Source organism: Lytechinus pictus, chromosome 18 (assembly GCF_037042905.1).
Source record: "Lytechinus pictus isolate F3 Inbred chromosome 18, Lp3.0, whole genome shotgun sequence".
NCBI lineage: Eukaryota > Metazoa > Echinodermata > Echinoidea > Temnopleuroida > Toxopneustidae > Lytechinus > Lytechinus pictus.
In genome coordinates, this window is record NC_087262.1 from 8,241,275 (window position 1) to 8,356,334 (window position 115,060).

The following is a 115,060-nucleotide window of genomic DNA, read 5'->3' on the forward strand; positions in this document are numbered from 1 at the left end:
CCTTGATTTAAGCTACGCCTACCATTGTTCTCTTCATCCATTTCTTTCACACAATATTTAAATAAAAGAGTTGCCAAAGCTGTTGTACATGTATAACTTCACACAAAATTATATATATACAGAGAGAGAGAGAGGGAGAGAGCAGAATCCCGCCACAAGACTTTGCTTCTAGGGTCTTATGCCTTCATCTATAAAGATATATCTTTATAACATACTGATTCGATATGAATTTATTTATACATAAATGAAGATTTTTTTTTTAAATGGAAGAAAATTAATGTTCACATTAATGAAATACAAAATAAAACATGATTAAATACAATGTGGTCTGTACAGCTTTCTACTGTAGATATGAACAGGGTAGCGTTATCTGAAAGCGTATTTTGAACGAGTTTTTATTGCCAAATCGCTCTCAGCCAATCATCTTCATGGGTTATCGCAGCTTATTTCAGTGTTTTTAGTGAATATTTGTGGTGAAGGGCTTGGTGAAACACTCAGCAGTGTGTTGGATTTCAGAAACTTTTTACCGTGAATGCCGTATAAGCTCGTAGTAAGTGAGGTACGGGATTCGCTTATGATTCTTCCCGTAATGATTTGAAAATTTTGTTTTGATCGTAATCGCAACTATAGTTGCATTAGATAAATCATGGAATATACCCATTAATATTCTTTTTGTATTTATGGAGTTTTGAAAAGAACTCTTCCGCCCAAATAATCTGTGGAATAATAACTTGTAAATATGTAGGAAAAATATGTTGGTTTGAATGATGACATCATGGTACAATGTATATCCACAGGGAGACATACCCACGTTATATACCCACATTATACCTACATACCCACATTTTACCCAGAAAAAGATTATCAACTGATCAACAGGGTAAAAACGAAGGAATATAACATTTCAATCACCGCGTAAATCTACACTCGATAGTAGACAGCAACTCTTTTTGCGCACTGTGTTAATGGCATGCTCTATACGGAGTTAAGTTTCCCGTTCCGTCGTGTATTTCAGTAACTGCCCGTGAATCATGCAAATGTTCGAACAATATATATACATATATATATATATATATATATATATATATATAAACACCCTCACACATATATACATATATATGAAATATATATTTATATGCATGTATGTGTCTGTATGTATGTATACAGTATATTATATAAATATCATAAAGGTTTAGCGATTATCTATATACGTTGATATGATTTCAAAGTCCCGAGGCCCTAAATGTGTGATAATATTTTGGTAACATTTCTATACGGTTGATATTTATAGCTTATGCATGCATATCTAAAGAGTGAAAAATGAACAAAAAACTATTTTGAACACGATCATTACTTGTATATAATTATAATTCATCGAAAGGAATTGTCTATTCGAACTTATTGCTGCTTCGTAAAACTGCTGTCAAACATGTAGCCATAATCAAATCAAACTTGTTGTCATCTCCACATGCAATTATTATACCAAGTATTTCTTCATCTATTGACGCAGTGGTATTTCAGTGTGCGTTCATGTAGGAAATGTTGGGTTTTGGCTGAAAGCTTATTCGGATCATGTTCCTCCATAATCGAATTTTCTCCGTGTGAATGGAAATGAGATGGGTTGCCACCTATGATAAGCGTCTCAATATGTATCCTAGATCAAAATAGGCATGAGCATTTCAGCGTGTCTGACGCGGTGTTATAGGGTGTAAATAGGGCGTTGAAAGGGTTTTAGACACGGGGAATGATGGAAGAGGGGAGGGGGACACTGTATGTGTGTGGGTGCCTGTGTGTGTGTTGGTTTGTGTCTCACATGTTCCGACCTACTTTTGGAATTGATGCCAATGAAAGAACACAAACGATTTACTGGAAGTATGGGACTGTCATTAGTCTACAGTCTGTCTCGGCGTCTTAATGTGTCGTAGCCGACATGGGAGACATGGTTTGAAAAACTATTTTTATAGCGAGTTTCGGGGGTAGATTCCTACCATGAATAGCTCCATGTTCTTAATATCTGCGATGTCTACCCTTGAGATAGATATGATCACATCTACAAAATCTCTTTTATCTAATATGGTGTGGGCGTATTTTGTCGTAACAGCCTAACCGGTCAGGGTTGTGTTTGAGAGGAGGAAGAAGAATAAGATAGACAAAACTAAGAAGAAGAGGTATTAGAAGAGAGAAAAAGAAGAAGGAAAAGAAGAAGAGGAGGAAGAAGAAGATGAAGAAGAAGGAGAAGAAGAAGAACAGAAAAGAGGAAGAAGAAGGAGGAGGAGAAGAAGAAAAAGTAGAAGAGAGAAGAAGAAGAAGGAGGAGGAGGAAGAATGTCAGGGTATTGGTATATGGCAGGTAGATTAAGGGAATCCTGTATGTATTTATTGCACTGGTGGTATAATTTTTTTAAGAAAACGAAGGAAGAGAACTGGATACAAATTGAAGGTGTCGGAGTGGTTGACTCATATCATCGTCACAAACTCACCTGAACCGTTCACACACCTACTTGGTCACGCCACTGGATATGCACATTTATTGAATTGCTTGCCCCCTGATAAAATGGGTAAATAGTAAGTCCTGGAAGTCAAAATAAAATCAAGTAACTTAACTCCATTTGTGAAAGACTGGAGAGTTGTTTTTATTGCGATTAGAGGACGGAATCAAAATTTCACGCTAAAATTTTGTAAAACCACCCCATGCATGCAAAGAAGAAATACCGAAAACTTTTCATGGATGAATTGGACAGCAACAGCTTTAACAAATGCAAATAAAGAATGATATTAATAATTGCTATTTTTTATATAGCGCTTTTCCCATAATGGCCCGAAGCGCTTTACAACATATTATTACCCCGGTCATCGGATCCTTGCATGCCAGCATACAATGTATACACCTTCTCCACTCCCTAGAGAGTATTCCAACAAGAGTTCCAAGACTCATTGCTAGGCATACTAAATAGGCTTTTGCACCCTACCGGGTACCCATTTAGCACCTAGGTCGAGAGTGGCAAAGTGTGGATTAACGCCTTGCCAAAGGACGCTAGACCTTCCAACAAGCCTTGGACAAATTTGTGTACTGAGCTTGTTCAAGAACTCCTTGCCTATCTGCACATTTATGGAGCGTTGTGGCCCAGTGGATTAGTCTTCTGACTTTAAAAGAGAGAGTCGTGGGTTCGAATCACAGCCATGTCGTAATTTCCTTCGGCAAGAAATTTACCCACATTGTGCTGCACTCAACCAAGGTGACGTAGATGGTTACCTGGCAGGAATATATTCCTTGAAATGCCACCGCGCTGTAAAAAGCTGCGGGGCTAAAGCCAGGGTAATAATATCCGATTGAACGTATGCGGACGCATTCGGAAGTGATGCGCTCTACAAGCATGTTGGCATTATTATTATCTTTTAAGGACGGTTTTGTACTTTTGCCCCTTGACAAAATGGCCAATGAAATGAAAAGTTCAAATGAGTCTGTGAACCTGAAGCAAGAGCATATAGGGTAGAGTGAAGCTTACTCTGCAGATATCACCACAGGATGGGATCATATATGACATTTCCAAGTATTGATTTTCGAATCTGATTTGCTGCGCATAATGCTGAAATTGAGCCAAAGGGAAAAAATAGCTTGCCGGCTTTGTGGGCAAACAATACTGAACATAGACCACAGCCAATAGATGGGCATGAGGGGGTACGATGGTTTTGCGGTCTCGAAAGCAACATGCTCACAAATGATGAATTCTATGAATTTCATTTCCCAAGACTGATGGGGAGACAGCTGTAAAAGAAAGGAGGAGTGGGGAGGAAGAGGGGAAGGGATAGATGCAGAGAGAAAAAGAGTTAGAAGAGAGGAATGAGAGCTTGAAGTAAAGAAAAATAAGAAAAATGCAGGACTGAAAATATTTAGAGTGAGGGAGGAGGGATGTAGAAATTCACAGACGACGTTGTGGAATGGGGGATTTTTTTTTTGTTAAGGTGAGGATGAAAGATGTACTGGGTATAAAGGAATTATTGAATCGAAAAGGGAAGTTGCAGGAATGCAAATTCAATGGAAGGATCTGTGCAAATGACGATTTTCGGCAAAGGGGGGCCTGTGACAGAATAAAATTGTTAAAGCAAAAATTGAGTAAATGGGATCTGTAATCCCTAATGTTTCTCACGTTTTCAACTATTTCTTTATATATTTCTAGCAGGCATTCAGAAGACAGTCATATACAATAATTATCCTAAAAGATTTTTTGCACCGCATCAAGCGACAATGAAGGCCCTCCTGATGTAAATCAGACCTCATATGGACTATACTAGCCTTTTTATATATATAAACAATACAATAGTTCTTGGATACTCAGTATGTGTCTTAATTGGTAAACAAATATGTAAAATAAATTAATAAAAAAAGCACATTGTATATCATGACTGACATGATAGGCCACTCTCTGCTCCTGTACAACGTTCTATTCCTACTACAACCTTCCGCAAGTTAAACAGTGTTTTTTTAGATTGCTTTTACGCACCCCTGACTGTTATTCAATATTGATCAAGAATAATGACCATCATAATATTTTTAACAAAACACACCGCATATTTATTATTCTTGTATGAAACGGTTTTTAGATCGAGAGCACCCAAATGCACATGGGGATACTTCAATAAATTCACCACGTGCTACAGCTCCATTGGGATTTATCCCCTTTAAGTAATTGAACCATTATGACGTCATCATATGCTATATCATTAATTTAACCCAAAAAAAATAGTAGCATTGCATCAGTGTGTAAGCATGTGACCTTTTCCTTGCCTGGGCCGTAGGTGTGTACATTGTATTATTAATCAAGTTAAAGGCATACTCAAGAAGTTGCAGTGCACAATAAAAAGGAGAGAAGGGTCTTCGCAATCAAGGTGAATTTCATTCCCATACCATCGTAGATCTATGTTGGTTTTAAAACTTGACCGACTAAGGAAGCTTACGCTGACTTGCGTATCGCATGTTTTGTTCTTCAGTCATATTTGTTAATATCAAACATTTATTTGTTTATAACTATATAAATTGGATTCGTCATCAATACTTTATTGACATAAAAAAATCCTTTTCTTTTTACTTCAAGATATAATTCCTTCACATCAAGACATAATTTTGTGTTGTTGGTAGTCCTTGATATAGAAAATTTATCATACGTAAATCGGTAGACTCTTGCTAAAACGTCCAGTTGTTGGTTGTTGTTGTTTTCTAGATTGTTCTTTGGGCCTGATGTTGCCATCATAAAATGATGAAAAATGGCCCTAAACAAAAAGGTTTGATATAAGCCTACATGCTGGCCAACATGATAGCATGTAATTCCATAATTTGCGCCGAAAAGTGAAACTGATTTAGAATTTCAATTTACTCCATCTTCTCTCCCTATTTTTGTATTTAATTTGTGATTTATTATGTACAAATCGTTTTTTTATACTTTTTACAGAAGTGGCACATATATTATGTTACATGTATATTATTTGGCGAATAAAGATGATATATATATATTATGATGGGACGTCTTCTTTGTTGTTGATGACGTTGTTTGCTCAGGGTCAGTGTCACAAAGTGTGTTCTGTGTTCACAGTGTGTTCACATACAGTAGTTGACTGTGTGAACAGGTAATTCACACTTTTAAAATGTGCAATTGTAACAAATTTAACAGTATGAAGATGATTTCACATTGTGTTCCACACTGTAAACACACTGTTCATACTTTGTGACTCACTGTGCAAGCACTGAATAAAAATATTGTTTTGATAGAGCTCCGGTGCATGAAGTGCGTTTCATAGTACTGAGCTACAAACAAATAAGGCTTTGCTGGTTGAGTGATTGAAGACCAACGTTGTTTTCAGTTCTCTTACGACCAATAATCCAATTAGTTAATTAGCTCCTAATGAAGATTGTATGATGATGACCACAGGGGTAGATATTGATTGCGTATCTCGTTATACGATGCATGAATGATAGCTGGCGCGGAAACAATAGATGTTATTGATTCGTTTGTCATGAAATGGTATATAGACGGACCTATTATTTTACAGCGCGTTGAGCATGCTAACTTTGAATGGATGAAATTGAGTAGTTGAATATTATACATGGAAAATGAACAAGGAACAGAAAATATAGCATGGCAATGGGGGTGCATTTTAAAAAGCTTTCCCAATTTTGATTTTAGTGGAAATTTTCCAACAAAACATTTATTTATCAATTGATATTATTGTTAGTGGAATCTAATGAAATAATATGCGTGAAACGGCAATGGCATAAGATTCCAAGAATGTGATAATTATGTTCCATATCGAGGCCATTGATTAGATTTCAGGGTGAAAATAATCAAGCTTTACAGCTGGTGAACCACTGGTATTGAAATGTCACGCCTGTAGCCCGACGCCACGGGCAAGACACCGGTCTGCAAACACCGTCCATCTCTTAAAAAAATGAAATGGATGTGTTTCTGTGCGGGCGTGTGGGGAGTTTGTGTGTGTGTGTGTGTATGTGTGCGTCTCTCTCTCTCTGTCTCTACGATGGGAAAAGGAAATTGGGCTATTAAGATACATCTGAAAAGGGGAATAAGAGAGCTTCCATATGGCATGTATGAGACAGCTTTAACATATTCGTAGAGAGGGATCAGTAATTCAAAACAAAATAGGACCATGCTACATGCTGGGGGTGCTGAAGCATCCCCAATATTTTCCTTGGGGGTGCTGCGTGTATTATTTTCTAGAGGCAGGACCCCCATGAATACTGGTATAGGAGTTAAAAATTACAAATATTTTGTAGTGAAACCTACAGAGGCAGGACCCCCATTAATGCTGATATAGGAGTTAAAAATGACAAATATTTTGTAGTGAAACCTTCTTCTTTTTGGGCTTTTCAAATTTCTCGGGACAGAAATAACCATCATTTCGTAGTGAAAACCCTTTTTTTGGCTTGTCAAATTTACATCAGCACCCCCAATTAAAAAAAATCGTTCCCCAAGGGCTCTGGGATTAACCTCCGGTGTAGAATTTGAATTCGTGATTGTAATTAGCGTTCGAGATTCTAATCATGTTCTAGTTTGGTTTCAGATGTGCTAAAATTCGTCATTAGCCTTATTTTTCACTGGAATCATCATGCAAATTACGATTTTTTTTTACCGTGTGAAAGGGCGGTTGGAAAGAGTGTGGACAATCATGACAATGGAAGAACAGTCCTATATTCTGTGCTCCTGTGATATTCTTCCAAATTTCCCAGGGCATAAAGCTCATCGTTACTATCTTTCACAACTGAAATTGCATGGAAAATGCAATATGCTAAATTTAACACGATCTAACTTGTTTCTTTGGACATGTCTAGAGAAAAGATCCGGCACGACTGATCAAGGTAATTGAGGGAAGAGCATACTTAGGGTGGGAGTCGAGAGCAATGGACTGAATATGACTAGGCAAGAAGAGGTACGGATGTCATGAGCAAAGCTTGCTAGCATATGAACACTGGAGCAAAATAATTGATTTGATATAGTGAAGTGGGTCCTTCTCAACTCGACATGCTTGAAGGTATAGTTAAAGAACTAAAGTTGGTAAGCAACATTTATTTGATCCTTCGCTAGGAAATATCATGAATATGGAAACTTACAAAGCTTTTTGTAGTGCAATGCAATATCATGCTCAAAAGCATGCTCCATGAGAATTCAATACACATTGATGATTACACATACATTAATATAAGGTTCTACAAATATAATTTCTACCATATCTACGATACATGTGAAGCTACGCACATCCAAAGCCTACCAATCCATCAATTTCGCTTTGGCATTGTCAGGCGCCTCGTCGTGTAAATATATAGAAAGGTGTAGCTCTGGTGGTCCGACACCACGACACTACAATTGAGACAGATCACCTTAAACACTGAAATACCAATTATACCACACATGCACTATTCCCTTTGCTATCTTAGGATGCATTCACACAATCGAAGCTATCTCTAGACCGACCACATATAATTCCAACCCTACTACGCTATACGTACGTCGGAATCCTATCAATCCATCAACCTTACATTAACATTGTCAGACACCTCGTCATGTAAATAAAATTGTGAAGCTCTGGGGGGGGGGGGGTGTTTCATAAAAGTTGTCAGCACTGACTAAATTGTTGGTGCTGACAATTTCAGTGAAATCCTTGGTTTTGATTGGCTATGGGGCACTTGCCTCTGACTGTTTCTATGGTAACTGTCGGAAAAAGCCAACTTGACAGTGCTGACAACTTCCATGAACCGCTCCCAAAGTGTTCCGGTACCTCGCCACCGCAATTGAGAAACACCCCCTTTTACCAGTTACATCCATGCTTTATCAATGAAATGCCAGTTATACAGCACAAGGGCTAGCATACCTCTAGAGGATCGAGAAGGGAGCAGAGGGGCAGATACCCCTTCTGAAAATAAAACACTGTTTTCTTTCATTTTACTTGTCTTAAATGTTCAAAACGGCTGCTTCGGGAATTGGCGGTGGCCTTTCACTCTCATTTGTAGTTGTCGAAAAATGTTTGCCCCTCCCTTGACAAGGTTTTCCAGGTACACCACTGTTAGCACATACTGACATTATTTTACCCCTTGTATCCTAAATGACAATTAATTATCACTTACTCTCTACATTGGGCCTACCTGGGTTAATAGTGACTACTAATAGTTAAGTACCTCAAGAAGCTCCAAAATGTATTATGTCGATATATGTATATATATATACACACACACACACACACACATATATATATATATGTATATATTATGAATAATTAAGAAACAAAAGAAATTTATCAGGTATAGATACATTACAAGTAGATTGTTAGAATGTATATATGCATATGTTATTCATTGTGTCATTTGCTTATGTTATGCTGAGAAAAAATGATTACACTTGTATATACTTTTGTTATTGGAATGTGGAAATAAATAAATAAATCAAATCAAGTTATGCAGTAGTGAAAAAAGTTGTAGATTTAACAAGAGCAGTCGTTTGCAAGTAATAATGGGCTTTTAAAATGATTTCTGTCACTCATCTCAATTTGTCGATTGATTTGATTGAATATTTCGTCCGACGTGCCTGACAAAGCTTGAAAAACCGATTGAAGCTATCGAGATCAACTCTGGCGTGTCAGAAACGCTTCAGAACGTCACATGGCATGAAGGAGAAAAAAAGAAATGCATTTCCTTCAATACGTTTTGGTGCTATCAGATTATTTGTCGATATGCTCTTCATATGGAAGAAGACGATTTCTGTGTCTCTCCATCTCTCTCTATCTCTCTCTCTCTCTCTCTGTAACATGAAATGCCATGTATACATGTAAAGCACATGCAGGTCCAATACCCAGAAAGAAGGGGCCAGGGTCCCGGAAAGGCTAGCGATTAATCGTAAGCTTCATTTTCACGATTAATTGTACATTGTAGTCAATGCAATCAATCTTTTTAAAAATGAACGATGATTGCTAAGTTTTGCGTTATGGACGCCACGATGCTGCAAGAACTACAGACACAAGACGATAAATAAGACCGGTGAGTTCGCCTGTTTCCTTTGGTATCTTACGACACAGTCACACCAACGAAACCGACTCCAGATCGATCAAAGCTATTACGTTATTCCGAATGGCATATCATCGGTCGGATTGGAGTGCGTTTCGTTGGTGTGACTGTTACGAGACACATGGAGTTGTAGACAATCCCAAATGTGATGTGTATGATCATACAGTTCATAGGCGTTCTCCGAACACACTCGCACTTCTCCTATTCATTGGTTTGACGCCTTTCCCGCCATAGAGCCGTCATTATGGCGAAATCATTATTGCTATAAATTGGATGGAATGTAAGAATAGCATTGTGGAAGCCATTCTCGATTATAATGACAATGCTAATTCATATACTGTCGAAATCGAAAGGCACAAACATTAGGTGGTAAAAGATTACATTTTATTCATATTTGGCTATTGGAGACTTGACATGATCCTTAACATAATGTTAAAGGAGAACTTCATCCTGACGGAAGGTTTATTGTAAAAGTAGCAGAAAAAATAGCAATAAAAAATATTGGTGAAGGCTTAAAGAAAATTCAGCAAATATTAAAAAAGTTATTGGTATTTATTATTTTTTAAATTTGTAATTCAATTCAATTTATTCAACCATAAAAAATATGTATATACAATTCATACAGTGTACATAATTATGCAATAAATAGTACAAAATATGGCTAGGACCATAAAAAAGCAAACTGCGTGTAGAGAATGGCCCCAAAACAATAGCATTGACAAAATTTACAATTAGAAACAGAAAACTAATAAAACACAAACAAACTATATCAGCAGATATAAATGCAAATACATAAACATACACACATACACACACACACACGCAAACCCTGGTAATTTCATAGAGTTTCCATTTAGTAGGCCCTACACATTTTTTTTAAACGGGATACAGTTGAGCAATCTTTTAGGGAAGTTGGGAGTTGATTCAATTTTTTTATACCGACTAACGTAACGTCATATGCAAGCAGCTTCCCGTGCATCGTGAATTAAATCATTAATGACATGTCATTTTCTATTTAAAAAAAAAGGATTTATTGTACCTTCGGTTTATCAATAGACAAATTTTTCCACACCCCGCTCCTAAAAAAAGATTTTTTTTTTTAGTCATCATGAGCCATTTAAGAATTAAAATTTATGCTTTTTATAAAGCAGCTGCTAGTATAAGATGTCACAAAGCAAAAAATATATAATACCGTCCTTAATCGTTAATGGATTTTCCTCAAACATGTCAAACCTTCACAAATATTTTTTCTTATTATTTGTTCTGGTATTTTTACAACAAACTTTTTTGTCAGGGTAAACTTCCCCTCTAAACTACAAAGGACCGTAACAATTTATATTTTCCCTCTCAAGCGAACTAGGGACATCATTATGTTTGTTACTTGCATGTTGTTTCATGGATATTGTTATAATATCTTGCGTGCCTATAGTATATATTTAGCTAATTTCCTGATGTCATTTATCATAAGTTGCTTTCTAATTGATAAAGATATTTCAGCATGTAAAGATATTTCAGCATGTTCAGAGACACCAGTATTGGTTGAAGATGGCCTTTTATTTAAGAGTTAAAATTTACTATATCAAGTTTACCAACGTTCAATACATGCATATAATATGTTTATATTGGCGCCGACAAATTATATTTTTCTTCTTTGACAGAATCAATGATATTCACTGGCAACATTAATTAGAATGTGAGTTCTTGATTAATTTTCAAACAAACCCTGGTACATTAACCAGTGACACGCAATGTAAAACAATGGACATTGTCTAATCAAATGCCTCAAGAGAATGAAAGGTAAACACAGCACTCACCAAGGGTGAAAGTCACTAATTGACTCGCGAAACTGATACAGAATTGATTGATTTAATTACTGTAAAATGACAGGAGTTGACACAACCGCAAGGTCCATGGCTCGACGATGGTTTAATTCCATTTCTGATGATCTGCGAGTGAGCAGAGTGAATGCGAAAAATTAATTTATATTTATTCTGATTGCCATAAGTTGAGAGTTAGGTCATAGCTTTGGTATGTAATGATTAAGAAATATTAAATTAATCATATCTTTAAAAACAAATTTGAATGCAGAAAAATACAAAACAAAGATGAATCAAAGTATAAAAAAATAGAATAAACAATTTTAGTGATTTGAGTTTTCCAAGGATGGAGTTCTAGCCCTCGCCACCTTTAATAGCACAGTTAGCAGCCAGACGCAATTGGCAACATCACCATTATCATAAAGACGAAATACACAGAATAATGAACCAGTGGTAAGACGGGGAGAGACAAGCATGTAAATTCGCATGCGATATTCGTATTTTATACAGAAAGAAAGATGACGTCACTGTCGTCAAGAGCAGGTGTATTTTGAGGGACTGAGATAATTTATTCCCAGACAAGGTTTTCGGGTAATTGAATGATCGGAGTTCTCCATTAGATCCATTATTGATCCATCGTCAAATTAGGTATATTTCTCGAATACCACGTGCCCTCATTATGCAGTTCTTCTTGTGAAGCATTCACGATGAAAATTTCCCAGTTACTCTTTTCAACAATAATTTCATGATGATGATGATGATGATGAAAGGTTGAATGTTTTATGCTGTGTTTGATGGAAAATTTGTTTTAATGAAATCATTTAAGGACTCTTTGATAACCTATGAATTGTCAGTTTTGCAGCGACATAGGACTGTACCTAAATGTCGATTCTTGAACTAAAACGTTAGAGGCATTTAACAAACATGAAGAAAGCCAAATTTTTAAAGTGTAGATTAACAAAAATCGTGTAGACGCATAACATAATATTCAAAAATTGAATAAAAAGATAGTTTTACTTCTTCAATATTTAATTTCCTGAAGAATATGAAAGCCTAATCAAACTTCTTCCCCTTTTTTGTTACAAAAGGTGCATGTTTTGATTTTTTCAGGTCTAATTTGCTATATAATGTTACTACTTCTAATAGTAGTAGTAGTAGTAGTAAAAGTAGTAGTAATACAATGATAATAATAGTGATAGTAGGTAAAAGAAGTAGTAGTAGTAGTAGTAGTAGAAGTAGTAGCAGCAGTAGTAGTATTAGTATTAGTAGTAGTAGTAGTGGATGGTAGTAATAATAACAATAGAAGTAGTAGTAGAACTAGTAATACTACTAGGAGTAGAAGAGGTGATAGCAGTAGTAGTAGTAGCAGCAGTAACAGTAATAGTAGTATTAAAAGTAGTAGTGGTAATAATAATAAGTAGTAGTGGTAGAAGTAGTAGTAGTAATATTATTTACATATATTAGCATTAGTGGAGTAGTGATAGCCTTGTGGCAGTGGCGTCATTATTTTGAAAGCTTTTCAACACCCGACTACACTGCAAAAACTCAGGTGTTGATTTAACACCAGCCCGGAATCTATATATGTCCACACCTTAGAAGTATTGAAACAACACCAGTTTGGAATCAAACCGATGCAGTTTTAATACTAATTGGTGTTGTATAAACACCTATCTGGTGTTAGACCAAAACGAATTTAGTGTTGTTTAACACTTCTCTGGTGTGGACATATATAGATTCCGGGCTGGTGTTAAATCGACACCATAATTTTTGCAGTGTACATAAATGTCCATCCCAAATAGAGTCTCGTGACAAACATTTTCAATTTGCTATTGGTTTGGGTTCGAATAGGCAGATTCATAATTTTTCCTCAATCTACGCGACCTAGTTCATATTATTATCATGCAACAGCTATTATTAGAGCGACGCTCTATCGGCATGTATTCTGAACGTTGCGATCAAATTGTCTACAATGTATATGTCACTAAAATTCAACGGCAACTTGTATCGAAGAGCATTATGTCCTCTCTGTTCTGCTTGAGTTTGTAGTATTGATAATGCTCAGCGTTCAATTATGTCGCCCGATTAAATCGTTTTCATCCTTGAAAAAAAAATTAAAGCCGTCCAGTGAGAAATAAAGGAGGTGTTATAATCAAACATAAATTCATCCACATTAAATGAAAATCTATCCTTACCTTGAGAACTCTGAAGGTTAGCTTAGGATGAAGAATATCATATTTGGTATTGCAGAGGCCCTAAAATACAGCTGAATTTCCTTCACGGGATACGATAAACATGCACGCACCCAACACCGATGCACACAACCCATACATGCAAAAGCCCGCGTAAATGAGAACCCTGCGCGCGATACCAGCACCAGCGAATGCACATTCCTCTTGCACACATCTACGGTAGAAGTATGGAAGAAGAGTGGTGTGTATACGAAATGCAAACAGGCGACATTATGTGCCCTGGTGAAAGATTAAAGCACTGCTCGCACACACAGAAGGGAGAACACCACTGAAATGGATGCAGACGAATTTTGAAGCGGGAAGATGGTACTATAGAAAATTTGAGCCGACGAAATCGACGTTGAGTTGACCCGAGGCTTGGCCACTCGAAATTCGTATTTGGTTACGGGTCCGAGTAAGATTTATTTTCTTTTTCTTTTTTCAACATCAGGGGGTGGGTTATTTATTCAGATATCCAGATTATCCAGATATCCATTATTGTCATTCTTTATAGTTATTAGAGCTTTCAACGAAACATGAATTAGATTTTTTTTTTATCTGAAACCAATCATACGTGTATACTATTCATTTTTTTTAGCAGATATTTTCTTAAATGACTTAGGTCAATCTATTTCCATACCCTTTTCGTGTGTTTCTACAGGAGCTTTAAAAATATCTTGGAATACCATGTTTATCGAAAGGATACTCTGCGGCAATGATCTTTAAAATCAATATGTAAAGAAATAATATTCGGTCAAATAAAACAAATATGTCAATGGTTTCATATCAAATTCATGAAAAACCTCTATTTCGTGTACCACTTCGTATTTCGTATAAAGGAATGTTACATTTTGTTTAGAAGTCTGACAAATCATATCTAAAAATATGATTTGTAATGCCAACAAATGGTATAAACTCCTTTTTTCTTCAGATGATGACACTAAAAAAAGGGTCATTCATTTATGCAAGAGCTGTCAGTTTTTTGTCAAGAGTTCCCCAAAAATCTTCTGTGCCAAAATGAAGGAAATTTGCACAAAAGTTGCAGCGATCGTAATGGAGAACTCAGTTGAATAATGATTGCTATTTGCATTCATTTATGTAAGCCATATTTAGTAATAATTTATTCAATTTTCCTTGGCTTATGAATATTGATATGTAATCACTATCCTCAATATATTTCTTGGCATGAATAGAAATTAAGTTTACTAAGTTACAAACACTTTTCATTCACTTCATGGGTACCAATTGAGTATAACCCTGAACAAAAAAGCAGAAAAGAATGATGGAATATTAGTTTTGCTAGAAGATGTTACCTATCGGATAGCAATTTATTAAAAATGAAATTAGATATTTTCTTTTCTTAGAATAACTGCCATGTTTATTTGATATGTCTTATTATTTCTTCAACTGCGTCCGAGTCGTATGTCTGGCCAAGTTGTCACTAAGAAAATGGAATTACACATCAACGAATGCCAATCAAATATAAAAAAACTACTCGAAATTGATGGACACATAAATCATACCAAATCACGTTTGTATCCACAGAGCAAATTAATATATTAAAAGTTCTCAATTCAGATTGTTGCATTCCTTTTTTCATTTTCTATATTTTGGTAAAGCCATTTCACCAAATTCAACAAAACATGTCGATATTTGCTCATGCATTAATAACACTTTCCTTTGGTGTCATCCGATAGAGCAGATATTCGAATTAGTGATAGGTCAATACGCCATCACGTGACCATAGATGCGAGTATCGCATTTGTTATATTCTATGCTTTGACGTCACCTCAGTGAATATAACTGCGTTGTATTATCAATAAATTGCGGCGTTATATTTTCTAAGGTGACGTCACTCGCTGCTTACAAGTTGCGTAATCAGGTAGTTTATTTGATGTGCGCGCTAGTGTTAATGCGTCGATTGCATGAAGAAGGCGTTTGAGGTATTTTCCAAAAAAATTGTATTATGACGTAGATTGATCAGAGCTGCAGCAAGAATTTTGGGTTAATCAGAGAGCGAGAATGATGATGAATGCAATCTCTGATGGCGAATCCACATAGACAAAAAAATATAACAGATATTGCCTGGTCTATCTTTTTAATAAATAACATTTCAACTCCCCTATATTTTTCCCTAGGGAGAATATTTTCCCTCAGCGCTGCGCGCTTCGGGCAAAATATAATCGCTTGGGAAAAATTTAACTTTGTCGGGGAGAGGAAATGTTAATAATAATAATAATAATTAACATTTATATAGCGCTTAATACAACAGTTTCTAAGCGCATTGGAAAGAGAAAAAGAAGTAGCAAAATACAGTGAAAGAGAACAGGATATGGAACTAAGAGGACTGCTTAATGAGGTAAGATTTGAAATGTTATATTCAACTCTAGGTAGGCAATATCTGTATAATATATCATAAGTAATATATAGGTCAACTGTTCATATATTGTTTCAAAGGGATCACAAATGAACACAATAATGAATAGAAAACTACCATAAAGATAGCGTTTTATTGGTTCCTTCATATATCAAATAAAAGTCACAATAAAAATGCCAAAGGCATATACATATATACAAAAATATGTGTACATTGTATGTGCTGTATCAAACAGAAAGTAAAACAATTCAAAATATATCTTTAGAGATTCTTCGCTTTTGCTTTTTCTAAGCGTTAATGATAAAGAAAATGGAATTTATATGTCTATATACTTCGCCACATATATACAATTATTGCTTTATCCATATTTGTATTACTATAAGAAAATGCACTTACTTAGTCCTAAAAGCACGTTTGGATCACAAAAAGTTTCATATGCATTGTTAATTCCATAAAAGTGGAGGAAAAAATAAGTAAAATAAACCTTTCAAACTTTTTTTTCCTTAAAGCACGTTTTGTTCACATAAGTTTCATACACATTATTAGTCAATTAAAGTGGAGAAAAAAAATAAGTAAAATAAACCGTTAAAACTTGTCAGATGTTAAGCGAATACGCAAGGATTTGACGTCTTCTAAAACTACGAGAAAAGACAGAAAAGGCATGTAGGAAGACGCCATTAAATCAAAATGAGCCTTAGTAGTGGGTACAGTCACACCCATTAAACCAATCGATGGGTGTGTCATTGGAAATAACATAATATATATTTGATCGGTCTCCAGGTTTCAACGGTATGACGGTGGCGAAGGGAGCATCCAGACAGTCCATTCCACAATTATAAAACAAAAATGGAAATCTGTGAGGAATCTTTTATCGGTTCTCCCAAAATGAGAGTCCTACAAAGCAAGACACGATTAACTGATAATTATAACATAACTCGACAGATCGTCATCCTTCTTTGAAGTCTAATTGTTTTCGCGATCAACGTCAAATAGTAACTGGCGATACCAAATATAGGTCTGCGTGGTCTCGGCAGTTTTCTTTTTGCCAAGGTCGGTGTGTTCTTCCGAAAAGAGTTGCAAAGTCTAATAAGAAAAAAAATACAACAGCTGTTTTGCAGCAGCAAGCGACAAAAATGACTCGGTAAAAATCACATTATGCAAGCATTTGACGCCCGGTTAAGTACACCTTCATTCTGAGTGTATCACAATATCAGTGGGAGCATAACTGTCAGTCATCGTGGTAATAATATCATAAATAAATTGCTCAGTCAAGGTGGTCTAGTATTGAATGTTTTATCTACATAGTAAAAACAGGGCTACGTACCCATCATGAAAACCAAAAAAGAACAATGAATGAACACAAATAATAATGATAACAATAATAGTTGGATTTATAAAGCGCTTTTTGCCAGAGGATACAAAGCGCTGCTATTATTACCCCGGCTTTAGCTCGAGCTACCATCACCGGCGCTCAGTGCATGCAAGGAATTACTCCTGCCGGGTACCCATTCACCTCACCTGGGTCAAGTGCAGCACAGTGTGGATAAATTTCTTGCTGAAGGAAAATACGCCATGGCTACGATTCGAACACACGACCCTCTGTTTCAAAGGCGAGAGTCAGAACCACTATACCACGACGCACCCACACGCAAATAACAAGACATATAAAGGAACATTTGCTTTTAACCGAGGAATAAATATAATTTATAGGCATTATAACGTTAATAAATGCCAAGTGAATGTACCCCGATGCTTCAATGTATTTTCTACATCTAGGTGAGATAATACTTTGGTAATATTAATAAACTCTCCCAAAACTTCATTAAGAAAGCTTACTTTAGAAGAGGAGGCGCCAGCATATTTCTGATATTAAGACGTATTTTTCTCATTCATTTAGAGGGGATTAATATATATAGTTAAAGACCGAGGCCTCCCGTTCTTATACTCTATACTTACACTTTCTTTCACTTTCTCAATGTTTTCCCCTTATGTATATTAATATTCTTTATGAAATATTGATTTTGTATGAATTTATGTTTACAAAAATGAAGAAATATTTTAAATGGAAGAAAATAATGTGTATATGAAAAATTAAATCAAATTAGATTACATCAATGTTGATGAGATGACAGTGGTAGAACAGCAATAACAAGAACAAGACAGGCATGCTGCGCATTCGCCAATGTTCATTCCATTCAACTTTGTTAAAAGACATAAATAATTTAAAGATATCATACTGGAATGGAAAGCACATTGACCATTGATTGATTACATTGTAAGGCACTTTAAAACATTAAGATACACGAATTAGTATAAATTATCTAATTTTGTACATCTGTGATTTACATTTATCACATGAATGACGAGGACACATTTTATCCAGATGTTGCGTGACATGTGTAAATATAACATACATGTTTTTTGATACATGTACACAACATTTTACCCAATACACTGTCACTGATTTATTGCTTAGGTTTGAATACTGTGAAAGTCTATTTATGGTGTATAGACACCAACACAATAGGATTTGGCGCCACTCTCTTGTATTGATCCCCTCACTCCCCCACCCAAGGCACACTTAGTATCCTCTTTCATCTAAGTCCTGTTCAGTCAGCATTGGAGCACGTTCTTCTGATTGGGGGCCGGTCCTCCAGTCGTATTGTTTTGAGTCTACTGTAGGGACACCAACAACCTGAGGGGAATACAAGAATGCAATTAAAAAAAAAACATTGAATAGGAACTGAATATAAATATGTGTAATAACAGTCAATATAGCAAGGTTATCATTTCGTGCTTATATCAGATATGACAAACCGTCCACTTCATATTTATCATGATTATCAGCTTCACTTATATATATACCAGGGTGTAGGCTGGTTTGAGCATGGGAGGTGCACACCCTGGGGAGGTGGAACTAAAGTGGTATGGGGGGTTGCACATTTTGGGGAGGTGGAACTAAAGTTTGGAAAATCGGCTGTTGAAAGCAGAAAAAGGGGTAAAAATTTCGTTTTGGTAGCAAGTGTCGGAACTCCTCTGCCTCAGCGGGAGTGTGCACGTGTACCCAGTACACCCCCCCCCCCCCGGCCTACGCCCGATATCAAGGCTTGTTTGCATTTCGGTAGGAACCGATCTACCCATTAACGTTACCAGGGTTCGGTGTTGCAACATATAGATCCAAGGCTTGCCAACGTACATTTTAGTTTGGTGATATACAATTTGAATCCCGGACCTTGTGATTTACATTACGGAGACTTGTCCAGCAGACTACGACACCTCGAGTCTACTATTTACCTACAGTCAATAGAACCTTACTTTCGTCTGAAGACTTCATACTTTTAGAATAATGTTAGATTAAAAGTTAGTATTAGCCATCCAAGGGGTGAAGCAGAGATGGATCAAAGAGTTGACGGGGGCCACTTTATCACAAATCTTTTGAATAGCCTAAATGTGAATATAACAATTCATCATGAAAATTTGGAGGGGTTGCACTTTTCTGTACAACATTTGATTCTTTTAAACCTAAATCCGCGTGCGGTATGAGATAATATGCAGTATAGAAGCGTGGAACCCTTTCAAACTAGTGGAAGTAATATCAACTCCCATATCTAATTATTGCAATAAAAGTTGGAAACTCTATGAGGGTCCGTGTAAACTCGGTCACACACACACCATCACACACACTCAAACACCATCCCACACACGCGCACATTTGTTTTAATTCTTACCCTTATCTTCCCTCGGTAATTCTTCCAGGCAAGAAGGATTAAAACACACAAGATGAGGGCTGGAATGCAGTATAGGATTAGCTTTGCTCCACCACTTCTGTATAGATCATCGTCGAATTCTTGAGGAACGGTGAATTGATCCCTGTCTTCCTGATCCTCATTTTTTTCTCCTGTTCGGTCCAATCCGAAGAAGTCTTCCTCCTCCTTTTCTTCACTCGAGTCGGACTCCTGGGGGGGGGGGGAGGAGAGGGAACCCATTATCGTCAAAGAATGACCCACAGAAAAAAAAAATATTTATTCATTTATCCACCTATGCCCTCACGTTAAGTCGTACAAATCCCGTCCGATAGACATTGGGTATTTAAGTATGAAGCAAGATAATTACATCCTCTTTCATACCCGCTTGGTACCCTGAAGAACATTCCCGGCCGACCCAATCAAACCAATTTTTGACCATATAAATATATCAAAAGCAATAGTCCACAAGTACATACATGTAACTAGCCCCCAAAATAACGCAATTTAAACTTTTTGGTACACAAAGGAATATTCAACTTTCAAATGTACATGTTCTGAATATCATAAAAAAGAAACAATGGAGAGTAGGACATACTCATGAATTTGAACATAAGTATTTTGTACGATGGCTTAGGACTTTGCACAGTAAGATTACCATGCCTAAATAGTCACATCAAATATTAAACGACGTTTATATATGGGTCGCAGCAGTCGTAGGGTATGGCCTTAATGCAAGTATACTTTAAATCACAGGTCTTTTAAACGACCCCCTTTTTCGTAATTCTCTTCAACTGTATTTTAACGTATCTCTGGCGTAACAACAGATTTTATTCACTTATGTGAATTCCAGTCTGACCTATCAGCATGAAATGATTTCAACGTTTGGTAGCTATTAAACGATGGAGAACATATTGCCAAGGTTCTACTAAAGGTAACCGCACACCTTACGACCGTCTGCAACCCGATTTCTTTAATAAAACGTCGGTTCATTTCATACGAATATGTAGACATGAAAATCATACAAAGCTCTAAGCCATCGTACAAATACTTTTGTTCAAATCCATATGCTTCCCTTCTTATTAGGATAATATAATTCAATATCTGATCGTAATGACATTATAGAGGTAAACTGCCGATTCGTCTATTGCCAACTCGTCCACTCATCACATGGTCTACCTTCATTTTGTCTAATGCCATTCCGTCCAACAACATTTCGTCTATCAGCCATTTAGTCCAATAACCATTTGGTCCAATCATCACTTCGTCTAATCACCAATTCGTCTATGACCATTTCGCCTTATAACCAGTTGGTCTAATATCCACTTTATTTTCATTCATTTCGCCCAATTAACACTTTTAGTCCAATTAGACCAGATGGTGTATGAACTAAATTGGCTATTGGACCAACTGGAAATCTGACGAATTGGCATTAGCCCGATCGGAAACATACCATTATAGCAATCATACGGTTGGCAATGATTTGAAACCAATTTGGCCTTTATTCCAAAATAAACGCTTGCAATCATTCAATGTCGAGAATAGTATTCTTACTTATTTTGATGCTGAAATAAAGAAATTCTATTCAATCATTTTTTCAGTAAACAGAATGCAATTTTTTCACACTCGGATCGTAGACCAGTCGCATGGTGTTCGGTAGCCTTCACACAGAGTGCAAGGTGAAAACCAGTGGCGTAACTACGGGGGGGGCATGGGGGCACGTGCCCCCCTCCCCCAATCGGCTGACCAAAAAAAAACGGGGGAAAGGAGAAAAAGAGGGAGAGGAAGAGAAACGTAGTGGAAAAGAAGAAATTATTGTTTATTATAATGTTATATTATATTATATTTATGTTGTTATATTACATGAAAACAATTTTTTTCGTAATTTTATGAAACATAATTTGCTCAGGGCCTATGTCTTCATTGTTCCTGGAGCTCGCATTGTCTGTTTCACGAGATATATAGTCCTGTTGTACTAAAACCTCCCGTTTTTTATTCAATATACACCAAATATATTTCCTCGCACTTCGAGTTATTATTGTTTTATGTACAATAGTCTGCTTCTTTTTCCTGACTACTTAAAGTGATTGCCCCATTTGAAGGTCTTAATATAAAACATTTCCTGTCCGTGCTTACGTTCGCATATTAGTGGATTGTTGAGATATGTCCCCTTTTATATCTGAATATCAAAACGCGTTTCGCGCTCGCATCATTTGGTTAGTGAAATACGTATATGGTCTAAGTGAATTCCTACAAACAAGCCTTAAAACGCCCCTCTTCAGGTCTGAATTTCCTAAATTTTCAGCTCGCGTTTCGCGCTCGCAATATCTAATTAGTGAGATGCGTATGTTAATAATCATGATTACAATGATTCAAGTGCTTCATGTGTTTAGATGTAATTCTAACAAAATCAGCAAGCGCTTGGCACTCGCATTAGATGACTATGGTGAGATATGTATACTCTTAATGGATTCCTGAACATAGTCCTTGAAAATCTGCGTTTTGGGTCAATATATACAAAAATTTCAGCTCGCGCTTCGCGCTCGCATTGTTTAGCGAGACCGGTACGTATCAAGATTACACAAATTTGATTATAATGTCCCTTTTTAGGTCTGAATATCAAATATTTTAAGCTCCCGCTTCGCAATCGCATTATTTGATCAGTGAGATACATATCCGTTTAATGGCACTGTCCTTAAAATGTCTTTATTAGGTCAGTATACCTGGCAACTGAGCGCGCGAAGCGCACTCATTAAGTGACTCAATTTTTTTGCTGATGCCCCCCCCCCCCCCCCATGCCGTGACCCACGGTACGCCACTGGTGAAAACGGAAGCGAACTGTATTCGGTACTTACCTGGTACGAACTAGCATCGTAGAGCCATTCTAGATTTGAGTTTTCCGAACTGTCTACTCCGTAACTGGTATCGGAAAACCCTGTTTGGATAAGGGGCAAAGAAAGAAGGGATTAACCATTCTGAAAAGTTTACAAGGTGTAACATTGTAAGAGAGAATAACCATGATAATGTTCCGAGGTTTTAAGTATAAAAAGGAACATTACAAAAATGTTACAAGGAGAATATTTCGATGTCCATTTACTTCTCGCTGTTATTTTGTAAAGTTCAGTAGATACATAAGTGAAGTAAATTATACCTAACACTTCAAAAGATAACGATAATCCTGGCGGGTGATAAGAATTGTAAAAATGAAAATCCATATTCTATTATTGGAAACGAAAATCAGAAATTGAAATCATCCGAAAAATTCATTTTGCCCAATTGATCGTGGGCCCGTCAGCCACTGAGCAGAGCCAGATCGACGTCGATCTATCCCCTAAATCGTTGAATACCAATATGGGTAGCAACAAAACTTCCATCTTTTAACATCATTTTGTCTGACGCGGCCGGGGATTCAACTCCTTGCCGGTTGTGGGACGGACGCCCTACCAACCGAGCCAACACACCGGTTAGTTATATCAGTGATCCAATCAAGTTATCCAATTCAGTGTACGACTAAAACGGACTCGTCATCAGACTGGAGGCTCAAAATCCCTTGATTTCAAGAGAGATTTTCGTAAAATGTATTACCTAAGTTTGTATCGTAAACAGACGAATGTTATCGATTACAGCTCTGTAAGTTTAACTTTTTGTTTGACAACCTGACAGGGACTGCTCCTTCATGGAACAGGAAGGCACCCCTTCTTTCTCTGATGTTTGAACTTGTGGAAAAATATGAGGAAATTAAAAGGTGGAGACATGAAAAGTTGGAGGTAAGGAAAGAAATGATTTTATCTTGTTATACCAAATTGTTAATTAGTAAAAAGAAAATTTTAGCCTTCCCCTGAACTACCCTGGTGCCACCCAAGCATCTGTGCCGCTGTAACGTTACCTTCTGAATCGGAATCCTGCCAGAAGCTATCAGGTGACCCGTCACCTCCTGCAAGGGAATCTGAAGACTCATAGTAACTTGATTCGAGGAAGTTCTTGACAGGGTCGAGCGAAGAAGACTCCCCCTGTGATTCACCAACTTGCTCTTCATTCTCGTACGGCGATTCATCAGATGGTTCGTAGGGAGACTCTGCAGATTCATTCTCATCAGTATCACTTTGGATTTTGTATGAATCAGGGCCAGTAGGAACGTTGTTCTCCGAATCAGGTTCTGCTGGTTGGTTAGGGTTAGCATCGGGGACAGTTTGATCATATGGAGCAACAATGTTTTGGGGTGCTTCAGGTTGATCTGGGTTATAAGGAACCTGTGCTTCGTTTTGATTTTGGGTGGACTCTACGGATCCTTCGTTTCCATTTTGGCTCGGAATATTGAAAGCATCGGGTTCATCTGGGTTATATGGGGCTGCCCCTTCACCATGGTTGTCCTGTGAATCAGGGTTAAATACTTGGGGATTACTGGGTGCCTGACTTTGGTCACTTGAAACAGGAGTATCGGGATTATATTGTTGAACATTGCTCTGGTCATTTCCAGTCGTTGAACCTTGCTGATTTGAAAGAATCGATGACGCTTGGATATTATTGGGATCAACATAACGGTTTGGATCGCTTGGGGGCAGGGCCGCTGTTTCTGGAACAGCCATTCCTTTGATATAAACAGGTTCGACAGCACTACCACTGGACGAGGCGACTGGACTGGCTTTCTTTTCGTTAATGGGATTTGGTGGAGGTTCGTTAAATGCACCTGGTGGGGGTGGAGGCATGTTTGGGGGGAACATCCCTTGGTATGGTGGTGAAGCGATACCCTTGTCAGATGGTGCATCAATATTGTTCTCTTGGGCGGGTACCTCTTCGTTCATTGCACCAGGAGGTGGTGGAGGCATGTTGTTGGGGAACATATCAGGTACTGTTTGTCCTTGGCCTGGTACCTCATCATTCATCGCACCAGGTGGTGGTGGAGGCATGTTAGCGGGGAACATACCACCATTATCTGCTGGTTCCATTTGTCCTTGAGCGGGTACCGCTCCGTTCGCTGCATCAGCGGGTGGCGGTGCCATGTTATTGAAAAACGCACCATTGCGAGTAGGTACCTCTTGTCCTTGAGCAGGTGCCTCAACGTTCACTTCACCAGCGGGTGGTGGTACATTATTTGGAGACAGCGCACCCGTGTTTCCTCCTGGAACCACAGGGCCAGCCATCATGGCTAATCCTGTGCCAGCAGCTGCCGCTGCTTCTTCTGGAGATTTCACATTCTGGACGGCGTTTAATGGAGCGCCTACATATTCTGGTGGAGTCTCTGGAAGATTGTTTGGTGGTAATATACGGGGTTCCGACCCAGGATCATTGAAGGCTCCCGGTGGTGGAGGTACATCGGCTGGAAACGTTTGCTGCCCATCAGGTTGTTCTATTTGTCCATCTGTATAATACACAAGACACAAAAAGAGACAATATAAACATTGCCAATGGTTAAAGTTACAGTTAACAATGAGCATTGTTGAACTCTTAGTGACAGGAGTTAAACAATGGGTATCTTATTCACTGATCACATTCACTGATTGTTATACTTATTTTGACTGATACTTTTAAAAATTTTACATGTTTTATATACATCTAGTCGGGTTGCTTCTACGCATTCAAATTTGTTACTCTACTGAAAGACAGATGACAATAGCTGGCCGTTTCTATATATACCTTCATTATTTTGCTAATTTTATTTGACATTGTACTTTGACATAGTTTGGTTATAAATAAATGTAGATTAAAATCAATTTGCACTAAAATATATCTGGAGAATACTGTAAGGAGCGTGCTGTCAATCATGAGTTATTGCACTTTTTTATATTACTGCTTATTAGCGCCATGGCTTTAAAAAGTTCCACGACCAAGAAAAAAAAAGAGAGGAAAGGAAAATAAGGAAAGGGAGTAAGGTGAAACATATAATTTTCCAAATATATTGAAAAAACTATCACAAAGTTAAGCATTCGTACTAAAAAATGTCACAAACTATTGCTCGCTCGTGATGTTGTATAAAGTTTGCCCCATACACCACGTTTGGCCCCTTAAAAATCCTTGGCTGATTGGCACCACTACTTAATTTTTTAAAAAAAGGTTAAGAAAATCGTGGCGAGCTAGGGCTTTGGCGATATAAATTTGTTGTGAACTTGTCTAGAGGGGGGTAATCAGCCGCTTACCCCCACCACCCCGGCCTTTAACCCGTTCCTCTTTTTTTTATATTGTTCTTTGGTCCTGATGTTGCTATCATAAAAATATGAAACGTGGCCCATAACCGTCACTAAGTAGGTTTAATACAAAGAGACCACAAATGGTTTTCGTTTATAGCTTCACTCACTGTTAAATTTAAAGGGGAATGAAACCTTTGGAATAATTAGGCTTGTGTCGAAACAGAAAAATCAAAGAATAAGAATAAAGAAAGACTGAGAAAAATCGGACAAATAATTAGAAAGTTATGAGCATTTGAATATTGCAATCACTAATGCTATGGGGATCCTCCCATTGGCAATGCGACAAGGATCTGTGATGTCACATTTTAACAACTTTCCCTTTGATGGACTATAAAATGCCCTCAAAATGTCTCTTTCTGCTTTTTCTTGTGGTGATACAAACTCTTTATCCATGATGTATTCTTTAAAAATCTGTATTACATGCCCTCCTATAGAAAAAACACATGATCTACTGATAGATGTGATAAAAGAGGCAATTAAAGTGAAATATATACTAAAGTAAAGGGGAGAGTTGTTCACAAGTGACATCACACACCTTTGTCTCATTGCCAATTTGAGGATCTCCATAGCATTAGCGATCGCAATATTCAAATGCTCATAACTTTCTCATTATTTGTCCGAGTTTTCTCAAACTTTCATTGATCTGTTTCTTTGATTTTTCTGTTTTCACACAAGTTATCTTGTTCCAAAGGTTTCATTCTCATTTAACTAACTAAGCGTGGCGATAAAGTAGAAACACAAATTCAAACGGGGGTTCTAACTCAAAAGCCATTCCAAATACCCCCCTTCAGTGAATTCAAGCATGTCATTTGTCATTCACCTCTGTCGCCACGATAAGCAAATAGCAGGGAAGAGCAAATACACGTTGGGTGTTTACCATTTACACAAGCTTTTTATTATATTCACATTAAATGTGATTTCGGGCTTGATTGTTCGTCTATGCGTTGTAATATACCTATATCAAAACAGAAATCATATTCCCATCAGTATGCTACGTAGGCTCTGATCATGATGATGGGAGGAAAATTCTTAACGATTTTCAATTACAGCTGTTGCGTGACCAAATGTAGTTTTATCGCATACTCGCAATGACGTAAAACCAATACAATCCTTTTAATTCTGAAATTAGATGGTTTAGAATTTAAGAAGCTGGCTAATTGTTAATAGCAGTTTGTGGTTCCCGAAATTGATTTACAACGTATTGGTATTAAAGCAATCAAAGACCCCCCCCCCCAAAAAAAAAAAAAAAAAATGGACAATACAATTTCGGAAAAAGGGTGGAATCAAAATTTTCCGGATAATTCAGTTTGAGAATGGGGGGGGGGGGGGGCTGGGCTATAAATTACAAAGACTTTATGAATCAGCAATAGATGTATCAGAGTATCGAAGCTTTAGAATTTACTGGATATATCACCAGGGGTATATTTTTTGTAAATTAATGCAAGAATTAATGTCCATGTACATATGCATTGTGTATAGCCAATTTTGATATTACATGGCTTACAATTGAAAGGAAACCAAAACCAAAGAAGAGAAGCAATCCTTTTCGAAAAAAAGTAAAATGAGAAAGACAATTCAAAACAAGTTTCATCAAAATCGTTTATGACATAGGCAAGTTATGAACGTTTCTAGACATCAAGAACTTAATTCTTAATATCAAGATATAAAATTAAATGATAGCACGGATTACCATTATGTATTTCAAAATATGCTAGTTAAAACTTCCAATTGAGACAGTTCATAAAGGAATTTCAAGATTTTGTATATTTTAGTGCTTGTAAAACATCAAGCGTAAAAATCTGAAGTCGTGATCAGATTACATCTGTAATATATCCCCATTATGGGCCAATTGTACCGTTTGAACTCTTTGAATGGCATTTGATTGGAATTTTATTGAGTACACTTGGTCAGTGATTCCACTTGACCTTTGTCCAAGTAATCACTTAGGAGTATTACATCACAATTCCGGTAAAACACTGTCTGTGTCAAGTCTGCCTCATACAAGCGGCTAAAGTACTGACAAGGTTTTGTTGTTTCTCATATGTAGGTACAGACCACAGTTTTCCACGATAATAATAACTGAAGAATTTCAAGGAAATAAAGGGGTACTCCAGGCTGAAAATATAGACTGAACAAATAAAGAAAAATCAGACAAACAAAACACAATTTTTTTTTTCAAAATCGGACAAGGAATAACAAAGTTATGACATTTTAAAGATTTGCTTTATTCCGGTGAATCAGTTCTTTGCATGTCTTCATGAATATTCAATGAGCACAATGATGAACTAATATCCCCTCTTGTTCTTTTGTATTATTATTTAATGTTTATTATAATTTTGTCCTCCAACAATTAAAAATATTGGATTGACAACTGGATTAATGCATTAGATATTCATTGCTGCAAAATGCTCTATTAGAGAAGAGAAAAATCATACACACATGTATGAAAATACATGTATGCAATGATTATGATTTCATGTAAAAACATAAGAAAAATTAAAGTGGGGGACATGACACCGTGAGGCCATCAGATGAATTTCCATGACGAAATTCGTAGAACTGCTTTCACAAAATATTGCTTGAATTCTAAAAGTGAATAACTTCGTTACTAGTTATCAGATTTTGATGAATTTTACTTTATTTATTTAGATTATTTTATTATTATTTATTTATTAATTATTTTCAACCTGGAGTATCCCTTTAAGGAAGAATACAGAATTCACGGAACTCAACGGAAAACGCTAATTTTCTGTCCAAAATATTTGAATGACGAAAAATACCATGAAAACGTGAAATTCAAGGCATTTTTTAAACCGAGCATAAGTACACGTCTGTCAATCAAACGTGTTCGCAGTGTTAAAGGACAAGTCCACCCCAACAAAAATTATTTGAATAAAAAGAGAAAATGCAACAAGCATAACACTGAAAACTTCATCAAAGTCGGATGAAAATTAAGAAAGTTATGACATTTTAAAATGTTGCTTGATTTCGCAAAACAGTTATATGCACATCCAAGTCAGTTTGCAAATGAGGAGACTGATGATGTCATCAACAATTTATTTTGTATTTTATTATACAAAATATGAAATATTCAATTTTTCTGATTCCTCCCTGAACATGTGGAATTAGCATTGGTTAATACTACATGTATATGGTTCAGTCAAGTTGCTCCCTATTGTCAAATCTGTAAAATATGAAATATTGTATATAATTCACAATAAAAAACCAAAAGAAATAGTAAGGACATCGACTGTCTCATTTGCATGTCACTGAGTTGAGCATATCACTGTTTTGTGAAAAATAAGCAAAACTTTAAAATGTCATAACTTTCTTATTTTACTTCCGATTTTGAATTTTCAGCTTTATGCTAGTATGATTTTTCTCTATTTATTCAAATCAACACTTTTCTTGGGTGGACTTGACCTTTATGCGTTTTCTAAGCTATATCTGCATAAAAAAATACGTCTTCTAAGATTTTCTCTATTTATAATTGCTTATGGCCTATCGTATTATGTTTTGTACATGCAGTCATCTGGAGCACGGGATGTACTGTAGAACTCCGAATAACATGGAATTTGAATTTTAGAAAACGGAAAAAATGAGGTCTGGGAATCAGAAAATTTTTGACTCATGTGAGGTAAAATCTAATCGCTAGAAATAGAATATTGACAGAATGCAGAATAATGGGACAGAAGGATGAAAAAGGAGATGGGGGGCAGGAGGGGTATACCTTACGAAACGTGAGGAATGGAAGGAGAGGACCCTTTCTGTATTTTAAGGGCCCGGGGTTACTCGTTGCATTAGGGTTTTATTTTTTTTACTTCCTGTATACCTACTTGTAATTTTATTTTCATAAATCAAATAAATTGATTTTATCCGTTTATCTACCTAGGTAGGAATTAAATGTGCTGATTTACTACGAATGCATATAAAATGTAAATAATAATTTAGTCTCGTGTCCATTTGCCACAATTAATCGAGGTTATTAAATGAATTCGGTCATTCTTTGCTTAATAAAATAAGACTTTGGTTTCTCATTTTGGCATTCCATATTGAAGCTGATAATAGCCTTATTACATTAACCTGGAGTATAACATGTAATGTTAACTTTTATGGGGGTAGCAATTACATACTTGCATGTATGTCCACATAGCCTTCATGTATTATATAGCCATGTTTGTGGTTTACAAAATACCATGCAATTAACTCGATATGAAGTGCAAAAAATATGCAGGTACATGTAATGTAATAAAAGATGAAACATTATAAAACAAAATAAATTGCATATTTTTGGGACGAGCACTTCATCCTATATGTATTTTTGGCTTGAAAAGCAATTTAATATTGACGTTCTTAAGATTCTGTTATCTAAACTTTATATAATATATTTAAAAAATTGATATCTAGAGAACTGATTAAATATTGCACGAAATGTTCAAGACACAGTAGACCACAGGCCCAAACATTGGTTTTGATGCTGTACAATTTTCGTAAAACATACCCGCAAATATTCATGATATCAATCTGTGGATTGCTTAATGATATGAGGATCACGAAATGAAAATAATTTGGAAGTTGTGCGCCTTTGAATGCTTCCAAATGTATACACACCTTTATTTGGCGCCTTAAGAATGCACTAATGAACTGTACAAACAACCAGCAATTGTATTAATGTATGACCTGTTACTTTCTCTGTTAATAGTGCATGTACACATGTATATAATTTCGTATACCTGCTGGTATGTGTCAGTATTATGCTTCCCATATATTTTTGTAGGTCATGAAACAATAAATTCAACAGAAAATATAGAACGGTATGCTGGTACATGTATGTAATCACATTATTTTCTCAGTATCCCCCCCCCCCTCCTCTCTCTCTCATATATATATATATATATATATATATATATATATATATATATATATCGCTTTGGAGGAATATCAAAAGAATATGTAAATTTCTAGGGAAACAAATTACATGTATGTAATCATTCATACCGTTTAAAAGTGTCAATGCGTTCAAAATGGCAAAATAAAAATAAGGGATAAAGTTTCAGACCAAATTCTGCCTATAGGTTTCAATTGGAGGGGGTCTCTGTGAGCTACACGTATATGCCTTTGAAATCGCGATATAATAATTTCCTAAAATAATATATATGTAAATTACAAATTAAATTAATAGATATCACACTGCGCAGTTAAGATGATACCATTAAAAAAATAGTGAGAATGAGATAATATTTGTTTTCTACCAAGCCACATTTGTCCTTATTCGTAAAGAAACTGTATACTTGTAGAACTGTTTTATCCCACTAGTGATTGAAAGAATCTTTTGTGCGCTTTTTTTCGAAATATCAGTAAACAACGTCTTAAAAGAGGTCAGTCATGATTTAAAGTTATGTAAAGTTGTTTGTATTTAAACAACGCATATCTGTTCATATTGGTTCCATTTTCAACTCTATTTCTGAAAATTAGCTTTTTGTAGTACACTGACACAAAACGAATTATGAAACAATCATTATCAATGTATTTCATATTTCATAACAGATCAGTATTTTATTCAAGCAGCCGCCCAACGCAAAAATATGCATGTGTGTACTCTTTCAGGAGAAATTCCGTTATTGATTTTTAAGATTTTAATTAGCGCTCAAAGCTGCAGCAGACGCATCAGGAAATTATAATAAAATATATATATATGTATTAGAAATCAATACGGTTTCTATGATTTTGTTAAATTGTCTGAAACACTTTCTAAATAGTGCTAATCACGCACCCATGTCATGCTCGGACACGCATGCATGGAATATTCAGGGACACTACAGGGGCCGGGTAAAGGTTTTGAAATGGGGGGGGGGGCTGACCATGCAAAAAATCATAATCAGGTGGTAATTTAATTTTTACGTTTTTGTACACGGTTTTGGAAAAGAAATGGGGGACTGAAGCCCACGTAGCCCCCTTTCCCTCCCCTTCTGTGGCCACTGCCATAGACCTATTTCCGATAGTTCTCATTTATTGTAGATTTTGTTTACTAATTCCATCAGTATTTGGTACTCTCCCCGCTTACCCCTCCCCCCCCCTTCCACCAAACCCTTCGTAATCGGTCTCTAGTACGTTTTGGTCATACATGTAAAAATATTATATGAAATAATTTCGTTAAATACAAAATCAATAAAACATCTATTTATCTGGGTCGGACATCCCGTGTTCATTTAGGAAGTCTTATCACACTTTTTGAGATTTTACTGTGCCTGGGAATAATATACTGTCCCCCGAATGTCCCCAAACCTTGATCAGAAGACATGATCGATTGGTGAATATTGTGTTTGTCCGACCGATAAAAATTATAAATATCATCCAAATTCTTGTAGATTCTAACCATATAATTGGTTTATTTTGACTATTTTTGTCGGCCGGTAACATATTCACAATCACATCATCACATCATCTATTTCTCACCTAGATCCTTTTAAGAATGTGCAGGTGCATCTCGTTTAGCAGAATGACCTAAAACTACGACTAAGTAAAAAGATATGAATACGGTAAGGAAAATAATGTAGAAACGCTAAGCTGGTCCATAACTGATCTGGACATAAACCAAATCATCATGGTTTTCATTGTTACGAAATATGAAAATTTTTATTTTTGTCACAGGTATATTCCGATCAACTATAAAGAAAAAAAATACATTTACACATCACAAGGGGTTCCTAATCACTTTTCAGTAGACTGGAAAATACGGGTGTATCGGTTCTTCATATGCCAATTACAAAAATCGTAACCTGTTTAATAATCAATCGTCCACATAGCTTGCGCAATGTATAACCTATATTTATCTAAATTTGTAACTGTACATCACTCAAAGTACCAATGTTCATTCAGTTGACTGAACTAATATATAATAAATTCCTTAAAACATGAATGTACACGAAATGAAATATCTTTCAAAACCCAAAAGCGACATTCACTCTCAGACATGTTTAAACTAACCGGTTAATAAAAGAAATCTCTATTCGTTTGAAGGTTAAGTTTTAAGTTTAAATTAATTCCTAACAACAAAAATACAAACTAAATATTCATACAAATAAATGAGAGTTTCGTTTGACAATTTTCCTTTTACCAACAATCATTGGTAGGTTCATAATTAATGTTAGCCAACCTTATATTTGCCTGACACTGTTTTCATGTACGCTTTGCATTTTACCACGAATGGGTGAGAGTAATGGGTGAGAATAATAATAATATGAACATGATCAGTGTATATATTCAGCGAGTTCTCTAGTAATGATAATAATATTGACTTAAATCATGTGTGAAAACGTTTGACAGACGTACCTGTGTTCCCAACATCAACGTCTCCAACTGGTAATCCAGAAATCGTCACGATTATTGACAAGACGAAGATGAAAATGAAAGAAATATCTCGAGCCGCTGCAACTGACGCCATGATTTCGAGAAGTAATTCCCGTGCTTTCTAAAGCTATATGTGCGCTAATATAAAATGAATACGAATGCACGTACACGTCACCGCGAAGTGTTGCGGGCATGACCCGTTCAGAGATCGGTGAGGTGTGCGCCCGAAATACACTCACGGCGCACAGCAAACACAATTGAAAAGAAAGTCGCATAACACTGACGCATTTGTTACGGTTTATTGTATAACTGTGGGGATGTTTGGTTCCTTTTGTGGTAAACGAATAGGGGAGCCTATTGTAATGCAAATGTGACCAGGGTTTTAGTATTGAATACTCGCCGGAGGGCGCTTGGTAAACCCCGTAAACCTTTTATAAACCTTCTTGCCAGCTACTCACTTTATCCATTTATCAGAAAGACTTTTTTGATATTTATCCTTTAGGTTCTTGAAAAAATAGCTAAGAATCCTGTGGTGGCTCCAATTACTGCTCTAAAATATATCATGGAAAACGTGGGGCGTGGGTTTTCTTCCGTCGAGTGAGAGAATGATCAGCTTCCACCTCAAAACCAATCTTAAGTGGCCAGACAAAGTTTTTCATGATAATCCAACTTAGTAATTTGGTATCCAGAATAAATTTTGGGAAATCAGCCTACCTGGAAGACTAACGCTCTTTCTCCTTTCAGAGAAAATGTGAAGGTGTTCAGATGAGCTAAAAGGGAAATCCTAGCGTTTCCATGACACTTTTTTTTTCCATGTTGCTTGACGGCTTACCCATCTTGCATATATACTTAACGCGTGCCATGCTTGAGTAAACCCAAAACTCGTTTCCTCCATATCTGGGGGGGGGGGGGGGCTCAGATTCCCTCTTACGATCGCCGCTCATATACATATATGAATATTTATCCACGACTTGACCACACCTCATTAGTTTTCATACAGCTGTTTTCCCATCATATTTTGTCATTATTTTGTACCGATTATTATTGTTTTACCAAGTTCTAGCTTGCATAGACGTTTATGTTTCGGTGTGGTGATATTCAAACAGTCCCCTGTTCTAAAAGTTTATGCAATCGGAAAAGCAGTTTTATACATGTATATGTCAAACAGTCAAACCTTTGTACCGTATTATTTTTGGTTAAACTTAGCACCCAATACATACTCTTGCTATGTTGCGCAGCTTTCCATGACCAAGACATGGCACTCGTCTGTTTGTTTGTTTTCGTGGACCCTCATCAATTATAAATTATTGCTTATTTATTTATCCATTTATTTATTTGAACAATCTTTTGAAAGGGCGCCCTTTTTTTTAAAGGGCGCCCTTTCAGCAGAACTGGTGTCAAAGGCGCCCTTACAGCATAAAAACATAACAACTATATGAAGAGCTCGATTGCAAAAGGGGTTAGATCCATTTTTCATCAAATTTGATATTTTTTGTCTTAATGTATAAACCTTTGGTAGCTCAATAAGATGATACCAAAGAAAATTTGAATTTCCCATTAAAAAGTGAAATAAATGACAATTTTTTTTCAAAAGGGGATAGATCCATTTCAGTTTATTTGCAAAAGGGGTTAGACCCAAAAAGGAAATTTTTAGAAAAGAATATTTCTAAAAAAATATGAAGACAGGTAGATTTCTGTTATACCAAATTTTATGTTCACGCGGTAGGTTATCATAAAAATGATGGAAAAATGATTTTCTTGGAGTGGATCTTGCAAACAAACTCTTCTGACATGTCTAAAGAGCTCATTTGTCAAAAGGGGTTAGATCCATTTTTCATAAAATGTTATGTTTTTGTCTCAAAACATATAAACTTTTAGTCGCTCTGATGATACCAAAGAAATTTAGAAATTCTCATTAAAACGTTACTAAAGGCGGCAAAGAAAAATATATTACAGTTTGCTTGCAAAAGGGATTAGATCCACAATGTCTTTTTTTTACATTTAAAATACATTATACAAATTTGGAATACAAAAAACATACGAAGTCGGAATCATTAAAGTAGCTGAAACACTAGAACCACTGACAGTTTAGCATTTGTTGGACATAATAGGTTGGTGTTGGAGTTAAGTTGGCGCTCTTCAATCTAGTAGATTATCTGCGCCATTATAGGATGGTAATATCGGGGTTAAACAGTGAAATTAAGGAGATAATGAATGAGTATTTATAATTATAGTAATCGGTATTGCATTTTGGGACATCGAGTTGTTGGTTGGGGCATTTTGTTTATGTTATGTTTTTTTCGGATACGAATTTAAAGTTATCATCATAAATAGGAAAATAAAGAGGAAAAATGATTTGAACTCATAAATAACTTCTGAAATACATTGCTCTTTGGGGATATGAGAACCATTCTACCGAGTGAGTAAAAATTGACACCTCACTAATTCCCATTTTAAGGAAATATATTTTATAATTGCATAATCATTATATATGTCTGAAAAGAGTATCTTCTCCCGAATAATTTGACACCATATTTATGTTCTAAGTCTTCACGCTTGGATAATCAGGAGGTATTTATTGCAGTGATGTAGATTTGGACTTGCGCTAAAGTAAGCCGATACTGCGGTGAATGAATCCAGATGCCAATAATGGTTTTTTTTAAAACCTTACATGAGTTGCAAACAATATTTGCTAATCCATTTTCAATGAAATCAACTTGAGAATCGATACTAAAATGTATTCATTCAACAATTATAAAGTAAATAACTGAGAAGATGTGTTGAACAGGATTTTATTGCAACCCTTGTAGGATTATGACATCATTGACATCTGGATTTATTCATTGCAGTCATGCCGTAATTTGGCGCAAATCAAAAGTTGCATCACTGCAAAGAATACCTCCTGGTCATCCACATAAATATGGTATCAAATTATTTGGGAGAACATACTCTTTCAGGCCATATATAATATTGTGCTTTCATGGAATATTTTTTCCTTAAATAAGGGATTTGTGAGATGTTATTTTTTTTACTCACACGGTAGATCATTGAATAATTGTTCAAACGGGGTAAGGACGTTAGTTTTAAGTATTATTCTAGCAGCACGTTTCTGGAGTTTTATTATTTGATTCGTTTGGATTATAATTCGTAGACCCCATACTTCACAGCTATAGTCAATTCGGCTTTGGATTATACAAGTATAAATCAATTTCGCCGTGGTAATGTCAGTAAATGGTTTAGCTCTTTTCAGTATGGCGAGAGCAGCACATACCTTTTACAAACATATTCAGCATGGTCATGCCAAAGAAGTTTATCCTCTTATTACAACACCTAAACACTAAGTAGAGTGAAACTTGTTTAATTTCTTTATCATCAAACTTTAATATAAATATTTAATCAGAATGATCAAATTTGTTCAATCTTTGCCTTGAACGCAGTATTATCATTTTGTTCTTTAAACATTGACTATTACTTGGTTTACAGCATTCACATCTTCTTATTAAGCATATTTTATACTATCTTTATCGGACCCTGATAAAATAATGTCTTGTCGTCGGCATACATTGTGCCTTAACCGTTCTTAGTTACATGAGACAGGTCTTTAACTTCAGGGCCAGAAATAGTAGCGGACCTAAGATGGATCATTGTGGTACTCCGATACACACACTCTTTCCCAGAAATATTGGACACATTGCGACCTCATATTCAGATACGAATAAATCCATCTCAGTAGAGATAGACTGGAGCTTATCAATGGCGCAGTCACATTTCCCCCTACGGCGGCCGTATGGCGAGTCGAAAATAGCCGTTTTAGCATTTGTACCAGCTACACAATTGGTTTGAATAAATATTAATAAAACGGCTGTTTTCGACTCGCCGTACGGCTGTCGTAGGGGAAACGAAACTCAGCTTTACTGAAGATTTACTTTTTTTGTGAGATAACCGTAGATTTTGGCATATCTGTCAATTATTATGCTTATCGTGGGGAGAATTGAGATGTGTTTTGAATTTGGTCATTGCATTGTATATCGTTTAGGGCTGTATTTATATTGATAAAATAACAAGCAATTTTCAGTTTATTTTTAACTATCTCGCCTTCTATATTAATTCGTTTTGGTAATTTCTGTTGACATTTTTGGAATAGGATATCAAAGACATTTCCACATATATTTTGGAGAAGTATAAAGAAAATTATGAACAATTATTGTTTACAACACAACTGTCTATGGTTATTTTAACACTAGACGTTAAGTAGTTCTAACTCTATTCATGATGCTACTTTGAAAGTACAATTGTTTCCTGTTGCACCTTTTTCTGTTTTTTTTATCGGCCTGAAATGAGAAAGTAGAAGTTATCACGAAGGATGTACCGGGTTCTTATCTGAATCATAAGACTTCTTTATTGAGCATACAAGATAATATCTTATCGGACCCTGATAAAATAATGTCTTGTCGTCGGCATACATTGTGCCTTAACCGTTCTTAGTTACATGAGACAGGTCTTTAACTTCAGGGCCAGAAATAGTAGCGGACCTAAGATGGATCATTGTGGTACTCCGATACACACACTCTTTCCCAGAAATATTGGACACATTGCGACCTCATATTCAGATACGAATAAATCCATCTCAGTAGAGATAGACTGGAGCTTATCAATGGCGCAGTCACATTTCCCCCTACGGCGGCCGTATGGCGAGTCGAAAATAGCCGTTTTAGCATTTGTACCAGCTACACAATTGGTTTGAATAAATATTAATAAAACGGCTGTTTTCGACTCGCCGTACGGCTGTCGTAGGGGAAACGAAACTCAGCTTTACTGAAGATTTACTTTTTTTGTGAGATAACCGTAGATTTTGGCATATCTGTCAATTATTATGCTTATCGTGGGGAGAATTGAGATGTGTTTTGAATTTGGTCATTGCATTGTATATCGTTTAGGGCTGTATTTATATTGATAAAATAACAAGCAATTTTCAGTTTATTTTTAACTATCTCGCCTTCTATATTAATTTGTTTTGGTAATTTCTGTTGACATTTTTGGAATAGGATATCAAAGACATTTCCACATATATTTTGGAGAAGTATAAAGAAAATTATGAACAATTATTGTTTACAACACAACTGTCTATGGTTATTTTAACACTAGACGTTAAGTAGTTCTAACTCTATTCATGATGCTACTTTGAAAGTACAATTGTTTCCTGTTGCACCTTTTTCTGTTTTTTTTATCGGCCTGAAATGAGAAAGTAGAAGTTATCACGAAGGATGTACCGGGTTCTTATCTGAATCATAAGACTTCTTTATTGAGCATACAAGATAATATCTTATAAAGTTAAAGAATACAAAAAGACGTTTTTGTATCGCCTGCATAGCAGAGCGAGAAAATAGTCGCCGCTTTTCCGACGACGGCGGCGTCGTAATATTAAAATCTTAACCATGGTTAAGTTCTTGAAATGTCATAACTTAAAAAGTATATGGGCCAATTTCAAACTTGGGCATGGTAACCAAGTATCACTAAACATCTTGTTTGAGTTTCAGCTCACATGACCAAGGTCAAATGTCATTTAGGGTCAATGAACTTAAATCATGTTTTGGGAAATCAATGTCGAAATCTTTGCCAAGGTAAAGTTTTTGAAATGTCGCAATAACTTTTAAAATTCACGGATCAAGTTCATGCAAATTGGACATTCAAGAACAGTCAAGTATAGATGAACAGCCTCTAAATGTAAGTGGCTGCACAAGTTTCATATTTTGAATTGTAAATCTGATAAAAGGCAATAAAAGGCAAACATGGTTATTTCCCATACTGGATTCAATGAATTCATGCATGGGAAGGACAGGGGTGAGGACTAAGAAGAGAAACGTTACAGTAGGCTTCACAATTCACTGCATAGCTCTCAACAGTTTGTTACTTTATAGGGAGTTTTCACAAGCACTACGCATGCGCCTTCTGGAATGCAGATAATCTATTGTCAAAAGCCCTTCATAATAATGTAGTCTTTGTCGAAATCGGTGAATCAAAACAGCAGTGTCATCCTGGACTCAGAAAAACTGATACATTTTTCCATTTTTCATTCGGCCCGAATCTTAGGACGACCGGCTGTCCCGGTCCACCAACTGTCGGCAAAAATCTCTCAGCAGCTGTCCGTTGTGATTTGACAAACATTTTCAATATATTTACATCGTTGCAGAATCCGTCCCGTTGCCATCGCGAAAACTCTTCTATTTACTCTGAGATCATCAAAACGATTAGGTGAAGTCTTTTTGGGGGGTTGCGTACTGAATAATTACAAATATTCAATTTATAAGTCCATAAAAAATTTATTTTGCATATGTTGGACGGATGTAGACATAACAATTCAATGATAGATTTGATCTTCGTGTGCTACTTGGGTACTGTCCTGTGACGTGCGTGGGTAGGGACTGTCTACGGTGTTGAAACCTGTACTCTCCAACAGCGAATCGATGGCTACCCCGTTTCAGTCCTGCAAAAGAGAAAAAACATATAACTAAAGAGAGTTAGGGGGACGGACAATGGGTGGGGGAAGGAGGCAAGTTGGAGGAAATGTTGAACAAAAATAATAAAAATTTGAAAAATCATAATAAATTGATAAATAAATCGATTAATGAATAAACAAATAAAAGTAAATGAATGAATAGGAGATTAAAGGGAATAATTTTACAGAGATATATTACCCAAAGTCAAATCACTAACGCTGAGTACAAGGGGAGGCGCAGGGGGGGCAGTCCTATAAATTTTCAAGCGATCACAAATAGAAAAAAAAAGAAAGGGTAGACAATAGTACTGGAAAGAGTCGCTGCAAAACGATGACGGAGATCAACCCAACTGTTTTTGTGTGAATTTGAAAAATGTACTTACCTTTAGGTACTTTTACCCCTCTGAAAAAAAACCCGGCGCCGACTAGATGCTATCTTTATACCTCATCAAACTTTAAATAGCTTCAAATTATATATATTGCCTCAGAGATTTACCTATGCTATGAGTGAAGCCCACGGAAATAAAATGCATTATAAAATCGAGCGTATATCTTACCATTATTGTCATGATTCGTTATTTTAACAAGTGGAACGCCTCTGGCAGTCTCGCCTGCATTACGCAATTTAATATAGCAGCAGTGCTAACTTTGAAAACTACTATAAAATAATCATTAACAAAAACATCATTCATATAATGACATAATACCACGTTCATTGACCATAAATGACATTTGAACAGAGACTTAAGACTGTCAACTACACCCATGTCCACATTTTATTCACTCTATCCATAAACTTTCAAAGTTATGATGGCACTTCAACAATTACCCCAACATGGCCTAAGTTTATTGAACTTAACTGACCTTTGACTTAGTTTTGTGACCTGAAACTCAAAGGGGATGTTCAGTGATGCTTGATTACTCTTATGTCCAAGTTTTATGAACTAGATCCATAAACTTTCAGAGTTAGGATGGTAATTTAACATATACCCCAACACGGCCAAAGTTCATTGACCTTAAATGACCATTGACCATGGTCATCAGGTCATGTGACCTGAAACTCGCACAGGATATTCAGTGGTACTTGATTAACCTAATGTCTAAGTTTCATGAACTAAATCCATAAATTTTCAAAGTTATGATGGTAATTCAACAAATACCCCCAACTTGGCCAAAGTTCATTGACCCTAAATGACCTTTGACCTTGGTCATGTGGCCTGAAACTCAGGCAGGATGTTCACTAATACTTGATTAACCTTATGTCCAAGTTTCATGGACTAGATCCAAAAATTTTCAAAGTTATGATAGTAATTCAACAAATACCCCCAACTTGACCAAAGTTCATTGACCCTAAATGACCTTTGACCTTGGTCACGTGACCTGAAACTCGAGCAGGATGTTCACTAATACTTGATTAACCTTATGCCCAAGTTTCATGAACTAGGTCCATATACTTTCTAAGTTATGATGTCATTTCAAAAACTTAACCTTCGGTTAAGATTTTGAAAATAATTTTCCCAACATGGTCTAAGTTCATTGACCCTAAATGACCTTTGACCTTGGTCATGTGACCTGAAACTAAGGCAGGATGTTTAGTAATACTTGATTAACCTTATGTCCAAGTTTCATGAACTAGGTCCATATACTTTCTAAGTTATGATGTCATTTCAAAAACTTAACCTTAGGTTAAGATTTGATGTTGACGCCGCCGCCGCCGCCGCCGCCGCCGCCGCCGTCGGAAAAGCGGCGCCTATAGTCTCGCTCTGCTATGCAGGCGAGACAAAAACCTTAGTTTATCCAACAAATTTTAGCACTAATTTTGGTAGATTTCCTTTTGTGTTCTTTATTCGAATGTTAAATCGCCTTGATTGCGATAGTCACACCAACGGCATCGACTTCAAACCGACAGAAAGCATTTCATTCATAATAACTAGTCCGTGTAACTAGTTTCAAGTTTCAAGTTTTTATTTTCCATTTCCATTATCAATATTATAAGCAAATACAAATCAAACATACATTATAAATATAAACAAATACAAATGAAATATGATAACAATGATTATAAATCAATAACAAGTTCCAAAACATTTGTAAAATAGTTTTAACAGAATCTGATATGGAAATGACGGGATCCACTAAAAAGCATTGCTTGTAGAAATTAAGCTTGGATCCCCTAAGATAGTACATTAAACATTTGAAAAATGGGACTCATTCGCAAGTGTAAATACAATAAGTTAAAATAGAATATTGGAAATAATAATAAGATGGTGAGTAATAGCGAGAAATTATAAAAAGATGACAGAGATACGGGACGATACTAAAAACTAAAAAGAAAACAAAGACATGACGAAGAATAGAGGGGAGAGAGAAGGAATAAAGTACTGAAAGGGGAGCGAGAGAGGGAGAGGGCAAAGATAAGTGGGGAGAGAGAGACACAGAGAGAGGGAGGCACACACACACGCAGATTCTGTGGAGAAAAAGGGTCAGAAAGAGGGGGAGAGAGGGGGGGGGGCAAGAACGAGAGTGCAAACGTAGATCCAAGAGAGTGTGACTTAATAGCGTGCTTAGACAATACTAAAAATATACAAACTAAATAATTACTTTGGTAAGACAGTAACATAAATATCTTTAGTTTTTTCTTAAAGGAGTGGATAGATGGGGCCTGTTGAACATCTTTATGGAGTGAATTCCAAAATTTGGGGGCGGTGAAAATAAAAGTATTTTGCGCAAAACGAGTTCTTAAGATAGGTAGATGAAAGTTAATCGGCTTGTCTGGTAGGATACCTATGAAAATTGTTATTTTGATAAAACAAATCATGAAATGCAAAAGGAACCATATTGTTTTTATACATGTACATAAACTGTCCAAGCTGAAATTGGTATAAGTCTTGAATCTTTTACATTTTATAATCAAGGAAAAGCGGATCAGTGTGAGAAGGGGGTGTGAGAATGAAATAATACGAAGGGCTTTTTTTTGTAACAATAATATTTTGTTAAGTAAACTTTGGTGGGTATTGCCCCAAACAAGGATCCCATAGTTGATATATGGTAATATAAGAGAAGAATATAATGTAAGTACAGAAGTAACAGGAATAAAATTGAAATAATAGTAATGGAATTGGTTTTACCAGGCGTGTAAATGGAGCGTAAAAATTTATAACGACTTACTTTACGAATGTAGGATTTGGGTGAGCGAATTCCTGGCTATTATTAGGTGTCACACTGTCGAACAAAAGACAGATAATGAAAGAAACACGATTTCTTTGATTAGAATTAATTAAAAACAAATGCCCTCAACAGGATCATCAGAATGTGAATGAAGTCTACATATATACACATATAATATCATATTGAAATAATCTCCACTTTCCACGCAAATCCAAAAGTAACATTGTAAAAATAAAATTATTTTCTCTCCCTCTTTCCCTATCAAAGTAGTTTGAATAGTTTTTGTGTATGTGTTGAAAAATTAATACGATTTCATCAGCACAATGAAACTCTTTAGCTGATAATTTCAAAACCCGAAAATGGCAACCGAGTTGAATGAAAATAAGTGTTATCAGTTAATGATGATGATGAAATCATTATTAACATTAGTAAATTTTCTTTAATTATAAAAATTAGAAAACAACTGGCAACGGTGATAATGATAATGGAAATAATGACGGTGATGGTGACGGAATGACTTTTTTTCATTTTCAGTCCAGATTTTCGTTGTTTCCAATTTTGTATCCCTCATTTTTGTCGTATGGACAAAAATGTCTTTAAAACTAGGAGACATTAAAATGCACTGGAGTAGAGCCTTATTTCAATAGATTTAATAAGCGACTATTTTCTTTTTAAATATGTTGATTAAAAGGGATTTCATACCTTTTCTTGTGACACATGGTGCCGATAATAATCCCGATAACAGCGACAACAAGAACGGACCCGAGCGAAATCACTACGATCGACCAAGTGGGAAGAGCTGTAGTAAAGGTCAGAAAAGCACATATTATAATCAAAAGGGCATACATTTCAATATGTAAGATAACTAATACGATCCTAAAATGCAACCTCCAAGTAAGAATCGTGTCATTACTTTACAGTGGACAATGTCAGTTTGGAAGTCATTGCTTCTGAAGTTCATTGTCACTTTGATGTTGTACCTAAATAGATTCACCTCTTTTAAAGAAAGGACAGAAATAAGAGCACACACAGCCTAACACACCCACTCACACACACACACCCACGCGCGCGCACGCACACACACTCACCCCATCGCGAACGCACCCTCGCTCACACAATCGGACATGTCTCGATGAAACCTACCATCGTCGACCTTCTTCAGTATCGTGGTCAACTGCGGGGATGTCGTAGTGTCCTCTGTTACATACTGTTCTGTAGATCTGGTCTCTCCTTGAGGTGGAGAAGTCCCTCGAACGGTAGCAGTAGATGTTGTGTCTTGGGAAGTCTTTGTTTCAGTTGGACCCAAGGATGATAGCAGTGTTGTTCTGGCAGCTTGAGAGGTCATTCCAGACGTCGGCATAGAGATCGCAATGGTCGTCGGCACGAAAACCTCGATACACGTCGGAGTATCACCAGCAGTCCACGTTCCATTTGATTGGCAGGTCAGGTTGGTCATGTGACTCGGTTCGAACCCACTATCGCACACGAATCTGGCGACACCTCCTGCTACGTAGGTCGTTACGATGGCACTCCCATTTGCAGGGGCGGAAAGGGTTGGGCAGCTCACTGAACATAAAACGAGAACGTCGTATTAGCTTCTCAATTGTTTAGATTGCAAAGCAGGGTCATGATTCGATTTTCGTAATCGCAATTTATACTTTTATCTTTGGATTTCTTATATCAATGTCGTTTTACTGAAAAACGTCACCAAGCCATGCAGGTTACTTGCGCAGAAGATGCGATCTGTCTTAACACGCAAGTGACATGAACTTACTTACCGAATGACTCCCGATTGTCGACGGCATCTTCATACTGGTCGAATTCCTCGATGGAATTTTCGGCAAAAGACTGCGAACCCGTTGTCTGGTAGTCGAAGATACAGAACTGATTCGTACCGCAGACTTCCTCCACCTGGGCTGGATTTAGTAAAGGGTTTGTGACTGGCTCAAAAATGGGACGGTAGTTACGATCCGTGACGGATTCGTGGTCGGTGCCTGTTTCGTAGAAGAACAACGATTCTTGTGCATCGATCTCCCCTGTGCCATAGAAAATAGAGTACCATTCTTGTATTAAATTTTATAGCGTATGTCAAGCAGTTCCTGTCTTCATATCTGATAGGCAGACTTTTTACAAATCCCGAACAAGTCAAAGTCTGAACTTAACGCTACCCTCAACGTCTACGCTTCGTTTATACAATTATACTTGCCATAAAAAGAACAAGATAGTGTGTACAGTATAACCAATTATATGTAGGTCTAATGATAAATCATAGTCATGAAGAACATATTCTTTTTAAGAAAAAACGAAGTTTAATGATTTTATCTTGAATAATACTTACGAAAATAGAATGTCAATAGTAATGAGAACTTTCACTACTTAACAAATAGTTCAAATCGGATGTCTATTATTTTATTACTGCCTCCGAGTTTTGGGAAAGTAGTGCTTTATTATATACCTTAAAAAAGTGAAACTAAGATTATGATAGGTGACATCGTCTAGCAACCTTACACTGTAGCCCGAATTGGTCGTGTAGCTGCTCAGTAGTCAGATCAGGTGACAACAGATTTCCCTGAGGGGTCAGAAAATCATCACTGGAAACACCATTCCACGTTCCCATCAGACCTTGCGTTTGATTCCGGAAGGAGTCCGGAGCGACAAGGAAAATACTCATAGCCCCTTCTGATTCCTTCAAGGTCAGTCCTACCCCACCGTCGAAAGCAATTATGATTCCATCTGAGGTAATGTTGCGACCCGTCACCGAAACACCTGGTAGGGAACGGACAATCATCGGAAAGCAATTGCAACTACATTCGACATCGAACACATTCAAGATGGTGTTCTTCACTTTGTTGATCTCACAATTTCACAATGCTGATCTGAGAGTCACTACGAACCCTATCAGTCTGATTTTTATATAGGCCTATATTTAAAAAAAAAATTATGCTAGTTTTTTTTCAGGGGAAGGGATTGACTTGGCGTTTAAATGTTTTGATCGGAATATTATCATATATCTATTATTATTTTTCATCTATTTAGCTCAGTGAATATGAGTTCCTTTATGGGGTTCCATTGGATTGTCATTAATGGAAAAAGCATGATCCTAGCCAATCAAATTGGAATACTTTGTTACCTTGAAATGCCCATCGAGGAGCTTGCGTGAAGTCAATCCTCGTGAAATTCTGTTCATCTCCGACTTGTTGGACGTACGCATCAAGAACCCTGCGTTCATTTGTTTGAACATGGATGATGTCACTATCACCGTACCTAACAGCGACAGCTATGAACACGGTGGCCAAAGGGATTCCTATAGGGAGAAGATATAATAGAAAGAAAAATTATATGATCCCATTTTCGTCTCTCTAAACTATTTCCGCTGATATTCAATATATTTTAAAAGGGGTTTATGTGAATATATCATGTTTCCATTTTATTTCAGCTGCTGAGATGAATCGGAAGCTAAAATGTTCTTACTAATGATTTATATAGACTAGTTAGTTTCCATTGGGTTATTGTGACAAAACCATCTGACGTCTAGTTTCATGAATCTAGATGCAAGAAGTCCGTAGACATTTGACATAACTGAACTATAATGATGCGGAATACATGACATGACTGATTGGTTTTTATACCACACAGTTCATAGTTGTCATTTTGACTATCGACAAACTCACAACCTTCTATGACTATAGATTATAAGACTGAAGCTGCAATTCATGAAGGAATGGAGAAAAAACGATGATATGTTTAAGGGGAGTGGTCAAAGACAACTAAATATCAGATAATTACCTAGAGGGCATGAAATGTGACACAAGATAGATATTAACCAAGCTTACCCGAGAGTGGTGCGGTTCTTGCTTGTAAGATGAAAGTCCCGTTTATTGCGTTCATCATGGTGTATTCACCGTGCCCGTTGAATGTGTACATGGTCGAGTCGAGAGTTGCAATATGGGGGTCGCCATTTCCCAGCGCTGTTTAGCATTAGAAGACATGAAAAAAAATATGGTTGACAAAGAGAATGAAGACTTAAGCGTATTGGAAAACGGCATAATTACATTCACACCAGCGGAACAGACTCCGAGATCCTGTCACACAAATGCGATTAGTCGTACTCTAGATTTTTACATGTAGTCAATGCAATCGATCGTCAAAAACATTATACGATGATCGCTAAGCTTTATGTTACGGGACCCAGATCGACCAGATCTATGACCTCATCGGTAGTTTGAAATGGTTTTGATGGTGTGTGACTTCAACATCAAGGTACCCAAAAAAGTAAGCCACATTAGTGTCGGCAATTATGTAGAGGAATTCCGTTCAGCTTCTTTTCAAGTCCCAATATAATTATAATAGAAAATTCAACACGTTGAAAACTCGACACTTTTCAACGCACCACTGGTACGTACATGCATGTTAGACCTACTCTTATTAAGCATACTAACAACAACGAGAACCAAAAATAACGTTTTTTCCTTCAGTTCTTAATTTTGTTTCATAGACGCCACAAAACGGGAACAGGAAAACCGGCATGATATTCGACCATGCCACTGTGCACGTCTTTTGGGAACAGGGGAAGTTGCATATATCTGTATATGTTAACATATTATAATCAACATGTCCTCTACCATGACCTTTGTTAAACGCGACACCCGGGAACCACTGAAGGAAAGAGTGGAGATGTGGAGGAAAGATTATCAGTCACCAGGCAGGTGCATACAGCCTCGCTTGCTTTTGACCTTGTGGCGCCTGTTAGTTCTGGATCAAAACCAATTATGGCTTACCCTAACTTTTAGCTGACCAGAATGTACCTGCGCCTCATGGACTTTGCTGTTGTTCTGGAAATCGTGCACGAGGGGTTTTTCCATGCAGTGGTAATGTATCAGCTAGCTATCTGGTGGAGTACGAATGATACATCACCATTGGCTGTCGCATCAACAATGTAGGTCTGAATAAAAGATGGGCTGCGCCTCAATCCTGATGTTGAGTGCCACGACAACATTGGAAATGCAAAAGCACTTTCGTACGACTATAGATTTCTATGAAATAGACAATTCATTGTGAAGTGTTTTAGTATATTTTACGAGGTATAATAAGACAGATTGTACATATAGTTTTATCATTTTCCTAATGGAACAGTAGCATCGGCGAAACGAACTCCAAACTGATCATGTCATTAGAAATAACGTATTTGCTTTGGTCGATCTGGGGTCTATTTTGTTGGTGTGACCGAATCATAAACTAGAGAAATACCTGGTGGTGGTGGCCTGTAGTTGTCGCACATTTGAGATGGTCGTTCTCTTGCAAAGTTTTTGCACTCGGAATCATCGTGCTCACCAAAGCGACAGCAGTAGGTCCACGGTAACCAGTCGGTAACGTAGTGAGACATATATGGTACCTGCATGGGATTAACGAGAATGCAATAATACTTGTAAATCGTCATCTTCCAGTCTGTGTGTGTTCTGCTTCAGTATGGGTGGTAAAGATAAACACACTGGTGGTATATGCAAATGTGGGGACTTTACATAATTGTGTTACTCTATATTCCAACTTTTTTCCAGTGCAGTTGTAAGTACAGCCATTCTTGGCCTTGTTAGCATTAGAACTGCGCCCACTTTAAGACATTTGAGGTTTCAAGTCAGGCTTAATTAGCCGAACCCTTTTGGAGACTGTTCCAGCCTCGTCAGGCTCTCGGAAAGAAGGAAGCTTTGTCCTGACTGATGCAGTTGAATATCATGAGAACAGGATCCATGTCCCTTTACCATTGTTGACCATGCCTTCTAGTGAGGAAGGACTACCAGAGTACTAGAAAACGTCAGCAAGGTTACGAATGGTTGCGGTACAGAATTGAAAGGCGTCGAACTGGTGTCAATCATATTTAAACAAGAGAGTCTGGTACCAGGGGAAAAAACAAACGATGAAAGAAGCAAGTGTATTTCATAAAATTGGAATCTTACTGATATTGCGATTGTTATGTCCAGCAAATCGTTCATGGTCATGTCATAACTATATGGAAATAATTATCATGATTATGTTGCTACTACTCTGTTGCAATGTTATAGTGTTTAGGATTTGACAATTTTCCCTCTGCCCCTACCCCCCCCCCCCCCCCCCTTCATGTGCATCAGCTTTTCTTTCTGATTTATCGTTTCGTGTTATATTTTCCAATGAAAACAGGGATGGATTGAGATGGAATTCCTCAACTCGCCCTTCTCAGGAACAATGTCATATAAAACCTTTCCAATCTGGTCTGGGGCAGACAAGGAATTTTCAAACTTGCCCTTCGCATTTTATCTTTCGTGGCCGATCTTAACCAAAACATACCTTTCCAATCTTCTCGTAAGGATAGACACCTCCGTGATGGTAGCGATTGCTGTAGCCTCCTCCTGGGAAGTCAAAGACGTTGATGATCACTCCCTTGCAATCATAGCAGCACGCCTGTCCACCACCTTTTAAGCTACAATCAAACAAAACATTCACAATTGGCGGAATAAACAAAGTAATTTCCGTTTGTAGTATTTGTAATCACAATTAACTTGTGAAAAGGAAATATAATTCGTATGGTTATGTTGAATAAAAAATAACATAGTGCACTTGCTAAAATTAGATTAGCTAATTTTACAAAACTACCAATAGAAGATGTTGATTTATGTTTATATATATTCAAGGAACGGAATATTTCTGACAGTGTTTTTCTATATTTTCGAATTTTAGATATTTTTCGTTTATGTATGATTATTTTGTATGAAGCGTTGTCTGATTTGAGATGTATATTATTTTAAGCTTATGATATGTTAAACTTCGCCTTTCTGAAAGGCAGTGTATTCAGAGAAATAATGAAGTAAACCTTTATCGAATGTCTTCATTTAAAATGAAATCATTAAAAGGTATGAAAGCAAAAAAAAATAACAAATGAAAAAAATAAATAAACAAATACCTTGGCAGGTTGGCTCGGACACAATGCATTGCTTGAGGTTTGTGAATGCAGTTGTTGGGTTCTGTGGAATCAACGTCACACTCCGGATGGGGGCTGAACCTGCCTATGTCCAACTGAGCTTGGTCAAATGTACAAGGGCACGGTGGCGTGGCATTCAGAAAGGTATCATCATTTTCAACCTCAATGTCAAGCCAATTGCGACACCACTTCTTTGTATCAAAGCCATTCATCCACTGAAGAACATGTACCTTGCTCCAGAGTATAGCGCGGCTGTAACTGAAAGGGGGAAGTCAGAAGAGAACGATCTAACAATAAGAATGAAGAGTGCACTTTACATGTCATCATTTCAATCGTATCTCTCACTTCCTCTTGATCCGACCAACATTCTATTTTGTAAATTATTACGTGTTAGACATGCTAGAACTACGGATCATACTAGAACCCGTGAGAGTAAGACTTTCGGCAGTCACCACACGCCACAGTTACATACCTGTCTCCATGCATTTCAGAAATGTCCACAGTTGGGATGCCAATCTCCCTGAAATTGTAATTTCCGTTTTTATATGTTAATCTATTTTCTTAAACCGTGTTAAGCACGAGATTATTACACAATCAAGTGTACCAGCCTCATGATATTGCCTCGCTCTACTGATGATGACTATTGGTAATTAGCAATATTTCCCCTTGCCACAGGCTTTCCTTTTAAAAAGTGGCTTATTTACCATGCATCCATATTAAATAATGTTACAGATTGATGAAAGGCGTATAGCGTTTAATTGTAAATTGTATTGCTGCGTATTTCACTCATTGGAAAAATATGTATTATTGGCATAACTTCTTTCAGCCTGAATTATGCCTATGTCATAACTTCTATTTTAGGCTTAGGAGCATTTAAAGAGAAATTCCAGTATTTGCAGTAAACACTGATTTCATGAGAAAGTCTGTAAAACAAGGCTTAATTGTCAGTATATCATCGAGGATCTAGATCTGGTACAGTTACATAAACTGAACTTTGTGAAATCTTGAAATCTACGCTGAAAAATGTCCACACTGAAGATCACCAACACAGATAGGCACACGTGGGACAGTGTATTATTATTGCTAAGATAAAGACCCGACGGAAGTGACCGAATCCGCGCTTATTTTGCTTATTTCTCAGCGATCACACAATTTCTTCCAGAATCCTTTGGCACATATTTTTTATTCATACAAACAGACACTTAGGTGGTCATTATATTAGATTCTGTAAAAAGTCATTTTTAGATCGTTACCAAAACTGGAATTTATCTTTAAGTCCCCCATCGGACACCTCAACTGATCCTCATTCATGTATTATTTTTTTACTCTATTTATTTGTTAAACATTTCATTTTTTACTGTCCTTGAATGATATAAAGTTGAATTAAAGCGAATTGTTTAAAGGCTAACTTAGTCGCAGAATCGATGATCCCGATGACTCCGACCTCATAACCAATCTCGCTGTAGGGTAACCCTACAACTCTGTGAGTCCCGAGGCTGTAGTCAACTCCTTGGGCCAGTGTGATCAAAGGTCCATTAAAATCGATTCCCCTCTCCTCTTGGTACCCATAGACTACGATGTCGACTGTATTTACACGCTGCATGGCTCCGACGCCCCAAGTGATCACGAAGTCGGATTCTCTTTGGTCGCTTTCCGTTACCGAGGAAAATACATTATCAGGGACGTCCTCAACGCTACCTAATAGAGAAGAATAGATTCGTAATTTTGTTCTGGGAATCGATCAAGCAGCAATAAGTTATTTAATTGGTATGTTAATTTTACACAAGTTATAAGTAAAGTTATAAGGTATGCCATTGAACATATTATTTTTCTTATGTACAATGAGTTAGCTGATGTTGATGATACCATGACGCTACTTTAACTTGAGCGCCTGACTGGACATTTGAAACTCTTGAGTTTGATCCCCAGCCACGGCACTTACTGTGAGAAAGGTAATTTAATCGACAGTGCTCTTTTATCCTGCATGCATTCAAATAAATTGAATCCTATACGGAACACCTTTTTTTTCATTTTATAATGACTAGATAGTCTAATTAACATGTGGTTCCATAAAAATTGCAGCTCTAGTTCTACACTTTACAAACATCCTAAATACTTACTAAGTGTATAAGTTCCTTTGAAAAGATAATTGTTTCCATCGTCTAAAGACACTAGAAGCGGAATTCTTCCGACTTTGTAAAAGGTTGGCGATATGCAAATCGCGGTCTTGTCTGACAGAAGCCTTCCATTCGTTTTGATTCCGTCAAAATCACAAACGATTTGGCTCGTTGAGTTGAAGCACGGTCCGTTAATGAACACCTGAGTCCCGCCAAACATGGAACCGACCAAAGGAAATAAACTAATCTTCCCTGTAATATGAATAAAAAAAGATAATAGCTATATATTTTCATTCTGAAGGAGGATGATCTAAAACAACAGCAACATGACTTCGTGTACCTAATCTAAGTCAATATGTTAACTATTTCTTTGCACAATTCTAGCACTGGGGCTCTGATTTACGATCCCCAAATAGTAAGATTCTACCTGATATTGATCATATCATCCAGGATTTGGAGAACTGTTTTTTTTTTTAGCTTACTCTAAAGATTTAGTAAATCCCCTCTATCGAAAAAGATAAATTAACAGATTTAAAAATAAAGAAAATGATAATAGATTGATAAATAATGAATGAATAAATAAATATTAAATACATTTATTAATACAAATAAAAACAAATCAATAATGTCACCTCTTGAATTGACTAACAGATGCCGTGGATTGTATAATTGTGTAGGTCCTAAAGCAGTTATGAGGCGAATAACTTAGGATAAAACTGTGTTTTCTGGAATACCTCTTGCAATTTAATTTTCAAAAAGTATTGGGTACCTTTTCAAAATAAGACATCGGTGGAATTGGATAAAACATTCCAAAGTAGAATATACAAGTTTTCATTTTCTGTCCCGGGCCCTTCGGAGAAAGCTTTACAACAAGTGTTCCAATTCCCCATAACACAAAGATTAGAGATTAATCGCTAAATGAAATGGCCTATCAAAATCAACGTACCATTCGCATTTTGTTCAGAAGACTAAAAATCGATCTGAATTGTTCTTTGAAATAAGCAATTAATTGCTAACCTTTGTGTTACGGAGCCCTGATTAGGGTTCCGTCTATCCGCTTGTTACATAACAAAAATAAACGATAACTGTTAAAAGCTATAGAAATTGTGTTGCTTTTGACTGGCTGATTTAAAATTCATCATTAGAATCTGTATTTTGTTATAGCAAAAGACCCGGATGTTCCTCCACCCTGGTAATATTATCAATATACATATATATAGGCTATATCAATGGTTAGAACATGTTGCATGCAGTACATGGGGCCATACCAAAACGTATAAAATAACACGCACAAGCAAGAAAAAAAGTGTGGAACTTTATGCGCGCTTGACCGTTTTGAATACTTATGTGTCTTACCGGTAGCCTCAAACTAGCGCGTTGTCGCTCTATTCATTTTTATTAATGTATATCGATTGGTATTATCTTATCGGGTTTCAAGTAAGTCTTTACGACCAATAAAAGTACACAGAAAACTGAAATGAAAAATTACATAATATATCCTCATATATGTATTCGGTAAGGCAAAAAATGCTAAATGCAAACGGCGAAATCATACGTGTACACACCAAACGTTACGCATTCTAATCCTTCGATGTTGGCATTGTCCGTTCTGAAAACCCATCTTCCCGGAACGCCTATGTTCGAGGTCGTTTCGATGTCGACGACAGCGGGTGTCTGAGATCCAGGGACGCTGTAGTAAGTCACTCCGTCACCAGCGTTGAATCCAACCTGAGAAATAGAGAATTTCAGTTTTCGAATATCTTAAGAGTACACCCTTAAAAAAACTTTTTTTTAAGTTTGATTCGTAAGTCATAGCCGCTTTATTCGTCAGCTTCATCAGCAGCATCATCCTGTTGAAGAGGGCCACAAACTCATCGGTCGTCTAGTTTCTTACTAACAATTGAATTATTCATATTTTCTTAGCAGTTTGGTTTAAAGCCATCATCGCCACCGTCATCATCATCATTACGATTGTCTTCATAATAATTTTTCCTTCGTTCATACCTGAAGAACGTGAAGGACCAAACAATAGCTAATAATAAAGGAAGCTTTGAAGATCAAGTTGATTTTATTCTACGTCCCGGAAGTCAATCCCTATTTACGTACCTCACCTATAAACGAAGTAGTTGTGAATGGTAAAACACAACATAAATTATTCTCACCGAATGCAACCTACCATGCCTACAGGCCTTCAAATATTTCATCGAGTATTGGCAGAAAATAAAAATGATTGTTAATGATATAGATATCGGTAATTCTATACATTAAGCAAGTTGAACTTTTTGTTATTAAATGGAAAGTGATAATTTAAAGCTTGTTTGTAGGGTAATTCTACGAGCAGCTTTGTAAAAGGTCTCACGGTAATAAGCCCTAAACCGAAGTGAGGGTTCATGGAGTTATTTAGTGTACAAATGATGCACAGCTGTGAGTGCATCGGTATTGTTTAGGGTTCGATCTATCTCATTTGGTGTCTTTTTAGTTACATGCATGTCGTTACACATGCGAAAACAAAATAGTAGTAATATGAAATGTGACTTCTCATTCCCTAGTACAATTACTTTTTAATTATAACCCAATTTAAAACCCGCTCATTATTACCATTTACCTGTGGCGGCACCAGGATTTTGTTACAGTTGGGCGAGACAATTTTTTTTCAATAAATTTTGAAGAGTGTAACTGACTTGAATATGATGTGTGTAACAGCATAAACCTATTATTTAGAATTCCCCCCAATTTTTTTTTATTTCTCAAAAATTTTCCGGGAGTCCTGTCTTGGTGAAGCCGTTACTAATTACATACCTGGGCAGGCGTCCCACCAAGACCTGTCGATGGGTCACCACCGCTGGCCTCCCCAGTGGTCCAGTTGATATCACCGTAGTTAAAGATGGCGAAGGAATAGCGGCCATCGGTTACAAGCACGGCCTGGAAGGAATTCCTCTGTACAGGATATCAGAATTGAGATTTTTTTAATACAAAATTCAACTTATTTTTTTTAAGCAAAGCAAACTCTAATGAATGGTGAACCAATTAACAATTAGCTTTACACAGTTTCAAATTATTGTCAAGAGTTAGTGTTAATTGATTCAGTGAAATTTGCATCTGGTTTACAAAAGAAATGCCTTTATCATGAAAGAGATCTGTACGAGGACAGACACTTTTAAAGGTAGAACTGCTAAAATAGTACGGGGGAGCGTTTCATCAACATTTTGGTCTGACAAGTTGTCAGACCTGACTACTTTTCCTTCATTTTGATTGGCTGAGAGCCACCGTTCCTATGGTAACTGTCGGATCAACCATCTGACAGGTCCTTCATGAAACGCTCCCCTGAAGTCCTCTTTAGAGTTAGGTCACCTCTTGGTCAAAGGAAGGTGGGAGTCACTTTGTCCAGACGGGCACTTCTCCGACCTTTTTCCCCGACTGGGCTTCCTCCGATACCCTTCCTTCAACCAAAAACAGCACACGTCTGCGTCGTGTTAAGATAAATATCTTTGGGATTTTTAATCCATGCATAATATAATTTTACGTCTGAACAAGGCAATTGTCGTTTGGGGCACCACTGAAGCTGTAGCCACCACTTTTCTCCATCCATTTCCGTCCTCCACTTCTTTCTGTGATTTTAACAAACCTAATTCCTATCCACTCGTGCATGTTATCTTCCCATCTCTTGTGCTGTCCTATCCTAGGGACCTATTACCTGTATTTTACCCGGATTTCTTCAGGAGTCACACAGTTTGGGTAGTGTATATTGAACATTTTTCTGAAGTATGTCATATCGGTAGCAAGGATCATTATCTGTAGTTCTGCTGAGATTTTCCACGTTTCACAGCCATACAGCAAATCAAGTTGATCTTGGAGCGCAAAGATATTTCTATGTTTCCAGGTGTTTTTCAATTCTGCCTATGCAGCTGCTGTCTTAGCCATTCCTGTTAATATCTCAGACTTTAAACCTTCGTCTGAATTAATGGATCCTAGTTATTTGAAGGACTTTACTGCCTCTATGGTTGTCCCATTGACTGTTATGCGTCTTGTAAACCCCTTGGCATGCTGGGTGCTATTTGTCATAATTTTGGACTTTTCTGAGATTACTTCCATCCCATATCCTGTAGCTGCTTTATTCAGTTTGTGTTTCTAAGATGACCAGTTCACCTTCTTTTCCCACTAAATCCATCAATGTGACTGGTAACTGTTCCTCCAGTGGATGTACCTTCATGATCTCCAAGCGCATCTTCCATTATTCTCATGTTGACAAGTGTGGGTGAGAGGAGGTATCCCTGGTGCACACCAACTGTTGTGGGGACCAATAATCTTTATTTATATTTAAGAGTACAACCATTGTAACCCGATCATACATCTGTTTCATTATTTGGATAATATTGTTTGTACTTTCCCATGGTTGAAAACAGCGCTGCATGCCAAACTTAATTGAAGGCTTTGTTGAAATCCACAAAGACGTGATAGAGTTTCTACTGATGCTGTATGTACTTCTCGCAGATTACTCTCAAATTAAAGGAGAATGAAACCCTTGAAACCAGCTCAATCCATATCAAAGAGAAAAATCAAAGAAACATATTGTTGAAAGTTTGAGGAGGATTGAATGAATAATAAGAAAGTTATGAGCATTTCAATATTGAGATCACTAATGCCATGTAGATCCTCCCATTGGCAATGCGACCAAGATCTGTGATGTCACACACGTACAACTCCCTCATTGCTTTAGTACTTATTTCACTTATATTCTCACTTTTATAGAATCTATCACAAGGTGAGGTGTTCTCTTTATGAGAGGACAAGTACAGAGGTTTCACAACATTATATCATTGATGAATCGTTTGTCATATGATTAGAATGAGCAAAAAGAGATGTTTTGGGGTATATTTTCACTGTCCAAAAGGGGAGAGTTGTTCATCTGTGATATCATAGATCTTGGTTGCGTTGCCAATGGGAGGATCTCCATAGCATTAGTGATCTCGGCATTCAAATGCTCATAACTATTCTATTGCTAGTCCTATTTTACTCAAACTTTTGTTGATCTTATTCTTTGATTTTTCTGCTTTGACAAAGGCTAACTTGCTCCAAGAGTTTCATTCTCCTTTAAAGGTCTGTTCAGCGGGCTCCGTCCTACTTGAACTCCTGCCTGTTCTGCAGCAATGGTGTATTCTGACCACTGTTCAAGTCTATTCAAAATGACTTTTAGCATGACTTTATTTGGATGATCATAGCGCAGTAGTTTTCACAGTCCTGCAAATTTCCTTTTCTGGCAGAGTAAGGATCGATGATTGTATCAACGGTGTTGGCCAGATTCCAGTTTCTCAAATCCTCTATTGAGGATCGTAATCATACTCTGTCCTCCAATTTTGATAATTTTAGCTGTAATATTGTCTATCCCTGCTGACGTTCCTACTTTCAGAGCCTTATCTGCTTTTTCCTCTGCCATACATTCCCCAGATCTTCTCTGAATCATTGGTCTCCCAATAATACCAAGAGAATGGAAAAGAAAATTGGTGACGGAAAGAAACTGGAACAAATTGGGGGGAACTGGATACCATGGGGCGAAAGCCTGACACCAGTTCCGGGGGTCACTCTGACCCCTACCCTCCTTCTTTTGTCACACAGCTCTAAAGTCTTGGGTGTTAATGTTTTCCTAAAATATGGTTCGCTGTATCTAAAACTGTCAGCCCTTCCAGGTAAGCTTGTTCAGCTTGCAATCCACTTACCCGTTAAAGGACAAGTCCATCCCAACAAAAAGCTGCTTTGAATAGAAAGAGAAAAATCAGACAACCATAACGCTGAAAATTTCATCAAAATCCGATCTAAAATAAGAAATGACATTTTAAAGTTTTGCTTAATTTCACAAAAAAGTTATATGCACATCCTGGTCGGTATGCAAATGAGGGGACCGATGAAATCACTCACTCACTATCAGTCAGACCGCAGGTCCCTATGCTAATGAGCAAAAAGGCCAGATTCATCCAAATCATCTCGTGGCTGAATCCTCCTCATTGCAAAATCTCGTGATTCGTGAGATTTTCTTTCTCTAAGAATTTACCTGTTTTAATCTAAAGTTAGATGAAATGTTATTGCACCATCAGATAGGGTAAATGTTACTCTTTCATATTGGTCATTTATTTTGTATACAATATTTTGTTAAATAAGTAAATTTCTGGCCTGAAAATGTGCCTCAAAATTGAATTTTCTTCCTCTGTTTTCTTTTGCAAATTGTGCAAAACTTTTTATTTTGAGCCTCAATGATACCTATATCACCATAAAGCTGAACTTCTGTACTTTCTCACAATGCCACTCTTGATATGCGGCACCTTTTAATCGGGTCAAGATCACACTTTTCCCACCAAGGTACAAGACGAGATTTCTGAAATTTTGTACTTGCATGAAATTCAGAGTTCTGATTGGCTGGATAAGGTTCACAGAACAACAGGAGCGGGGTATTTGAGGAGATTACCACATGGGAAGTGTGACCTTCCCATGAACCCAGGCACTGGAACCGTTGGAATTTGCCAATGTGTGGTACTTTGACCAATCAGATTGCAGTATTCTTGTTTTCAAGCTGCTGTATTTACTTGGCAAATGAAAAGTGTGTTCTTGACCCGATTAAACAAATTCTTATTTTGAAACCTAAATCATTAATAAAGCATACATATTCAGCTTCATCATGATTTAAAAATCATTTGGGCTCAAACAAAAATAAAGTGCGAAAATATCAGCTTTTGTCAGGTGAAAATAATTATTTTTTTAGCATATTTTAGATCAACATTTTAACCTTTATTACAAAATTTTTGAATAAATTCAAACACATGACCTGAAAGGATAATTCTTCTTTACAATGATACCAAATTCATGAAATTCGATGCACAATTAGAGCAGCAATGACCGAAGGAAAAGAGGTGTTTTGGTCCGCACCAAGCTCATTAAATATGCAAAACATCTCAAGTCATGAATATCACTTGGATGAAAGAAGCCACTTTCTGGGGACCTGCCGACTGACTGCTACTTCTTGTATTTTATATGTGAAATATTAAATATTTTAATTTTCTCCTGATTTCCATGAGAAAAAAAATAATTCCTCCCTGAACATGTGGGATTCCATTGTTTTAACATTCTGTGGTTCAAACAAGAGGCTCCTACTTGCCAAATTCGCAAGAATTTAAATATTGTATAATTCAAACAATAAAAAAACAAAAGAAATAGTGAGTGAGTGACATCATCGACTCTCTCAATTGCATATCACCAGCGGCGTAACAGGGGGGCAAGAGCCAAACATTTCCCGGTCATGTCATGGAACAGGCAATGGCGTCATAAGGCAAAAATTTTGAGGGGGCGATATGGCGTATCGGGCAAATACATATATATAAATGCGAGCGAGCAAAGCGAGCGAGCAAAATTTTTTGACATTTTTATTGCAAAAATCCAATTTTGTGATAGATTTCGACATAATGTTAAAAAGATGATATCATATTTTACCCTCCTCTCTTTCCTTTTTTCTCTCTTTTTTGTACGCCACGGTGAACAGGATTTTTGTTATGATTGTGAACATCAGGGCGAAGCTCTATATGCTCGAGTGGGCCGAGTATGGCGCTTGTGGCAAGAAGTAGCTTAATATAGGTCCCGAGCGAGCGAAGCGAGCGAGATAAAAAAACCCACCTTTTCATGAGAATCTAAGATAGATTTTAACGTGATATTCAGAAAAATATAATACACTTTCCTTTCTTTCCTCAATTTTTTTTGTTTGGTTGTAGAACTTTTGGGGGTCATGGTCCAGACTCATTCATATAACAGTGCTTTATGGGTGGGGTCCAGGGCAGAGCCCCGAAACCTCTTGATATCAAAGTCATTTTAAACCTTACAGATGGCCACTTATTTTAATCAAATTGCGTGTATATTTATATAGCTTTCACACAACACATAAATTCAATGCAGTTGTGTATCGTAATCATCCAAATAGTGTGAGGGGCACACCATAGCAAATGTGGGAGAATTTGTAAAAAGTCGCCAGCGAGCGAAGCGAGCCAGAAAAAAAATGGCCTGTTAAAATGAAATTCTAATTATGTGATAGATTTTTACATCATTATAGCAAATTTCATGTCATATATTTTTTTTCATTCATCTCATTTCGCTGCCTCCTTTATTTTCTTTTATTTCCCCTTGGCTGTGGAACCACCCCCGGTACGCCAGTGCTTCAACGTAAAGCTTAATGCAGGAAGGGTCCATATAAGGGCCCGTTATAGAACCCACTAAAGGTTACAGATGAAGAGCCCCCACTGCACGGGGTTTTGACTCTTGGACAGAGCCTTTGGAGATATAATGATAGACTTTCATACGACATTATGCTATATACCATCCATTTTTCTTCCCGCTCGTTATCTCAATCCTCGGCAGCCCGGTAGTGTACGTTATCTTGTACCTATTCTTTATTTTCCAATTTAGATTTTGGCTAATTCCATTCTGTCTTTATTTCCCGCTTTTGTTTGGCTTTTTGTCATCTTTAATTTATTTCCCTGTCTTACTAATCATGCTAATGTATTTGTATATCGGGGAGAATTGTTCTTTCGTACTTGTTCTTCTTTCCTTCCTTTTCCCGTTATCTTTCCGTTTTCCCTTTTTTTTCTTAGTTTTCTTTTCCCTTTTCCTTTCCCTTTCCCCTTCCCCTTTCCCCTTTTTTCTTTCCTTTCCCTTTCCCTTTCTTCCCCCCTTTTTTTCTTTTTCCCGTTTTTTTCATTTTCCCGGTGAGTTCCGCCAGGGGGGGCAGCTTGCCCCCCTGCCCCCCCCCCCCCGCCTGTTACGCCACTGCATATCACTGAATTGTGCACATAACTGTTTTGTGAAAAATAAGCGAAACTTTAAAATGTCATAACTTCCTTATTTACATCCGATTTTGATGAAGTTTTCAGGGTTATTCTTGTTTGATTTTTCTCTGTTGATTCAAATAAACTGTTTTTCTGGGGTGGACTTGACATTTAAGGCATGATTCTTCAGATAGGTGTTTTTTGCTTTCACGATGCACAGCGGATTCAAGATTATAGAAATCAAATGCCCTTCACGACAATGTGCAGCCATGAATGTCGAATATTGTTGAATCAAAACAGGAGTTTCTTCCTACTTTTCAGAGCTGACGAAAAATTGCAAATACGTCGTTTTCCAGAATCCAGGACGAAACTGCTTTTTTGATTCACCAATATTCGACAAAGACTCCATGTCAGAAGGGAATTTGATTTCGATACATTTTCTGTGTTCTTGAATCCGCCGTTGTTGGAGTTGTAGAAGCGGACACTCCGTATAGTAGGTGACATGAAATGGCCCCACAAATACAATATACAGAATAACGACCCAATATGCTGTATACATGTACTTACGATACTATCATCCCGACTGCCGTAGAAAGCCACCTGGTCCCAAGTTGTGATGTACAGCCACGATGACACAAAGTCTCTCATTTCAACGAACGATGATCTTATGATGGCATCGGCCTCGACGAACAGCTCGTCGTCTTGTCCGAATCGGAGAACCTCTCGATAGGAAATAGCGCCGCCATTTCTCGTGTCGACATCGGCCCAGAAGGGTGTCAGCAGACGGCGGTTGTCATCGAGTGGAAATCGGTCAGGTGTGTAAGTTGTCACTTGCTCCAAGAACGAAATGACACCGTTAGTGTTTACCTAGACGATTGAAAAAAGACAGTACCATTCACTTACGGAGTCGATAGATGAGTGAGGAGGGAGGTGCTTGTCACATTTATGGGGGGAGCATTACTACGAAGAATAACGATGACCTTTGAGTATTTTTTTATGAGTCAGATAATTTCTTACAAGAAAAGGTGGGGACCTTACTTTTTTTTTCTTTTAGAAAATGTTAGAATGTTCGCCTCTCCTGACCGTGGAAGTCATTTTAGGGGGGGGTTAACCTGTCAGATTTTATTTCACATTTGATACGAGAAATAAAGATGACCTTTGACTTATTTTTATTAGTCGTCAAAAAAAAACTTACCACGAAAATGCTTCCAGAAATGATGATGACCTCACATTATTTTCTTTAAAAAAATATTAAGTGGTTTGGCTTTCCTGATTGGGTAATATTATTATTATTTGGGGGTCCAAGTCGCTTGTTTTTTGTTTTTTTTTTATTTGGTTTGTTTGCTGCGTGACATGACAATAACCTTTGACTTGTTTTTTCTGCTCCCGCAAATGGTAGTAAACTTAATTTTTTTTTTCTTTTAGAAAATGTTTGCCTCTCCTGACTGATTATTAGCATTAGCATCATCATCATTATTATATTCATCAATTCCATGTTCAACTTACAAATAGACTATAATGGTTATTATCGAAGAAGGGGAAAACCACGGAGATGAGTTGTCGGAATGTCGACCCGTCATCAATTATGTTCATGAATCTGTCGCCTTCCGTCAATCCAAACGGGAAGAAAAGATCTGCAAAATAGTAGAAACAAGATTTATTAAAAATAATAGTATTGTTTGTTTGTCTTTATCACTACGTTCAGAATAATACAATACATTTATAATGTAATTTGATATAATGTATTTCAGTTATATAGCGTTTCAATAAGAAACAAAGCTAATTAAAGCAATACAGAACGCAATGGCTTGATTTAAAGTGGTACAGTAATTAACTTTGGCATGAACCCCAAATGCATTATTACTATTCAAATTCAATACAGAATAATATAAATGCATATGTCATAAAAAGGTTAATATGCGAAGGTAGTAATATTAAGATATCTTTTAGTTTTTTCTTCTTTTTCTTTTAAATATAAACCTATTTTATTGCATAGCATGAGCTACCAGTTCCATGATATCTTTGTCTTCATATCTGTGATATCCAAAATTGAATTTTAGAGAAAATAAAACATTGCCGATTTTAATTTTAATTAAAAAACAACATTCGACGGCTACTACATCTCTATAAAATTATCATGTTAACAATTGGTTTTGTTGTTCTTTACCAAAGAATTAACCGGGCTTTAAATGTGGAATATTTTTTAATTGCTGAAAATGCTTATAGTATATTCCCTACAACGGAACTTAGACCGTGAAAATGTTTGGTAGAGTTTTGCTGTTCGTTTTGTTTTTGCAATCCGGACCGCTCCATATAAATGTCCATTGTTATATGAAATAAAAGCGGCGAATAAACGAACAAATAAAAACAAATATTGACAATTTTATGTATTGAAAAAAAAATGGTTGTAATGTATATCTTTCACATTTCCATGACAGAACATTGGTAATTTCGATGTCAACCCTTTTCTATATACTCGAATAACGTTAAAGGAAAAAATATTGAAAGATTCAATTTTGTTTTGTAACTCTGCATGCACTGTGCCTCGAAAGAAATTGGTAAAATGAGAAAGGAATATGAAGAATAAAGTACCTCTGAATGAGGAGAAGAAAACAAAATAAATTCATATTTTCGTTTCTACATGTATAACTATTCAAAACAGATCTTCATATCCGATTGAACATGATTATGTACTACGACATTACGATGGACAAGTACTACATTATTAATGAAACGAAATTATTTAATATTATGTATAAATTAATCGAGTATTTAAACTTTATATTTTGTGTTATTTACGTGACAAAGTTGCCTTGTTCTTTATCTTCTTGACAACATAAAATGACGAGGTCGAAAGGGTAATCGCGTTTACACAAGAGATTAGAGAAACGTATACAGTGAATTAGGGATGCGTTGTCATGGTAATGTGATGTTTGTTTCAATATGATATTTTGTTTTTGCCTTGTGTAACTTTGAATTTGTAGGAAACAGATGTTGAACTATAAGATATAGCGTATATATATATATAGATGGAAAAAAATCAAGAGAAGAAAACCCAATCTCTTCAAATGTCAAAAACAGTTGTATACATGCTGTCATAAATTTTAAAAATGACTGAGCTGATGACATCGTCTCCTTAATTTTTTTTTATCAAACGACACTACATATTATTTTCTTCGGAAATATACGATGGTACTGAATATTCTTTCATGAAAGAGAATAGAACGTAATAATGGCGCTAACTCATTCAAACTAAACATGTTTTCTCAGTTTGATAGATCAAGCTATTTTTCATTAAAACAATATTTTGATTGGGAGCCAAATAAAAAAATAATATCATGCACATTCTCGTCTTATTAAAACAAATTGATGAGTTAAAAAATCATTAAATACATAAATATATATAAATGACCAAATAAATAATTAAATAACAATGTATGCTGTATTGATTTTTACAGGCAATCTATTGCTTGAGTTCTCTATATAGTTAAGAAAGAAAGTACTTCAATAGAATTCATTATAACATGATTACTTTCGCACAATATTTGCACTTTTGCACAATATAAAACACATTCATGACAGATGTGCACTTTCATTTCATTTCATTAGAAAAGTTTCTATGAGGTTAAAACGGGGTTGAAAAAAGATACAGAAGTATAAACCTACCATCGTTTCCTATTGATGGCTGGAGGAGATTAAGGATTATAGCCGCGAAGAAGAGTAATCCAGATCTCATTTTGGTCTTCATCTTCACACCGTTACACACGCGGTACTTTCCGTGATGTACACAATGTGAAAATATCCCGACAATTTTGCTTTTACACAACCATATTTCTACTTCTCCCGCGTTAACAGTGCGCTTCTCTCGCTCTTCTGTGCTTTTATTATTAAGTTGATCACATTGTGTGGTGCCTTTATCTTTAATTATCTTGTCTAATTATATTGCTGGTCTGCATACACTGCGTATGGGTTAAATTGTTTGGCGAAACCATAATTAAGCTGTGGACTGATTTGCCATCATAAGCAGACTGCTCGAAAATATGACGACCCCAGATTCACTCTCAGTAATTTTGAATTTTCAGGTCAATTAATGCTATAATCCTACCCCATACTCCTCGGACGAGATTTACGCCAGTGGCCCGTTGTAATAATTTCCAACACCTTCATCTTCACCATCATCCTCATTCTTATGATATCAATCTATCAACTGTTTTTCATTTGAAAATATACGGTATGGTGATGTTTTTCATTGGAAAAATACATACCCAATCTGTTCTTGTACATGTTTTGATTCGTTTACTGAGTTTGAATCTTGGGTTGTCTTTTTTTTTCAAGCAATCTGCTTATGATCACAAATGAGTCCACGGCTTATTTCGGGTTTTCTCAAACAAATAATCCCAGACGCAGTGCATGGAGACCAGGGAGATAAAAAGACAAGATGATTACAGATAACGGTACCTCAAAATGTGACTAACTCAATAATGAGAGCACATTTAAGTGCAGAAGCGAGAGAATCACGCAAACGTGGTATAACTATACGGAGAAAATATGGTTGTGTAAAAACATTTTTTTTCGGGCTATGTTTAAAGTGTATTCAAGACAATAATACATTGTGGATACTTTTAGTGACCGATTCGTTGAAAGTGGAAAGATGAAGACTAAAAGAAGATCTGGATTACTCTTCTTTGTCGCTATCATCCTTAATCTTCTCCATCCATCGACAGGAAATAATGGTAGGTTAACTTTTATTTCAACCCTATTTAAACCTCATATCAACTTTCCCCGAGAAAATGAAATTGTGCATTATTTATGTCATGTTTATGTTTCATATTATTTAAAATAAAACGAGTTTTACAGTCATGATAAAAACAAAACAATGTTGATGCAAACGAAAGCTATTATGCTATAATGAATTGGTTTGAAGTACTTTCATACTTTATATCTCAATTCATGTTGTTTGAATATTATCAATTTCCAAAAATATCACTTAACTATAAGAGCAATAAGATGTCTGGGATAATCAGTTCAGCATACAGTGTGAAATAACGGATTGGTTAAAACCTTTTGAGGCATTTTAGTCCGCCATCAGTCTGTTATAAGAGGGCAATACATTCCGAGTTAATTTTCGTATTCAAGCATTTTAATCTGAGAGCTGCTCATGTTGTCGTTTTTTTGTTCCTACAACTGTACAAGTGACAAGTGAATGCGTTATCTTCACTTTTTTAGAATAAAAAAAAAGATAATGATTGATAATCAAAATCATCCATAATTCACAATGGCGTGGAAAACATGTGATACCAACAGTATATCTCTGAAGTCATGTCGATTGCGTAATAGAAGTACAAATGAGGTTAAGACCTTATGCACATAAAACTAGTCGTAAGCATGTCAATTAGCCTTGCTCAAAGATCACAGAGATTAGTTAGTAAAAGAATAGTATAAAATATATACAGTTTGCAATATTTAATTACAATTTTGGTAATCCCATGCTTAATAGCAAACAGCATTTCTTGAAAGATAAAGAACATGCTTCACCTCAGTCACTTTGATGATATTGATTGCAATTTCATCCATTATTTGAATCCATAACTACAACTTATTACTATTACATCTTTTAGCCGTCAATGTTGTCTGTGCACTACAAAAGGTACACCCGTTATTGGGGAGAGGCATGGACCTACTAGGTCCATGGGAGAAGGGAACATGCAAGTTTGTGCGGCAACATAACGCCTAATGTGTAAAATTTGCGTTAAAAAGTTGTGTTGAAAAATCACACATGAATCATGCTTGTCACCCAACAAGCATATTCCCTGTATTTTCTTATTTGTTTATGTATTCATTTATAGGTGTGTATGTGTGTATACACACACACACACACACACACATATATATATATATATATATATATGTGTGTGTGTGTGTGTGAAGAGTAGAGTAGAATCAAGGATGAAGCAAAGTATACACTATGTTGTAAAGCTTTCGGCCCTGGCCTTCTTCAGTTTTTATTTGCTAAACAAAACAAATAAAGCAAATCATAGAATAAGCAACAGAACAAACAAATATATATATATATATATATATATAATATTTGTCACCCAATCAAAATATTTTTTGGGTAAAAATAGCTTAAATTATCCAAGAAAGTTTGAATTAGTTTGTGTCTATGTCATTAATTTGTCTTTTCTTTTTTGAAAAAGTATTCAATCCCATCATATATTTCTTGAGCCGTATGTGTCGTATGATGTGTCAGTCATGTGGCATATTATTTATGACGGCATGTAAACAACTGCATCGCCACTCTTCATCGGAATTTGATGAGTTTGGGGTTTTCGAAAATTCTACTCTTTTCTCAGTTGAAATTCAGATTGTTTGTATATAATTTTATATACGTTATTTGCTAAGTATACTGGATAGTTATAAACCCATTTCCTACAAATTCTAAGTTCCACAAGGCAAAGATAAAATGTCATATTGAAATAAACATCACATTACCATGACAACGCACCCCTCGTTCTCTGTATACGTTTCTCTACAATCTCTTGTGTAAACGCGATTAGCCCTCCAATCTCGTCATGTTATGTTCTCAAAAAGATAAAGAACAAGACGACTTTGACACGACAAATACAGACAAATATTCTATCATGGGATTTCCATCCTATTTTATTCAATGTGATAGGTTTCCTATTTAAAAGAAAAAGAAGAAAAAACCATAAAGATTTCTTAATTCCATTATTTTCATGAAAGCGAGTTTTAGATTTAACATCCTTCGCATATTATGGCATATGCATTTATACAATATTGTAATGAATAAGAATAGCAATGAATACATTTGGCTTATGCCAAAGAGAGTTTCGTATCTATTCAAAAGCGCTTAGTGTATAAAATCGGTTATAATAATAATAATATTAGCTGGTTTTATAAAGCGCTTTTTGCCTGAGGATACAAAGCGCGGCTGTTATTACCCCGGCTTTAGCTCGAGCTACCATCTCCGGCGCTCAGTGTATGCAAGGAATTACTCCTGCCGGGTACCCATTCATATCCCCTGGGTCGAGTGCAGCACAGTGTGGATAAATTTCTTGCTGAAGGAAAACACGCCATGGCTGGGATTCGAACCCACGACCCTCTGTTTCAAAGGCGAGAGTCAGAACCACTAGACCACGACGCGCCCACATATAAATGAAATTTATAATATCATTGTTATTAGAAAATCTCGTTTCCTCCATTCTGCAGATCTTTTCTTCTCGTTTGGAATAACGGAAGGCGACAGAGTCATGAGAGTAGTTGATGACGGGTCCACAGTGCGACAATTTATCTCCGTGGTTTTCCCCTTCTTCGATAATAACCAATATAGTCTATTCGTAAGTTCAAAGTGGAATCGATTGCGATAATGATGATGATGATGATCATGATGATGGTATGATTGATAAACAGACCTTGCATAGCACATATTTCCTACCATTGTTATTTTGATATTTTTAGCATGCTTAAGATGATTTAATTCATTTTCCATTCACAAAATGCATCAAAATTCAATTAAAGTTACAAAACATATTCAAATGTCACAAGGTTCACTGTCCAGTGTGAAAATACATTAAACTAGAAGACAATGAAGAACAGGAACTGCGGTAAACTAAATTGACTTTGGTTAAAACAAAATCATAGAACGAATTTTAGAAATTGAACTTATGCCCTTCCAAAGGGATTTGAATATTGGCTTTAAGCCCGGCAACTCTTATTTCTTCAGCGCAAAGCCATTTCAAAGAATAAATTCGTGCTGGGTACCCACTTACCGAACCTTGGTTGAATGCAATAGGGTGTGGATCAATTTCTTGCTGAGGCATATTATGCCGTGGCTGCGATTCGAACCCAAGACCCTCTTCTGCGCTTTATTATTAGTTGGTCACGTTTTGTGGTGCTTTAAAATCTTTAATTATCTTGTCTAGTTATCTTAGTGGTCTCCATACACTACGTATGGTTTAAAACCCTAATTATCATTGTGACGATAATTATTCTAACATGACTAACGGTATTGGCAATAATCAAAGTGACAATGACAAATTATTCAATCAGATTTAATATAATCCATGGTGCCGTTACTTTCATAAGTGTTTCTTATATTTCATTTATTGTCATTATATTGTTATCACTTACACTGTTGTTGCTGGAGTTCGATTATGATTGCTACATTAAAATTATTATCGTAATTCTGTAAACCAATTACCTACTGGAACTAGACATCCCTACACAAAACCAGTTTTCTCATCCGTTCAATTAAAGATTTGAAAGCAGTGGGCCCGACATGGAGCCTAAATCATACGTAATCGATGCCATAATAATAATAATAATAATGTATGCAATTTGTTAGGCGCCATATCCATCTCGTAAGAGATGCTCAAGGCGCACAAGTGAAAAATTACAAGTTACAGAAAAATCATTGATAAAATGAGATAAAGAGGTAAAGATGCCTTATAAAGTCTCCCTATAAATATTGCCAAGCCCCAACCAGAACTAATTTCCTGTCAGAACTTTCTGTCGACTTATAAAAAAGTAGTCAAACGTCATAGCTATTGTTGATATTTTCTAAAGAGCAACCGCAACAAAAAATAAAACACTCTTACCACGGTCAGGAGAGGCAAATTTTCTTAAAAAGATGAAATAAAGGGTCTGTGTTTATAACGAATAATAAAAAAAGTGAAAGGCCGCCGTCATTTCTCATAGAAAATGTCCACCCCCCCCCCAAAAAAAAAAAAAGTAAAGCAGCCCCCCCTCCTCCCTCCATCTCACTCGGTTCCGCTAGTGAATGTTACTGTTTTATTTCAATCGCCTAGGTCAACACTAACGGTGTCATCTCGTTCTTGGACCCACTGGTAACTTACACACCTCAAGGATTTCCGCTTGGCGACGGCCGGCGTCTGCTGACACCCTTCTGGGCCGATGTCGACACGAGGAATGGCGGCGATATTTTCTATCGAGAGGTTCTTCGATTCGGACAAGACGACGAGCTGTTCGTCGAGGCCGATGCCATCATAAGATCATCCTTCGTTGAAATGAGAGACTTTGTGTCGTCGTGGATGTACATTGTCACGTGGGACCAGGTGGCTTTCTATGAAAGTCAGGATGAAAGTATCGTAAGTACATGGATACAGTATACCTGTCGTTTGAGCATCCTGTGTGTTGTATTCGTCTGTTCGTTGGGCAGTTTCATGTCAAATACTAGGAAGTTCCACAACGAACGACAGACTCGAAAACATAGAAAATGTATTGTCAAATGTTCTTCATGGCAAAGCACAGCCAAAAAGACTTTGTGTCGAATAGGTGAATTCGTCCTGGACTCTGGACAAACGACACATTTGAAAATTTTCGTCAGTTCCGAATTGTAGGACGAAACTCCTGTTTTGATTCGACAATATTCGACAAAGACTTCATGGCTGAAGGGAATTCGATTTCTATGTTCTTGAATCCGATGTGCATCGTGGAAGTGAAGATTGCCTTCTGACTGAAGCAGGCTGAACAAGTGTATCTACTAGAAGTGCTAGGGTGCACCCCCGACAGAAAATCAATCTTAAAAAATAATACACCATTTTAAGGCCGTTTTCATACTGAAGGCGAAGTAGAGTTACTCGGGAGTCCAGAAGGAGTTACTCCTCTTTGGAGGGCAGTATGAAAATTCTAGGATTGTTTTATCCGGATTCTAAGCGGAGTACTCGACCCACTTCGAGAAGAGGGATACAAACGGAGTTAGTCTGCACCGGAAGTGCAGTATCGCCTATTTCGGGCGTAACTTCATTCATTTCCGCATGGGGGCGATTCTCGCTTGGAAACCACGGAAACGACTGCGGATACATTGCTGCGGAGCTTGCCAATTTGAAAAGGGGTGTAATGTCGGTCTGCAGTACAAGCGTATCAACTCAATCTGGAGTTACTCCGGAGTAACTCCACTTCGACTTCAGTATGAAAACAGTATAAAGACGCCATGGGTAGCAACCAAACTTTTAGAGCCATGTGACAAATGAAGGAGAGCTAAAAGGGAGAAAACAGTGATCCAGAGGGAAATAAAGACAGAGAGTACAGCCAAACTGACAACCGAGTTAGGAAAAAAAGTTTACAAGAAAGACCAGCGTGCAGATAGTAGCCTCGTTCAGACGTACTCTGTTTTGGTTGGAGGATGCCTAGTTGGAGTAAGGTCGGAGGAATGGTCGGGGTAGTGCCCGTCTGAAAAGGTCCTTCCAGTCCTCGTCCAGATAAAGCCATTTTGGGTAAACAAGGTGCAAACCTCACTGAAACAATTTTACATTAACTCTTGGCGATATTACACTCAAAGCTACATTAAGCTAATTGTTCATAAATCATTAGTGTGCTTTGCTTTCAAGTTAAAAAAAATAAACTTAATTTTGTGAAAATCTCAATTCTGATATTTTGTACAGAGGAATTCTTTCCAGGCCGTGCTTGTAACCGATGGCCGCTATTCCTTCGCCATCTTTAACTACGGTGATATCAACTGGACCACTGGGGGCGACAGCGGTGGTGATCCATCAACAGGTCTTGGTGGAACGCCTGCTCAGGTACGTGATTAGTAATGGCTTCACCAAGACAGGAATCCCCCCCCCCCCTTCGAAAAAATTGGGAAATGAAAAAAGTACATCTGTAAACAGTAGGTTTATGCTGTCACAAGCATCATATCCAAGTCAATTTTCACTCTTCAAAATTTTTTGAAAAATTCCCCCCCCCCCCTTAAAAAAAAACCCTGGTACCTCCATTGATAATAAGCGCATAATGAGCGGATTGAAATTGGACTATAATTAAAAAGTAATTGCACTAGCGATTAACAAGTCACATTTCATATTTCGGCCATTATGTTTACAAAGTAAAAGTAACCCAAATCAAATGTATCTTCCCAAAAGGTTAATACGACCACATTCTACTTGTTCTAATGTTACTAAGGAACTCCCAGAACCCCTGTGGTCATGGTGATAAACCCATTTTGTTTGTAACCGTGAGACTTTTATAAAGCTGTTCGTAGAATTACGTAAAAGATGATAGATCTAACGAATATCGTAAATGGATGAGATTCGAATTATCACTTTACATTTTATCTGATAAAGTTCATATGCTATATAGATAGAATTATCCTCTTCTGTATCATTAACAATCATTTTTAATGCTTGCTAATGTTACTCATGAAATAATTTGTAGGCCTGCATATTTTGGTTAACACAACAAGAGAAGCATATCTGCTGCATTTCAGCACTCACAACTACTTCATTGTTAGTTGAGGGGATTGACTTCCGGGCATATAAGATTATAATAAAGTTTACTTCATCTTCAAAACTTCCCTTATACATTATTCTTTTGTCCTTCACATTTTCAATTATGAACAAAACAAAAAATAAACATGAACGCAATAGTGATAATGATGATGATGACGGTGGTTATAATGACTTAAAAAAAAACTTATAAAATGATAGTGACAAGTAAATCGCCTAACATTGCTTTACAAATAAAACTTTTCTTTTAAACAGTTTTGTTTCTGAGAGGGTGGACCATTTTCAGATATTTCAAAACTAAAATTATCTATTTCTCAGGTTGGATTCAACGCTGGTGACGGAGTGACTTACTACAGCGTCCCTGGATCTCAGACACCCGCCGTCGTCGACATCGAAACGACCTCGAACATAGGCGTTCCGGGAAGATGGGTTTTCAGAACGGACAATGCCAATATCGAAGGATTAGAATGCGTAACGTTTGGTGCGTACACAAATGATTCTGCCGTTTGGATTTTGCTTTTTTTTTGGGGGGGGGGGCTTATCTACATACATGCATCGGGATATATAACTTTTCATTTCAGTTTTCTGTGTATCTGTATTGTTCGTAATGATTTAGGTCAAACCTGATAAGATCTTACCCATCGATATAAAAAAAAATATGGATAGAGCAACAACGGGCTCATTTGAGGCAACCGGAAACACTTAATAGTACTCCGAAAGGGTCAAGCGCGCACACAGTTCCACACTTTCTTCTCTTGCGTGTGTGTGTGTGGGTGTGCGTGTTGTTTGTTCCGTTTTGGTATGGTCCCATATACTGTTACTTGTGTCATGGAGTACTTTTCATGTAGCTTCAAGGTCGTGACTGTGCGGCAGCCGGCGTACAACAAGCGCTATCAAATTCTTTTTTTTTTTTTTATGATATTACCACGGTAGATGAACATCCGGGTCTTTTGCTATAACAAAATACAGAAAATCAATAATGAATTTTACATCAGTCCTCCAGATGCAACACGGTTTCTGTAGCTTTTAACAGTAATCGTAATGTTGGGACCCTAATCAGGGCCCCCGCCGTGGCACAAAAGTTTAATCGCTTATTACAAAGAACAATTCAGCTTGGTTCATAGTTAGTCTACTGAGCAAAATGCGCATGTTACGATGACTTTGATAGGCCATTTCATTTAGCGATTAATCGCTAATATTTGTGTTATGGGGAATTGAAACACTTGTTGTAAAGCTTTCTCCAATGGGTCCGGGACAGAAAATATAAACTTGTATATTCTACTTTGCAATATTTTATCAAATTTCATGCTTGAAAGAGGAATTTTATTCTTTAAAATTAGAAGAAAAAAAGTCGATGTCTTATTTTGAAAAGGTACCCGATAAAATAATTTTCATATTTACATTGCAAAATGTAATCCAGAAAAAAAAAACAGTTTTATCCTAAGTTATTCGCGACATAATTGTTTTAGGCTCAACACATTCATACAATCCACGGCATCTGTTAGTGAATCCGAGAGGTGAAATGCACATACATTATTAATTTTGTTTATCTATTTATTTGTATTTATTAATCTATTCATTTATGTATCAATTAATTTATCATTTTTATTTATTATTTTAATTTGTTAAAATTGAAAAATCACCCCTTCAAACGCATATTTTTTTGGTCATGTGTACAGCAATATTTTTGACTACCCCCCCCCCCCCCCGTGTTCTAGATCATCTTTCAGAATGACACATTGTTATTATCTGTTTTTGCTTGACATTACAGGTAAGATTAATTTATTTCCTTTGGTCGGTTCCATGCTTGGCGGGACTCAGGTGTTCATTAACGGACCGTGCTTCAACTCAACGAGCCAAATCGTTTGTGATTTTGACGGAATCAAAACGAATGGAAGGCTTCTGTCAGACAACACCGCGATCTGCATATCGCCAACCTTTTACAAAGTCGGAAGAATTCCTCTTCTAGTGTCTTTAGACGATGGAAACAATTATCTGTTCAAAGGCACTTATACAATTAGTAAGTATATATTATGTTTGTCTCGTGTGATGACCTAGAGCTGCTATTTTTTATGGAACCACATCTTAATTGTACTATCTAGTCGTTATGAAATTTAAAAAAAGTGTTCCACACAGTATATCCATTTATTTTAATACAAGCCAAAGAGCACTGTCGATTAAATTGCCTTTCTCACGGGCATTAAGTGCCATGGCTGGGGATCGAACTCATGACTTTGAAATGTTTCATAGTCAGGCGCATTAGACAACTCGGCCACGGCACCTCCACATGATACGACCTTTATTAAGATAAAGGGCAGAACACTAAATAAAAAACTGACTTCAATGTAACGAATATATTGATATTTGTTGTTAGTTTGTTTGACACTGTCTCCGTTTAAGCGGTTCTATTCATTCTACTATGAGTCTACAATGAACGAACTCACGGACGCTGTCCTGTAGCTATTATAACACAAGGCTTAATGTGTAAGACCATTATTGGCGTAACATTTTTAGTTACAAGGGAAATAACTTGACTCATAATGTGATAGAATAAATATTAAGCTTTCAGATAATTAAAAATATCGGCCCGCATTCACAAAGAGGTTTCAATTGTACCATGGTACGAAACCTTGGACTATCCAGATTTGTGTACACATGAATTACGCTCATTTCATCACGTACATTGAGAACACTGACAAAAGTCCACTTATAAACAGCTAGGATGACCAGACGTCGGGGATTTCATTAGACTGTCCCGTATTTGAGCATTTTGTCCCGTGTCCCGTACGATTGCATTTTTTCGCACATGCATAACAATAAAAAAAGGAAAAGGGAAGAAATATGATATGATTGTCTAAATAGTATGTCTGAATATTTTACCAAGTTTGATTGTTGTATCTAAAAGGCCAACAATTTTGTTCGTTCGCAGCTTTTTAGATTAATTTTGCTCTCTGAAAATGTTGGCCCATTACGCCACTGATCTGACTTTTTTTAATATACAGGAATTGTGCAAAATGTCCTTTGTAAACAAAGGAGAACACACCAAATTGTCAGGAAATCAATGAATTTATGGATATACATTCATATATAGATTTTTTTTTGAACAAACATGCATTTTATATGTTGACTTTGCTGGCTTTCCATACTTGCGATTGATTGGATCAATCGTAACTCTTGTAAGACGGGGCCAGGGCCTGGTCACCCTGCGATTTTGACAAAAGGCACCTAATTGAAGCGCTATAATACGAGAATTCTGGATAGTCCATGCTGCTATTCCATGAAACAAGTGAAACTTTTTTGGAGAATGCGGGCCACAAAGCTAAAGTAGTGTCATGGCATCATCAGCTCACTCATTGAACTTAAGAAAGATAATCTGTTGGCATACCTTAGAACACCACTTATAACTTGTGTTATACTCCCGGATCCTGATTATATCCGATTCCTTTGATTATAACTTTGATAGTGAAATGCCACTTGTCATACCATGGACCTGATTGTGTTAAAACAATCGAAGACAATCATTTTTTCTTTAACCCAACGAATTCCCGCCCATCATGATAGACAAGCCATGCCGGCGCGTATCCTGATATTTTAGTTTCTTATAAACTCTGATCGAGGTATTTATTAACAACGATTCTGATATTGAAAAAAAACATTAGGTTTACATATTTGCCAGCAACTATGAATGAACAAGGGCATGCAGAAACAAAAACGCACAATACTATAATAGATGCAATAACATTAACCAATTCACAAACTTGTTGCTGCTTGATCGAATCTATTCTTCTCTTTTAGGTAGCGTGGAGGACGTCCCTGACAATGTATTTTCCTCGGTAACGGAAAGCGACCAAAGAGAATCCGACTTCGTGATCACATGGGACACCGAAGCTTTGCAAAGTGTAAATAAGGTCGACATCGTGGTCTATGGGTACCAAGAGGAGTGGGGAATCGATTTTAATGGACCTTTGATCACACTGGCGCAAGGAGTTGACTACAGTCTCGGGAATCACACAGTTGTAGGATTACCCTACAGCGAGACTGTTTATGAGGTCGGAGTCATCGGAGTCATCGATTCTGCAACTAAGTTAGCTTCTAAACAATTCATTTCAATTCAGTTTCATTCATATTTTAAATCTATTCAAGAGCAGTAAAAATAATCTAATAAATTGATACATAAATTAGGATCAGCAGAGATGTGCAATAGCATGTCAATGAACATTTATTTACAATAAGTAAAATACGCACCAGTACAATGTACAATCAATCATCAATCTGTAGAATTATTTTGCATAATATGGATTCATGGTAAGTAAGCTTTTTTTTGGGTAAAGCAAAGCTTTTGGCGACGGGATGGTAAACTGCAATTCGCAGTACAGCGAGGTAATATCATGATTTTGGTAGACACTTGATTGTGTAATAGTTTCATGTTTCACACGGTTTTAAGATATTGTTATACTTAATCAGAAATCATTTGCCATTTTACGTATTTAGTGGGAGTGACATCGAAAATTTAGTAATGCCCCAAATGCATGGAGAGAGATATGTGACAGGATCCCAGTAGGATCCGTGGTTCTAACACATAATTTACAAAACGGAAGTTGGTCGGATCTAGAGGCATTGAGAGAAACGATTGAAATGACGACATGTATATTGCACTCTTCTTGCTGATTATTAGTTCGTTCTATTCTGACTTTCCCCCTTCCAGTGATAGCCGCGCTATACTCTGGAGCAAGGTCCATGTTCTTCAGTGGATGAATGGCTTTGATACAAAGAAGTGGTGTCGCAATTGGCTTGACATTGAGGTTGAAAATGATGATACCTTTCTGAATGCCACGCCACCGTGCCCTTGTACCTTTGACCAAGCTCAGTTGGACATAGGCAGGTTCAGCCCCCATCCGGAGTGTGACGTTGATTCCACAGAACCCAACAACTGCATTCACAAACCTCAAGCAATGCATTGTATCCGAGCCAACATCCCAAGGTTTATGTTTATTTATTTTTCATTTACTCTTTGGTTTATTTAGTTCATCAATACACTGTTTTTCAGGAAGGCATTGCTTAAAAAATCATACAAGTTGAAATAAAAAAGACATTTCAAACGAAACAACGGTTCATAAGAAAGAAACAAAAATTAACTAAGAATATCTAAAATACTAAATATAGTTCAACACTATAAAAAAATTAGTCAGTTAGTGATACTAGTACAATAATTCCAAACTGAATTCGTTGTCTTATAACTCAAATCGACAACGTCAATCCCGTTCCATCATTCTATTGGTAGTTCCGAAAACCTTAGCTAATCGAATTTAGCTTGCGCACTATTTTTTTTCTTTTAAAATAATCAGAATAAATTTTCAATCACAAGTTAAATGTGAATACAAAATACTATAAACGGCAAGAAATACCCCTAACTAGGACATATAATTGTCATTATCTTTTTTTATTTAAATCCCAGCTTAAAAGGAGGAGGACAGGCGTGCTGCTATGATTTCGAGGGAGTGATCATCAACGTCTTTGACTATCCAGGAGGGGGTTACAGCCATCGCTACCATCACGGAGGTGTATACCCTTACGAGAAGACTGGAAAGGTATTTTCACATTCGGTCATGGCCGATATAGATATTCGAAGAACAAGTTAAGGAATTACTTGTCTGCCCTGGAGCAGATTGGGAAGTTGTCATATTTAACTGTTCCTGAGGAGAGCATGTTGAGGAATTTCACCTCAATCCATCCCTGTTCTCATTTGAAAAGTAATAGCACGAAACAGTGGAACAGAAAGAACCACTGTCACACATGTGGGAACAGAAACAAGTGCAGTTTGTCAAACCCTAAACACTATCATATTGCTGCAGAGTAGTAGGAACATACTCATGTCCTTATAGTTATACCATGAACTAACGATTGCTGAACAGGACAATTGCCACTGTCAGTGAGAGTCCAATTCTCTGAAAGAGATTTGCTTCGATCAGCCATTGTCTGTCTTTCGCCCCTTAGCTGGTACCAGACTCTTATCTAATTTGTCACCAGATGCATTTCAATTATGTACTACATCCACTCGTAACCCTTTTCGCGTTTTCTTGAATCCTGGTAGTCCTTCCTCAGTGAATAGTCAACAATAAGAGAGGGTCATGGATCCTGTTATAGGATATTAAACTGCATCAGCCATGACAGGGGTCCCTTCTTTCCAAGAAACAGCCAATGCTGGAACAAACTCCAACATGGTTCGGCTAGTTAAGCCTGACTTGACACCTCCAAATTCTGAAGTTGGCTGCAGTCGTACTGTGAGCAAGGCCAATAATTGCTGTACTTACACCTGCACTTCAAAAACAAAATTTCAAGTATGGAGTAACATTATTATTATGTAAAGTCTCCACATATGCACAAATAACCAGTGCGTTTATCTTCACCATCCTAGCTGAAGCAGAACTCACACAGACTTGAAGAAGAAGATTTACAAGCATATCTCTCTCGTTAATCCATGCAGGTACCATATATGTCTCACTACGTTACCGACTTGTTACCGTGGACTTACTGCTGTCGTTTCGGTGAGCACGATGATTCCGAGTGCAAAAACTTTGCAAGAGAACGACCATCTCAAATGTGCGACAACTACAGGCCACCACCACCAGGTATTTCTCTAGTTTATACTACAGTCACACCAACAAAACGGACCCCAGACCGACCAAAGCAAATACGTTATTTCCAATGGCATGATCGGTTTGGAGTTCGTTTCGTCGGTGTGGCTGTTCCATTAGGAAAATGATAGATCTGTAAATACAATCTATGTAATTGATTTGGATCCATTATGCCTCGTGAAACAAGTACTAATACATTTCATTCAATGCCAGGATTGAGAGAGCATCCCATCTGTCATTCAGGCCTGCAATGGTGATACATCACTCCTACTCTCCCGGATGGCCAACTGACACATAGCCACTGCAAAGTCCATGAAGTCAGCCCTGGTGGCACCATGTGGCGCATGGCCGGTGCAGGTACATTCTTGTCAGATAAAAGTTGGGCTAAGCCATAATTGGTTCGCCTCTCTGATCCTTTGTCTGATCAAGAACGTACAGGCGCCACAGGGTTGTACCGTATTATGTAGGGTTTCTCAAGCAAGGGGAGCTGGATTTTACCGCCATGCCTAAAGTGAAACTTGCCTGGTTGATGTTCTGCATCTTGCAAAAAAAATACAACCCTCCACACTTTTCTTCATTGCTTCCCATGCGCGGCGTAATACTAACAAGACTAAGGAAGATCTGTAATCTACCTGAGTTTTCCGGAGACTGTGGAGTAGCTCCCTACTTCAACATGTTCAATAGGCACCTTCACAAACATCTCCCCCAACGGCTTCGTCACCTGTAGGATATCCCAGTGGCATCCCCGATCCCATTATGCTGTCTACAGAACAATATATAAGCAGTGTAGAAGGGGAGATTGTTCTTGTTTTCAATCCGAAAGTTTTGATGTACGATTCCTGTGTTCTATGTTGACGTTATCTATGGATCTTGAGAGCATTTCACGGAGGGACTTGTTCGATGTTATAGGGTGCGTTTATGCGCTACATTTTCACCCTAGAATCATGATTTGAAACACGTTTAGAAAGACGTTTCTGCAGAACAACCGACTAAGTGTGTGTCATCCGACACTCAGCATAGGAACTGTGCTTCTCAGCCAATCGAAATGAGGGAAAGATGTCCGAATTGAAAACTGGCGGAACTAAAATGTTGATGAAACACTTTTCTGGTATTTGTATTGTAATTTGGGGTGGCTAAAAAGATTGAAAAAGATTTTTATTTATTTTTTAAGAAAAAAGGGCGAGACGTAACGTGGCGTGGCTCATCGTGTGCATCAACAGGCTTAAGGTGTTATTAATTTCCTGTAATGCTTGATTCATTTACTCCACTCGCTTTAATGTTCTTTTTATATCATTCGATTCTAAACAGCGATGGGAAATGGCGACCCGCATATTGCAACTCTCGACTCGACCATGTACACCTTCAACGGGCACGGTGAATACACCATGATGAACGCACGAAACGGGACATTCATCTTGCAAGCAAGAACCGCACCACTCTCGGGTAAGCTTGATCCGTCCTGTATATCACCCTTCATGCCCTCTAGATACTTGATATTCAGTTGTCTTTAAACACTCCCCTTAAACATATAGTTATCTATTCATTAGCACCTCTTGCATCTATTCATCAAACTAGACGTCAAGCGGTCCTGTCTACAATTGCCTGGGGAAAACTAATAGTCTATATAAATAATATAGCTTCTGGTTTACCTCAGCAGCTACAAATGAAATGGAAACATAATATATTCAAAGAAACTACAGAAAATATGCGCGGAAATAGGTTAGAGAAACAAAAATGGGATCATATAATTTTCTTCCTAGTACATGTTTTCCTTATAGGAATCCCTTTGGCCACCGTGTTCATAGCTGTCGCTGCTAGGTATGGTGATGGTGACATTATCCATGTTCAAACAAATGAACGCAGGGTTCTTGATGCGTACGTCCAACAAGTCGGAGATGAACAGAATTTCACGAGGATTGACTTCACGCAAGCTCCTCGATGGGCATTCCAAGGTAACACAGTGTTCCCATTTGATTGACTAGGATCATGCTTTGTCCATAAAAACATAATCATTATTACAATAAAATGGATCCCCATGAGAGAACTAATTCTCAATGAGCCAAATGTCTGAAAAATTGTAATAAGTAGAAAGATATTAATGATAAAAGTAAACTTTAAAGGCCACCAAAAATTGTTTATTGGGTTTCCTTACTCGAAAACAAAAATATTTGAAGGCTAAGTCACACCCCCCCTTCCCTCAACGAAAAGTTGCATATAATAATAAAGCAAAATATCAAACTAGCACGACTCTGTGTATTATATATATACCTATATATGTGTGTATTCTTTAGATAGTCCACGTGTTGGATCAATAATTATTATAAGGATAAGGTTGACACGTTCAGAATTTATTCCAACATATCCTAGTTTATTTGATCCACAAATTTCCGACGATGTTCTATCTTCTAAAGTCACTTGAGAATACGAAAGGACATCGTCGAAAATTTGTGCATCAAATAAACTAGGAAGTTAGAATAAAGCATGAACGTAGCAACCTTGTTTTTATTACATATATACATGTACATACATATATGTGAGAATTTATAAATTTATAACAGTTTTTGGCAACTTTTGTATTAAAATATGTTGTGAAAGAAATTTATGAGGAGAACACTAGTAGACCTAGCTTAAATTAATGTTCCCCAGAGCTATCTGGGTAGATAGCTCTGGGGAACCTTGATTTAAGCTACGCCTACCATTGTTCTGTCTCTCTATGTATATATTGATATATATAAGTCGGAGAGTGATACGGTTCATAGTGAATCCAAGATCAGAGTTGTTATACTGAGAGATCATGTGCTATGTGGAATTTAATTTCAAATGTGATTCCGATGATTATCTCTTTTTGGTCTTTCCTTTACAGGCGTTTCGGTAACGGGTCGCAACATTACCTCAGATGGAATCCTAATTGCTTTCGACGGCGGGGTAGGACTGACCTTGAAGGAATCAGAAGGGGCTATGAGTATCTTCCTTGTCGCTCCGGACTCCTTCCGGAATCAAACGCAAGGTCTGATGGGAACGTGGAATGGTGATTCCAGTGACGATTTTCTGACCCCTCAGGGAAATCTGTTGTCACCTGATTTGACTACTGAACAGCTACACGACCTATTCGGACTACAGTGTAAGTTGGTCTAGACGATTTCACCTTCTATCAAAGTCTGAATTTCACCTATTGTTTATAAAAGCATTACTTTCCCGAAACTTTGAGACCGTCATAAAAGAGGAGCGATCCCAATTGAACTATTTTGATGTGGTGATTGTGCTCATTTATTGCTCTATATTTGTTATTTTATTTTATTCCAGATAAATTTATTCAACTTTGTGATTATCAAAATGAGTATGCTCTTCACAAGAATGATTCGTAATAGCTTTCATCTAATTTGAATTATACACTCTTGTTCTTTTTATACCTAGTTGTAAGCATAATTGTAGAAGTTGAGGGTAGCGTTAAGTTTTAGTTTAGACTTAGTCTTCATCGGGATTAATAAACGGTATGTCTATCAGATATGAAGTCAGGAACTGTCTGTCATATGCTATACAATCGAATCAGCACATGATTGGTATTGTAATTTTTATGGCACAGGGGAGATCGACGCATCAGAATCGTTGTTCTACTATGATTTTGGCACCGACCACGAATCCGTCACGGATCGCACGTACCGTCCCATCTTTGAGCCAATCACAAACCCTTTACTAAACCCAGCCCAGGTGGAGGAAGTCTGTGGTACGAATCGGTTCTGTATCTTCGACTACCAGACAACGGGTTCGCAGTCTTTTGCCGAGAATTCCATCGAGGAATTCGACCAGTATGAAGAGGCTGTCGACAATCGGGAGTCATTCGGTAAGTTAGTTCATGTCACTTGCGTATTAAGACAGAATTCATCACACGATCACATCTTCTTCGCAGAAAAATCTACATTGCTTGGTGACGTTTTCCAGTAAGACGACATAAAAAATAAGACATATTGGCAAATAAGAAAACCAATAACAAAGTTGTGATTCCGGAAACCGAGTAGGCCTATTGACTCTGCTTCCCATATAACTTTGACGACGATCTCGTTTCATTTTCAGTGAGCTGCCCAACTCTTTCCGCCCCTGCTAATGGAAGTGCCATCGTGACGACCTACGTAGCAGGGGGTGTCGCCAGATTCGTATGTGATAGTGGGTTTGAACCTAGTCGCGTGACCAACCTAACCTGCCAATCAAATGGAACATGGACTGCTGGTGACACTCCGACGTGTATTGAGGTTTTCGTGCCGACGACCACTGTGATTTCCATGCTTACCTCTAGAATGACCTCTCGTGCTGCCAGAACAACACTGCTATCATCCTCAGGTCCAACTGAAACAAAGACTTCCCAAGACACAACAGCTCCAGCAGCATCTACTTTTACCGCCGGTCGAGGGACTTTTCAACCTGTTACTGATATATCTACGACCAAACCACAAAGACCGACCAGATCAACGGAACAGTACGTAACAGAGGACGCCAGGACATCCCCACAGTTGACCACATTACTGAAGAAGGTTGACGATGGTAAGTTTGATCGAGTCATATGTCCGTTTGTATAAGAGTGAGTGGGGGAGGGTAAGCGAGATTTTGTGTGCGGGCGTGTGTGTGTGAGGGTGGGTGTGTGAGATGCAAATCCCACCATGGTCTAGCGTCCTTATTGGCAAGGCGTCAATTCACACTTTGTCACTCTCACCCATATGCTAATTGGGTACCGGTAGGAAACAACCGTCTATGAATGTGGTTGGTTTTTCAAGTGTGCGCCCAACAGGCTGCAAAAAAGCTATGAATCCAGTGACCGGGTAAGAATAATTATGAAGCGCTTCGAGCAGTCGTACATTGATAGAGCGCTGTATAAAAGCCAATTATTATTACTATTGTTATTATCATTATTGTTATTATTATTAAATAGTTATGATAGTGAGACTGGAGTTGAGAAGCAATGACTACCAACTTTTATAATTCTGCAGGCACAGACCCTGATTGAAAGTTTGATCAACAATTGGGTCTCTACGTAAAGACTAGCATATATAAATCTTGCTGTTTCAATTTAGAGGGCCTTCAGTACACAAGTCATTATATGCTGCACTTTCAGACCCTAACTCAGTGAGGGCTTATATAGCAAAATAACCAACATCGTCCAGTGTAATCCATTGACTCTTCTACAAAGGTTAGATTTAACGTCAAATGAATGCCAAATCCTGCTCGGATCTCAGGAGCCTGGGTCGCAGTTGTTATGAAGGATTGCTTAATTATAGTGTAACTTTCATCATTTCAACTTATTCCTTTTACTGCAGCTCTTCCCGCATGGTCGATCGTTTTGATATCACTTGGGTCGGTTCTCTTCGTCGCTATTATCGGGCTTATTATCGGCAAAATGTGTCACAAGAAAAGGTATATTTTTCCTCAATCGTAAATAGAGAACTTGATATTTTTTTCGTGAGAAATAAAAATATCAAGATATTTCATATGAAAAAAAATCAATATTTATTTTTATCAAACCCATTGAAATAACGCTGTACTCCAATGTTTTTTTATCATCTTCTAATTTTGAGGATATTTGCTCAATACCATCTCTCTCTTCCAAACATCATCTCATAAAATGCAGGGGGATGTGAACGAAAATCTGGATTGGAGAACTCAAAAAATGAGTCATGGTTTTCATCTGTCATGACTAACCGATTGTCATTACATATTCATTGTCATCAATAGTATCATTACTATTAGTATTATTATAAATATATATTGATTTAATGATGACTGTAATACTTTTTAGGGATTTAAGATTATTAGCCATGCAGTTTTAGAGGACTGAAGAAAATTTGTTGGTCATCAAAGAAAACATTTTATATTTACTTTAATATATACAGAGAGTGTCATTTTAGAATATATTATGAGTGAATTGTAAATTTGAGATTTTGTGACTTACGTATTGTATTATAATCCACTGAGCAAATATTTTACATCAAATTCCTATTGAGTTGGAATATCATGTTTAATACACTAGGCGTTTTTTCACAAGCAATTTTGTCTTTCTTTTATTATATTTGCAAAAGTGATGTCTCCCTCTTACCTTTCATTACCTTGTATCTTTTGATCGACAGTGTGACACCTAATAATAGCCAAGAATTTGCCCACCCGAATCCCACGTTTGAAATGTAAGTCGTTTACCAGTCTTTAAAGTTCACAATTCCACATGGAAATAAAGATCACATCATGTCTTAGTGTGTAGCAAACATATTTACCTAAATTAATTACATACACCCTGGGGAGCGTTTCGCAAACATTTATTGTCTGATAAGTTGTCAGATCTGACAACTTTCCTTAAATTTGACTGGCTGAGAAGCACTGTTGCTATTGGAACTGTTGGATAAATCATCTGGCCAGTCCTTCCATGAAACACTCCTCTGGTCCCGTATAATAATAAGGTTCAAGTCATACTCCAGGGGCCCGTTTCATAAAGAGTTGCAACTGTTGTAAATTTGCCATTATGACAACTACCATGGCAACAGGGCTCAGCAGCCAATCAAAATCAAGGTTACCATGGTAGTTGTCATAATGGCAAAGTTACAACAGTTGCAACTCTTTATGAAATGGGCCCCAGGGCCCCGTTGCGTAAAAGTTACTATTATGGTAACTTCATCGAAATCCTTGATTCTGATTGGCTGTTGATCAGCTGGGAGTTACAATTGGATTGCACGTTTACCAAAGCAGTAACTTTTATGCAACGGCACCCGGGCGTCATTTTCCTCCTGCAAGAAATTTGGCCTTATATGTGTCCTGCGCACCCAACCATGGTGAGGTTAACGGGTACCTGGCTGGCACGAGTTTTTTTCTTGAAATTTTGAAAAGTTATAATTGTAAAAGCTGGGCGTGTTGTGGTATCTTAAGAGTGACCGAGAGTACCTAATAGCAGCTTCATTCATTCATTTCTTTCCCTTCGTTTTATTCTACTTGATTTCACATTTCGTACTATTTTATTGTATTCTATTTTCTTTCATCTCTTTTTTTTTTGTTTAATCTATTCTATTTTATTTCAATTTAATTGTTTTATTATTATTAGTAGTAGTAGTATTATCATTGTTATTACTATTATTATTATTATCATTATTATTATTATTATTATTATTATTATTTCTTATTTATTTCTATGTTTCCCTCCCTCCATTTCCCCTAACTCTTATTTGTTTTATAAATGTTTCTTTTATTACAGGATTGAGACGGGGTAACCATCAATTCGCTGTTGGAGTTTCCTGCTTTGAAGACAGCAGACGACTCACACCCACGCATTCACAGGGCCACACCTATATAGCACACACAAAGATCAAATCTATTTTATATCGTCCTATCATAAGATATATGACTCTATCCATCCCTTATCCTTGAAGAAAGACTAAAAAATTATTTTTTTATTATTATTTAGTACAGAACGAAACGAACTGACTCCACTCAATCGTGGTAATGAACTCAGTAAAAAAAAAGTTAAGTAACAAGTGATGAGAGCTATGCAGTGAGTTGTATACCCTACGGTAACCTATCTCTTCATTTTCCATAGCCCCCCCCCCCCCTCGCCGGCCGGCCGTCCTTCCCATTTGTGAATTCATTGAATACATTAATGGTAATAACTTTGTTTGCCTTGTATCACTTTAACAGCTCAATAAAGGTGAAACGTGAACAGTCACCTTGATTTATAGGCGTATATAAAAATTAAGTCATGAATTAAATCCTGTTTGTTAGTTCAGTCCAAATGGAAATCAATAAAGACCATCAGAAGAGGATGAAAGTGAAAAGAAAAAAAATCATTTTTGTATTCCTTCATGAGTAGGCCTATCAAATAGTATCTTACTTTACTGCATGCTGGAAAGTAAGTATTAGATGATTAAGATGAGAAAAAGTTAAATGCTTTGTTAGTAACTATACTTTTTCATTTCAGGCCAATCAACATGATCAAACAGTGTAATATTAGGAAACAAAATAATGTACTTTCATGCTAAATGATTGTTGAATGGCGATAAAACTGTTTAATGTCTCGCGTTAAAACAAGCATTAATAGTTACGTTGTAGACAATGACATTTCATCATTCTCTTTATGATCGTTTTTTTACACCTCGTTCAAACTGTCGTGCAGTCTTTACTAAAGCCAGGATTGGCCTTTCGTAACTGGTCACGAAAATTTTTCAACCATTCAAAAAAATGTATACGATCAATACGATTACCACGACTGATCTGATACGATGTGATAAGATCACTACGATTCAGTTTCAGTACGCAGTTTGAATCGTGGCGCAAATTGTTACAGTGGCAACGAGGATAACGAATGCACCATCAGGGCACGATGAAATTACTATGACCCGCGCCATGTTATACGCACTTGCGACTCGTGCAGCCAGCCCAATCAGCAAGAACACCCGGACAAGAACTGTACAGCGTGGACATGCAGCGAAGGGATTGAGCGTTGCTGTTCGGTGATTTGGGGTGTCACGCGCGTAAAACATTCCCCATAGACTTGTGTGTTAAAATGGAACTTTTAAAAAAATCATAAAAGTTAATTGTGAAATTAGAGATTCGAATGTTTACTACCATTGGATAAGATATATATCTGACATTCCATATCTGACCAGAATAGGGTATCGTAGCCAGCTCATTTTAAAAAGAAATCGCCATTAATGAAGATAACTATGATAGGATCAAATTTATCAACTGAAACAGTAAAATAGGCCAAATTCTTCCGCCAGTCAAAAATAGTTCCAAAATCACTGACACATCTTCCCAATTTTGGCCATGGAAATTCAGTAGTTACCTTTTCTACAATCAGTGTTAGATTTTCAATCATAATCATACATTTTTGTCAATCAGCAATGTCAAATTGAAAAAAAAGAATGGGTAGGGTCGAACGAATATATTTAGCCTTCCTTGTTGTAATTAGGCTCATGGAACCTTAGGGACATGCATCACGAAGGGGAGGGGCTATTCGCTGGGCCGGTGATTTCAGCAGTAACACCGCCTCCATGATTAACGGACACTATCTCTTAGTCCAGAAAGAAACATATTTCGACCGATCGATTTATTTTTTTGTTTTTTACTGGTAAGATTAGCAACATTCTGCTATAGAAAATATCATAATCTACTAATGATCAATATTGAACCACCTCAATGACTGATTCGTGGGTATGCATTATGACACTTTGTTTGCCAATTTCGAAACTTTGTATGAATTTGAGCCATAAAATTAACCAAAAGTAGTGCTTTTCTCATTAAAGACCATTTCAATATCAGATGAGGTAATACGTAACTCGACTTATTTATGAACTTGGTTTTAGTAATTAGTACGACTTTAGTTTAAAACATGATGGTAATGAAATACAAATACAAGCATCAATCAAATTTATGCATTTTATGCCTAATAAAAAGATTTTTTTTGGAAAAAAAAAAGATAGGCATGTGGTTTATTACCCGTATGAGACATACGCATGTCTATTAAACTCTACTCACAGACCATGATTTAAGATCTTTGCTCGTATTAATTTCATCCTGAAATTGTATTTGCATTGTTTGATGTATGCCTACACGGATTTCGTTATCACTTTTATCATATTATGATACACATCTCGGTTTTATTTGTTTAAAGAATGGTAAAAGTACATCAATAAAAGTTGGGACACCTTCAACGTCACTTGTTAGTATTTCTGGTTTCCATAGTAAACAGCATTCATACCAACAAACGTATACTTATACACAAGGAAAAATACAAGCATCAATCAAATTTATGCATTTTATGCCTAATAAAAAGATTTTTTTTGAAAAAAAAAGATAGACATGTGGTTTATTACCCGTATGAGACATAAGCATGTCTATTAAACTCTACTCACAGACCATGATTTAAGATCTTTGCTCGTATTAATTTCATCCTGAAATTGTATTTGCATTGTTTGATGTATGCCTACAGGGATTTCGTTATCACTTTTATCATATTATGATACACATCTCGGTTTTATTTGTTTAAAGAATGGTAAAAGTACATCAATAAAAGTTGGGACACCTTCAACGTCACTTGTTAGTATTTCTGGTTTCCATAGTAAACAGCATTCATACCAACAAACGTATACTTATACACAAGTAAAAATTCATACTTTCTTACCTGAGGAAAATAAATGACCATAATCTCGGTTTAAGGAAATTGTGTGATATATAGTCATAAGTGAGGATCAAATATATATCGCGACGCGTAACAAGGCAGGGAGATACCCGGTTAAGCAAACCGACAAGGAATACATTACGGAATCTGAAGTGACTTATAAATACGTATGTGAACAACATTGCGATCGAGTTTTCGGGAAACGTTATTGGGGAACCATGAATCGGAATAAGCTCGCTACTTTCTTCTTTCTAGCAATTATCTCTGCCGTCGCTAAGCAATCAGGTAAGATACAGTTACATAATTTCAATTAGCCCCGTTGTTAATTTAACAAGAACAGCCAGTTACACTGTTAGAAAAATAGAAGATTTAAAAGAAGAAAAATTAGAATACAGATTTTACAGAAAGAAGTGACCAAATCATTCTGTAAATGGTTAAAACAGGATAGATTTTATACAATTCTTATAAAATTTTACAGAACAGGTCTCTTTTTAAAAGGGGGAAAACAGTTTTATTACAATAACTTTGTAAGGTTACATACACCAAATATCTATTTTATGTTATTTTACACAAATGCATGTGATATTACACAGTGCAGTAAGATTACAAGTGTTCTCGAGACTCTGCTGCAGGAATTTTTGTTTTTTTAAGTAGAAATTTTCTAACAGTGTATCTATATCGGGAAAAACTACCAATTTTAAACAATAACAGTTTAGAAACATGCCGATGTTTAGCTGAAGCTAAATGGACCTGTTTAGTAGTAGTAGTAGTAGTAGAAGTAGTAGTAGAAGTAGTAGTAGTAGTAGTAGTATTATAGTAGAAGTGGTAGTAGAAGAAGTAGTATGGAAATTAGTTTTATCATCATTTATATTATTTCGTTATTGATATTTATTGTTATTATCATTATAATTAGTTTTATCATAAGTATTAAGTTATAATCAAATCATTACTAATTGTATAAATTCTATTATCAGTAGTACTAGAAGAAAAAGTAGTAGTAGTATTAATAGAAGAAGTAATAGTAGTAGTAGTAGTTGCATTGGTAGAAGTGGTAGTATTTGTTGAAGTAGAAGTAGTGGTGGTAGTAGTAGTAGAAGTAGTAGTAGTAGTAGTATTTATATTAGTTTTATCATTACCTTTTCAATTATTTTCATTATTGATATTTGTTTGTATTATTATTACTATAAGTTTTTTGTAAGTAGTACTAGAAGAAGTAGAATTGGTAGTAGTCAACAATAATAGTAGTAAGCATTGTAGTATTGGAAATAGTTTTATCAGTTTCATTTATATTCTAAGCATTATTGATATTTTTTTTTATTATTATTAACATTAGTTTTTTTTGTAAGTAGTACTAGAAGTAGTAGTAGTCGTAGTAGTATTATTATTATTAGTAGTAGTAGTAGTGGTAATAGTAGTAGTAGTAGTAGTAGTAGTAGTAGTAGTGGTGGTGGTGGTAATAGTAGTAGTAGTAGTAGAAGTAGTAGTAGTAGTAGTTGCATTAGTAGTAGCAGTTCTTGTTGTAGTTAGTAGTAGTAGTAGTAGAAGTAGTAGTAGCAGTAATAGTAGTAGTAGTAGTAGTAGAAGTAGAAGTAGTACATGGTAGTAGTAGTAGTAGTAGAAGTAGTAGTAGTAGTAGTAGTAGTAGTAATATTGAAATTAGTTTTATCATTATTATTTAAATTACTTTCATTATTGATTCTATTTTTATCATCATTACTATTAGTTTTTTGTAAGTATTACTAGAAGAAGAAGTAGTAGTAGTAGTAGTAGTAGTAGTAATCGCCCAAAATATTAGTAGTAGGAGTTGTAGTAGTATTGGAAATAACTTCCTCATTATTATTTATATCATTTTCATAATTAATATGTATTTTCATTTTCACTATATCAGTACACCATGTCTTTATTAAAGATAAAAAATAACAAGAACCAGGCCCGGCAACCTATTAGGTTGGCCGGCAGGTTAAATTTACATTATTACATGATACATAAATCAGAGTACATTATACATTATAATCATACTACATTATTATATTACTGTTCGATAGTAATATAACGATTATAACATTAAATATTTGAAATACATTACAAATAAATTCAAACAACGATGGATGCATTCACATGGTACACAGTAAGATAGAGAGAGATAGTGCGAAATAGAGGGAAAGAAGAAGTGGGAGAGGGGAAGAGTGAAAGAAACGAAAAAGCATTAGATATGTAGGATCGAGGAAGAGAGATTGGAATAATACATTATGATACAGTTGAATACAATAATATACAATGCTATGGAATAGTCAAAACGAGCAATATCGAGCAGTAGGGTAAAAAGAGAGATAGAAAATAATAAAGGGAGAGGGAGGGTGAGAAATAGAGGAAAAAGCGGTAAAGGTAAAGAGAAGAGAGATCGGAATAACATATCATTTACTGATCAATACAATATACACACATAAAACTACGCACGCCCACACACCACTCACACACACTCTCTTAATATGTTTTGTTTTCTCTCAATTTTCTTTGCTGCAGATGGAAACACATGCGCCACTGACACGACTCCACCGGTTGTGACATGTCAGAGTGTCAACACCCATCCGCATTTCGTAAATAGTTTCTTTGGTCTGTCGCCGGGGTCTACCTACACCTACACAGATTCAAATTTTGACCCGAGTGGGGTTTCGTATGATGTCCAGATTGGTGCTGGTGGACATATATATCCTCCAGGAGACACGGCTGTGACGTTGATAGCTAGTGATTTATGTAACAACGTGGAAACCTGTGTGTTCTACGTCACAAACCCACGTGATTAAAATTACTTTACTTTATTTCATCATTACTCATATGTACAATCATGTAACTTCTAAAGGTTTCCATGGCGAAGAAGAATAGTGTAGTAGGTTTCACGGTACACCATGTATCTTTCTTGGGCAAGTGTTGGTCCTGAAAAGGACACCCTGGTAAGGAAATAATAGTTCTTTGATTTTATTCCAAAGTTTTCATTTTGAAACCTTCCAGTTTCATATTTATGTTTGAATTACTTGTTTCCTTCCTTCCTTTGTACCAAATATATTCATGAATACTGACAATGATTCCTATATGCAAAAGATTGGGTGGTCCGTTTCAGGACCAACACTTGCCCGATAAAGATACATGGTGTACCGTGAAACCTACTACACTATGTACAATCATGTAATCATGTCATGAATGCGATGTACGGAAGTAGGCCACCACAAAGGGTTAAGGTCAAACAAGCCATTTGCGTTACTATACTTAATAGGCAAACCCCCAAAAGAGCAGGCGCACTCGATATGGGAACAGACATCTCGCGGGGGCTCAACTTCAGGGGTGCCATGGCCCTGGGAAGCGGGGGTGTTGGGGGTTCGCAACTTCGCAGCACCCCCTGGAAATCCTTTTTGTGCTTGTCAATTATTTCTTGACTAAAATACATGCACTTCATTTTGATTAAATTTCTTTTTTATTTTTTGCGCGCGTCATTATTTAAAATGAAAATCGCCTTCACATTTTTTTTGTGAGGGGGCGGGGGGCTTTTCAAATATTAAAAGATATTAGCACCACTTCTTAGAAAATCGTTTTCAGACCTCTGGGGGAAGGAAACTCGTGCCACAAATTTTTGCCATCAAAATTTCCCCGGGGTTGTGGGAGAGTGTGTTACTTTAAGAACTTAAAAAGGATGGCCCGGGGTGATGCGATCGAGTCGAAGTGGGTAATTTCAACCTTGAAAATACTTTCTGGTAAAAATTTTGAAACCTTCTACTCCTACTACAAATGATATCAAGTATTCTTTTTTTTTTCATTTCCTGCTTATATATTTCAGCTTATTGTCCTTGTATCTGCATTCAATTTATATGCAGTCCCGTTTACTTGACATAGTTACGCTCGGTCAAATTTGAGTTTAAAACAGAAATGAAATCACAAGAATGGGCCTATACATCTACATCTAGTTAAAAAACTGTGGGGTTTCCTTACCATTTAATCATTAAAAGTTATTATTTTTTCTAAGCGACTTAGATTCTAAAATTTGAATTAGTAATTTTAGGAGAAATAAATCAAAGAATTGTATTTTAATATAAACAACCGCATGTATTCACAACTCCATTCACATAAAATAACGTCGTATAGATTCTTGGTCGTTTTGTATATTGCAATTACGTCCATGCATTTTCGAGGAATTCGAGTTCGAATGCATCTGAAACGAAATACTCAGCGGATAAAATTAAAAAAAGTGCATATGTTATTTTTCCACTATTAAAGTATGACTTATCAATGTCATTACTTGGTCCGATCAATTCTGCAAGTAATACTGTGATATCGACATTGTCTTTTGATTTCCAGTAACCGAGCTACCAGTGAACTGCCCAGACCTAGACAGTGATGTCCTGGTAGGCCCTGGACAACAGTCGTACACTTTCACCCAGTATATCTTGCCTGGTGACATCACGAAGATATTGACAGGTTATCGGTACGATGGAGGGGGGATCCAGGTACACCTAACAGCTGGAGGCATCGAAGCTGGAGGCACACTTTCTTTAGGGACCCATGATGTGGTGGCAGTCATCAGTGACGACGTCTTAAACAAGACGTGTACAGGAGTCTTGAGCATTCGAGGTACGGTTACAGTCACACCAACGGAACCGATTCCAGGACGATCAAAAATGTTTCATCTTTTTCAGTAATACACCATTGGTCGGATTTGGTTTCGTTGGTGTAACTGTGGCATAAGTCTTTGCTGTAGTCCACGGTTTTAATAGCCATGAGGTTATCTATATATCTACGAAAATTAATGATGCCCCAAGACAAATATCACTTTGTTTACCAATAATAAAAGTATCTCGGAGCAACACTCAATACAAAGGTGGGTTTATGTCAGCCAATTTGTGGAAGGAGTGTCAGGTGCAAAGTTTAGCTATAATATTTTAAAAAATGTTGATGAAAAGAAGTCAACATAAGGAATTGCTGTTCGACCAGTGACAGTTTTAATCTTTGATAAGGCTGTTATTCCCCAGTTTATAGATGTCAAAGGCTTAATGATCTAATGGGAGTTGCGCTTGAGAAAAGAGAACTGTAAGTACATGAACTCGTTTGCGGAATCATTCCTTCAGATTTGTCTGTATTTGCAAAATGTAAAATTGCCCTTTTTATGGCTGTGCGTTTTTATTGCTTCATGGGAATATATGCATACAGAATTACAACAAAGCAAGCAAAAGAACAACAGCCAAGCCCAAATAAATTTGAGCGACGAATCATTTACGTTAATGGCTGGTTACTCATTTGGTCGGGTAGGCCTAATAAACAGGATAAATGGGCCAATCTACACTCTACATACCAAGAAAAAAATAGTTAAAATGGCTAGATTGGTAGTGAGCTATAAATGTCTAGTCATATTTCTTACTATATTCTTTTACTAAATAATTGTTTTCTAGTAAAATGTGTCGAGAAATTAGTCAAATATGACTAGAATACAAAAAACATAACTGACCTTTACATATAGTCATTGTCACTATTTGGGTTTGGTAGCGTAATGCCATCCATTCCTTCTTTGAATAGGTCTTTTCTTCCCGTTCGGATCGGACGAAGGGGACGATTTCCTACCCGCAAACGATGACCGTTTCACAGACGAGCTACCAATCGCAGTGGTGTTCCCATTCTTTGATCATGACCATACCAGCCTCTTTGTAAGTTCCTCCTATCTAGGGGTGCGTCATGGTCTAGTGGTTCTGACTCTCGCCTTTGAATCAGAGAGTCGTGGGTTCGAATCCCAGCCATGGCATATTTTCCTTCAGCAAGAAATTTATCCACACTGTGCTGCACTCTACCCAGGTGAGGTGAATGGGTACCCGGCAGGAGTAATTCATTGCATGCACTGAGCGCCGGTGATGGTAGCTCGAGCTAAAGCCGGGGTAATAATAGCAGCGCTTTGTATCCATGAAGTATCCAAGCTTATTCATTCCTGTGGGCTTCATTAAGCCATGTGATTAGTTACATATTTTGTCAGTGACCAGTGCATCATATCTTGAGATCAGGTCAAACATGTCAAATGGACAAAAAGCTCGTTCCCTCCTTCGATCAGTAGCGGTAGTTGCTCCATATTAAGCCTTGCCATCAAATTTCTACATTTGTCAGATACGTGAAGAATTTGACATATCTTACCACAAAGTGAGTATTCCTAATTTCAATCGTTGTTTTGATCCACATCGCACTGTTCTATTGGCGCCTGTTGTTTTCAATATCTGGTAAATTTCTTTTTAGTACATTTTTAGCCAATTCTCCCAAAATCTTAATGGCGTGTTTAGTATTAGTTGTCTGATCTTGCTCTTTTTTAAACCCTGATTAACGAATTTATCTATCATATCACAATATTTTCCATCATCACGAACCAAACTACCGATCTCTTTTAAACAATCGATGCAGGTTAACAACAATGGCGTAATCTCCTTCTTGATTAGTGTTTCTCAGTTCACACCCGACCCATTTCCTCTCGCCGATGGGCGACGGCTATTGACACCATTCTGGGGAGATGTGGACACCACGAATGGCGGAACTCTGTCCTATCGAGAAGTCTTAAGATTTGCCCAGGACGACGGTATATTCATCGAAGCTGATGACATCATCAGATCATCCTTCGTCGAAATGAGAGACTTTGTGTCATCGTGGATGTACATTGCAACTTGGGACAGAGTGGCCTTCTTCGGTGCATCTGATACCTCAATTGTAATTACCTCTATAGACCTGAATTGTATAATAAGATTTAAAACACTGAAAAGATTGAACAATTGGATGTCTTTTTCAAAAGGTACAGCAACATAATTACTTGAATTTGTTTTAATGATATAAAAATATCAAGCCTTGATATCAATATTTTTCAGAAAGGCCACTTTTAAGGGGCACATTTCATTGTTACTGACTAAATGGGGAAACGTAAAATGGTACAAGAATTGTCCAAGGTTAGTGAAAAGGGGTATTGTGACCAATAAAAAGAGAGGCCATGACCTTGGATGGCGTTAGTTCAGGTCGTGAAATATCCACGTGACCAAACTCTTAAGAACAGTTCCATTGCATTTTACATGTTTTACTTTTGGACATTCAGTTCTGCCCTAGTCCATATTTCGTTCACGATAAAGACATTTTATAAAGTCAGATGCAAACTTCCGGGAATCAATATTTTGATGCATTAACACTCGAATATAATATGTTAAAACCATATAAAGCTGTTTAAGTATTGTTAGAGTTTATCGTGCTGGAAAAAATTGAATGTTGTAAACATGTGAATTCTGATATTTTGTACAGAGGAATTCTTTCCAGGCTGTGCTTGTAACCGATGGCCGCTATTCCTTCGCCATCTTTAACTACGGCGATATCAACTGGACCACTGGAACTGCCAGCTCTGGTGATCCATCGACAGGTCTTGGTGGCATACCAGCTCAGGTAAGTCGGAATCGCCTTTCTTAATTCGATGCCCTCATTTTGTTATCCCCCCCCCCCCTTTGGGCAAAAAATATAGGCTACGACAAAGCCTGAATACATGGACGAATAACATACACAAATCGCCCAATTCACAAAAAATTCAACATAATTTTCCTAATCATCAACTGCATAACAGGTTGGATTTAACGCTGGTGATGGGGTAACCTTCTACAGCGTCCCTGCATCTCGAACCGCGGACGTCGTTGACATCGAAACGACATCGAACATCGGTGTTCCAGGAAGATGGGTTTTCAGGACTGATAACTCCAACATCCAGGGACAAGAATGTACAACCTCAGGTAAATGTTATCCTTTTTTTTCATAGCCACATTAGTGGAACATCATCAATATTCTTTTCTACCAAAAGCAACGGGCCTCGATTTTACTTGTGAAACGACACCTTGAATCCTCCAAAACTAAATAACAACATTGCACTCTCATTTTGCCGAAATGATGTCCCTTTTTTCATCCTCGTAGGCGACATTTCCCTGTTCCCTCTCGTCGGCTCCATGCTCGGGGGAACCCAGGTGCTCATCAGTGGACCCTGCTTCAACTCGACCGTTGTATGTGATTTTGACGGAATCGTGACTTCCGGAAGACTTTTGACAGAGAAGATTGCCCTCTGCGTGTCGCCGACGTTCTACAAAGTCGGACGAATTCCGTTGCGTGTATCTCTCAACGACGGAGACAGTTTCGATTTCTCCGGCATTTTTACAATAAGTAAGTAAATGTACAAAGAGTGGGAATGAATCTTCTTCCCTTGTTGTATCTGTCTTTCGAAGAGGGAGGGATATCCCAAAACGGCCAATCCTACGAGATATGAGCCAGTCGATGGTATGTCTTCCTAGTACGTATTATGAAGCAATATTCGAAGGAAGAAAATAAATAGTGCGACGAAAATTTTAAAGGGGATCACTTTGTCCCCTTTTCCAAAATTGTATCTCCTAAAATAAACAATGATGGTATTTCAACTTAATTCACCTAAACCATTAATTAGCTTTAGCTGATCACTAAGATGTATGCAGAAGTAATTAAAGATAAATATATAGAGATAATTTTAGTGGGGTTTATACCAAGAGGGTTATATCAAAACTGGCATTATTTTATTAATGATGTGACTAGAATGTCCTACATTTGACCAGAGCGTGTTCCACAAAGATTTCAGTACGACTTAGACATGTTAGAGTCGCAGTTAAATGCCTAGTTTTGTGCCGTATAAACTGCATGTTCGCATTGGTCAGATTATGCCAAGATCGACGCGCACTACTTCGTATTGATCAATAAGATATTGCGTTGCATATCATGTACGCGTCGGCATTTAAGTTCGACTCTAAAGGCGACTGCACACCTTACGACTGGTCTGCGACTCGATTTCAGAATAAAATGTAGTAGAATTTTATGCTAATATTGAGACTTTGAATATATTACTGTGTAATGTTCTAAATCATCGTACGAATACCTATGAACAAATTTGTGACTATGCTATCATCCTTCTTAGAATAAAAGCGAATTTAATATCTAGTCGTAATGACGTCATAGCAGTCGTACGATTGGCTACGATTTGAAACTAAGTTGGTCTTTACTTCAAAATAAGGGCTTGCAATCTTTAAAAATGGTTATAATATTATTACAAGTAATTTTAACCTCAAATAAAATGATATGTTCCATTCACATCTTTAGAAAATGAGCAAAATGCGATTTGTTCCAAAATCGGGTCGCAGACCAGTCGTAAGGTGTGCGGTCGCCTTAAGTCATATTCAAATCTTGTGAAACACCCCCCCCCCCCCCCGTATGATATTACATTATGTACGAGGATTCATCTAAGAGTTTGTGAATAAAAGTGGACAAAATCATTTCGACGATTCGACCTTGACGTCATACATATCATAGCCCTCAGAATTGTCAAAAATACGCCAGTTGCACATCACCGTCCTGTCGAACGCATGCAAGGCAGTGGCTTCATCCTCTCAGATGGCGGCGCCCTGACGTCAATACATTAGGTCTGTGACCGCTTGTTTCCATTTCAGTCAGCGTCGAGGACGTCCCTGATAACGTGTACTCCTCCGTAACGGAAAGCAACCAACGGGAATCCGATTTCGAGGTCAGATGGAACACAGGCGTCTTCGAAAGCGTGGATGAAGTCGATATCGTTGTATATGGCTACAGAGAGGACAACGGCGGTGTCCAATTTGCTGGATCGCTGGTAACCCTGGCACAGGGGGTCGACTACCACTTGGGTTACCACAGCGTATCGGTGTTACCGGACTCTGAGATCGAATTCGACGTCGGTGTTATTGGCGTCATTGAATCCGAAGGGCACAATGGAAAGTAAGATAATCGTACTTAAATTATCATAACACAGATAGACTTTGCCCAAGTAGAATTTTCAGGTTTATTGGGACCTCAGAGATCTGTTCGACCTAGAAGAAATTCGACTTAATAGGGGTATATAACATTTAGGCTAATATTCGACCTATGGATGGTCGACAAGTAACAATAGTGATGATAATAACATGATAATAATGATAACTAATGATAACTAGAATGCTGATGAAAATTATTATGATCTAGTGTCAGAAACTATCATCCCCCCCCTCCAACTTTACTAAAATTGTTAATTCATGACAAAAGACGGTCAATCACGGCGTAGTTTATTGATAAACTGTAAAAATGTATCATTTCTAATGTCCATACCACCCCCCCCCCCCACACAAAATACAATAAAATTATACGAACAGTATGCCCGGTTCTAATCCGTTAGTTTAACAATCTGTGCTTGCTATCTTCTATATTATTTCGGTGTCAATTTTCCATCATCTTCAAGTTCAATAAATGACCGTGCTGCCATCTGGAGCGAGGTCCATGTTCTCTGGTGGCTGAATGGTGACGAACTGTTCTCCTGCCTGCGGTGGACTGCGGCAGAAGTTCTGGCTGGTCTTTTCTTTCAGTCCGTAACTCCTTCTTGTCCCTGTACTCTTGACCAAGCCCGGGTCGACGTTGGAAGGTTTAGTCCGGATCCGCTGTGCGATATAAGTGTTTGGTCACCAAGCAACTGCATCAGTAAACCGGGTGCTATTCATTGCGTTCGAGCGGACATGCCAAGGTAATGATGTGCAGTCACACTGCCGAAACCAGACCCAGACCGATTAAACGTATTACGCCAGTACCAATCCAATCGACATGCCGTCGGTCGGTTAGAGTCAATTTCGTTGGTGTGACTGTAGTTTAAACTGTCATAGAGAACAGGGGCCCGTTGCAGAAAGAGTTGCAATCAATCGCAACTCTAAAAATCATGCGCAACTTGATTTTCAACCAATCAACAGCGCGCATTTTGGACTTGCGATTGATATTTTGACTTACGTTTAAACACAACTCTCTCTGCAACGGACCCCAGTTCTTATTTCGTCAATGTTCGTGATACGACTGAATCTATCAGACAATGATAAAAGGTACACAGTTCAAGCAGAGAGATTGCAGGTTTCACTGGAAACAATCTCTGGAGAAGGTTCATACATTTAATGCCGTATGCGGACAGCGAAATTAATTTCCGCAGCAAAATATATTGCTTAACGAAACGATTGTCTTTAAAAAGAAAAAAAAAACTAACGTGTGTAACAAATAAAAAAAAATCACCTTTACATCATTCTGCATGCAGTACTGAAACACTTAAACATGGTAGATTAGCTAAATCCATTGCAGTTAACAAAGACTAGTTTATAGAGACATAATTCATCATGTGAATAACATGACGTATAGCGTCCAAGATCTATAATTTCAGTATGCATCTGAATTACGTATTGGCGTCTATTTTTTTCCAGTGCTATGGGAGGTGGACAGGAGTGCTGCTATGATAATAGTGGCATGATCATTAACGTCTTCAATAGTCTTGGAGGAGGCTACAGTCACCGTTACCATCACGGGGGCGTCGCCCCATATGAAGAACCTGGGAAGGTATGTTTCATAAATAATGACGACGGCGACCGCAAGGATTGAAAGACAATACACTACACACGTGAAACCCATAGACCGTGCGGGCAAAACAATCTCGCGAACTGCAACTTTCTTCTTTAGGTGACGTCAGTGGTCACGTGCTTCTCCGAATGCCGTTCTGAGATTTTTTTGGTGGGCGGGGCATATTGGTTAAAAAATAGCCAAGATATGACCTTAAATTTGGCTCTGAAATTAAAATGTGATATTTTTAAGGCGAATAGTTGATGGTTTTGTGCTTAAAAACCTCTTCCCGAACGAATAACAGTAAATCATTGAGGCTTTTCATGGAACCTTTAATTATCAATTGAGTGAAAACAGAAGCACATACGATGCGCACCCAAAATGGGCCTCACGCACCCACATTGCGGTGCATCCAAGCGCTCTCCCTACCAACTCCATAGGGAAACTACTCAACTATGAAATATGTTGGTGAAACTATGTACGTTCGAAAAAAAAAGAATGAAAGTTGGGAATAAAAAGTAGACCTGACCTTACACAATCATTGGGATGAGTGGCCAAGGGATAATCTTCAAAGATTCTACCACCGTCTAATCCAAGCTCTGTATTACCATGGTTACAAGATAGTTTACCCTATCCGAGATCTTTCAAATTTCATTGGTACGCATGTACATAATGATCTATATATTATAGAAAAACAGGTAATTCTCTAGATTTTGTCGCATTTTTGTCACTATCGTATATAGCAGGCTTACACCTTCTTGGTTTAAGTAATGGTTTTAAAATTTAGTTCTGAAATATTGAATGTTAATTAAAAATTCGAAACTTCTTACCGACATCGACGCAGCGATGATATTCTCTGTGTTATAATTTTGTCATTCTTTGAAGTAATGTTTGTAGCCTATAAAACGAACATACTTAAAGCTTTACGAAATGCACTCAACAGAGAAAAACCGCATGAATGAAAAGAACGCTATCTACGAAACCATATAATAAAACCGAAAGAGACAACGGGTGCTAAACGACGAACTGTGATTGGCAGTCGAGGTGATCAAAATAGGCTTAGTAACAGCCGTTAATTGAAGAAAAGCAACTAAAATAACGCACGAGTTCTTTCAAACTTTTTCTGGCGGCACGAAATGGGGTCTGTAAGCTGAATATGCTGCCTCGAGCATGCGCAGGTGAGTGAAACTAGGTCAATGCTTAAACCAGGATGAACAGTATTGTTCCACGCATGCGATTTTACTCTGATAAGTACATGCTGAAAAGCTTCAGTATGTCCGTTTTAAGGCTATTTTACGTCTTTGAAGTCAGTAAAACATGTTCTCTTAAATCACGACCATCGACATCCAGGTCCCTTACCTGTCGCACTACCTCGCCGACATCTTACCGTGGAGATACTGTTGTGCTTCAGGTGTTCTGCAGGATCCTGCATGTTTCCTTTATGGATTGCTGAGACGGTCCCAAACTTGTAACGGATATCAACCTCCTCCTCCAGGTAATTGGTCCATTCTACATAGTGGGTATATCGACGATGAGAAAAAAAAAAAAAAAAATGAAAATGACAGTATTGCCGAAAGTCACAAAGATCATGAATATGTCAACCACTTTTCCAACGCAATTGGCCTAAATTGTATATAGTGGAGAATGATACTTAGGCGGAAACCAAAGAAAGAAAATGGCCAGATTTCGTAAAAGTCAGAAAGATCATGAAAATTATGAAAAGGCATCAACCACCTCCCCCGGTAATTGGCTCCCATTCTACATAGTGGAGACCCTTAAGAGACAACTCAAAATATAAGAATTGCAGGATTTCTTAAAAGTGACAAAGATATAAACCACATTCCCCAGGTAATTGTCTTAAATTCTATATAATGGAGATCCCTTAAGAAACAACTCATACAATGAAAATTGCCGCATTTCTTAAAAGTCATTAATATATCAACCTCCTTCCCCTGTTAGTTTGCTTCCATCCTAAAAAGTTCAGACCCTAAAAACTCAAACAATAAAAATGACTGGATTTCTTAAATCTAAATCAATCATCTCCTGTGAATTTCCCTCCCGTACATTGTAAAAACTGTGGTGTTAAAACTGACACCAGTTGGTGTTAATAGAGGACCACACCCTGAGGTGTTAAAATTACACCCTCGAGATTTACCATAACACCAAATAGTGTAAATGTAACAAACAATGGTGTTCCATAACACCTATATGTGTTAAAATAACACTGTCAAATTAACACCGGTGTAAAATAACTGGTGTGGTCCTCTATGTACACCGGTTAACACCACAGTTTTTGCTGTATAGAGATCCTTAAGAGAGAACCCAAAGAACTCTTTAACAGTCACCAAGATATTAACAATCTATCCAACATGTCCTAGGTAGTTGGTCTCCATTCAACATTGTGGGGATTCCTAAGAAATAACGAAAACTATGGTAGGATCTCTCAATAGTCTTCAAGATCAGAAAAAATAGTGTCTCTGTTATTGTCTTTGGAAATGGCTCTGAATAAAAAAGATTATAGAAAACCAACAAAACATTTATAAAATTACAGTGTTCTCTTAATTTCCATTGATATCCTCCCAAGAGAGAACTATGAAATAAAATACTGGCGTTCTCTTTTTTTCTGAAAAGACTATCGTTTTGTAATTCCATCTCCATCCCTTTCTATCTCTATCTCTTCCTCATCTTACTATTATACAGCATTGGGTAATGGAGATCCGCATATTTCAACCACTGACTCGACTACGTACACTTTCAACGGTTACGGCGAATTTACTATGATGACGGCTTTGAATGGCACCTTCGTATTACAAGCAAGAACGGCTCCACTCGAAGGTTCGAAAGTTATAAGATATCTTATCAGTTCAAGTTTATGTTTCCACTAACATTAGCATACTGTAGGCCTATATTCATAAAATCAGTTGCATTTCAGAAAAAAAGGTAAAATGTATTGGTCGAAATGATCACGTGATACCCCGATAATGATCTGAATATACACATTACCACACTACACTCACTTCATGCTACTAATATCGTACCCGAGGGGTACAATTTTGATGATTTTTGTAAGTTGTCAGGGGTTTTTCTTTGATGGTGGTGACCTTTGACCTCTTTTTTATATTTTTAAGTTGTCCGAAAAAGGTTGCTCCTGACGAGGTCTTCAAGGTACGCCACTGTTACTTTCCCGTTCACCTTTTCAGGGGCCGCGGAACCGGGGGGGCTGGGGGGGGCTTCAGCCCTCCCACTTTTTTAAAAAACCGTGTACAAAAACGTAAAAATGACCATATGATTGTGATTTTTAGCATGGTCAGCCCCCCCCCCCCCACACACACTTTTGGCTCAGCCCCCCCACTTTGAAAACCGTTCCGCGGCCCCTGCTTTTAAGTCCACACTAACTCTCTGTAAAAAGATTAGTGACCTAACAACTTGCTTTCTTACTGTACCTTTTTTATCGTAGGAGTGTCTGGTGCAACAGTGTTTGTTGCCATGGCAGCACGCTTCGGCGATAGTGATATTATCCATGTTCAGACCAATGAGCGAAGGGTTCTTGACGCGTATGTGCGAGTGGCTGAAGGTGGTCAAAACTTCACGAGAATCGATTTTGATCAAGCTTCTCGATGGTCATTTTCAGGTAGATATCATCATGCATAATTTATTTGATACTGTGCTACCATTGTTCTCGAATATTTGAGAGGCCGATATTCTTTCTTACCATATTCAAGTCATGCGATTCAGATAGAAATACTGTTAATGTAAGTGCGGATAAATATTAAGTTCATGATCAGGATTTTGCAGTTGCGTAATGAGCCAAACCTATTTTAGGGGGCTAGATATGGCGTTTTGGCCTAAATTCTTAAAAAGCTGCGAGCGAGCAAAAATTTCTACATTTTATTGCATTCCAATTTTGTGATAGATCTTGACATAATATTCTGAAAAAAAATCACATTTCTCCTTCTCTCTTTCCTTTTTTTTTTTTGTCTTGGTCCTGATGTTTGAAACAAGAACCATGGGTAGTGAATAAAGAGGCTTTAATAGGAGGAAATTATACTTTGCAAACAAATTTTCGGCATTACTCCTATGTGTTTAAGATCGCATGCTCGATCTGTAATGAAAATCATAAGTCAGAAAAAATTGGAAACAGTGGGATTCGAACCTGCCATCTACTGCTTTCCGACCCTGAGTGGATCGTCATTTTTTTCCGATTGATCAATAACTTTGTATAACAGGCCCTTGATGAACCCTTTTAATCTTATTGGAATCGGAGGACATAGTCAGCCTGAGGGTTTACTTCAAAAGTCTTTAGACTTTACATTTGAGCTCTTATTATAGGGCAGATCTTTGTTTTCCATGTCATAAATTTTGAATTTCATCCGTTTCATCTGTGCCTTTCTAGGTGTCTCGGTAACCGGTCGCAACATCACATCAGATGGAATTGTTGTAACTTTTGACCAAGGGGTAGGACTGACTATGAAAGCCTCGGAAGGGGCCATGAGCATTCTTCTTGTAGCCCCGGAATCCTTCCTGGGTCAGACGCAAGGATTGATGGGTACTTGGAATGGCAATTCCAGCGATGATTTTCTAACTCCTAATGGAACTTTACTGTCACCCAACTCGACAACGGAAGAGTTGCACTACCAGTTTGGAATGCTGTGTAAGGATCACTCACTGAATCTATCATTAAATTTCAGTAATTTTAATTGCAAACACGAAATAGCGTTTTCCAACCTAAAAGCGTTTTTATAGTAAAAACTATACCCTACTAATGTTTATCCTAATGTGTTGTCCGCAATTTTTACTATTTGATCAAGGAATTCTAGATTTCTAGAAAATCCAGACAGATGTTTAGAAAAGCATATCCGAAAGGAAATTTGGTGAATTTGAAAATATACCCTGTTTCCCCGGGCTGTTTCCTCACTTTTTGGATATCCAACTCCAAAGAGTTACCCTTATCACATTTGTAGAACGCTATACACCTGCATATATCGATGTGAAGGTGTAAAGCAATAATTCATCCTCCGATTAAGATCATAGATTTACAAACTCTTATTTTAAGATCGATTGTCTAGATCACTTTTTTTATTGTTAAATCTGATAACCATAACAGGGGAAATCGACTCGGCAGAATCTTTGTTCTATTACGAACCGGGCAAGGACCACGAATCTCACACCGACCGAGATTACATTCCTGTCTTCGAGTATGTCCTCAACCCTTCGGTCAACCAAAGTCTTGTGGAAGAGGTCTGCGGTACGAACGAGATTTGTATCTTCGATTTTCAGACGACAGGGTCGCAGAGCTTCGCTCAGAATTCGGTGGCGTCACTTTCGCAGTATGAGCAAGCAGTCCATAACAGAGCAGTATTCGGTATGTATTATATATATATATATATATATATATATATATATATATTTCATAATGTCACGCTGCACCTTGTGTCAATTCACTGCAACAATACCATTGGCGGGGATGGACTTCTAAAATGCACAGGTTAACGAAAAGACTAGCTCATGTCTTCTTTGCTTCTACGTTGATTGGTTTTATGTATGTATTGAGCAAGTTTGGTTGCTCTTTCTTAATACATTTTTCGTAAGGTGGCCTTATTGGTCAACGTCACTACCTTCTCCAAATCCCCAAAGAAGAAACGCTAGACACACAGCGTACTATTTTTGATAAAAGTGTGTTTTTATTGTGTATTATTAGGCTGAAAATGCATTCCGCGTACTATCGTTATTGTGTAGCACAGTCTTGAAAAGAAGAAGTCGTTGTCATTTTAAAACTTCATACACCATGATTTTTTTGTCAGTGAATTCATCATGCATTTGTGTCTTAATTAGTATTTATTAGTTTCTTACTGGGATGTACGAGAAATAAAAAATACCATCACTTCCACCGGGTTCCTCAGCTTTCCAAAACGAAGATGGGGAGATTGTATATTATCCAGATTACCTTTGAAATTCCAGCTCGCCCTATTACCTTATAATTATTAGCTTATATCGTATTGGTCTGGTTTTATCGAATCCCTTGTCTCGGGAGCTACACTGCAAAAAACTCTGGTGTTGATTTAACACCAGCCCGGAATCTATATATGTCCACACCAGAGAAGTGTTAAACAACACCAGTATCCTTTTGGTCTAACACCAGCTAGGTGTTTATACAACACCAATTAGAATTAAAACAGCATCGGTTTGATTCCAAACTGGTGTTCTTTCAATACTTCTCTGGTGTGGACATATATAGATTCCGGGCTGGTGTTAAATCAACACCGGAGTTTTTGCAGTATATATATTTTCTTCTTATCTTTAGTGGGTTGCCCATCTCTTCCCGACCCTCTGAATGGGAGTGCTATCGTTACTGTCTACGTCCCTGGAGGTGTGGCCAGATTCGTGTGCAATGAGGGTTTCGAATTGAGTCACGAGGTCAACTTAACCTGCTTATCAAATGGTTCGTGGAGTGATGGCGAAATCCCAACATGCGATGAATTGGCATCCACGCAGACAACAGCGGGTATGACCACTGACGTAACAAAGGAGGGTGTCACAGGAACCTTCCATTCCTCCCCGAAGCTGACTGTGACTGCTGACGTCACATTGGAGATGACGACAAACGAAAACAGCCCCACCGAAGGAGCGCCAATCGGACTTGGTGAGTAGGACCTCGGCCAGAGTCTATTCATATCTTAAACATAGGCCTACCCCCGGGGGGGGGGGGGCACTCAGTATATAATGCATAGTGGGTATGTGCCGCGGAGGGGACCCCCATTTTTACACTCAAATTTCCGTTCCGAGGCATAGCATTTTTGTCTTATTGAGAAAAAGAACAAAGAAAGCCGCTCCAGAGCATAGCATTTTCTTCTTCTCGAGAAAAAAGAAGAAAAAAATCCGCTCCAGGGCTTCGCATATTTTCCGTTACGCCGTTCCGGTCGCAATTTTGGTGAAAAGCGGCCGCAGCTCGCTGTCCGACCATCGCCTCTGCGCTAGCGCGCCCGTCAGTCGTGCCGCCGGGCTAGCTGCAAGTACGTTCCATAGGGATGCATACGCACTCGCACGCAGGCGACCCGTTCCAAGGACCCCCGTTTTCACAAACATTTGTAGTTCCGAAGCCCATTCCGAGGACCCTCCTTTTTACAATGAGCCCGCTCCAAGGCCCCCGTTTTTTGTCTCGCCCGCGGCACACCCCTACCACTTTATTGGTCGAGTGCCCCCCCCCCCGGGGGCCTACCATGCCTACCCTTAACTCTTTTTAAAGTTAACTAATGACGATAATGTTTTTGACAATAATAATGATGATGATGGTACAGCAGTCTTACATACCTGCGAAATGTTCCCAACCAGTTCCACTGGTAAAAAAATAAAATTAATACACCATTCTCATCAAGGAGTACACGGATACATTTTCTTAAATAACTAATGTATTTAGGTTTTCATCACTAAGGACAGGTTTCAAGAAGTTTTTGTTATCATCATCCGTGGTTGGATACCAGAGAAAAGGGTGGTTATTCTCTTATAGCTACGGCTATAGTTTATTTCCTTCCAATTTCGGACACCAAATCTTTAACATAGCTAAGTGTTATCAGCCCAGAAGCATGATTTTGTTTACAGACACATTTCCCTGAATGATCAAGCACCACATCAAAGTAGCCATGGTATGTTCCCGAGAGAACTAGAACGAAAATTATTGGACCGAGGACTGCATGAGCCTTGCGTGACGCCATATAGTTCAGAAAAGCCTCCATCGCCACGTTCACAGAATGTTTTAAAATGGAAATAAGTTCTACCATCATGATTACATCATTTTTTTTCTCAATTCAATCAAAGTAATATGCCGGTTACTAATGATCATCTTTGGAGAAGAGTTAGTCCATGATATTGAGCCATCTCCTTATTCAACAAATATACCAACAACATTTGGGTTGTCGTAAGCTCTTCAAACCCTCTAAAAAATTGTTAGCTTTTTTTAATGGATGATATTTCGTTATCAGAAACATTTACAGAATGTTCAAAATATTCAAATACGTTACCTGAAGATCAACATTCATAATCATGGTAACGACATTTGAATGTCTAATTTCTAGTCAAAGTGTTTCATTTCAGATGGGCCAGTCATTCTGCTTGATTAGTAAGTGGTGGATTTTATCTTTTGTGCAGGTCTTTCGAGGTTCGCCATCATCGGGATCGGTGTAGGGTCAGTAGTCCTGATCGTTGTTCTGGTGGTCACCGTTAGTCTTATCTGCAAGCCAAAGAGGCCAACAAGTAGGTGCGTTACCTTGTACAGTGGGTATGGTTGGTAGAGTCATGGACCTACCCACTGGCGGATCCAGAGGGGGGGGGGCACAGCCGGCCCGTGCCCCCCCCCCCCTTCTGGACCTACCACGTCTAGGTGGCTACGCAACATTGTGGTCTTCTTGTATTTGGGGAAATGTTCATGCTTGCGAGGGAGCCGAGCCACCAAGGTTGGCTTGATGAAGTTTTTCTTTTACTTTTAAAGCTGACATTTTTTTTAAAATAAAATCTTAGATTTACAATTGTTTTCAAATGTAGTGTTGATGTTTCAGGGGCGCCAACCTCCCCAAGCATGCCAAGTGCCACAAGATGTATGCACTACTAGAAATGACGCAAAAATACTTTTCTAAGATTTTGACGAACGTCACCTAATCTATTTCATTTTTTGCATTAACAAGGCTATTTTTTCTTCTTATGTATTTGTTTTCCCTTTCTCTTCTTAAGCCCCTTTTCGTGTATGTGCATTATTTCTCATGTTTCGTTCTTTTCTGTGTATTTTTATTAGGAAGGTGAACCATGTGCCACGGTCCATGCAGGCAGAAGTCCACAGGAATCCGGTCTTTATTCAGTAAGAGTTCTTAAACACTATGTTGAAAGTGTTTAATGGAGTTATAAAGCATCCTTGTAATTTGGAAGAGACTTGGTTTGATGATAATTATGACGAAGCAGTATTCCAGATGATTCAAGTCCAACAATATCACAAAAAAGCATAGCAATTCACGAATTATTATTGAACCCCAAATTACCAGATTCAAAAACCCGAAATAATGTCATTGTTTTGTATCACCCCTATTGATGACTAATAAAATGTTAAATCGTGTTTTTTAGTTGCTCCAAAGGAAAATTACCTAAGAAATTTATAAGATTTACTGAAAGAGTACATGCTCGCTCAATAAGACAGCGCAGGCACAAATGGAATTTTATCAGCATTCCTATCCTCTCCGTAGACGAGTTAGTAGAAATTCTAATGCCACTGAAGTTCAGGGCAGTGGCGTGCAGATAGGGGGGCGCTTGCCCTCACAAACTTTTCACGACGAACAAAAAAGACAAAAAAGGAAAGAAAATAAAAGAGAGAAGAGTAAAATATGATATAATTTTCAGAATATTATGTCAAAATCTATCAAAAAACTGAATTTTTATAAAATGTAGAAATTTTCCCCACTCTTCGCTCGCTCGCAACTTTTGATAAATTACGCCATATCTGGCCCCTTTAATATGTTTGGCTCATTACGCCACTGGTTCAGGGCTACTGTTTTATTTATTTATTTATTTTTGAAAACTGCGAGCAGGCTAAAATCGTTTTAATAAATATTTTCATTCTAAAAAAAGTGTGGAAGAAAACTGTTTTTTTTTTCACAGAATTAATACAGGCGGAAAGAAAAACGAAATGTCTTAATCATTTCAAGATATTCATGGCAATTCGAGAAAAAAATCTGTGTCTCATTATGCTACCCATAATTGTTGAGTATTGGGGTGGGGTGTCCATACCATCTTTAAAAAATACACTTTATAGGCCTATTTATCATTTGATTATTGTTATACGAATATGTTTGAATCATGATTAAAAAAAAAAAGTTTAATGCGAACCAACCGGCAAATATATTCTCATGCCCGTTTCTCTACCCCCTTCTATCCCCCCCCCCCCCCTCATTCTCTCTCTCTCTCTCTCTTAGCTCTGAGCAATGGAAATAAACCCGCTGATTGAGGAACAGGACTAAAGCAATAACGACGCATCTAGTGACCATCCTGTGGTCTCCATTGATGCATGTTACGACAATCATGATCATGTTTAAGACTTCGTTTTGGGGCACTTTTCTTTTAGGCTCTTTTCTTTTAATTGCGATTCGTTGTTTGGCACAGGCCTCTTGATTCAAATAATATATCAAATGTTCGAAAGCATTTAAAATCAATATTTTCAACAAGAAAAAAAAAGATTTATTGGGGCAATCAAAATTCATATAGAAGGAGAGTAATATGACAGCATGAATAGGTTTATATTTATTTAGTGCATGCGAATTTCTGTACAATCAAATACGCACTCCCTCTCCGGCTGTTTTGTTTTGAAAACAGATTAATGTTGGAGGCCGGAGGGAATGTTATATTCAAGGCACCACATAAATGACCATAATTTATATAGTTAACACAGAACTACAAATGAGTTAGGGTTTTGAAGAGAATAGCAAAATTCGCTATTCTCTTCAAAACCCTAACTCATTTGTAACTATATAAATTATGGTCATTTATGTGGTGCCTTGAATATAACATTCCCACGAGTTACCGTATCTCCTTAACTGATATGATTGTATACTATACTTGTTTAAAGATATAAAAGTAACAAATGTGAATTGGATCAAATGAAAAGAAGTAGTATTGTATGTTGGTGGTGGGTCATAATTCGAATTATTTGTATTAATCAAGAGGAATTAACTTCTCTTCAGAAGAAATCACTGATCCAGTTATTCTGTTTCAGTTTCCATAACAGCGCCACCTTATTACTAAGTTTCTCCATTGCATTTATTTTCAATCATCCTTTTAAAAACTGCTTGGTTTGGTTTGGTTTGGTTTTATTTACCGTATAAAAATCACAATAAAATACATTTCACAAGATATTAGATTAAATATAAATATATAAACATGCACATAAAAATATACGGATGGATCACTCTATTCAGAGCCATTGATATAATGGCTCTGTTCTTCCTAGAGGTCCAGCTTGACATAGAATATTCGCGGCCAGTCGGCTACTTTGCAGATACTTGTACAGGACATACTTTAAAAATAATGTATATTCAGAAAGTACATCAATGGAATTTCACATCCAAATACCAACGGCGATGCAATTCCACATTCAATCGTGTTTGCCTATGAATAGAATATAACGATTTCAAACAAAAAGGACCTATTTCGAGAGATGAAATATAAAATTAGAAATTTGCAAATGAAAGAAGAAAAAAGAGACGGGTTGAAAGAGAGCGAGCGCGCGAGAAGGGAAAGAGAAGGAAAGTAAAGAGGGATCGGAGCCATAGACGAGTCGCATTATATATATATATATATATATATATATATATCAGGGGCCGCGGAACCGGGGGGGGGCTCCAGCCCCCCCCCCCCCACTTTTTTCCAAAACCGTGTACAAAAACGTAAAAATGACCATATGATTGTGATTTTTAGCATGATCAGCCCCCCCCCCCCACTTTTGGCTCAGCCCCCCTACTTTGAAAACCGTTCCGCGGCCACTGGATATTGCGACTCGTCTATCTCTAAGCCCCATCTCTCTGTTCTATCAATGGGCCTACCGATAATTTTCATTGAATATAATTGGTACGTCGTTCGTTTTTTACAAAATGTATTTAACCCGACGAGGGGATGTTAGACAAGTCTGGCCTATTAATAGTTCCTCTTTTCATATGCTTTCCTTAAGATGTGAACAAGTTACTTGTTCACATATAATTTCATAAATAAATCATAACGCATTAGCAGTTAATATTGTGTTTTTATTTTTTGATGAAGTTATATATTATGTTTGCTTGTACAATTTTTTATATATTTTCTTGAGTAAAAACTTATAAATCTAAATCTGAAAACTAATTGCGAGAGTCCAATGCACGTGCACGAATACCATAAGAAAAAAAATCCATATTTTACGATTAGAAATAGTGTATCCTTTTCTCAACTATTATTTCATTGAAGAAAAAAAAGATGTATAAAAGTAGCCTTGAAAATTGTTTTATCGAGAACGTTCTACATATAATTTTATCTTCGTTGTATATATCGTTATTGATTAATATGATGATCACACTGTTAAGTGTTTTAGGAGTGCATGTTTACCATAACACTTATTTCTCTTTTTATTGCTTACAATTTATATTCATTTGTATTGATCATTTTGTATGAGTGTAATCATTTCCTGTGCTGTATAATTGAGTTGAGAAATGAAATAAACCAAACTTGAAACTTTAATCCAGATCGACATTGCTCTAGGCCTTAATTGTATCGTTGAACGTCAAACAGTGTAGCAGCAACTCCTATCGAGCTTTTGGTCTGACGCGGCCGGGACTAGAACTCCCGACCTCCCTGTAGTGAGACGGACGCTCCCGGGGGGGGCACTCGACCAAAAAAGTGGTAGGGGTGTGCCGCGGGCGAGGCAAAAAACGGGGGCCTTGGAGCGGGCTTATTGTAAAAAGGAGGGTCCTCGGAACGGGCTTCGGAACTACAAATGTTTGTGAAAACGGGGGTCCTCGGAACGGATCTCCGTATCTCTGTGAGTGCGTATGCATGGCTATGGAACGGGCAATCGTGCATGACGCAGCTAGCGCGGCCTCCGCCGGGTGCGCTCGCGCTTAGGCGATGGTCGAAAAGCGCTCTACGGCCGCTTTTCACCAAAATTGCAGCTCCTTGTAGCAGATCAATGCGACCGGAACGGCGTAACGAAAAATATGCGAAGCTTTGGAACGGATTTCTTTCTTCTTTTTTCTCGATAAGAAGGAAATGCTATGCCTTGGAGCGGCTTTCTTTGTTCTTTTTCTCAAAAAGACAAAAATGCTATGCCTTGGAACGGAAATTTGAGTGTAAAAATGGGGGTCCCCTCCGCGGCACATACCCACTATGCATTATATACTGAGTGCCCCCCCCCCCCCGGGCGGACGCTCTACCAACTGAGCCAACAAATTGGCCCGTATTTTGAACTCAGCTTAAATTAAACCCTGGCTTAAAGTTGTAGAAAAACTAAGTAGAAAAACTATGGAGAGCCAATTTGGGCACAAATCCCTAACAGTATACATCCAATTTATTAACTCATTTGACACTCATAATGTCCATATAATTGTCTGTGAATGATAGCTGAAGTAGTTTTCTTTATTATGAAAGCATATAAGGAAACAAAATAGTAAACATAAAAATATAAAATAAAAACAGAACTATTGGCTCCCCATAATTTTAGTACAGAGTTAGACCATAGAGCTATTACATCTGTAATAGCTCTATGGTTAGACCGTGGTCTAAGTTAAACCCGACGTCAGAATACGGGTCATTGTCTTCTGGCAATGAACTCAACATTTCGTACCTCAGGTCAGTGGCGGATCCGGGGGTAATCCGGCCCGTGCCCCCACCCCGTTTGAGAGCCATTATCAAAATGTTTAATGTAAATATATGCCGTTCTTACACAAGTGTGCCCCCCCCCCTTAAAAGTCACAGCATATATTTTTAATGGAAACATGCCTTTCATAAACAAGTAAAGACTACTTTTTTGCTTGTCAATTTTTCCTGGGGAAAATGTGCCCCCCCCCCCTCGGAAAATCCTGGATCCGCCCCTGCCCCAGGTTTTGTGAAACTCACATAAATGACATCCCCTTTTTCAAGTAACCCAACGTGCCCCCCCCCCCCCCCCCCCTGGATCCGCGCCTGGGTAAATCTACCACAAATTTACCACATACGAAAAAAGAGAGAGAATTCTTACCAGTCAACACGTGATACCAATTGACGGTTTCTATAATATTATACAGATTTCTAACCCCCCCCCCCGCCACTACACTTTCATTACTTACAAGACCGCTGGAAATGTACATATATAAAAATAAGATATGTAAGTAGGCCTAGTCTAAAAAGTAAGATATGTAAGTAGTTTTGAATAGGGGGCCTATGCATTCTCTGAATCAATGTACACCTCATCTGCAGATAAAATTGGTTGCTTCTTTAATTTCATGAACGCTATATTTGTAAACCTTTTCTTTTGTCTTTCCTTCCTTTTTTCCCCTTTTTACCGAATTAATCGGACAGACTGAGGTTAATAAAATTATTCTCCGAATGAAATAGCAAACCATGAATCGGTTGATTACGTAACACGCCTTTAATCAGTTTTGCCATGGACTCACTAGCGTACCTAAGGCGGACAGGGCGGCAGACTGCCCCCCTGACGAGTCACAACTCATGAAAGAGTAAACATTACTCTTTTATACTGATCATTTCTTTTGAATAAAATTATTTGATAAATAAGTGAATTTTAGGCATGGAAAGATGCTTCAAATGGAAATTTCTTCCTCTTTTTTCTCTTGCAAATTGTGCAAAATTTTGCGTTTTAGGCACAAACATTATTTATATCATCAAAAAGCTCACACTCTATACTTTCTTACAATGTCACTCTTGATATGTGGCACCTTTTAGATGGGTCAGCAGCCAGCTTTTTCCACCAAAATGCAAGACGAGATTTCTGAAATTTCTGAGTAGCATAAAATCCAGAGTTCTGATTGGTTCAATAGTGTTTTCAAAACAACTGGCGCGGGTAATTTGAAGAGATTACCACATGGTGTGTGACATTGGAGAGGCCCAGTGTGGGAACATTGGAATTTGCGTGGGTGTGTGGTCTATATGACCAATCAGAGCGTAGTATTCTTGTTTTTAAACCGTGCTAAATGTACTTGGCCTATGGAAAGCTGGCTGCTGACCCATCTAAGATACCTCTTCTTATAAAAATTATATCATATTAAAGCTTAGATCTTCAGCTTGCCTTTATCATAATTTACAAATTA

The 115,060-nt window shown here is 37.3% G+C and overlaps 4 protein-coding genes across 7 annotated transcripts; 2 read left to right on the forward strand and 2 right to left on the reverse strand.

The window, feature by feature from the left end:
* Positions 1-16,085: 16,085 nt before the first annotated feature.
* On the reverse strand, positions 16,086-34,128 carry LOC129281886 (sporozoite surface protein 2-like). The gene is made up of 5 exons (XM_054917815.2): positions 33,244-34,128; positions 23,613-25,085; positions 22,582-22,661; positions 19,712-19,939; positions 16,086-18,678 (listed from the first exon to the last, which is right to left on the reverse strand). The coding sequence occupies exons 1-5, from the start codon at positions 33,353-33,355 to the stop codon at positions 18,565-18,567; spliced, it is 2,007 nt and encodes a 668-aa protein (XP_054773790.2). The 5' UTR covers positions 33,356-34,128; the 3' UTR covers positions 16,086-18,564.
* A 2,501-nt stretch (positions 34,129-36,629) lies between these two features.
* On the reverse strand, positions 36,630-65,258 carry LOC129281395 (sushi domain-containing protein 2-like). 4 transcript variants are annotated; one of them, XR_010296489.1, is made up of 20 exons: positions 65,236-65,258; positions 64,456-64,739; positions 62,296-62,423; positions 61,357-61,656; positions 54,791-54,928; positions 53,557-53,719; positions 51,995-52,243; positions 51,284-51,572; positions 49,857-50,132; positions 49,244-49,376; positions 48,173-48,317; positions 46,759-46,893; positions 46,056-46,229; positions 45,434-45,691; positions 44,704-44,961; positions 44,069-44,491; positions 43,628-43,724; positions 42,926-42,979; positions 38,040-39,745; positions 37,630-37,936 (listed from the first exon to the last, which is right to left on the reverse strand). XR_010296489.1 is itself a non-coding variant. In XM_064113235.1 (19 exons), the coding sequence occupies exons 2-19, from the start codon at positions 64,535-64,537 to the stop codon at positions 39,730-39,732; spliced, it is 3,318 nt and encodes a 1,105-aa protein (XP_063969305.1). In that variant the 5' UTR covers positions 64,538-64,667; positions 65,236-65,251; the 3' UTR covers positions 36,630-39,729. The 4 variants fall into 4 exon arrangements, 3 of the variants coding, with proteins under 3 accessions (XP_063969305.1, XP_063969304.1, XP_054773314.2); XM_064113235.1 differs by having other exon boundaries at positions 36,630-39,745; positions 64,456-64,667; positions 65,236-65,251; XM_064113234.1 differs by lacking the exon at positions 65,236-65,258 and adding an exon at positions 65,055-65,216 and having other exon boundaries at positions 36,630-39,745; positions 64,456-64,748.
* LOC129281594 (sushi domain-containing protein 2-like) lies at positions 64,673-88,365 on the forward strand. Its single transcript, XM_064113233.1, has 18 exons — positions 64,673-65,522; positions 68,020-68,147; positions 69,618-69,917; positions 71,214-71,351; positions 72,372-72,534; positions 73,825-74,073; positions 75,849-76,137; positions 76,759-77,034; positions 77,509-77,641; positions 78,538-78,682; positions 79,997-80,131; positions 80,467-80,640; positions 81,552-81,809; positions 82,272-82,529; positions 82,760-83,224; positions 83,995-84,091; positions 84,802-84,855; positions 85,911-88,365. Exons 1-18 carry the CDS (start codon positions 65,441-65,443, stop codon positions 85,924-85,926), a joined length of 3,360 nt encoding a protein of 1,119 aa, XP_063969303.1. The 5' UTR covers positions 64,673-65,440; the 3' UTR covers positions 85,927-88,365.
* A 354-nt stretch (positions 88,366-88,719) lies between these two features.
* LOC129281593 (sushi domain-containing protein 2-like) lies at positions 88,720-110,453 on the forward strand. The gene is made up of 20 exons (XM_064113232.1): positions 88,720-89,117; positions 91,356-91,628; positions 93,180-93,452; positions 94,392-94,519; positions 95,256-95,555; positions 96,132-96,269; positions 96,445-96,607; positions 96,786-97,028; positions 98,336-98,636; positions 99,133-99,411; positions 100,127-100,259; positions 101,610-101,754; positions 102,960-103,094; positions 103,717-103,890; positions 104,653-104,910; positions 105,364-105,621; positions 106,561-106,899; positions 108,402-108,510; positions 109,042-109,104; positions 110,210-110,453. The coding sequence occupies exons 1-20, from the start codon at positions 89,051-89,053 to the stop codon at positions 110,226-110,228; spliced, it is 3,798 nt and encodes a 1,265-aa protein (XP_063969302.1). The 5' UTR covers positions 88,720-89,050; the 3' UTR covers positions 110,229-110,453.
* Positions 110,454-115,060: the final 4,607 nt, after the last annotated feature.

Excerpts from the sequence above, each read along its gene's own strand:
- LOC129281886 (XM_054917815.2), bottom strand. The coding sequence starts at position 33,355 with ATGGCGTCAGTTGCAGCGGCTCGAGATATTTCTTTCATTTTCATCTTC. Across the intron at positions 25,086-33,243 it reads CGTTGATGTTGGGAACACAG|ATGGACAAATAGAACAACCT; the intron begins GTACGTCTGTCA and ends TGTATTATACAG. Across the intron at positions 22,662-23,612 it reads GCAGGATTCCGATTCAGAAG|GGTTTTCCGATACCAGTTAC; the intron begins GTAACGTTACAG and ends TTATCCAAACAG.
- LOC129281395 (XM_064113235.1), bottom strand. The coding sequence starts at position 64,537 with ATGAAGACCAAAATGAGATCTGGATTACTCTTCTTCGCGGCTATAATC. Across the intron at positions 50,133-51,283 it reads ATCATCGATTCTGCGACTAA|TTACAGCCGCGCTATACTCT; the intron begins GTTAGCCTTTAA and ends TCCCCCTTTCAG. Across the intron at positions 49,377-49,856 it reads GTCCGAGCCAACCTGCCAAG|CTTAAAAGGTGGTGGACAGG; the intron begins GTATTTGTTTAT and ends GTTTGATTGTAG.
- LOC129281594 (XM_064113233.1), top strand. The coding sequence starts at position 65,441 with ATGAAGACTAAAAGAAGATCTGGATTACTCTTCTTTGTCGCTATCATC. Across the intron at positions 77,035-77,508 it reads ATCCGAGCCAACATCCCAAG|CTTAAAAGGAGGAGGACAGG; the intron begins GTTTATGTTTAT and ends TTTAAATCCCAG. Across the intron at positions 80,641-81,551 it reads TCCTCGATGGGCATTCCAAG|GCGTTTCGGTAACGGGTCGC; the intron begins GTAACACAGTGT and ends TTTCCTTTACAG.
- LOC129281593 (XM_064113232.1), top strand. The coding sequence starts at position 89,051 with ATGAATCGGAATAAGCTCGCTACTTTCTTCTTTCTAGCAATTATCTCT. Across the intron at positions 98,637-99,132 it reads TCCGAAGGGCACAATGGAAA|TTCAATAAATGACCGTGCTG; the intron begins GTAAGATAATCG and ends ATCATCTTCAAG. Across the intron at positions 108,511-109,041 it reads CCAAAGAGGCCAACAAGTAG|GAAGGTGAACCATGTGCCAC; the intron begins GTGCGTTACCTT and ends TATTTTTATTAG.